A 144,179-nucleotide genomic window follows, 5' to 3' on the forward strand; every position below is an offset into this window, starting at 1 on the left:
GAGATTCAATCATTCTGCCATCTACGTGGGCTCAAACATAAGAAATAGTTTGTTGGTTTTTCATCTAGTTCCATCCATTGTGTTTTTGCCCGTACCATTAAGCCTTATGGTTTATGCTTTCTTTTTTCTTGTATTTCTATGTTAACTATTTTAAGCTCAGCTGGGATTTCTTCTTTCGCTGTTTAGTCAGCGGATTTATCTATCTGTTTAGTCAGAAGATTTAACTTTTCTTTTGTATCTCCTTCCTGTATATCTCGCTTTTGCTTTACGTAGGATGAATATTGTATTGTCTAACCTCTTATCGTAAGAAGCAGTGTTTCCCAAAAACGTTTATTGTCTATAGTGAATTCAGTTTTTATCTTATTATGTTTATTTTTATACTGCTGTTTTGTTTCTTCGATGGTAGGCTTAACAAGTGGTACATAAGTTTCGTTTTTTAATAGAGAGCAATAAAGAACTTTCATAAACCACTGCCCGTTTGAGATCTGAAACTTTGAACGTCAATGGTGCTGGTGAGTGGTTCGATCTGCAGCTGGGTTCTATTTCTGTTTTCATACCGGAAGGCAAAGTATTATGAAAAATTAAGGAGTATTCCAGACGCGCTTTTTTTTCAAATGAGTAGGTTGTCACCACGTCTCCCTTTTGTTAAAAAGATTATGTTCACTCCATACATCTATTTTATCCGTAAGTTGTAGAACACAATCTCTAGGTTTTGGGTTGTTTACATTTTTCTAATTGAATGCATCATTTAAATGTATTTACACAGAACAATGTGGTTACTAATATGAGGTCCATAAATAGTAACGGTTGCTAGCTTGTAATCGTTACGGTTCATTTCTACAATAAGCACAATCGCATATTTTGTTTTCGATGTTACAGTCAAACGTATTGACACACACGATGGCTACACCTATAGACCTACTTATGTAAAAGCAATCTTTGTTTCTCCATTCTTTGATATTTTGTTCCATACATTTAGTTTTTGTCAAGTACTCATCTTACAATTAGTAGAGGGGCGGTCGGGTAGCCTAGCGGTTAAAGCGTTCGCTCGTTACACCGAAGACTCGGGTTCGATTCCCGACATGGGTACAATGTGTGAAGCCGATTTCTGGTGTCCCCCGCCGTGATATTGCTGGAATTGTGCTGACAGCGGCGAAAAACCATACTCACTCACTCCTCTGTATAGTTAATGTGAGTACACTCAGACTGTTCTGGATAAAATGTACTAAACGTTCTGTCACTGCAAGAGCCTGCAATGACACGGGCACGTCATGTTTATTGCTCTCTCACAGATGTAGTGGCATTATTTACCACTTTAAACACCGAAAAACTGTTTTTTCTACAATGTTCTACAACTCATCATAGTTTACCAGCATAATAAGATTTGAGCGTTATAAAATCATTATACTGAACTGAATAATTTATATGGCTGGGCGATACGTAATTGATTGTTATATGTCATTAAAAGTAAAAAGGTCCAGAAGACATCTTGGGACATATTTTCAATGGATTGCAAAATTGGAAGCGTTTATCTCCACTGCAGAATAGCCTAACTGCATATTTCATCACTTTATCTGCATTCATGGAGGAGCTATGGTAAAAAGTAGAATTTCATGAATTGTTGCTATGGAAATGTAACTTTGAAAAGAAACTGTTTTAGCAATAGGACGAGAAGTTGACTTTATAACTATCCAGGAAAATTTCTTGTGGTGTAGGAGAAAAAGTTCAAGGTGATCAACGTTGCGCACCGACAGTGGAACAACTTATTGACCAATTTGACCGGTGTCCCCCAACATTTTCGGTAGTTGATCCCATCCCCACCTAAATAACAAATGGGCGATCCTTAATGAAAGGCATCAAAATGGAAACTTGGTTTGGCATAAGATTGGTTGGTTGGTTTGTTGTTTAACGCCGCACTCAGCAATATTCCAGCTATATGACGGCGGTCTGTAAATAATCGAGTCTGGACCAGACAATCCAGTGATTAATATCATGAGCATCGATCCACGCAATTGGGATCGATGACATATATCAACCAAGTCAGCGAGCCTGACCACCCGATCCCGTTAGTCGCCTTTTACGACAAGCATAGTCGCTTTTTACGGCAAGTATGGGTTGCTGAAGACCTATGTTACCCCGGCGTCTTCACGGGCCCGTTTGGCATAAGAAATCTCCTCAAAAGGCACATACAGTATCAAAGTAGAAACTTTGTGTAACGATACATTTTTTTTACTTCGTTACTTATCGAGGTTATATACACGCGGCGGTTCTATGGTTTAACTCTTTTTATACTTTCTGAGTCAGATCATAAATATGATTTTGATTTTAATAATCATCAGAACAACCGCTGCTGAAACGAACAAATTGTAATTGAGGTAGTGAAGTGAAATCAGCCAGCACAATGTCGGGGCCCCCGGTACACTATTTAAGTCATCTGGTACGACAACCTTTGGGTGCCAGGGACCTTTACACTCTGACCCGTAATTCCACAAACTGCTAATGTAGAGAATGGAGCCTGTTGTAATGCTGTTAACAAGTGTTTCAAAGTAGAAATGTGTTCGGCGCCATGTTTAGGATATACCATTGTTCGGATAGTTCTAATTGTTTTTTTGGTCACAATTCATGTATCAGGGTTTGTCGATCCGTTTATGTGGTATCAAAAGTCAACACAACCATAATGTTGTCTGAATGAAACGGTGCCACACCATCAGTTACTGATGGTGTATCATCACTGATTCAGAATGCATTGGTTTCACATACATACATTTAACAACGTATTCCCCAAACTTGCTCCATTTTCCTCTGAACTCTTTTGACTTTGATTTCGTACAGCGACACACAAAGTCTACACATGGAGACCAGGAACCGCTTTTAGCAGAATTCCGGCAATATCACGACACCAGAAATGGGCTTCACACATTGTACCCATGTCGGGAATCGAACCCGGGTCTTCAGCGTGACGAGCGAACGCTTTAACCACTAGGGTATCCGACCGCCCCGAAATACAGATAAATACAGGACTTTCTGATTTGGTAGAATGTTCCGACGCCTTTGTAATTTTCCTGTGGTGTTTGACAAGGGGTTTCATTTGTGCTCTGATGACACTGAAATAGGGGCATGCTGACCCAGTGACATAGGTCAGGCCATATGGTGCATGAAGTTCGAATGGCAAGGAGAGTTCTGGCAACCGTGTTGGTTTCCATGTGTTTTTACCGATCTGTGCACTGTAGGTCAACCTTTAAACTTATAACGGGGCAATTAACACCATTTGCGTGAAACATCAGTGGGAGGTAATTTGAACAGCCTCATGACGCAACTCAAAAAGTGTCATTTTAAAAATAACGCGTGGTGCCTATATTAATTGTTGGTCCCAATTCATTAATATGATTAGGTTTGTAATAATTTCCAGAAATGCTTCATTAAAAATGTGTACCACCCCTAATGGATAGAGGACGTTTGCCTGGATGGCGGTAGGTTGGTGGTTGGATCCCTTGCCGCGGTAAAAGATAGTACTTGTTGTTACCGTGCTGGACATTAAGGGGGTAAAACAAGGACTGGTCGGCTGGGAGTGAGACTGACACTAAAAACCGGCACTATCCCAGAGTAGTGCACAAGCACACACACACACGCACGCACGCACGCACGCACGCACGCACGCACGCACGCACACACACACACACACACACACACTTCAAGTATTGTGAAGTGCACACGTAAGTAAAAATGTCCAGCTTTTTATCCGTGTATGTTGCAAAAACATTCACCTTCGTAAAGGGGATGTTATGACAAGGGGCCAGCCATTTGATTTTTGAGGGTGGGGGTCTGGGATGTTTTATCGAGGTTAGACATTTTCAAAACCTGAATTTATTTTAGTGTGAAGAAAAGCAGCTTTCAGATATGTATTTTCATAGCCAAAATATACTGAAGCACACTGTTGTTACCGTGCTCGACATTAAGGGGATAAAACAAGGACTGGTCGGCTGGGAGTCAGACTGACACTGAAAACCGGCACTATCCCAGAGTAGTGCACACGCACACACACACACGCACACGCACACACACACACACACACACACAAACACCTTAGTAAAGGGGATGTTATGACAAGGGGCGAGCCATTTAATTTTTGAGGGTGGGGTTCTGGGATGTTTTATCGAGATTAGACATTTTCAAAACCTGAATTTATTTTAAAGTGAAGAAAAGCAGCTTTCAGATATCTAATTTCATAGCCAAAATATACTGAACCACAAAAGAGACGTCACCCCAAGTAACATTGCATGAAAAGTTTTCATTTAAATATCTGGGTAATTTTTGTCAAAGTTTCTAAAGTTAAACTTTACCTTGTCAGGAAAATGAAATTTGATGATACAAAAACAAAGCATATGACAATAAAACCGATCGCCCAAACGCATCTCGGCAACGGTCATGGTAACCCGATGCACGTGAGTTGCGTGCAAATTGATATGCCCTCAGTTCCGATTTAAATCCCATTGAGCACCTGTGGGACGAGACGGCTGAATGATGTCCGACCAAGCCCGACAACTGCAGCTGAATTGCCCATGCGATTGTCATCCATCTTCCCGAGGCAGGAGAGTTAACTGACTTGCCGAACTAGGCTGGAATTCTGGGGCTCGATCGTAGCGCCATCAGTTATAACCCTTCTAAGCCATTCGGTTGATCTTAATGGTTCCGATTTCATTTCAATCCCATACTGATATCAAAACAAACGTTCCGCTAATGTCCGGTTAAATCTTTCAAAGATAGCTTGACTACGGTAGGCCACTTTTTCACCACGCCTGATTTCGACATCATGCTTTGTTAACAGTTTAGTTATTGATCCCATAAACTCGCAACCAGGATCTACTTGAAATAGCTTAGGCCATTTTAGTGGTCCGTGTTTATATATGCGACTCAGTGCATTAGCTACCTCTGTTGATTCTTTCGAGGTTAATGGCTCAGCCTCTTTGTATCACTTTACGTTAAATCCAGTTGTAATAAAATGTTCAGTACTGAATGGCCGATTATGCCCCAGTTTACTAACCGTTTTATTATGCTCCTGTACAGTTGATTGATTGGTTTGTTGTTTAACGCCGCACTCAGCAATATTCCAGCTATATGACGGCGGTCTGTAAATAATCGAGTCTGGACCAGACAATCCTGTGATTAATATCATGAGCATCGATCCACGCAATCGGGATCGATGACATGCGTCAACAGTCAGCGAGCCTGACCACCCGATCCCGTTAGTCGCCTTTTACGACAAGCACAATCGCCTTTTACGCAAAGCATTGGTTGCTGAAGACCTATTCTACCCCTGATCTTCACGGGACCTCCTGTACAGGATTGCCGTGGCTGCCATCCTCATGCTGTCCTGTGTTGTCAAATTTTAGTTCGTTATAAGCATATGTAAGCCTATACACAGCAAATGAACAGGTCACAAAAACAGTTCGTTTTTAACGTGTTCGTTCTAAAGGTAGTTCACTGTATATCATAAACATCTGTTTTGCTGTTTTTTTGTTGTAATCTGTACCTGAGGTATTCTGGTTTTACTTTACAGTGAACCATTTAGAATGAAAGAATGAACAAATATTTTGTTTCTGTGTTGAGAACTTTTGCCATCATATGGAGAAAGGGTCTATGTAATGATTTACTTGCTTGATTAGTTGCTGCAAATATGGCTTAGGAACGTGTTGACGTGACTAGTGTCGATTATTGTACCGCATTGTATCCTTAAAGTGTTATGATAGAATAGTGTCGACAATCCATACATCGTCAGCAGGGTGAATCTGGAATTCAAACCCACGACCACATCCTGACACGGCTAATGGACGCATCAGCCATTTGCGGTACCTCAAACCACCAATATTCCCAATTTTCCTTGTTACGTTGATAACATAACACAATATTGTTCATTTAAATTTTTTATTTAAGATATTTTCCATCAAGTATGAACAAAGACAACGTAAACTCATCTTGACACAGCCGTGTTTTCTTAAACATCGTTCTCAATCAGGTTTGTACTAACAGGGTGAGTATACAAACATCAAGGTGAGATGGAGGCACTGTACAGAAAAAAACATACATCTGAGGGTGTAAGGCCGCTTTTAGCAGTATATAAATCCATCTGAACATCACGCAGGACGTAAATGAATGTGGGGATCGAACCCTGGTCTTAGGCTTGGAGGAGAAAACACTTTAACCACGAGGCCATACTAAAACCTCACGATTTTGTGAGCTTAAACATTAGTATTGTAAAGTACACTGGGAATACACAAAAAAATGTGTGAATTGCTATAGATATGACTGGTTGGTTGGTTGTTTAACGCCGCACTCAGCAATATTCCAGCTATATGACGGCGGTCTGTAAATAATTGAGTCTGGACCAGACAATCCAATGATTAATATCATGAGCATCGATCCACGCAATTGGGACCGATGACATGTATCAACCAAGTCAGCAAGCCTGACCACCCGATCCCGTTAGTCGCCTTTTACGACAAGCATAGTCGCCTTTTACGGCAAGCATGGGTTGCTGAAGACCTATTCTACCCAGGAATCTTCACAGGTCGCTGTAGATATGAAATACAATCACCACTTTAATCAATATAAGTATCACTTGTATTGGTATTTACACTGACACCGATAGAATATGACCCGGATCTGTAAAGGACCGGTTGTCTATAAAGTTGGCTAAGGCTAGGTATCCCAGTGTGTACCGATACTATGGAGAACCCCTGGGCTTGTTAGGAAGGTTGTGAAATGAATACATCCAGAGCAGCAGGCCAGCAGACATTGTGACATGTGAGAAGGTGAGATGGAATGGGGTATAATGTCATTCAAGCTTATTGCCGAGCTCCAGGCACGGTAACAACAAGTGTTATTTTTAACATCATTTGGAATTGAACCACGACCATCCGCTCTCCGGATAGACTCTATCCACTCGACCACAAAGGCAGTGACACGTGACCAATGGAACCCAACCCAGTAAACCCTTTAGCCACATTGCTAGGCTGTTATCTCAAGTTAAAACTGTTATACTTATTAAATATTTAATGTATGTGTGAATGTATTGCTATGGATATGAAATACATTAGTATTGTCATTAATGTCACTGGAATTTGCAATGACAGAGCCAAATGTGACCCAGATATGTTGAACGATTGAAACTCGGTGTAAGTGTCTATACCCATACTTTGCAAGAATGCTAGGCTTGTTTAGAAGGTATCAAATGAATACATCCAGAGCAGCATGGCTCAACCACATCTGTATATATCCATTCTTGTGACAGGCCGAAATAGAGTTTCAAAATTAATATGACAAATGCAGACTGAATTTGAAACATGGCAGAAACCTATGTGCACCCTCACAGCTATAAACACTAAATATTTATCAGTGAGGCATTGAATTCCCAAATTATACTAAAATTCCAAATCATTAAAGTTTGATCTATGTATGCTTTATATATAACAATAATGGCTCTAGTCGTGGCAACTTCCAAACTTTCCGGAAGTTGTGATCTATCGGACCGTCATTCAGGCGATGTTTCTGACAGATCACAATCTGAAAAATACTATCATGAAAGTGTATCCCGTGGATAAGCTGACCCCTTTCTACAGAATCTTTTTTCTGGTCCTCAAAATTCGGCTTATACGCGGTCATATACGGTATGTATGCTTTATATATATTTGTAATAAATTTCATACGTTTATTGGGGAGGCAACAATGATCATAAATACATGAGGAATATCGAAGTGTACATATAAGTTCCCCTAATGTTTGAAAATCATAGTTATAAAAACATTTTCAATATACAGGAGATAACAAACATCAAGTCAATACATGGTATGAGTGTGCCATTGGTTTGTTTGTTTGTTGTTTAACGCTGCACTCTGCAATATTTCAGCTATATGACGATTGTCTGTAAATAATCGAGTCTGGACCAGACAATCCAGCGATTGACGTCATGAGCATCAATCTATGCAATTGGGATACGATGACATGCATCAACCAAGTCAGCAAGCCTGACCACCCAATCCCGTTAGTCGCCTCTTACAACAAGCATAGTCACCTTTTCCGGCAAGCATGGGCGCTGAAGACCTATTCTACCCTGCAGAGTGTGCCATTAGATCACAAGAGAATGAAATAGTTGGGTCACTAATTCTCTAACACAGAATACAATGACACTGAACGACGACAACTGGTGTCAGAAATATAGCCGGGGAGCAGTGCAGTCACTAGACCTTTACAAGGGTAGATTTTATGACCCGGTGACAAATGATAGTATACCATCACTCAGACAATGAAGGCAATATTTGACACATGACAAGAACTATTAAAATATTTATCATGGGCTTGTGGATTTTGACTGCTTTCAGCACTTTTCAAGAATATCAGGTCAGCAGACATTGTGACATGTGAGAAGGTGAGATGGAATGGGGTATAATGTCATTCAAGCTTATTGCCGAGCTCCAGGCACGGTAACAACAAGTGTTATCTTTTAACATCATTTGGAATTGAACCCCGACCATCCGCTCTCCGGATAGACTCTATCCACTAGACCACAAAGGCAGTGAAACGTGATTATTATGTTGAACGATTGAAACTCGGTGTAAGTGTCTATACCCATACTTTGCAAGAATGCTAGGCTTGTTTAGAAGGTATCAAATGAATACATCCAGAGCAGCATGGCTCAACCACATCTGTATATATCCATTCTTGTGACAGGCCGAAATAGAGTTTCAAAATTAATATGACAAATGCAGACTGAATTTGAAACATGGCAGAAACCTATGTGTACCCTCACAGCTATAAACACTAAATATTTATCAGTGAGGCTTTGAATTCCCAAATTATACTAAAATTCCAAATCATTAACGTTTGATCTCTGTATGCTTTATATATATATTTAATAAATTTCATACGTTTATTAGGGGGGCAACAATGATCATAAATAAATACATGAGAAATATCGGAGTGTACATATAAATTCCCCTAATGTTTGAAAATCATAGTTCTAAAAACATTTTCAATATACAAGAGATAACAAACATCAAGTCAATACATGGTATGAGTGTACCATTGGTTTGTTTGTTTGTTGTTTAACGCTGCACTCTGCAATATTTCAGCTATATGACGATTGTCTGTAAATAATCGAGTCTGGACCAGACAATCCAGTGATTGACATCATGAGCATCAATCTATGCAATTGGGATGCGATGACATGCATCAACCAAGTCAGCAAGCCTGACCACCCAATCCCGTTAGTCGCCTCTTACAACAAGCATAGTCACCTTTTCCGGGAAGCATGGGTGCTGAAGACCTATTCTACCCTGGAGAGTCATTAGATCACAAGAGAATGAAATAGTTGGGTCACTAATTCTCTAACACAGAATACAATGACACTGAATGACGACAACTGGTGTCGGAAATATAGCCGGGGAGCAGTGCAGTCACTAGACATTTACAAGGGTAGATTTTATGACCCGGTGAAAAATGATAGTATACCATCACTCAGACAATGAAGGCAATATTTGACACATGACAAGAACTATTAAAATATTTATCATGGGCTTGTGGATTTTGACTGCTTTCAGCACTTTTCAAGAATATCAGGTCAGCAGACATTGTGACATGGGAGAAGGTGAGATGGAATGGGGTATAATGACATTCAAGCTTATTGCCGAGCTCCAGGCATGGTAACAACAAGTGTTATCTTTTAACATCATTTGGAATTGAACCCCGACAATCCGCTCTCCGGATAGACTCTATCCACTAGACCACAAAGGCAGTGACACGTGACCAATGGAACCCAACCCAGCAAACCCTTTAGCCACATTGCTAGGCTGTTACCTCAAGTTAAAACTGTTATACTTATTAAATATTTAATGTATGTGTGAATGTATTGCTATGGATATGAAATACATTAGTATTGTCATTAATGTCACTGGAATTTGCAATGACAGAGGCAAAATGTGACCCAGATATGTTGAACGATTGAAACTTGGTGTAAGTGTCTATACCCATACTTTGCAAGAATGCTAGGCTTGTTTAGAAGGTATCAAATGAATACATCCAGAGCAGCATGGCTCAACCACATCTGTATATATCCATTCTCGTGACAGGCCAAAATAGAGTTTCAAAATTAATATGACAAATGCAGACTGAATTTGAAACATGGCAGAAACCGATGTGTACCCTCACAGCTATAAACACTAAATATTTATCAGTGAGGCTTTGAATTCCCAAACTATACACTAAAATTCCAAAACATTAACATTGCCATTAACTATTCCTGTATGTATCAATCCTGAGAGAGGCTGTAATAAATTTCATATGCTGGTTTAGAAGTAGTAAGTGAGTTGTATTTTACGCCACTTTTTAGCAATTTTCAGCAATATGCGGGGGACACAAGAAATAGGCTTCACACATTGTACCCATTTGGGGAATGGAACCCTCATCTTCAGCGTGACGAGCGAACACTTCAACCAGTAAGCTACCCCACCGGCCCCTCGGTTTTGGAGTAGACCGTAACACAACATGGAAGTCCCATTTAACCCACTCCTATACTAACCTAAGTGATACAGTTAAATACAACGTGCTGACTATGATTATACTGATTGTCGTGTTGGAGTCTTCAGTGTGACAATCACACAGAGTTAAGAGCAGCATGGCTGTTGGACACACTCCAGTCCATCATGGATGAAAGAAGCAGAGTCCAAAACTAGTCCATTGATATTCGGAGGAAATGCCTGTTGGAGAGAAAGATACATTTATTCTATATAATTCCAGAGATGGGACGGTTAAACGTGCATGTATATAGTCATGTCTTAATTATCTTCGCCGAAACATTTTACAGATTATTGGAACAGGACTGAATACACATTTTTCAATATTTTCTGTGAAAAATGACAAATAGCACATAGGAGAACCTACGTGTCATAAACAATGGATAACGTCATTAATTATATGCAAACAATGTGTTGATATGACGTGGCATTGCTATGGGATGCTTCCCAAATAATAAAAACAATGGGATAATGGAATTACAAAACAGTATCATTGCTAATCCATGCTGACTGGCTCAGTGAGAATTAATGAAAATGTTTGTACCAATATCCTTGCCCAAATGGATAATTTGCTATATTACTATGTTGTTATAAATACTTGCCTACTGATATATGATGGTGCAGTGCACCACAGCAGCATCCTCGAGGTCTGTAATCTTCATCTTGTATGCTACTGCAGTGACTGAGCGTGCAGACACCTCCCCACTGGCAAGAGCGAGACAGGTACAGTGTGCAGCCGCGGCAAAGGTACCTGTAAACATACACATGGCATTGCATGCACACAGGAACAATTAATTAGGTGAGGTGAAATGGGGTTTAATGTCGCGTTCAAGACTTTTGCACTTATATAGCGATGTGCATGCACGTGTGTGTGCCCGTGTGAGCCTGCTTGTACAAGTCCGGACTAATGCCGATTTTCAAAGTGCTAGCCCACTGAGCTACCATGCCGCAGGTTTTTAACATGAATACCCCATTCTCAGACACAGTATGCTGACTCCGAGCCCACCAGTTCTTATTTTAGTCCCTTAATGATGAGCGACAGGCAAGGTACCATCTTTTAAGGTCTTTTGGTATGACATAGCTGGGGTTCGAATCCCCGACCATCCGTTCTCCAGGCAGACGCTCTATCCACTAGACCATGGAGGCGGTTGAACAAATTAGTAGAATAGAATTGACGAAAGGAGTGTTCTGAAAAGAAAAAGACAGGTAGGAGGTCTTGTAGTTCTTAAGACAGTTGTTAGGAAGAGTCTGTCTGCAACTGCACTTCTTCAAAGATTAAAAGGTATGAGTGAGTGAGTGAGTGAGTTGGGTTTAATGCCGCTTTTAACACGATTCCAGTTATATCACGGCGTGTCAGCTTAATATGGGAGGAAAGCCCGAAGTGATGCAGGTCTCAGATGTTTACCACTTCGGTGAAACCCACGAGCACGGGTATGGTGCTGACAAACCTAGAAACATAATTGGGGCGAACCGGGATTCGAACCCACAATCATAGGTTTCTGGCGTGCCCAAGGGACGCAACTCTGCACAGCGAATCGCGGCGCCATAGACGTCTGGGCCACCCGTGCCCCCTGTAGTTCTTAAGACAGTTGTTAGGAAGAGTCTGCACTTCTTCGAAGATTAAAAGGTATAAGACTCAGTCTGAAACCCACCTTGTCACTTAGTTCTGTTCAACATCTATCTCAGTGGTGGCCTGATAATGCCAACATCCTACCAGAGCACCGCACAAGATTAGGTAAATCCGTCTTTACTTCTGTGTCAAATCTCACTTGTATGTCGGAAGAAATATCATGTTACATTTGGTTGAATGGTCAAAATATTTCAGTCACTGTTCTTGATACTCACTCATTTCAACGAGTGAGAATTTCCTGTTTCAAAAGCATTCAATCAATTCCTGACAAAAGATGTTCTCCAAACACAAGAAGCAAGAACAACAGCCTAAACGTGTCAGACTCGGTTATCAAAGTAGTCCGAACTCATCAAGTCAACACAAGTCTCAGTAACCAGTTCACACACAGTCAACAGGCCATTGGTCTCGAAGTCAACAGGCCATTGGTCTCACCGTCAATAGTTCAGAAGAGAAAGAGAACTTCCTCCTTCACTGTCGGGGACCACGTCAACCTGGTGTTACCTCTCCACATGCAGTAAGTATAACTAAGATATAAACGAATCATTAATACTATAGGAATTAATTTTAATGTATAATATGTACAGTTTCTGCTCTATATCTCACTTGAACAACTGTCATGTTGGTGCCTACATTTCATTGGTATTCACTATCCAACAAAACTTCAAAGTTGGTCACACACACATGTGAATCGATCGGAATGTTATGGAAGTTATTGAATAAATTCTTAAATGAACAAAATACTGTTTCCTCTTCAGGTGTGATGACAGGTTACCTTCTCCATCACCTCTGCCAGTTACACTGCTTCATGTGCAGGAATTGACACCCTCTGATATACTCACCATATCCGTGATCAAGTAATCTGAGTAAGTGTCGATATAAACAGTTTCATGTTAACTTGGACCAGATACATTGTATCTTCCCAAAGAAAGTGAGTTAACTGACATTATAAACCTATTCATTGGGATCACTATTAAGTAAAAGACTTCTTTCTATAGGCATTAAAACCTATTGTGAGGTTTTACTTTCCAGTTGGGTTAAATCTCATAAAGAGGGACATTGTAATGTCCCTGGGATTTTATAGAATATCCCAGGGATTTTATATAATGTCCTGGGTATTTTATTAATATAACTTCCGTTCAGATTGTAACATGTAATGAAATGTAAAATCAAATGACAAATGTTTTCTTTATATTCCCGAGGATCGAACTCGCAACCTTCATATCTGTAGCCCAGTGAGTGTGCCACGAGGCTACAGAAGTGTTGATAAGCCTCACTGGTTTTTAGAATATCCTTTTCAAGATCCGTACGCCAGCAACAGATATTTTACGTGCTTTCCTAAGGTTCATGGAAAGTATGTTCGAAACATAAAAATGTTGATAAATGTTGTTTTAAGTTTCTTTTTTCGGTTTATAAGTATGGAAAAACACTTTCCCTCGGTTTGGTAGACAGAGCATGCCCTGGGGGTCGGAAAAAACCGTGGGGGCTTCGCCCCCTTGGTTTTTCCCTCTCCCCAGGGCATGCTCTGTCTACCAAAACCTCGTGAGCGTGTTATCTCCAATACATAAAAGTTTCCACCCTTGCCAAACTAGCCTGTAAATTCGTGCCTCGATCATGGTGCCATCAGTGGCAGTTATGAGTTATGTCCCTCCTATGACTCTCCCATTGACCAATCAGATTCCACCTCTCCTTTCACTTGCCACTTCTTTAAACAAAATGATGGCGACCAGTCCAGACGATCTGATTGATAATCAAGATCTCTATTGTAATAAAATGGGTCTTACCTAGTAAAGTACATCAATCACTTGAACACCCTGATTAAAAAGCCTGAAAACATTTAGAAAACATCTGCAAGCGCACTCTACACGTACTCTGCAAATCCTTCAATCGACTAAAATCTGCACGACAGTTGCCATGTTGTTTATTATCCCAATATTGATTTCATTCCATGATTTTGATTGGACAATGCATAGACTCGTTAGTCTAGCCAGAGTACAACTCCATAATTCCAGCCTAGTTCTGCAACGGTGGAAACTTAAATTCACTGAACTCCCTTGCCTCAGAAGATGCTGAGAAGATGTTTTCGGATACAACTGAGTCGTCGTTCAACTAGAAGGTGTTAGCGGGTGTTTTTATAGTAGGAGTATGAGCCATGAAATATAAAACACCCCTCAACACCTTAAAGCTGCCGCGTCATCAGGAGGTACACATGGACACCATCAGGGACTTGGAAGTGGATGATCGTTACACACAAAACCAGATCCTGAAAACACCAGCATGTTCAGTTGTAATCTTTTCCTTTTGTGTAGATGCTCAGATTTACAAAATACTTTGTTCAGTTTGGACTTTTGAATTCGGGAAGATGGATACATTGTCCTATCACCAGTTTCCACCCTTGCCAATCTAGGCTGGAATTGTGGAGTTGTATTTTGGCTGGACTAACGAGACTAAGCATGGTCCAATCAAAATGGTGGAACAAAATCAACATTTGGTTCATAAACAACATGGCGGTTGCCTTGCAGATTTCCATAGATTGCAGAATTTGCAGAGCATGTGTACTTTCAACTGGGAATCGATAGATGTTTTCCAAATGTTTTCATGTTTTTAATCAAGGTGCTCAAGTGATTTGATGAACTCTGAGAGGTAAGACCCATTTTATTACAAGAAAGATCTTGATTATCGATCAGATTGTCTGGACTGGGCGCAGTCATTTTGTTTGAAGAAAATGGAAGTGAAAGGAGAGGTGGAATCTGATTGGTCAGTAGGAGGGACATAACTCGTAACTGCAATGGGCGGTGGCACGATCGAGCCACTTGACGTTTTTATTCAGTTAACTCCCTTTCCTCGGGAAGATGCAATGTATCTGGTCCAAATTAACATGACACTGTTTATATCGACACTTACTCGGATTACTTGATCACGGATATGGTGAGTATATCAGAGGGTGTCAATTCCTGCACATGAAGCAGTGTAACTGGCAGAGGTGATGAAGAAGGTAACCTGTCATCACACCTGAAGAGGAAACAGTATTTTGTTAATTTAAGAATTTATTCAATAACTTCCATAACATTCCGATCGATTCACATGTGTGTGTGACCAACTTTGAAGTTTTGTTGGATAGTGGATGGACAATACCAATGAAATGCAGGCACCAACATGACAGTTATTCAAGTGAGATATAGAGTAGAAACTATAATGTTATACAAAAAAAGAAATTCCTATAGTATAAATGATTTGTAATTTATCTTTAGTTTTACTTACTGCATGTGGAGAGGTAACACCAGGTTGACGTGGTCCCCGACATTGAAGGAGGAAGTTCTCTTTCTCTGCTGAACTATTGATGGTGAGACCAATGGCCTGTTGACTGTGTGTTGACTTGATGAAATCAGACTACTTTGATAACTGAGTCTGACACGTTAAAGATGTTGTCTACTTGCATGTCAGGTGAGGTTACTGGGGCTAGTGGTAACTGTCTGCAACTAAGGTTGGTGGCAACGGAAACAGGATGGCAACCGAGGCTGGTGGAAACTCAGGCTGGTGGAAACTAAGGTTGGTGGCAACTGAGACCAGTGCCAACTGAGGCTGGTGGCAACTGGAGCTGATGGCAACTGAGGCTGGTGGCAACTGAGGCAGGTTACTTGTGGCAACTGAGGCTAGAGCCAGATGCCTGGTGGCAACTGAGGCTGGTGTCTAGTGGCAACTGAGGCAGGTGACAAATGAGGCTGGTGGCTTGTGGCAACTGAGGCTGGAGCCCGATGTCTGGTGGCAACTGATGCAGGTGGCAACTGAGGCTGGCTGCAACTGAGACAGGATGGCAACCATGGCTCCTTACATCTGAGGCTGACTGCAACTGAGGCTGGCTACAACTAAGACAGGATGGCAACCTAGGTTGGTGGCAACTAAGGCCGGTGGCAACTGAGGCAGGTTACTTTTGGCAACTTAGGCTGGTGGCAATTGGCTTGTGGCTTGTGGCTCGTGGCAACTGCGCCTGGAGGCTGTCTGCAACTGAGGCAGGTGGTAACCGAGGCTGATGACAACTGAGGCTGGCACCAACTGAGGCTCTCGGAAACTAAGGCCTCTGAGGTCATTCAGGTCGTTGTCAACACCCCTTTATGGGACACCCTCCACAGTCAAATTAGAATGTGGAGGGACCCTGATGTGTTGATGACTTGAATGTAAATAACAGCGACACAATCCATTCCATAATCATAAGAAATCTCTGAGGATGGTGGCCACTGAGGCTGTTGGCAACTGAGGCTGGTGGCAACTGAGGCCAACGACAACTGAGGCTGGTGGCAGCTGAGGCCGACGGCAATTGAGGAAGGTGGTAACTGAGGCTCTTGGCAACTAAGGCCTCTGAGGTCATTCAGGTCGTTGTCAACACCCCTTTATGGGACACCCTCCACGGTCGAAATTATAACGTGGAGGGACCCTGAGGTGATGTCAAGTCATCAACACACCTTCATGGAACTCCCTCCACAGTCAAATTAGAATGTGGAGGGACCCTGATGTGTTGATGACTTGAATGTAAATAACAGCGACACAATCCATTCCATAATCATAAGAAATCTCTGAGGATGGTGGCAACTGAGGCTGTTGGCAACTGAGGCTGGGGGCAACTGAGGCTGGGGGCAACTGAGGCCGACGGCAACTGAGGAAGGTGGTTACTGAGGCTCTTGGCAACTAAGGCCTCTGAGGTCATTCAGGTCGTTGTCAACATCCCTTTATGGGACTCCCTCCACGGTCGAAATTACAACGTGGAGGGACCCTGAGGTGATGTCAAGTCATCAACACACCTTCATGGAACTCCCTCTACCATCAAATTAGAATGTGGAGGGGCCCTGATGTGTTGATGACTTGAATGTAAATAACAGCGACAAAATCAATTCCAAAATCATAAGGGGGCAACTGAGGCTGGCTGCAACTGAGACAGGTTACTTGTGGCAACTTAGGCTGGTGTAACTGTGGCTTGTGGCTTGTGGCTTGTGGCAACTGAGGCAGGTGGTAACTGAGGCTGACGGTAACTGAGGATAGTTGCAACTGAGGCAGGTGGTAACTGAGGGTGACGGCAACTAAGGCTGGGGTAGAACAGTACCTATTGAGTGTGATGGTAATTGTTTCTTTAGAAGTTTGTCCTTTGCGATCTCTGGCAAAGAAAACAATCACAGAAAAGTCCAACTGGCTGTTGTGGCACACCTTAGAGTATACGTACATGCTGAAAGCTTCCATGCATTCTTAAGACCATGTATTGACTCCTTTGAACAATACATTTCTCAATCAAGAACATTGGCAACAGAACTAGAAATACTTGCAGCTGCAAATCTACTAGGCACTGACATTTGCACGTTCACTGATAACAGATGGCTGAGATATTCAAGCAGACACACAAAACACTGGCAGAGGCATATATCTAAATCATGTTGGTGGATCACATTATGAAGTGGTTGTTTGTGTGAACACAGTTAGTTGATGCCTTGAGAAACTCATGTACAGACAAATATTGGGACAATCATTTGAATATCAGTGCTTGTACAAGGAGTAAGAGAAATGCTGACAAGTTATCTGTAGATTTGCTGGATGACAAACAATCAGTTTTCCAAAAACAAAACACTTTACAGCACGAGGGAGACCTGAGCAAGGACAAACAAAAAGACCAAAAGGAAAGTATGCACAGGCAAAAGCTAAGAGATAAAATATGAGCACCAAAAGAAAATTAGAGAAAGATAAACATTGAATATGAATGTAAAACAGAGAACACTTACAAAAGATAAAGAAAAGTTCAATTCTGACCCTGAATTCAGAAACAAAAGGAAACAGAAAAGTTCAAAGAAATACAAAGAAGATGAAGCACACAGGGAATTTGTCAAAAGCTACAGCGCTAAACAATATGCTGAAGATGCAAAACACAAAGAAACACTTAAAAAGTACAGCACTGAAACTTTCATATTACAACCTGCAGGTCAAGACAATGAACCAAAAAAGCCCCAAACCCTGGACCAGTGGTGTGAAGAACTAATAAATATGAAACAATTTTGAAACTGATTTGGCAAGGATTAACAGATGATGAGCAAACATTTGACTCGGTGGATGCATTGTTCATTGCGAATGGTATTTCACAAGATATGTTTCAGCTAGCTTGTGATACTCTAGCCAATAAGACAAACATTGTGATGAAATGCAACCCTAATGATGTATGGTCGAATCAGTACCCAGATTTTCATGAACAAGAATCCAGAGAAATACTACTACAGCTATTCTTGCCATACACATTTGATACACAGCCAAAACCAGCCACATTCAATTCATATGAAGATTTTTATCAAACTGGTGCTGTTCAGATTGAAAACTATCCTTTGGAAACTTTGAAAGTGATTATTGACAGAAACAAAGCAATGTTTGAGAAGGATGGTGATGTTAATGATGAGGCAGATGAATTGTTCGAAAGATCAGGTCAATTGGAAGATGATTGGGCTCAAGTTTGTCCCGAAACTGAGTCTGAAAGAATAGCATGTGAAGATGAAGAGGAAAGTGGAACTGAAACTGCTAGAAACATGCCAGATTTGCTACAGACTGATAACACCCTATCAATAACAGAGGTGCTTCAGATACTATTCTCAGATCAATGAATGAGGGACAAGCTGATGTTTTCTATAAAATAAGACAATTGTGTTTGAAAAAAGAAAGATAAAGAGCCTGATGCATTTAACCTACTTCTGACTGCTAACCCTCATTCAAAATAATCCAGAAGATATATCTGTTTTTTGGGAGCTCCAACTGGTATTGCAGCATTTAACATTCATGCATCCACAATACACAGTGCACTGTCCTTTGCATCTAGTTTTTGTAACGAATGCTCAAGTTGATGAATTCAACATCACTGCTCTACATTCTAAATGCTCAGATCCAATTTCCATTGAGGCACAAGATTTCTAACGAAACTCAAAAAAAGGGGAAAAAGAGAAAAACCTCATGAGAGAGTTTATAACTCAGTGTACAAGTCTGAGTGTTGCTCTGGTTGCTCATGTAAGGATCGCAAAAACAGCTACAGATAAGCTGTGTATTTGCGTAAAATACCCCCCAAAACTATTCCAAACCCAATTCCTTTCAATTAACTTGCGTACAGAAACGCATGCATTAAATTGAAAACTCAACTGTTTGAAAACAGCACGAAAAAATACCCAATAAAGCTTTTTCAGCATGCGTACAACAGAGCTAATTTCCGAAACTCCCACGTGATGTGCAGCAAGAGATGCACGTACTTTTCTAATGGTACATGTACAATATATCCCACAATTCATCAGTATGAACATCAATGCCATTGAATATGTAACCCACAATATCAGTTTGGAAACAGAGATACACAGAAAAAAGTGAAAGCCTAAAAATTATCGTATTACATCCATTTCTGTCTCACACTACAACACGCTGAATACGGCTGTCCAAGGGATGAGAAATGCGTGAGCTCATGACATGGGTCAAATAGAGTAACCTCCCCTAGCAATGACTAGTTAACAGGTTGTGTGAAGCTGGAAGCACAGGTCTAATGTGCATCTTCCTTTCAGGTGCTTATCTAAGGGGACCAGCACCGAAACAAACGTATTTAGTCGTAGAGAGAAAACTGTACGTCAAAACGAACAGGTGAAATATCACATTGTTATAAAATGGCATGGTTTAATCATTTGCAAAGCATATAACAAATGGATACAAATTAGAACTACATCAGTAAATTTATATTTTCACTTAGCATTTGCTTAACATACACTTCCTGACAGATAAATGGATAGAAATCAGATGTTAAATATAATTATGTAAGGTGTTTCTTTCGACACTGCAAGCTTGTTTTTCATAATGCCATGATTTTCTTGGAACAGATTTCGGCACTAACCATTCAGCTTTTTATAATGCCAACCTTGTTTTAATACCAATTCCAATGGTTTTTTACCTATCCCATTTACCTATCTATAATGCTATAAGTGTTGGAGGTAATGTCACCAATATGTATTATTATCTTTCTCCTCTTAGGTGCATTGATCTCAGTTGTGTTCACAGTAAATCCTCTTTTTATCTTTGCTAATAATTAAAGCTTAAATGACCGGCGTTTCTTTGCTAACTGCTTCAATTTCTTTGACAAGAATTGCCTGACATGTTGTTATTGTTAGACAATGCACCAACCCACATTAGTCCTGAGGACGTGTCAAATGTCAACATCCATTGACTCCTACCTACAACAACAAATCACCTTGAAGTCGCAATGACGCCAGCTCCAGCTCGGTCACTTGTTAGATTCTATTGACAAGAAAGTGTCCCCCATGACCCTCCTGAGATGTGGTTGATGTTGAGGAAAATGACGTCAGCACTATCAACAATTTCGTCAAAAACGGACCAGTTAAATAGCAGATTATTAATTACACTATATCATACTCATGTGTATTGTATTTAATAAAGTAGGCTTGAACTAGATGACTTATTGGTATGAGAAGTCAGAGCCCAACATCGCTGCTCGCAGCTATATTTACAATGTTGTAGGTGCAATATAGTGGCGTCTCTAGATGTTTCCAGTCTTCATTGTGCATATAAAGTAACAGAGGCAAGATTTGCAGGACGGGCCCTGTATTAAGAAATATTAATCAGTGGCGTTTCTCACACCCTCCCCCAAACTCCCCCTTTGGCAAAACACCCTGAGGGGGGATACACCTTTGAACTACCGTTGACCTGGCTAGAACATGCATGTTAGCCACAGACGTCTAAATAAGGAGTGAGAGAAGTCAGGTATATTCTTAGAACTCAGGGATATTCTTGGAATACAAGTCCAAAAAGGAGATATGCTGATGGTCACTGCATTGATAACATGGGGGATTGGAGACGAGATGCTACTGGTCTGGAGGTATAACCTTATTGGGACCATGGTCAGGAATGTCATATATGTTGAGAAAATATATATATGATTGTGAACCAGCCGAGTGGGGCAGTTGAGGCTAAGAGTCAGAGCTACACATTGTAACTGTGTCTCAATAAAATCGTTGTGGACCCTCAGACCGACTTGTGTCGTATATAGGAGGAGTCAAGAAGACGTATCCCCTAGAACACAAACGTCTATGGCAGATATATTGGTGGAGAAAAGATTCCTGTACCTCCAAGCAGCAAGAACACTGAGGTTAGTGTACCTATTATCTTCATTAATTTCGTCTGGGGTCCACAACCAGCACTAAAATTCCATCCGACTGCCTGTAAACACCATTCTAGAGCACCAACAACTTATGTTCCGGTACAAACCATACCACTAGTGCTCAATAAGTCAAGAACTTGTGTAACAAATAACTGGACCTCAACCCTAACAACTTTCGCCCAACGGGTGACCCCATCAGGACTCTGCTCTTATTACATTGTGTTTCAGCAGTGTCAGACAAATCTTTCATAGCAGTGACGACGTCATTGTGCCCACCTTCGACGGTCCAGCCACAAGAACTCCACTCCACTCCAGCAGTGACCATCTCATTGTACTCACAGTTGACGCTTTAGCTCGAGTCCTCCACCCCCCGTCACTAGTGACGATCTCCCGGCTATCAATATAGTCGTCCAGCCTCAAGTCTACCGCTGCAAAGTCTGTTTGTCACCAATGCCAAGGCTTCCATCTGTGCAGTGACAGTGTCAATAACCACGAACTGTGTAAACAACCAGAGCTGCTCCAGATCTCTCTCTCTCTCTCTATTTTGGTGAGCAACTTATTTTTGTTAAATTTACCCATACCAGCCCATACCATCCTCAAACAAACAGCTGTGTAGAAAGGCTCAATTCTTATATCAATCAGTCACTAAGAGCCTATTGTAACAAATCTCAAAATGATTGGCCACCGTTTTATTCCTGGCATCATGATGGCCTATTGGATGGCCCCAAATTCATCAACACAAAAATCCCCATACGTTATGCTTTTTGGCCGAGAAATGAGAGCTCCACAAGATGTAGCATTAATTCCAAAAGAAAATTTAGGCCACAATAACAAAAGTTATCTTTCAAATTTGCTTGAGGAGCTGGAAATCACTTGAACAATTGCAGCTGAAAACACTGCTCGGTCTAAGGAGGTGTATTCAGAACAATATAATCGAAAGGCTAAAGAACCAGAATTCGCCCCAGGTCAAAGAGTTTGGCTTTATTGTCAAAAAGTTGAAAAAGGCCTTTCCAACAAATTTACCAAAAAGTGGTATGGTAGCTATTATATCATCCATACAGGTCCAAATTATACCTACAAACTACGCCAAAGTTCTGACGAAAAAAATACACAAACCACTGGTCCATGCCAACCGTCTGAAGCCATATTTTGATCCTGCTGATCGTCCACAGTATCTTCCAGAACCATACCTCAATGACACCAGTAACATAGATTCAGGAGTCATGGATGACAATGAGGAACCACTCAATGATTCACAGCTTGACAGCAACAATTCCCCATCAACAAGTTCAACTTACCAAGCCCCTGATCAATCACCTCCACAACAGAAAGGTAACAAGGTCAATTCCAAAACTAAGGCAGGCACTTCCAGCAACAAGAATCTGAAGCAAAAGACGAAAGAACAAAGAAGAAAAACCCTGCTCCCAATACAACAGCAAAACCTGCAGGTTCCAGCACGGCAACTATGAAGGAAAATCATGTCACACCAGGTCCTAGTGCTCCAACCAAGGTAAATGTAAAGGTAAACAAAGGGACAAGAGGAGTGAATAGTAAGCATCACCAGCCAAAATCCAGAAATCAACTTGACGACAGCCAGATACAACCTCCAAGTCAAGATCAGTTAACATCAGGTAATCAAACCAAGGATATCCCTCCTATTTTCAATCCAGAGGATATCCACTCAATTGTAAGTTCCAAGAGAGCAAATGGCAAAATCTACTACAGAGTGAAATGGAAGGATCCAGAAAGAGGAAACACATGGGAGTATGGCAGCAGCATTTCAGACTCCATTCGGAGAGAATTTCACCTTAAAAAAAGTATGTCAGGAAAACGTCCACTGAAGAATCATAAGTTTTTCGATCAAAAGGAATCAGCACAAGACAATAAATCAGTCAATGTTCTGTCAGGGAATACAATGTCAGGAAATGTCGAGCAAGACAACACCAAACCATGCATAGAATTAGATGTCAAACCTACACCTACAAAAGTAAATCATTCAATAAAGAGAGTTATGGGCATTGAAATTATACAAGGAGACTGCTATGTTAAGGTCTCATATACCAATAACAAAGATGATCATAATCACCTCACATGCTATTTTGAAAGTGTTCCTACCTTGATGATAGCTGGAAGGATCTCCGTAAGTGGTCCTGTGGAGAAGATAATCCTCCATATGATCCAGATGAACTACCAATTTATAAATCCAAAAGGGTTATTTTTCCAGATAAAGACTTTGGAAACATCAACACCTTTTTCTACCGTATTTCACATCCGTATTACACAGACTGTAGTCCCAGTCAACCATACCAAGATCAACTCCCCATATATACCTGTAGATGCCAAATGAAAATATTCTTGACCAAAATACAAAATCTCCTAAATAAACGGTGCAAATCACTAAACAGCTATTAGCTGTATATGAGTTTTGGTTTGACTCATTTCGATTCGTTATGGTTCACTTTGGTTGGCTCGTTTCACTTCGCTTTTGAGATTGGTTGATCAGGTCAATGCTCAAAATTTGTTGTGATACAAATAACTCAGATGATCAGGCTGATGCCATTTGTTCCCAACTGGCGAAACTGGTGACCCATAGTGAATAGACTGGACACAAGTAAACATAACAAGATACAGCTAATAGCTGTTTAGTGATTTGCACCGTTTATTTAGGAGATTTTGTATTTTGGTCAAGAATATTTTCATTTGGCATCTACAGGTATATATGGGGAGTTGATCGTGGTATGGTTGACTGGGACAAGCTCGTCTATAGTGCATTAAGGATTAGCCCCAACACAAGCTCGTCTATAGTGACACCATAATCTCTTTCAAAGCATCCAGTCCCCATGGTCCCTAGTATGGTGGCCTAACTTTGGTTGCTTGCGATCTACAGCCCGTTTTTATATTGTATCGTTTGTATTGTATCTGATTATTTTATTGCTCTAAAACTAGTTTTAAATTTATAATCTGTGATATATTGCTGGTTGTTGTACTGTCCTTCGATGACAGCTTTTAATATATAATCTAAATGCCTAACTTGTTCAACCTAGTTCACATCGCTATATGGCTGAAATATTGCCGATGCGATGTAAAATTTAACTCACTCATTCAAAGCATCCAGTAAATATGTCAACAAGATTAGTGCCAGTCCAACAGGATTAACAGGATTAAGTATTCCCCTCTGTCTAGCCATTCATTTAGCATATGGCACAACCCATCGTGTATCAACCAATCATACTCCATTTTATTGTTCTAATTTTTGTTAAATACATACAGAAACCACATGTCAGGGCAGAGAAAGGGGTTTGACTCTCATACCAAGCAGACCTCTCTCCCACAGCCCAGAGGGTTGTACCGACTCTCTGTGGCACCCTCAGCTATTTTCTAAGATATTGTAAATTGTTAATTGTTCTTGTAAATAAAATTGTGATTAGTCTCCTGTGACTCCGGCTCTTTGCTGACTAATTCCCCAAGAAAACAGCACGCCATTTGGAAGGTTTTGTTCATCCATAACAGTCCATGATACAAGTATAAGCCACACGGATGACTGATCGACACCCCGGACGTAATATAAATATACACACATCATTTTTTTTCTCTCAATAATTCGGTCATCACCTTTGTTGGTGATATATCTTATAGTCATGTGTGAATGGTTGGAGGGATGAAAGGACTGCGCAGTCTGTGTTTTGTATAGGTATCAACTGTAAGTTAACAGGTACAGGACAAACCACAGACAAAAGAGCCATGCCCGTGAAGATTCCAGGGTAGAATAGGTCTTCAGCAACCCATGCTTGCCGTAAAAGGTGACTATGCTTGTCGTAAAAGGCGACTAACGGGATTGGGTGATCAGGCTCACTGACTTGGTTGATGCATGTCATCGATCCCAAGTGCATGGATCGATGCTCATGATATTATTCACTGGATTGTGGAGAACGAGAGTATTTGTGCAGCAGAAAGAGATGTGAATGTTTCATGATTCATTCATTAAGTTATTGATTTTGTTTATGAGATACCAAGCAAAGGTAAACGAAGGTATTTTATACTAGAGATGATAATAAGTAGGGTATCAATAGGTTTACAAAGCAACCTTTATCTTCACACAGGGTGATGACTGACTTACTTCTCTGTTCCTGGTTGTTGCTGGACATTGTGACCAGTAATGCATACGGACAGGACCATGACCGCCTACACTACGGTGTACTCTTCTCAGAGAGAGGGAAACTGACAGCATTCGACGAGTCATGGACACACACATTCGCCTTAACCCTACCACAGCCTTACTTGAGAAATCTATCTAAAAACGCGTAGTTTATTACCTTGGCTGCGTCAACTGGCCAAGGGAGCACATTAGACTTATAGCAGAAAAAAAGCACACCCGTGACATAGGATTCAATATTTCCCAAAATCAAATGGCCGTGTACATGACACAAACAAACGCCAGGTTTGACGGATCGAAAACTACCATAAACAAATAGTACAAACAGGTGCATTTTCTCTCCAAGAGATCAAGTGGTATGAGAAGTTCTTCTCCACACTTCTACTTATGGTGGGTCGAGAAAACCAACTTGCAACCATCGTGCAGTCCCAATCCCAGTCTCTCCTGGCAGGCATCTTTCAACTCTTAAGAGGTCGCTTGTCCCCCAACATTGTACCATTACACACACTATTAACAACAATAACATCCATACAAGAAAACCTGGCTCATAACCAGTAGAGGACGTAATGTGTACGCGAGAGGGGTCTCCCGTCTCGCGTACAAGTGACCACCTGAGACGGTCTGTCAGTGGACCGTGGATTTCTACGTGTTGCACAAAAATGTCTCTACAAGTGTTATTTGTGAAAATAATAAAACAAAATTCCATCATTGATCATCATACTAGTTATCGTATGACATGGAAAAAATGTCATAAGAAAAATAATAAACGGTCAAATTGGGAGAAAAATGTGCAAAAAGTAAGAAAAAATGTTCTGTTTTTGACAGCGATTTTCTCCTATGTACATTTTTTTCAGAAACTAACATGTAGTATTTTCTAAGTGCTTATTCGTTGTAGAGTTACAAAATATATGAATTAATTCACGCACACCAACACACACCCGTTTACCATCGAGTTGAAATATGTTTACTTTCTGATAACTACCCTGAATTCAAAGTCTGATACAAGGACTCCACAATGTATTACACAGACGTCGACGTCCATTTGGCAACATAATGTTTGTTACCCTCTTAATACCCTTAGTGTCTGACCGTACTGTGATGCGAGTATACCAGACATCTACGTTCTCCCTGCCGACTCACGTGGCCTCCCCACACACTACAATAATTCGGAATGTGGCTCCATACATTGCCATATCCATGGACAGCAGGAAATATGTGGAGCTTCAGACTGAGCAGTATGAAGCGTGTAATGGACACTCACATATACACTGCAATATACTGCCACCAGAGTCCACGTTTGGATCACCGACCTGTACACTCGCTTTATTCCTTAACGACATCGACCTGGTACACGAATTATGTAACGTTCATTTCCTACCCAATGGCACTAAAGCGGATATGATTGAACTCAGGTCAGGTAAAGTTGTTTTACAAGATGTACCTGATATCACTTACAGGTGTGGAAGGAAGGTTAAGGTTCATAAGGGATGTAGTCTGTGTCTTGCCCCTATGTATTGTTCATGCTCACTACATGCTAGCAATAAAACCATTCCCCCACGTCTTAACGATTGCAGTATCCACAACAATGCCACTCGTATCGAATATCCGGTAAACATTGATTTATTGCGTCATTTCTTCGATACAGACCGAATCAAAAACACCATTCAAACATTGTTAGCACAGGGACCGGTTCAATACAGAACCGCCACCCTCCGTTTGGCAAATGCTACTTTCAACAAACTAATAAAAACCGACAAACAACTGAGTGTTAACCATAAACATGTGGTGGCACAAGCAAAGGCTGATCAGATTATATATACTGATCCCTCTGACCCATTGTTTATAAATTCCCTGACCGGAGAGTCCGACTAACCCGTTTACTTATCTAAACATGGCAATGTGGGGAATATTGATTATCTTTGGATTCATATTTTTTACCATGAATCGTAGAATTGGCCTCCTGCGGGTCCAACTACTTGCCCAAGGTATTAGCGCGGTGACCGTATCAACAACGACGGACATATTAGTTTGGACTCCCTCCACACCTGGCACTACAGCCAACTCTACCCCCTCCATACTTACTCGTATTCAGAGTATCTTAAACTGGAAATAATCATGCTAATGCTCATGTTCCTGGTTGTCCTCATGTTAAGCCTTTACATATACAAACTCAAAACAAGAGTGGTGTCCACACTCCACATTAGCTTTTCTTCCAGTACCGAGTCTGTTCATCTGGAAGTTGCCGAGATCTATGCCCCACCTCTTGTTCTATTCCTCTCTGACCAGGATTATTCACCTTCATTGGTGGTCATCAATGACAGTCACCGGTTGTTCTCTGACCAACTTACAATTACATGGCCAGGGAACAACTTGTCAGTCATTAACCGTATCTCACAAACACTCTTTGTCCTCCCTCCCAACCTCACTGCATCAAAACTAGTGGCAAAAAACCGGATACTTAAGTCCCATTATATAACTAACCTGTACTTAGTCCACGCCAATGTCCATTACTTGGTCAAGGCAGTTGAAAAACCCAACCAACCAGGCCCACCACCAAGTTATACCCATCGCTTGTACCCCTCTCTACACACATAAATCTTTACCTGATGACTTTATGACATTGTAATTACAAGCTACAACAGTAGCATATGTACAAATGTATATGATTTCTTTGTTTTCATTGGTATATTGTAACATTGGCACATTTTGTCTATACTGTACCGACGAAACCAATGATTATATTTTAATTTGTAAATTATACATGTATAATTATTGCAAAATTGTGAAGTCGAAGTCATGTTAAAGATATCGCTCATTAACTACCATTCATACAAATTGTCAACATCTATTTATGCTGTCATCACTGCTGTCATTTTGTTTATGCCATTGTACATAATATAGTCATGGGTATTTTATGTATAGATAGCAAAATATAAAACGTGGTCCACACGCACGTGATTGAATATCATTTTAAAAAAAAGAATCAGCTTAAAATTGTGTCCATTTTAAAACTTGTTAACATATCATTCATAACTTTAGTTTCTCTTTTACCTGAATATTTATTTTTACCTTGACCACCGTACTTCATTTGCAATCCTGAGTTAGGACGCGTCCACACATAGAGGGGCCGTATATCAGAGGCAAGATTTGCAGGACGGGCCCTGTATTAAGAAATATTAATCAGTGGCGTTTCTCACACCCTCTCCCGTAGTCCCCCCCTTAGGGGGGATACACCTTTGAACTACCGTTGACCTGGCTAGAACATGCATGTTTGCCACGGAGGAGATATTCTGATAGTCACTGCATTGATAACATTGGGGATTGCAGACGAGGTGCTACTGGTCTGGAGGTATAACCTTATTGGGACTATGGTCAGGAATGTAAGATATGTTGAGAAAATATATATATGATTGTGAACCAGCCGAGTGGGGCAGTCGAGGCCAAGAGTCAGAGCTACACGTAACTGTGTCTCAATAAAATCGCTGTGGACCCTCAAACGGACTTGTGTCATTATATAGAAGTCAAGAACCACGACTGTGTAAACTACCAGAACTGCTCCAGATATCTCTCTCTCCATTTTGGTGAGCAACTTGCTTTTGTTCTCCCTAAGACTCAGTTATTTTACCTAAATTTTGTTAATAATTTTCCGAATATTTATACCATGTCTGTCTATAAACTTAACCCCCTTAACGTCGACGACCGCCTACCACTGCTTGTTCCCGAAATTCAGTATCAGAGTACACCCGTTAGCGAGCCACATCACTCCTATCAATCCTCCCACCATGTAAATCGTTCTTCCCCCTCCCAGGACCCCTTCTCTCCAAATTGGGCCACATTCGATGAAACTGGGCCCGACACATCCCCTTCCCCCCAGCCCACAGTAGCGAAGCCTATTCCCCAAGCCTCACCCCTATTTGATATACAGGAGTCATATGTGCGCATGCAGATACACCCTTCATCCTTTCTCAATCGGCCCCATCCTCGCTTATTCCCAATCCCCGCCCCCGCGCCCAGCACCCATCAAACAGCCCCAGGCCAATACCTTGTCTACATTGTCAAGGGCAATAATTACATTTAGTACTAACTAATTATAATAATTGTCTTTATCGCGCGTATCCAAACCATTGGCTAATTACGCCCGTAACGTTATCACCCCTTGTAACGCAATCACCCCCGGGTCAGCACCCTGCACCTTGCCCGGGGCAATAATCCCACGCAAGCGTCATCCTGCCTTTGTTAAAGTCCATCATTCGCGCACCGTCTCTCTTCAAGTACACACGTGTTTCGCTGTATCTAATCACTTTCGCTTTGTACGTTTTCTTTGTACGCAATCGCCACCGTTTCACCAATTACGCTTTGAATAACATCTATTTCAACACTCGCTGTATCGCATTTATACAATCGCGACCGTTTCGCCGATTATGCTTTGAATACCACCTATTTTAGCACTCTCCGTATCGCATTTATTTCATTCTACTCCCGAACTTCATCCTCGGGACATTTTTTACACTTGCGGAATACCAACTCACCACCTTGACTTCCGTGATGCCTCCCAAGAGAAGAGCAGCCGTCAACCACAAGCTTGTGAAGGGAGCCAAGCAGGCCAGGACAACCAGGAGACAAACCCCGGGAGTACACATTATACAGGAGGCAACAGCTGATGGTGAGTCTGCCAATTACGGAAATATCAAAGGTGGCAACACAATTACGTGCAATCGGCACAGCTCGTAAATGCCGCGCAGGCAGCCAACTCGGGTACCCAGGTAAACGAGCAACTGGAAAAAATACTCCAGTTGCTGGAACATTCAGCGCCCGGCCCGGTTAGCGCAAACCAACAGGTAAGGCTTGGTTTTAGTTCTCCCGCCATTTCGCCCAACATAGGGAGAATCCCCGATGCTCACAAGGCCGACGGTGACGCGGCTTGGCCAGCCAATCAGAACACAGGATACTGGGATTCCCTATCCTTCCGTGCGGATGGAATAGACTCACACGTCAAACAACAGGTGAGGGAAAAAATATGGCGTGGCGAGTTTGTCGACCTTGGCACAATCCTACCAAACACAGAGGAAAGCCACGAGGATGGTACAATTACCATGGCGTACGATTCCTCAGGTAAGATAATTTTTAAACCAATAAAGCAGCAACCAAAGTGCCTGTCCCTGGCAAGCTGGACTTCAGCCTTCCACATTTTCATGTTTATCTATGTTAGTAGGCACTCTGAGGTCCGCACAACCCTGGGGTTATTGTCCTACATGAAAACCATAAGAACAGCGGCACTTCGATTCGGGGGGGGGATGCCTGGTCAACTTACGACCAACAATTCCGACACAGAATGTCAAGGGACCCCTCACGACGCTGGGACAACATTGACGGGGAGTTGTGGCTTAAGTACATGGTCACACAGCCGGAACGACAACCAGAGTCAGGCGGACGGGTAGCAATGACATGCGTACAGGGGAAAATCGCCAGTCAGGTAGGCTGGGATTTCAATAAATTTGGTTGTAGCAGGGTCAACTGTAAGTACACTCACAAATGCGGTAAGTGTGGCAAAAATTCCCACAACTCTAGGACCTGCTTTCGAGGGAATGGGGTCCAACAATGGGGTCATGGTACTTATTACACTTCTTATTGTTTACAGTTTGGATGGTGGGATCCAGTTACATGGCCAGGGCACATCAGTACTTGCTCCTGAAGGGCACCAGTCCGAACCAACTGAGGATGCTATGGCTGGCACGAGGGGGAATGAGGTGGAAGGAGCTGGACACCATTCTAGATGCACAGGTCAAGGCGACACGGCGCAGCCCCAGAGCCCTCATCATTCACCTGGGCTCCAACGACCTGTGCTCGGTCAAGGGCAGCCAACTCTACCTGGACATGGTGGCATCAATCCCTCGGATACAACTCCAGCTTCCTGACACCAAGATCATCGTATCCTCAATGCTGCCCAGGCGCTACTGGCATGATGCCAGGGATCCACTAAAGATTGAGGGGATGCGGAAGAATATCAACCGCCGATTGGCCAACCGAGTCAAAGAGCTAGGCGGTACAATAGTGCCACATCCCCAGATCCTGGCATCAGACAAGACATGGTACGCCTGGGATGGCGTCCACCTCAGTGACAAAGGACTGTGTGTGTTTACGGACAATTTATTGCATGCCCTGGCACTTTTTTTGCGGCAGTAAGGATGTTATCTCCACAGGTTAGTGTTTCTTTTCAGTACATAGGCAAGCTGGGCAACAATGCTATCTCCGTGTATCGCGTGGCCATGGGTGTGGGGTAGCACTCTGGTGCTTTGTGGTGGGGTTCTTGTGGGCATCACTGCTAGTAACAAATTAACTTGCTTCCAAATTAATACTCGTGCTTAAGGCTACCTGCTTTTCAGCGGGAACCTTTCCGGGGTTACCTGCTTCTCAGTGGGAACCTTGTCTTTCCCGACTTTTCAGCCGGGGAATCGTAAAATAACATACGTTGGGGCAAACAATTACCACGTATATGGGCCCGGCTAATGGTTTTGCTAATGGGGCCAGGCAGTGGGATCTGCTTTGGCCATTTAATCCAATCTCATCTTGTGTTTTTATTATAGGCACGGGCATCCACGGCTCTGTGGCCCATGCCTCTCCTTGGCATATCGCGGGATAAACTGTTTTTGCCTCCCCCTACCTATGTATGATGGGAAAGATCCCATAGCAGCAACAGCTTGGCTCCGCCGCTATGAGAAATTTGCTTCTGCCCAAAACTACACTGATGATGACCACCAAGATATCTTCCCACTTTATCTAACTGGAATGGCGGTTGAATGGTACGAAGGTACCAAGAACACTGCATCAATGTCCTGGCCAGACTTACGAACCGCCTTCCTACGGCGATATTCCCCATCCTCCATAAGCCTCCTTACTCGCCAAAATGCTCTTCTGGATCATAAACAAAAGGCTGGTGAACCATTTTCCCCATTTTTACAATCGATTCGTCATGAAGCCAAATTTCTCCATAGAAATAATGATCCATATATCAAGGATCTTATAATCCGTAATACCTTGCCCCATATTTGTCAGTTTATTCTTACCCATCCCCATAACTCCCTAGACCAGGTAATTGACAGTGCGGAGATTTCTGATGCAACGTCAGGGCTATCAGATTCCAAATCTGATCAGCTAATGTCTGCCATCACTGACCTTACTGCCAAGGTAAACGCACCCCACATCAATGCAGTGAACTCTGGCTATCGCTCCCAGCCATATGGCCAACGCATAGATCACAATACTGCTTCTCACCCCAAAGACAACGTAGGTCAAGGTCATCATTTTCAATCTTCGTTTTGGCCACGTCCAATAACTCACAGAACAGAACTTCCCTCACATCAACAACCAGTGCCGCACAGAATTCCTATTCAAAACAATTCCGTTGTCATGCCTGTGGCTATTTTCATTTATCGCCACAGGAATGTAAGGCCCAATATCTCTGCTGTTATAAATGTAACAAACAAGGTCATCTTATCCGTATGTGTCCCCTTCAGTCACAATATAGGCAATGATGCCAGAAGAGCGGGGTACTAAAGTCACAGCAAAAACCTACTTGTACACCTCCACTCATATCTAATACCCTAAACAATATCGGCTTGGCACATAGCACCGTGTTGGTCACTATCACCAATACCTCCTTCAATGCCCTTGTTGATACTGGAGCTAGTGCTAGTTGTATTGGCCTATCCCATTTCAACAGTCTAGGGGGTTCAGATAAATTCCCTCTCACTCCAAGTGGTCACGCTCAACTAGCAGGAACAGATGGTAGAATGCTTAGTGTGCCCGGGTCTGTCGACTTAGTCCTGTACATTGCCAATCTTAAACTAACCCACAAGTTCTATGTAGTCGAAGACCTACAGCAAGGAGTTTTACTTGGCCTTGACTTTTTAAAACAGCATGCAGCTTCAGTAGATTACTCCAACAACAAGCTGTGCCTTTACAATGGTGGACCGCCTCTGTGGTCTAATGGTAGAGCGTCCGCCCGGAGAGCAGAAGGTACGGGGTTCGATCCCCGGCCGCGTCATACCAAAAGATGTTAAAAGATGGTACTTGTTGTTACCCTGTCTGGCGCTCGGCATTAAGGGGCTAAAACAAGGACTGGTCGGCTCGGAGTCAGTATACTGTGTCTGAGTGGGATATTCATGTTAAACTGTGGCATGGTATCTCAGTGAGCTAGCACTATAAATCGGCATCAGTCCGGACTAGTACAAGCAGCCACACAAACACATACACGTACATGCACGTCGCTATGTAAGTGCAATAATCTTGGACGCGACGTTAAACCCAATTTCACCTCACCTCACCTTTACAATGGCCTAGCTGAGGCGCCCTTCCTCAGCCCCCATGCAGATAGCCTCTTGGCCAGATGTCCCACACATGTTAGCATTCCCCCAAGATTGGTAATATGTTTGGAATTGGACATGCCAATTAACACCCCTGCTGACTCCTCTGGTACACTACAGCCACTTAGTGACTTAACCCAAACACATCAGGTGATAGGCACTCATTGTGTAGTCAGATGTGTTGACTCTCAAGTCCCATACAGATTACTCAACCCTACCAATTCTACAATCACCTTACCGGCAAATGCACCAATTGCTATGTTTGAGTCACTTGCTTCCAACTTTGACTTAGGACCACTCACAGACACTACAGCTGATCAGTTAAAGTCAATCAACCACATCTCTTTGACTGACAATTCAACTGCTACTGACTTGAGACACCGAGCAGCTGAACTAGACATTGACCTCTCTCAAGCTGACTTGTCTGAAGACCAAAAACATACTTTGTTAACATTCATTGGTCGACACCGTGACTGCTTTGCTAAAGACATCAATGAACTGGGCCGGACTCATATGTTTTCCCACTCTATAGACACTGGTGACAACCGCCCTGTTCAAAAACGTCCTTATCCAGTACATCCAAAACATAGAAATGACATGGACACTCACATTAGGGATATGTTAGAAAATGACATCATTGAACCATCCTTTTCCCCATGGTCGGCACCTGTGTTACTAGTTAAGAAGAAGTCAGGAGATACAAGATTCTGTATCGATTTTTGCGAATTTAACAAAGTCACACTCGTTCAACATTATCCAATAGGAAATATAGATGAATCCCTGATGTCACTAGGAAATAGTCATCTCCAAATTTTCTCATCTCTTGACACGATGAGCGGTTATCATCAAATTCCCCTGTCCCCAGACAGTCGAGAGAAAACCACCTTTATTCCCACTGGTCACGGTCAGTTCCACTTCAAGGTCATGCCCTTCGGACTGGTCAACGCCTCCAGTTGTTTTGCTTTCACTTTGTCCTCAATATTTTCAGGAATGACTTACAAACATATTTGGACGACTTGTTGATTCACAGCTCGTCCTTTGACGAACACCTTCAATACTTAGAATCGGTGAGTGGAGAGTGTCAAAATGGGTGGTGGAGTCTTGGGATGAGATCCCCACAGACATGGTTCAGAAATCATTTTTGAAATGCGGAATTTCTAACGCTATGGACGGGTCTGAAGATGACATTTTATTCGAGGGGTTCGTGTCACCCGCCCTGGTTTCCACGGATGTGGAAGATGTAATGTCATGTGATGACCTCGATGACTATTACGACAATGCGACAGGTGTAGCTGCGTGGGCAATTCTGGCCGGTGAGGACAGCGACACCGAATTTGATGGCTTTACAAGGGATGATGTGATGTAAATAATAATGTATATAAGTTCTTATTTGTTACAAGGGATGATGTGGTGTAAATGATAATGTATAAATGTTTTTATTTAGTTATTTGAACACAAAACAAATAACAAAAATACACTGATTTGAAACTAAATATTCGACTTGTGTTTTCATTTGTTGGTACATTTTCTCACGGGTTCATAATTCTATATACACCGTTTCACAAAATGGCGCTTCGTTGTTGATGCCAAGAAAAAACGATCATAATGAGATTAAAAAAAGACAAGAGAAACAGCGTCCCACATTATGAAAGTGGATGACTAGTTTGTTAAATCTTTATTAGAAATAATAATAACTTTTTCAATATAATTACAACGTTTTTCATCTTATATTATTGAATATCTGCGATTACCGCCACATGTCTTCGACATCGGCGCAGACCAACTTCGCAGTGTTTTTTGCCTTGCACTTCCAGGTTCGGCTTATCTGCGGGTCATATAATTTTCTTTCGTATTTCAATGGTCAAGTTAACACCTCGGCTTATCTACGGGGTCGGCTTATCCGCGGTCATATACGGTATTCACGGATCCCTTGAAAGTGGAGAGTGTCAAAACATATCCCCCCCCCCCCCCCCACAAACATCCGTGAGTTGCGAGCATTTCTTGGCCTGACCTCCTACTATCGCAAATTCATAAAGGGTTATGCAATGATAGCTACCCCTTTACAGGCTCTACTTCACAAAAGTGTCACCTTCACATGGCCTGAAGCAACCGAGAAGGCATTCCTGGAGCTAAAACAAACGCTCATATCTTCCACAATACTAGTATACCCTGATTTCAACAAACCCTTCATCTTAGCATGTGATGCCTGTGACAGCAGCATGGGTTGGGTACTGTTACAGATTGATGAAAATAAACAGGAACATCCTGTTGCGTATGAGGGGAAAAGCCTTAACAAAGCACAGAAATTGTACCCTGTCACTCAAAAGGAGTGCCTGGCTATTGTTGAGGGGATCAAACATTTTAAATCATATTTGGCATACAACAAATTCACAGTCATTACTGATCATTCAGCCCTGCAATTCCTCAGGTCGATCAAAGATGCAACGGGAAAGTTAGGTCATTGGTCTCTCATGCTGAGCCAGTTTGACTTTGACCTCCGATATGTCCCTGGTCCTAAACATGGCAATGCGGACGGCATGAGTAGACGGTCCTATGCCACTGCAGTTCAGTATGATGATGACCAGCTGGGCATACATTCCATCACTACTCCTCAAACAGATCTGATAACGACGAGGAATCACAAACTGACCCCAACCAAACCCCAGTGGATTATTGTACAAAAGTTGGCATCTCGGTGGCACACCTAGCTAAATTACAACAGCTAGATGAGGCATTTGCTGACATAATCCGATATCTGACGGACAATGTACTCCCAGACAATGACAAATCGGCCCGCCGAGTGCTACTACAGGCCCCTGATTACGTCTTGGATGATGGTTTACTAATCCATCATTACACACCTAAGGATCAAGGGGGGTACCCCAAACGGTGTTACCGTCAGGTATGCATACCCAAACCACTACATCATGACGTCATGAAAGCTTATCATGACAGTTTTCTGTCCTCTCACTTCGGCGTGGACTGATGTTATGCCTCAATCAGGCTCAAGTACTATTTGTATGTATAACTTTGTCAAGATGTGGGTTGGCTCATGAAATGACTGCCAGGCGGCAAAACGATATATACATTACGGCCCTGCTCCACTGAGACCCCTGCCGTTTGTTGATGTTTCCGACCCTTGGTCCATTGACCTAATTGGCAAGCTCACCAAAACAGCAGAAGGACACCAGTGCGTACTGGTGTGTGTTGATTCAGCATCACGCTGGTGTGAAGCATTTCCACTCAAGTTACTGAAGAAGTTGCATCTGTCCTCTTTGACAACATCATTTGTAGGTACTCGTGTCCTCGAGCGATCCTCACAGACAGAGGTAAGGAGATGACATCCAAACTGATGTCAGAATTAGGCCATATCTTGGGAGTTAACCGCCTCAAAACATCGCCATTGCATGAACGCTGTGATCTCACAGTCAATCAGAGCATACTGTGAGGATGCTAAAAAGACAGAAAGTATGGTTAAAGAAAGGAAACCTGAAAGCCCATCTCAGCCGCAAACTGCAACGCCAGTGGGATGGGTCATACTATATTGTCTTTGCGTACGAAACACCCAATTACTAATTGAGACAATGTCTAACCAACAAACCCCTGAAGGCGCCTAGCCATGCAAATCGCTTAAGGCCCTACGTGGGAGAGGACAGTCGGCCGCAACTGCCCCAATTTGACCTTGCGAACCCTACCGATACCATTGGTGCCAATAACGCTGACCCAGATATCCCTACGGGTACCCAAAGTGACAATGACAATATGCCACACATTACACTATCAACTTCCCAACAAGGCCGCAAACAGCTAGCCACACCCACATCCAACTCCGTTGATAACAGTTGGGATCCCGAGGATGATATCCCACTGGCCATACTCCATAAGAGATGGAATATGACTAACCAATCCACATCTAACACTGACACAGTAGAGGAAACACCTTTCATTGAACAGGTGTTGTCGTCAAAACGCATCGGCGGCATTCAACACTTCAAGGTGAAATACGTTGAATGTCCTACTCCACAGTGGGTGGACAGTCACAAATACCCACTTTTATCGTAGAAGACTACTTTGCAAGATGCACTCTTAAGAGTAACCAAAAACAACAGAAACAACAGAAAGCTGACAGCAAACCTATACCGTAACCCATTCTCCAGACTCCAGAATCTTAGCATATCTAACAAGTTATGCTCAACAAAGGCGACACAGACTTAACTGATGCTATTTATGTCAGTGTCATTACGACCTACAGCCTCAGTCGCAATCAATTACATAATACGAATAACATTCATACACACCATAGTAGTGGTGCAAGTATCATGATATAACATTTATACTAAGTTTTCCTATAATAATTAGATCCACATCAAGTGCTTTTATGACTTATCATGGTGTAATATTTATACATCATTTCATATAATTATAGTTCAGCAAGTAATACTTATCATCAGGTTAAATGCATATATAAAATATCAGTAGTTTCAGTTATAGCTTTTTAGATAGATGCTAGCCTAAGGTAATGGGAGCGCAACTCCTAGACATACTATTCAATAAAACAAGAGTTATGTCTACATAGTTAAATAGATTTGAAGCTTTTAGATAAATGCTAGCCTAAGGTATCAAGATCCCATCTCCCAGACAAAAGATATGTCTACATTACCTTGAACTATTTTATTTAAGTAAATCTGTCATCACCTATATTAGAATAACATTCAGCAATTACTTCAATTTAGACTCATTAAGGATTAGTCCCCATACAAGCTCGTCTATGGTGCATTAAGGATTAGCCCCAACACAAGCTCATCTATAGTGACACCATAATCTTTTCCAAAGCATCCAGTAAATATGTCAACAACATTAGTGCCAGTCCAACAGGATTAACAGGATTAAGTATTCCCCTCTGTCTAGCCATTCATTTAGCATAGGGCACAACCCATCGTGTATCAACCAATCATATTCCATTTTATTGTTCTAATTTTTGTTAAATACATACAGAAACCACATGTTAGGGCAGAGAAAGGGGTTTGACTCTCATACCGAGCAGACCTCTCTACCACAGCCCAGAGGGTTGTACCGACTCTCTGTGGCACCCTCAGCTATTTTAAGATATTGCAAATTGTTAATTTTCTTGTAAATAAAATTGTGATAAGTCTCCTGTGACTCCGGCTCTTTGCTGACTAATTCCCCAAGAAAACAGCACGCCATTTGGAAGGTTTTGTTCATCCATAACAGTCCATGATAATTTGGCGGAGAATCATCGTTTTCGGAACCACGGAGCCCAGGAACTAACTACGACCAGCTACAAGAACCCATTGGAGGACATGTTCAACCGTGATCATTCGATGGAATAACAAGCAAGCTGCATCCAGTTGATTACTTGTCTTTCTTTAATTTAGTACGGTACATACTAATAGGTGTCATGGCAAATATGGAGTCTGGAATGGAAAGTAACTTTGAAAGTGAAATTCCAACAGTGTCTTTAGTTACGCCCCTTGCCAAAAGTGTAATTCAGGCACAATTTGGTACAAAAACAACAAATTGTTTAGTAGATACAGGGGCATCCAATTTGTTGTATTTCATCTGCTTTTCTTAGCAAAGCTTTTGAAAACCTTACTCTTGGAAACTCACCCTTTCCACAGGTTAAAGGTGTTGGCGGCGAATTGCATAAAGTGTTAGGTTCAGTTGTGTTAGATTTTGTCATTGAGGATCAGGAATTTTCTCAAAGATTCCATATTCTGCCCACACTTCCAGAGGCAGTGATACCAGGTGAAAACTTCCTTGATGACAATGATGCAGTCTTAGATTATAGCTGTCATTCCTTGATACTTAACAACAGCAACTCAGATAGGCAATATATCAATTTCATAGCCAGTTCAGTGCAAGAAATTTGTGGATTAGCAAAAACAATAGATCAGATTTACATCCCCCCTCGGAGTGAAATTAATTTCAAGGTTAGACTATCAGAGACCAAAGAGGATTCCCTCATCCTCATTGAACTCATTGCTTCCCTCACTGCTCATTCTTAAGTAGCAGGTGGTAGAACTCTTTCCAAAGTGAAAAGCAAAACTGCTACATTTAGGCTTATGAATCCCTCCCAAGAAGAAAAGGTTCTTGACAAGGGTACAGTTGTAGGCAAATTTAGTTACATTGACAAAGACTCTGTTTTTTAAATAGACTCTGACCAACCATTCATAAGTACCGTTAACACAAACAATGAGAAGAGAGACAATGACACCAGGGATTATGTTAAAATTGCACAAGAATTAGGATTTGACCAACACACAACTGACTCCAGACCAACGACACAGACTACTTAGATTTTTGGGACAACATAGAGACATGTTTTCAACGAGTCTTGCAGATTTAGGAAAGACTGACATGCACCAACATATCATTGACACTGGCAACCACTCACCCACCCATTAAGTGTAGACCATATCGCCAATCCCCTCATCTCCAAAAAGTCACCGAAGAGCTTATAGATGATTTTCTGAAGTATGATTTGATCGAGGAGTCAACTTCTATGTATTCAGCACCCATTATCTTAGTCAAGAAATGTGATGTAGATTTATTTGTGACTACAGAAAGTTGAATTCTGTCACTTTACCAATGTCATGGCCTCTTCCTGTTTTTGATTATGTTGTTGATCACATCGCCAATGCCCAAGCTAAGATCTTCTTAACTTTAGACCTTGCTAATGGCTTCTTCCAAGTGCCATTACATGAAGACTCAAAGCATAAAACTGCTTTCGTCACCCATCAAGGCCTTTATCAATTCAAACGTTTGCCCAAAGGTTTGACAAATTCTCCACTTTGTTTTCAACAGCTCATGAGCAAAGTGCTTAGAAAATTGCTTTTTAAGGTTGCGCTGATTTACATTGATGATTTGATAATTTACAGCAAAAACTTTGAAGAGCATTTCCAAAATTTGGAGCAAGTATTTTACTATCTCAAACAGGCAAAATTAACACTAAAGCCGACCAAATGCAACTTTGCAACAGACAAAGTTTCTTTTCTGGGTCATATTTTATCATGTGGAGGTGTTCAAGTTGATGACAAAAAGATTGAAGCAATTAGAACCTTTCCAGTGCCTCAAAAGCAGATTCGCTCCTTCTTAGGCCTCACAAACTTCTACAGGAAGTATGCGAAAAATTATGCTCACATAGCGCTTCCACTGAATGCTTTGCTAAAGAAGCATTCAGAGTCAGAAGTAGGAAAGAAACCAAAGTTCCAATAGTCACTTGAGTGTGATCAGGCATTCAACACACTCAAACATGCTATGAGTGATACACCTGTTCTGGCTTAACCAAATTTTGACAAAGAATTTCTTCTCGCAACTGATGCCAGTGATATGAGCATAGGTTTTGTTTTGAGTCAAAAAGATGAGAAAAATAATGAACATCCAATAGCTTTTGGTGGTAGAGCTCTTCATGGCAGCGAAAAGAACTGGAGCATTACAGAAAAGGAAGGCTTAGCCCTAGTTGAAGCAATTAGATCCTTTCGTCCATACCTTGCAAATTCCAAATTCACAGTCTACACTGATCATATAGCATTGAAATGGCTGAAATCCATCAAGGATGCCACAGGTAGGTAAGGACGATGGTCTTTGGAACTTTCTACCTACACTTTTGACATTGTTCACCGCAGCGGCAAAGCCAATGGGAATGCCGATGCTCTCTCACGTAGGGAATATGAGGAAAATATTAACTGTAATGACCAAACCGAAGAAGATGCTGAGAAAACAGTCTTCTCAGTAACTTCAACTCAGCAAAGAAAATCAACTAGCAGTACCACAATCTTGCCAAACACACATTCATTCACACAGGTTACACAGACAACTCAGACTGAGGATATTTGCACACCTATTGTCAATCACTTAGAATCAGACACACAGACAACACATTGGTCAGTCACCTTTGAATATGAAGAGGATTATCAGTCAGTACCAGTTAATGTTGTTGCAGCATTACATGCAACAAATGCTGATGTTACTCAAGACACATTGGTTGAAGTAAGTATAAAAGAACATCCAAATGTACATCACCTACAAAGGATTTGTCCAGATTTCATCCAAATCTTTGACTACAAAGAGGAGGATGTCCTTCCACAAGATGAAAAATTCCGTCAAAAGATTCTTATCGAAGCCAATACTTTTGAAATTGATGAAGGCATCCTATACCGATTCGTTCCACAAAGACAGAAAGGCCATGCTGACAAGTTCATTAAACAGCTGGCAGTCCCAAGAACCCTCAGGAATCAAGTCCTGCAATCCTATCATGACTCAGAGTTTGGCAGTTGCCACCATGGGAAAGAAAGGATGCACAACACCATGAGACCTAAGTACTACTGGCCCAAAATGTACAGCGATATTGCTACTTATGCCCAGACATGTGAGGTATGTCAACAGACAAAGAGGCACTACCATGGCAAGAAGGCACCACTTCGTCCACTACCTGTAGAAGAGGTCTTCACCCGATGGCACGTTGACATTCTCGGTCCCCTGCCAACAACACCAGACAAGTACAGGTACATTTTGGTCATCACAGATGCATCATCAAGATGGTGTGAAGCCTTTCCACTTCGGACCCAAGAAGCCAAAGAAGTAGCAGATGTTCTCGTCGGAGATATGTTTTGTCGGTATGGCGCTCCAAGGACCTTAACTTCAGAGAGAGGTCATAACTTCATGTCCAAACTCATCAAAGCAATTTGTGAACTTTTGGCAATTAAATTTACCCATACCAGCCCATACCATCCTCAAACAAACAGCTGTGTAGAAAGGCTCAATTCTTATATCAATCAGTCACTAAGAACCTATTGTAACAAATCTCAAAATGATTGGCCCCCGTTTTATTCCTGGCATCATGATGGCCTATCGGATGGCCCCAAATTCATCAACACAAAAATCCCCATACGTTATGCTTTTTGGCCGAGAAATGAGAGCTCCACAACATGTAGCATTAATTCCAAAAGAAAATTTAGGCCACAATAACAAAAGTTATCTTTCAAATTTGCTTGAGGAGCTGGAAATCACTAGAACAATTGCAGATGAAAACACTGCTCGGGCTAAGGCGGTGTATTCAGAACAATATAATCGAAAGGCTAAAGAACCTGAATTCGCCCCAGGTCAAAGAGTTTGGCTTTATTGTCAAAAAGTTGAAAAAGGCCTTTCCAACAAATTAACCAAAAAGTGGTATGGTAGCTATTATATCATCCATACAGGTCCAAATTATACCTACAAACTACATCGAAGTTCTTACGACAAAATACACAAACCACTGGTCCATGCCAACCATCTGAAGCCATATTTTGATCCTGCTGATCGTCCACAGTATCCTCCAGAACCATACCTCAATGACACCAGTAACATAGATTCAGGAGTCATGGATGACAATGAGGAACCACTCAATGATTCACAGCTTGACAGCAACAATTCCCCATCAACAAGTTCAACTTACCAAGCCCCTGATCAATCACCTCCACAACAGAAAGGTAACAAGGTCAATTCAAAACTAAGGCAGGCACTTCCAGCAACAAGAATCTGAAGCAAAAGACCCCAACAAAGAAGAAAAACCCTGCTCCCAATACAACAGCAAAACCTGCAGGTTCCAGCACGGCAACTATGAAGGAAAATCATGTCACACCAGGTCCTAGTGCTCCAACCAAGGTAAATGTAAAGGTAAACAAAGGGACAAGAGGAGTGAATAGTAAGCATCACCAGCCAAAATCCAGAAATCAACTTGACGACAGCCAGATACAACCTCCAAGTCAACATCAGGTAACATCAGGTAATCAAACCAAGGATATCCCTCCTATTTTCAATCCAGAGGATATCCACTCAATTGTAAGTTCCAAGAGAGCAAATGGCAAAATCTACTACAGAGTGAAATGGAAGGATCCAGAAAGAGGAAACACATGGGAGTATGGCAGCAGCATTCCAGACTCCATTCGGAGAGAATTTCACCTTAAAAAAAGTATGTCAGGAAAACGACGAAAACGTCCACTGAAGAATCATAAGTTTTTCGACCAAAAGGAATCAGCACAAGACAATAAATCAGTCAATGTTCTGTCAGGGAATACAATGTCAGGAAATGTCGAGCAAGACAACACCAAACCATGCATAGAATTAGAATCAAACCATATCCGTTTTTTCCAAAACACCTACGAAAAGTAAATCATTCAATAAAGAGAGTTATGGGCATTGAAATTATACAAGGAGACTGCTATGTTAAGGTCTCATATACCAATAACAAAGATGATCATAATCACCTCACATGCTATTTTGAAAGTGTTCCTACCTTGATGATAGCTGGAAGGATCTCCGTAAGTGGTCCTGTGGAGAAGATAATCCTCCATATGATCCAGATGAACTACCAATTTATAAATCCAAAAGGGTTATTTTTCCAGATAAAGACTTTGGAAACATCAACACCTTTTTCTACCGTATTTCACATCCGTATTACACAGACTGTAGTCCCAGTCAACCATACCACGATCAACTCCCCATATATACCTGTAGATGCCAAATGAAAATATTCTTGACCAAAATACAAAATCTCCTAAATAAACGGTGCAAATCACTAAACAGCTATTAGCTGTATATGAGTTTTGGTTTGACTCATTTCGATTCGTTTCGGTTCACTTTGGTTGGCTCGTTTCACTTCGCTTTTGAGATTGGTTGATCAGGTCAATGCTCAAAATTTGTTGTGATACAAATAACTCAGATGATCAGGCTGATGCCATTTGTTCCCAACTGGCGAAACTGGTGACCCATAGTGAATAGACTGGACACAAGTAAACATAACAAGATACAGCTAATAGCTGTTTAGTGATTTGCACCGTTTATTTAGGAGATTTTGTATTTTGGTCAAGAATATTTTCATTTGGCATCTACAGGTATATATGGGGAGTTGATCGTGGTATGGTTGACTGGGACGAGCTCGTCTATAGTGCATTAAGGATTAGCCCCAACACAAGCTCGTCTATAGTGACACCATAATCTCTTTCAAAGCATCCAGTAAATATGTCAACAAGATTAGTGCCAGTCCAACAGGATTAACAGGATTAAGTATTCCCCTCTGTCTAGCCATTCATTTAGCATAGGGCACAACCCATCGTGTATCAACCAATCATATTCCATTTTATTGTTCTAATTTTTGTTAAATACATACAGAAACCACATGTTAGGGCAGAGAAAGGGGTTAGACTCTCATACCAAGCAGACCTCTCTCCCACAGCCCAGAGGGTTGTACCGACTCTCTGTGGCACCCTCAGCTATTTTCTAAGATATTGTAAATTGTTAATTGTTCTTGTAAATAAAATTGTGATTAGTCTCCTGTGACTCCGGCTCTTTGCTGACTAATTCCCCAAGAAAACAGCACGCCATTTGGAAGGTTTTGTTCATCCATAACAGTCCATGATACAAGTATAAACCACACGGCTGACTGATCGACACCCCGGACTTAATATAAATATACACACATCATTTTTTTTCTCTCTATAATACGGTCATCACCTTTGTTGGTGATATATCTTATATTCATGTATGAATGGTTTGAGGGATGAAACGACTGCACAGTCTGTGCTTTGTATAGGTATCAACTGTAAGTAAACAGGTACAGGACAAGCCACAGACAAAAGAGCCATCACGCCATTGTCTGTGGCCCTGGAGAGACACCAGGTGTTATAACGAAGGAATAGTAGTATAGTGATGGAGAAAAGAGATGGAGAAGTGTCAACTGTAAGTAAACAGGCACAGGACAAACCACAGACAAAAGAGCCATGCCCGTGAAGATTCCAGGGTAGAATAGGTCTTCAGCAACCCATGCTTGCCGTAAAAGGTGACTATGCTTGTCGTAAAAGGCGACTAACGGGATCGGGTGGTCAGGCTCGCTGACTTGGTTGATGCCAGTCATCGATCCCAATTGCATGGATCAATGCTCATGATATTAATCACTGGATTGTCTGGTCCAGACTCGATTTATTTACAGACCGCCATCATATAGCTGGAATATTGCTGAGTGCGGCGTTGAACAATAAACAAACAAACAAACAAACAAACAAAAGAGCCATCACGCCATTGTCTGGGTTAGACTTATAGCAGAAAAAATGCACACACGTGACATAGGATTCAACACTTCCCAACATCAAATGGCCGTGTACATGACACAAACAAACGCCAGGTTTGACGGCATCGTCAAACTCATCGTAAACAACCATAAACAAATAGTACAAACAGGTGCATTTTCTCTCCAAGAGATCAAGTGGTATGAGAAGTTCTTCTCCACACTTCTACTTATGGTGGGTCGAGAAAACCAACTTGCAACCATCGTGCAGTCCCAATCTCAGTCTATCCTGGCAGGCATCTTTCAACTCTTAAGAGGTCGCTTGTCCCCCAACATTGTACCATTACACACACTATTAACAACAATAACATCCATACAAGAAAACCTGGCTCATAACCAGTAGAGGACGTAATGTGTACGCGAGACGGGTCTCATAATAAAATGAAAATAATAAAACAAAATTACGTCATTGATCATCATACTAGTTATCGTATGACATGAAAAAAATGTCATAAGAAAAATAATAAACGGTCAAATTGGGAGAAAAATGTGCAAAAATTGAGCAAAATGTTCTGTTTTTGACAGCGATTTTCTCCTATGTACATTTTTTTCAGAAACTAACATGTAGTATTTTCTAAATGCTTATTCGTTGTAGAGTTACAAAATATATGAAATAATTCACGCACACCAACACACATCCGTTGGCCATCGAGTTGAAATATGTTTACTTTCTGATAACTACCCTGAATTCAAAGTCTGATACAAGGACTCCACAATGTATTACACAGACGTCGATGTCCATTTGGCAACATGTTTGTTACCCTCTTAATACCCTTAGTGTCTGACAGTACTGTGATGCGAGTATACTGGACATCTACGTTCTCCCTACCGACTCACGTGGCCTCCCCACACACTACAATAATTTGGAATGTGGCTCCATACATTGCCATATCCATGGACAGCAGGAAATATGTGGAGCTTCAGACTGAGCAGTATGAAGCGTGTAATGGACACTCACATATACACTGCAATATACTGCCACCAGAGTCCACGTTTGGATCACCGACCTGTACACTCGCTTTATTCCTTAACGACATCGACCTGGTACACGAATTATGTAACTTTCATTTCCTACCCAATGGCACTAAAGCGGATATGTTTGAACTCAGGTCAGGTAAAGTTGTTTTACAAGATGTACCTGATATCACTTACAGGTGTGGAAGGAAGGTTAAGGTTCATAAGAGATGTAGTCTTTGTCTTGCCCCTATGTATTGTTCATGCTCACTACATGCTAGCAATAAAACCATTCCCCCACGTCTTAACAATTGCAGTATCCAGAACAATGCCACTCGTATCGAATATCCGGTAAACATTGATTTATTGCATCATTTCTTCGATACAGACCAAATCAAAAACACCATTCAAACATTGTTAGCACAGGGACCGGTTCAATACAGAACCGCCACCCTCCGTTTGGCAAATGCTACTTTCAACAAACTAATAAAAACCGACAAACAACTGAGTGTTAACCGTAAACACGTGGTGGCACAAGCAAAGGCAGATCAGATTATATATACTGATCCCTCTGACCCATTGTTTATAAATTCCCTGACCGGAGAGTCCGACTAACGGGTTTACTTATCTAAACATGGCAATGTGGGGAATATTGATTATCTTTGGATTCATATTTTTACCATGAATTGTAGAATTGGCCTCCTGCGGGTCCAACTTCTTGCCCAAGGTATTACCGCATCAACAACGACGGACATATTAGTTTGGACTCCCTCCACACCTGGCACTACAGCCAACTCTACCCCCTCCATACTTACTTGTATTCAAGAGTATCTTAAACTGGAAATAATCATGCTGAGCTCATGTTCCTGGTTGTCCTCATGTTAAGCCTTTACATATACAAACTCAAAACAAGAGTGGTGTCCACACTCCACATTAGCTTTTCTTCCAGTACCGAGTCTGTTCATCTGAAAGTTGCCAAGATCTATGCCCCACCTCTTGTTCTATTCCTCTCTGACCAGGATTATTCACCTTCATTGGTGGTCATCAATGACAGTCACCGGTTGTTCTCTGACCAACTTACAATTACATGGCCAGGGAACAACTTGTCAGTCATTAACCGTATCTCACAAACACTCTTTGTCCTCCCTCCCAACCTCACTGCATCAAAACTAGTGGCAAAAAAACGGATACTTAAGTCCCATTATATAACTAACCTACACTTAGTCCACGCCAATGTCCATTACTTGGTCAAGGCAGTTGAAAAACCCAACCAACCAGGCCCACCACCAAGTTATACCCATCGCTTGTACCCCTCTCTACACACATAAATCTTTACCTGATGACTTTATGACATTGTAATTACAAGCTACAACAGTAGCATATGTACAAATGTATATGATTTCTTTGTTTTCATTGGTATATTGTAACATTGGCACATTTTGTCTATACTGTACCGACGAAACCAATGATTATATTTTAATTTGTAAATTATACATGTATAATTATTGCAAAATTGTGAAGTCGAAGTCATGTCAACGATATTGTGCATTAACTACCATTCGTACAAATTGTCAACATCTATTTATGCTGTCATCACTGCCGTCATTTTGTTTATGCCATTGTACATAATATAGTCATGCATATTTTATGTATAGATAGCATAATATAAAACGTGGTCCACAGGCACTTGATTAAATATCATTTTTAAAAAAAGAATCAGCTTAAAATTGTGTCCATTTTAAAACTTGTTAACATATCATTCATAACTTTAGTTTCTCTTTTACCTGAATATTTATTATTACCTTGACCACCATACTTCATTTGCAATCCTGAGTTAGGACACGTCCACGCGTCCTTAAACATAGAGGGGCTGTATATCAGAGGCAAGATTTGCAGGACGGGCCCTGTATTAAGAAATATTAATCAGTGGCGTTTCTCACACCCTCCCCCGTAGTCTCCCCCTTAGCAAAACACCCTGAGGGGGGGGATACACCTTTGAACTACCGTTGACCTGGCTAGAACATGCATGTTAGTCACAGAGGGACATCTAAATAAGGGGTGAGAGAAGTCAGGACTATTCTTAGAACTCAGGGATATTCTTGGGATACAAGTCCAAAAAGGAGATATTCTGATGGTCACTGCATTGATAACATGGGGGATTGCAGACGAGGTGCTACTGGTCTGGAGGTATAACCTTATTGGGACCATGGTCAGGAATGTCATATATGTTGAGAAAATATATATATGATTGTGAACCAGCCGAGTGGGGCAGTCGAGGCTAAGAGTCAGAGCTACACGTTGTAACTGTCTCAATAAAATCGTTGTGGACCCTCAAACGGACTTGTTTCGTATATAGAAGGAGTCAAGAAGAAGTATCCCCTAGAACACAAACATCTACGGCGGATATATTGGTGGAGAAAAGATTCCTGTACCTCCAAGCAGCAAGAACACTGAGGTTAGTGTACCTATTATCTTCCTTAATTTCGTCTGGGATCCACAACCAGCACTAAAATTCCATCCAACTGCCTGTCAACACCATTCTAGAGCACCAACAACTTATGTTCCGGTACAAACAATACCACAAGTGCTCAATAAGTCAAGAACTTGTGTAACAAATAACTGGACCTCAACCCTAACAACGTTCACCCAACAGGTGACCCCATCAGGACGCTGCTCTTATTATACTTAAACAGTGTGCTTCAGCAGTGTCAGACAAATCTTTCATTGCACTGACGACATCATTGTGCTCACCTTCGACGGTCCAGCCACAAGAACTCAACTCCACTCCAGCAGTGACCATCTCACTGTAATTACAGTTGACGCTTCAGCTAGAGTGCCCCACCCCCCAGTCACTAGTGACGATCTCCCGGCTATCAATTTAGTCATCCAGCCTCAAATCTACCGCTGCAAAGTCTGTTTGTCACCACGACAGTGCAACCGCCAAGACTTCCATCTGTGCAGTGACAGTGTCAATAACCACGAACTGTGTAAACAACCAGAACTGCTCCAGATCTCTCGCTCTCCATTTTGGTGAGCAACTTGTTTTTGTTCTCCCTAAGACTCAGTTATTTTACCTAAATTTTGTTAATAATTTTCTGAATATTTATACCATGTCTGTCTATAAACTTAACCCCCTTAACGCAGACGACCGCCTACCACTGCTCGTTCCCGAAATTCAGTATCAGAGTACACCTGTTAGTGAGCCACATCGCTCCTATCAATCCTCCCACCATGTAAATTGTTCTTCCCCCTCCCAGGACCCCTTCTCTCCAAATTGGGCCACATTCGATGAAACTGGGCCTGACACATCCCCTTCCCCCTAGCCCACAGTAGCAAAGCCTATTCCAAAAGCCTCACCCCTATTGGATATACAGGAGTCATATGTGTACATACACCCTTCATCCTTTCTCAATCGGCCCCATCCTCGCTCATCCCCGCCCCCGCGCCCGGCACCCATCAAGCAGGCCTCAGGCCAATACCTTGTCTACATTGTCAAGGGCAATAAACTGTTCTCGCCTCCCCCTACCTATGTATGATTGGAAAGATCCCATAGCAGCAACAGCTTGGCTCCGCCGCTATGAGAAATTTGCTTCTGCCCAAAACTACACTGATGATGACCACCAAGATATCTTCCCAGTTTATCTAACTGGAATGGTGGCTGAATGGTACTTGCCACTCGCCAAAATGCTCTTCTGGATCATAAACGAAAGGCTGGTGAACCATTTTCCCCATTTTTACAATCGATTCGTCATGAAGCCGAACTTCTCCATAGAAATAATGATCCTTATATCAAGGATCTTATAATCCGTAATACCTTGCCCCATATTCGTCAGTTTATTCTTACCCATCCCCATAACTCGCTAGACCAGGTAATTGACAGTGCGGAGATTTCTGATGCAACGTCAGGGCTGTCAGATTCCAAATCTGATCAGCTGATGTCTGCCATCACTGACCTTACTGCCAAGGTAAACGCACCCCACTCGCCGCACGTCAATGCAGTGAACGCATAGATCACAATACTGCCTCTCACCCCAAAGACTACGTAGGTCAAGGTCATCATTTTCAATCTTCGTTTCGGCCACGTCCAATAACTCACAGAACAGAACTTCCCTCACGTCAACAACCAGTATTCCAAGGTGCTGCCGCACAGAATTCCTATTCAAAACAATTCTGTTGTCATGCCTGTGGCTATTTTCATTTATCGCCAAAGGAATGTAAGGCCGAATATCTCTGCTGTTATAAATGTAACAAACAAGGTCATCTTATCCGTATGTGTCCCCTTCAGTCACAATATAGGCAATGATGCCAGAAGAGCGGTGTACTAAAGTCACAGCAGAAACCTACTTGTACACCTCCACTCATATCTAATACCCTAAACAATATCAGCTTGGCACATAGCACCGTGTTGGTCACTATCACCAATACCTCCTTCAATGCCCTTGTTGATACTGGAGCTAGTGCTAGTTGTATTGGCCTATCCCATTTCAACAGTCTAGGGGGTGCAGATAAATTCCCTCTCACTCCAAGTGGTCACGCTCAACTAGCAGGAACAGATGGTAGAATGCTTAGTGTGCCCGGGTCTGTCGACTTAGTCCTGTACATTGCCAATCTTAAACTCACAGAACAGAACTTCCCTCACGTCAACAACCAGTATTCCAAGGTGCTGCCGCACAGAATTCCTATTCAAAACAATTCTGTTGTCATGCCTGTGGCTATTTTCATTTATCGCCAAAGGAATGTAAGGCCGAATATCTCTGCTGTTATAAATGTAACAAACAAGGTCATCTTATCCGTATGTGTCCCCTTCAGTCACAATATAGGCAATGATGCCAGAAGAGCGGTGTACTAAAGTCACAGCAGAAACCTACTTGTACACCTCCACTCATATCTAATACCCTAAACAATATCAGCTTGGCACATAGCACCGTGTTGGTCACTATCACCAATACCTCCTTCAATGCCCTTGTTGATACTGGAGCTAGTGCTAGTTGTATTGGCCTATCCCATTTCAACAGTCTAGGGGGTGCAGATAAATTCCCTCTCACTCCAAGTGGTCACGCTCAACTAGCAGGAACAGATGGTAGAATGCTTAGTGTGCCCGGGTCTGTCGACTTAGTCCTGTACATTGCCAATCTTAAACTAACCCACAAGTTCTATGTAGTCGAAGACCTACAGCAAGGAGTTTTACTTGGCCTTGACTTTTTAAAACAGCATGCAGCTTCAGTAGATTACTCCAACAACAAGCTTTGCCTTTACAATGGCCTAGCTGAGGCACCCTTCCTCAGCTCCCATGCAGATAGCCTCTTGGCCAGATGTCCCACACATGTTAGCATTCCCCCAAGATCAGAAATATGTTTGGTACAGGACATGCCAATTAACACCCCTGCTGACTCCTCTGGTACACTACAGCCACTTAGTGACTTAACCCAAACACATCAGGTGATAGGCACTCATTGTGTAGTCAGATGTGTTGACTCTCAAGTCCCATACAGATTACTCAACCCTACCAATTGTACAATCACCTTACCGGCAAATGCACCAATTGCTATGTTTGAGTCACTTGCTTCCAACTTTGACTTAGGACCACTCATAGACACTACAGCTGATCAGTTAAAGTCAATCAACCACATCTCTTTGACTGACAATTCAACTGCTACTGACTTGAGACACCGAGCAGCTGAACTAGACATTGACCTCTCTCAAGTTGACTTGTCTGAAGACAAAAAACATACTTTGTTAACATTCATTGGTCGACACCGTGACTGCTTTGCTAAAGACATCACTGGACTGGGCCGGACTCATATGTTTTCCCACTCTATAGACACTGGTGACAACTGCCCTGCCCTGATACAAGATTCTGTATCAATTTTCGCAAATTCAACAAAGTCACACTCATTCAACATTATCCAATAGGAAATATAGATGAATCCCTGATGTCACTAGGAAATAGTCATCTCCAAATTTTCTCATCTCTTGACATGATGAGGGGTTATCATCAAATTCCCCTGTCCCCAGACAGTCAAGAGAAAACCACCTTTATTCCTACTGGTCACGGTCAGTTCCACTTCAAGGTCATGCCCTTCGGACTGGTCAACGTCCCCAGTTGTTTTGCTTTCATTTTATCCTCAATATTTTCAGGAATGACTTACAAATATGTTTTAACATATTTGGACGACTTGTTGATTCACAGCTTGTCCTTTGACGAACACCTTCAATACTTAGAATCGGTTTTCAGCCAGGGAGGCTGGGCTTAAACTCAAGCCCTCAAAATGCAATTTTGCAGTGAAGGAAATTCCTTATCTGGGCCATGTTATCTCTAAGGAAGGGATATTCACGGATCCCTTGAAAGTGGAGAGTGTCAAAACATATCCCCGCCCCACAAACATCCGTGAGTTGCGAGCATTTCTTGGCCTGACCTCCTACTATCGCAAATTCATAAAGGGTTATGCAATGATAGCTACCCCTTTACAGGCTCTACTTCACAAAAACGTCACCTTCACATGGCCTGAAGCAGCCGAGAAGGCATTCCTGGAGCTAAAACAAACGCTCATATCTTCCCCAATACTAGTATACCCTGATTTCAACAAACCCTTCATCTTAGCATGTGGTGCCTGTGACAGCAGCATGGGTTGGGTACTGTTACAGATTGATGAAAATAAACAGGAACATCCTGTTGCGTATGAGGGGAAAAGCCTTAACAAAGCACAGAAATTGTACCCTGTCACTCAAAAGGAGTGCCTGGCTATTGTTGAGGGGATCAAACATTTTAAATCATATTTGGCATACAACAAATTCACAGTCATTACTGATCATTCAGCCCTGCAATTCCTCAGGTCGATCAAAGATGCAACGGGAAAGTTAGGTCATTGGTCTCTCATGCTGAGCCAGTTTGACTTTGACCTCCGATATGTCCCTGGTCCTAAACATGGCAATGTGGACGGCATGAGTAGACGGTCCTATGCCACTGCAGTTCAGTATGATGATGAGGACCAGCTGGGCATACATTCCATCACTACTCCTCAAACAGATCTGATAACCGACGAGGAATCACAAACTGACCCCAACCAAACCCTGGTGGATTATTGTACAGAAGTTGGCATCTCAGTGGCACACCTAGCTAAATTACAACAGCTAGATGAGGCATTTGCTGACATAATCCGATATCTGACGGACAATGTACTCCCTGACAATGACAAATCAGCCCGCCGAGTGTTACTACAGGCCCCTGATTACATCTTGGATGATGGTTTACTAATCCATCATTACACACCTAAGGATCAAGGGGGGTACCCTAAACAGTGTTACCGTCAGGTATGCATACCCAAACCACTGCATCATAACGTCATGAAAGCTTATCATGACAGTTTTCTGTCTTCTCACCTCGGCGCTGACAGATGTTATGCCTCAATCAGGCTCAAGTACTATTTGTATGTATAACTTTGTCAAGATGTGGGTCGGCTCATGCAATGACTGCCAGGCGGCAAAACGATATATACATTACGGCCCTGCTCCACTGAGACCCCTGCCGTTTGTTGATGTTTTCTACCATGGGTCCATTGACCTAATTGGCTCACCAAAACAGCAGAAGGATACCAGTGCGTACTGGTGTGTGTTGATTCAGCATCGCGCTGGTGTGAAGCATTTCCACTCAAGTTACTGAAGAAGTTGCATCTGTCCTCTTTGACAACATCATTTGTAGGTACTTGTGTCCTCGAGCGATCCTCACAGACAGAGGTAAGGAGTTGACATCCAAACTGATGTCAGAATTATGCCATATCTTGGGAGTTTACCGCCTCAAAACATCGCCATTTCATGCCCAGTGTAATGCCGCGGTTGAACGCATGAACGCTGTGATCTCACTGTCAATCAGAGCATACTGTGAGGATGCTAAAAAGACAGAAAGTATGGTTAAAGAAAGGAAACCTGAAACCCAACCTCAGCCGCAAATTGCAACGCCAGTGGGATGGGTCATACAATATTGTCTTTGCGTACGAAACGCCCGATTACTTATTGAGACAATGTCTAACCAACAAACCCCTGAAGGTACCTATCCATGCAAATCGCTTAAGGCCCTACGTGGGAGAGGACAGTCGTCCGCAACCGCCCCCACTTGACCTTGCAAACCCTACCGATACCATTGGTGCCAAAAACGCTGACCCAGATAACCCTATTGGTACCCAAAGTGACAATGACAATATGCCACACATTACACTATCCACTTCCCAACAAGGCCGCAAACAGCTATGAGATGGAATATGACTAACCAATCAACATCTAACACTGACACAGTAGAGGAAACACCTTTCATTGAACAGGTGTTTTCGTCAAAACGCATCGGCGGCATTCAACACTTCAAGGTGAAATACGTTGAATGTCCTACTCCACAGTGGGTGGACAGTCACAAATACCCACTTTTATTGTAGAAGACTACTATGCAAGATGCACTCTTAAGAGTAACCAAAAACAACAGAAACAACAGAAAGATGACAGCAAACCTATACCGTAACCCATTCTCCAGACTCCAGAATCTTAGCATATCTAACAAGTTATGCTCAACAAAGGCGACACAGACGTAACTGATGCTATTTATGTCTTATACGTCAGTGTCATTACAACCTGCAGCCTCAGTCGCAATCAATTACATAATACGAATAACATTCATACACACCATAGTAGTGGTGCAAGTATCATGATATAACATTTATACTAAGTTTTCCTATAATAATTAGATCCACATCAAGTGCTTTTATGACTCATCATGGTGTAATATTTATACATCATTTCATATAATTATAGTTTAGCAAGTAATACTTATCATCAGGTAAAATGCATGTATAAAATATCAGTAGTTTCAGTTATAGCTTTTTAGATAGATGCTAGCCTAAGGTAATGGGAGGGCAACTCCTAGACATACTATTCGATAAGACAAGAGTTATGTCTACATAGTTAAATAGATTTGAAGCTTTTAGATAAATGCTAGCCTAAGGTATCAAGATCCCATCTCCCAGACAAAAGATATTTCTACATAGTCTTATAGATTACCTTGAACTATTTTATTTAAGTAAATCTGTCATCACCTATATTAGAATAACATTCAGCAATTACTTCAATTTAGACTCATTAAGGATTAGCTCCCATACAAGCTCGTCTATAGGGCATTAAGGATTAGCCCCCATACAAGCTCGTCTATGGTGCATTAAGGATTAGCCCCAACACAAGCTCGTCTATAGTGACACCATAATCTCTTTCAAAGCATCCAGTAAATATGTCAACAAGATTAGTGCCAGTCCAACAGGATTAACTGGATTAAGTATTAATTCCCCTCTGTCTAGCCATTCATTTAGCATAGGGCAAAACCCATCGTGTATCAACCAATCATGTTCCATTTTATTGTTCTAATTTTTGTTAAATACATACAGAAACCACATGTTAGGGCAGAGAAAGGGGTTTGACTCTCATACCAAGCAGACCTCTCTCCCACAGCCCAGAGGGTTGTACCGACTCTCTGTGGCACCCTCAGCTATTTTAAGATATTGTAAATTGTTAATTTTCTTGTAAATGAAATTGTGATTAGTCTCCTGTGACTCCGGCTCTTTGCTGACTAATTCCCCAAGAAAACAGCACGCCATTTGGAAGGTTTTGTTCATCCATAACAGTCCATGATAATTTGGATAACCTATGCTCATGCTCAGTGATATGAGCATAGGTTTGGTTTTGAGTCAAAAAGATGAGAAAAATAATGAACATCCAATAGCTTTTGGTGGTAGAGCTCTTCATGGCACCGAAAAGAACTGGAGCATTACAGAAAAGGAAGGCTTAGCTCTAGATGAAGCCATTAGATCCTTTCGTCCATACCTTGCAAATTCCAAATTCACAGTCTACACTGATCATATAGCATTGAAATGGCTGAAATCCATCAAGGATGCCACAGGTAGGTTAGGACGATGGTCTTTGGAACTTTCTACCTACACTTTTGACATTGTTCACCGCAGCGGCAAAGCCAATGGGAACGCCGATGCTCTCTCACGTAGGGAATATGAGGAAAATATTAACTGTAATGACCAAACCGAAGAAGATACTGAGAAAACAGTCTTCTCAGTAACTTCAACTCAGCAAAGAAAATCAACTAGCAGTACCACAATCTTGCTAAACACACATTCATTCACACAGGTTACACAGACAACTCAGACTGAGGATATTTGCACACCTATTGTCAATCACTTAGAATCAGACACACAGACAACACATTGGTCAGTCACCTTTGAATATGAAGAGGATTATCAGTCAGTACCAGTTAATGTTGTTGCAGCATTACATGCAACAAATGCTGATGTTACTCAAGACACATTGGTTGAAGTAAGTATAAAAGAACATCCAAATTTACGTCACCTACAAAGGATTTGTCCAGATTTCATCCAAATCTTTGACTACAAAGAGGAGGATGTCCTTCCACAAGATGAAAAATTCCGTCAAAAGATTCTTATCGAAGCCAATACTTTTGAAATTGATGAAGGCATCCTATACCGATTCGTTCCACAAAGACAGAAAGGCCATGCTGACAAGTTCATTAAACAGCTGGCAGTCCCAAGAACCCTCAGGAATCAAGTCCTGCATTCCTATCATGACTCAGAGTTTGGCAGTTGCCACCATGGGAAAGAAAGGATGCACAACACCATGAGACCTAAGCACTACTGGCCCAAAATGTACAGCGATATTGCTACTTATGTCCAGACATGTGAGGTATGTCAACAGACAAAGAGGCACTACCATGGCAAGAAGGCACCACTTCGTCCACTACCTGTAGAAGAGCTCTTCACCCGATGGCACGTTGACATTCTCGGTCCCCTGCCAACAACACCAGACAAGTACAAGTACATTTTGGTCATCACAGATGCATCATCAAGATGGTGTGAAGCCTTTCCACTTCGGACCCAAGAAGCCAAAGAAGTAGCAGATGTTCTCGTCAGAGAAATATTTTGTCGGTATGGCGCTCCAAGGACCTAAATTTCAGACAGAGGTCATAACTTCATGTCCAAACTCATCAAAGCAATTTGTGAACTTTTGGCAATTAAATTTACCCATACCAGCCCATACCATCCTCAAACAAACAGCTGTGTAGAAAGGCTCAATTCTTATATCAATCAGTCACTAAGAGCCTATTGTAACAAATCTCAAAATGATTGGCCCCCGTTTTATTCCTGGCATCATGATGGCCTATCGGATGGCCCCAAATTCATCAACACAAAAATCCCCATACGTTATGCTTTTTGGCCGAGAAATGAGAGCTCCACAAGATGTAGCATTAATTCCAAAAGAAAATTTAGGCCACAATAACAAAAGTTATCTTTCAAATTTGCTTGAGGAGCTGGAAATCACTAGAACAATTGCAGCTGAAAACACTGCTCGGGCTAAGGAGGTGTATTCAGAACAATATAATCGAAAGGCTAAAGAACCAGAATTCGCCCCAGGTCAAAGAGTTTGGCTTTATTGTCAAAAAGTTGAAAAAGGCCTTTCCAACAAATTAACCAAAAAGTGGTATGGTAGCTATTATATCATCCATACAGGTCCAAATTATACCTACAAACTATGCCCAAGTTCTGACGACAAAATACACAAACCACTGGTCCATGCCAACCGTCTGAAGCCATATTTTGATCCTGCTGATCGTCCACAGTATCCTCCAGAACCATACCTCAATGACACCAGTAACATAGATTCAGGAGTCATTGATGACAATGAGGAACCACTCAATGATTCACAGCTTGACAGCAACAATTCCCCATCAACAAGTTCAACTTACCAAGCCGCTGATCAATCACCTCCACAACAGAAAGGTAACAAGGTCAATTCCAAAACTAAGGCAGGCACTTCCAGCAACAAGAATCTGAAGCAAAAGACCCCAACAAAGAAGAAAAACCCTGCTCCCAATACAACAGCAAAACCTGCAGGTTCCAGCACGGCAACTATGAAGGAAAATCATGTCACACCAGGTCCTAGTGCTCCAACCAAGGTAAATGTAAAGGTAAACAAAGGGACAAGAGGAGTGAATAGTAAGCATCACCAGCCAAAATCCAGAAATCAACTTGACGACAGCCAGATACAACCTCCAAGTCAACATCAGGTAACATCAGGTAATCAAACCAAGGATATCCCTCCTATTTTCAATCCAGAGGATATCCACTCAATTGTAAGTTCCAAGAGAGCAAATGGCAAAATCTACTACAGAGTGAAATGGAAGGATCCAGAAAGAGGAAACACATGGGAGTATGGCAGCAGCATTCCAGACTCCATTCGGAGTGAATTTCACCTAAAAAAAAGTATGTCAGGAAAACGACGAAAACGTCCACTGAAGAATCATAAGTTTTTCGACCAAAAGGAATCAGCACAAGACAATAAATCAGTCAATGTTCTGTCAGGGAATACAATGTCAGGAAATGTTGAGCAAGACAACACCAAACCATGCATAGAATTAGATGTCAAACCATATCCGTTTTTTCCAAAACACCTACAAAAAGTAATTCATTCAATAAAGAGAGTTATGGGCATTGAAATTATACAAGGAGACTGCTATGTTAAGGTCTCATATACCAATAACAAAGATGATCATAATCACCTCACATGCTATTTTGAAAGTGTTCCTACCTTGATGATAGCTGGAAGGATCTCCGTAAGTGGAGAAGATAATCCTCCATATGATCCAGATGAACTACCAATTCATAAATCCAAAAGGGTTATTTTTCCAGATAAAAACTTTGGAAACATCAACACCTTTTTCTTCCGTATTTCACATCCGTATTACACAGACTGTAGTCCCAGTCAACCATACCACGATCAACTCCCCATATATACCTGTAGATGCCAAATGAAAATATTCTTGACCAAAATACAAAATCTCCTAAATAAACGGTGCAAATCACTAAACAGCTATTAGCTGTATATGAGTTTTGGTTTGACTCATTTCGATTCGTTATGGTTCACTTTGGTTGGCTCGTTTCACTTCGCTTTTGAGATTGGTTGATCAGGTCAATGCTCAAAATTTGTTGTGATACAAATAACTCAGATGATCGGGCTGATGCCATTTGTTCCCAGGCGAAACTGGTGACCCATAGTGAATAGACTGGACATAAGTTAACATAACAAGATACAGCTAATAGCTGTTTAGTGATTTGCACCGTTTATTTAGGAGATTTTGTATTTTGGTCAAGAATATTTTCATTTGGCATCTACAGGTATATATGGGGAGTTGATCGTGGTATGGTTGACTGGGACAAGCTCGTCTATAGTGCATTAAGGATTAGCCCCAACACAAGCTCGTCTATAGTGACACCATAATCTCTTTCAAAGCATCCAGTAAATATGTCAACAAGATTAGTGCCAGTCCAACAGGATTAACTGGATTAAGTATTCACATCTGTCTAGCCATTCATTTAGCATAGGGCACAACCAATCGTGTATCAACCAATCATATTCCATTTTATTGTTCTAATTTTTGTTAAATACATACAGAAACCACATGTTAGGGCAGAGAAAGGGGTTTGACTCTTATACCAAGCAGACCTCTCTCCCACAGCAGAGAGGGTTGTACCGACTCTCTGTGGCACCCTCAGCTATTTTCTAAGATATTGTAAATTGTTAATTGTTCTTGTAAATAAAATTGTGATAAGTCTCCTGTGACTCCGGCTCTTTGCTGACTAATTCCCCAAGAAAACAGCACGCCATTTGGAAGGTTTTGTTCATCCATAACAGTCCATGATACAAGTATAAAACACACGGCTGACTGATCGACACCCCGGACGTAATATAAATATACACACATCATTTTTTTCTCTCAATAATTCGGTCATCACCTTTGTTGGTGATATATCTTATATTCATGTATGAATGGTTGGAGCGATGAAAGGACTGCGCAGTCTGTGTTTTGTATAGGTATCAACTGTAAGTAAACAGGTACAGGACAAACCACAGACAAAAGAGCCATCACGCCATTGTCTGTGGCCCTGGAGTGACACCAGGTGTTATAACGAAGGAATAGTAGTATAGCAACGGAGAGAAGAGATGGAGAGGTGTCAACTGTAAGTAAACAGGTACAGGACAAACCAAAGACAAGAGAGCCATGCCCGTGAAGATTCCGGGGTAGAATAGGTCTTCAGCAACCCATGCTTGCCGTAAAAGGTGACTATGCTTGTCGTAAAAGGCGACTAACGGGATCGGGTGGTCAGGCTCGCTGACTTGGTTGATGCATGTCATCGATCCCAATTGCATGGATCGATGCTCATGATATTAATCACTGGATTGTCTGGTCCAGACTCGATTTATTTACAGACCGCCATCATATAGCTGGAATATTGCTGAGTGCGGCGTTGAACAACAAACAAACAAACAAACAAAAGAGCCATCACGCCATTGTCTGGGTCAGGTGTCATGTCGCTATGCAGCAGGGTGGCTGATGGATTCCACCGTCTGTCTGTCCCTTGATCACGGACAGACACACAGGCGTGTTCGATATTCATGGGAGAGGGATAGAGCAATCATCCTCTCTCCTACAAGTCCCGGTAGTAGTTAAAGGGCCAACCAACCCAAGGGGAACAATGTGAGGTTATTGTGGTTCCGGTGTGTTGATGTCATGTTAATATACGAACTGTAATTGTGGAGACTGAGAGTATTTGTGCTGCAGAAAGAGGTGTGAATGTTTCATGATTCATTCATTAAGTTATTGATTTTGTTTATGAGATACCAAGCAAAGGTAAACGAAGGTCTTTTATACTAGAGATGATAATAAGTAGGGTATCAATAGGTTTACAAAGCAACCTTTATCTTCACACAGGGTGATGACCGACTTACTTCTCTGTTCCTGGTTGTTGCTGGACATTGTGACCAGTAATGCATACAGACAGGACCATGACCGCCTACACTACGGTGTACTCTTCTCAGAGAGTGGGAAACTGACAGTGTTCGACGAGTCATGGACACACACATTCGCCTTAACCCTACCACAGCCTTACTTGAGAAATCTATCTAAAAACGCATAGTTTATTACCTTGGCTGCGTCAACTGGCCAAGGGAGCCTTTGGACTGGCCACAGAGCGTGACCTAAAAATAGTAACTGACCACATTAGACTTATAGCAGAAAAAAAGCACACCCGTGACATAGGATTCAACACTTCCCAACATCAAATGGCCTTGTACATGACACAAACAAACGCCAGGTTTGACGGCATCATCAAACTCATCGTAAACAACCATAAACAAATAGTACAAACAGGTGCATTTTCTCTCCAAGAGATCAAGTGGAATGAGAAGTTCTTCTCCACACTTCTACTTATGGTGGGTCGAGAAAACCAACTTGCAACCATCGTGCAGTCCCAATCTCAGTCTCTCCTGGCAGGCATCTTTCAACTCTTAAGAGGTCGCTTGTTCCCCAACATTGTACCATTACACACACTATTAACAACAATAACATCCATACAAGAAAACCTGGCTCATAACCAGTAGAGGACGTAATGTGTAGGCAAGACGGTGCTACTGGTCTGGAGGTATAACCTTATTGGGACTATGGTCAGGGATGTAAGATATGTTGAGAAAATATATATGATTGTGAACCAGCCGAGCGGGGCAGTCGAGGCTAAGAGTCAGAGCTACACGTTGTAACTGTCTCAATAAAATCGCTGTGGACCCTCAAACGGACTTGTGTCATTATATAGGAGTCAAGAACCACGACTGTGTAAACTACCAGAACTGCTCCAGATCTCTCGCTCTCCATTTTGGTGAGCAACTTGCTTTTGTTCTCCCTAAGACTCAGTTATTTTACCTAAATTTTGTTAATAATTTTCTGAATATTTATACCATGTCTGTCTATAAACTTAACCCCCTTAACGCCGACGACCGCCTACCACTGCTTGTTCCCGAAATTCAGTATCAGAGTACACCTGTTAGCAAGCCACATCACTCCTATCAATCCTCCCACCATGTAAATTGTTCTTCCCCCTCCCAGGACCCCTTCTCTCAAAATTGGGCCACATTCGATGAAACTGGGCCCGACACATCCCCTTCCCCCCAGCCCACAGTTAGTGAAGCCTATTCCCCAAGCCTCACCCCTTTTGGATATACAGGAGTCATATGTGCAGATACACCCTTCATCCTTTCTCAATCGGCCCCATCCTCGCTCATCCCCATCCCCGCCCCTGCGCCCAGCACCCATCAAACAGACCCAGGCCAATACCTTGTCTTCATTGTCAAGGGCAATAATTACATTTAGTACTAACTAATTATAATAAATGTCTTTATCGCGCGTATCCAAACCATTGGCTAATTACGCCCGTAACATAATCACCCCTTGTAACTCAATCACCCCCGGGTCAGCACCCTGCACCTTGCCCGGGGCAATAATCCCACGCAAGCATCATCCTGCCTTTGTTAAAGTCCATCATTCGCGCACCGTCTCTCTTCAAGTACACACGTTTCGCTGTATCTAATCGCTTTAGCTTTGTACGTTTTCTTTGTACGCAATCGCCACCGTTTCGCCAATTACGCTTTGAATAACATCTATTTCAACACTCGCTGTATCGCATTTATACAATCGCGACCGTTTCGCCGATTACGCTTTGAATACCACCTATTTCAGCACTCGCCGTATCGCATTTATTTCATTCTACTCCCGAACTTCATCCTCGGGACATTTTTTACACTTGCGGAATACCAACTCACCACCTTGACTTCCGTGATGCCTCCCAAGAGAAGAGCAGCCGTCAACCACAAGCTTGTGAGGGGAGCCAAGCAGGCCAGGACAACCAGGAGACAAACCCCGGGAGTACACATTATACAGGAGGCAACAGCTGATGGTGAGTCTTCCAATTACGGAAATATCAAAGGTGGCAACACAATTAACGTGCAATCGGCACAGCTCGTAAATGCCGCGCAGGCAGCCAACTCGGGTACCCAGGTAAACGAGCAACTGGAAAAAATACTGCAGTTGCTGGAACATTCAGTGCCCGGCCCGGTTAGCGCAAACCAACAGGTAAGGCTTGGTTTTTAGTTCTCCCGCCATTTCGCCAAACATAGGGAGAATCCCCGATGCTCACGAGGCGGACGGTGACACGGCTTGGCCAGCCAATCAGAACGCAGGATACTGGGATTCCCTATCCTTCCGTGCGGATGGAATAGACGCGCACGTCAAACAACAGGTGAGGGAAAAAATATGGCGTGGCGAGTTTGTCGACCTCGGCACAATCCTACCAAACACCGAGGAAAGCCACGAGGATGGTACGATTACCATGGCGTACGATTCCTCAGGTAAGATCATTTTTAAACCAATAAAGCAGCAACCAAAGTGCCTGTCCCTGGCAAGCTGGACTTCAGCCTTCCACATTTTCATGTTTATCTATGTTAGTAGGCACTCCCAGGTCCGCACAACCCTGGGGTTATTGTCCTACATGAAAACCATAAGAACAGCGGCACTTCGATTCGGGGGGGATGCCTGGTCAACTTATGACCAACAATTCAGACACAGAATGTCAAGGGACCCCTCACGACGCTGGGACAACATTGACGGGGAGTTGTGGCTTAAGTACATGGTCACACAGCCGGTACGACAACCAGAGTCAGGCGGACAGGGCGCAATGACATGCGTACAGGGGAACATCGCCAGTCAGGTATGCTGGGATTTCAATAAATTTGGTTGTAGCAGGGTCAACTGTAAGTACACTCACAAATGCGGTAAGTGTGGCAAAAATTCCCACGACTATAGGACCTGCTTTCGAGGGAATGGGGTCCAACAGACCCCATATAAGGCCAATCAGCCTTTCCCTAACAGAAAACCAGCCGCCAAGGCAGGTAAATTCAATGGCCCCTTCCCCCGTGGATCTCAATGAAATGGCACCCTGGTTACACCAATATGCTAAAGTCAATTACAGAGTAGCAAATTACTTATGGGTAGGTTTTAGCTTTGGTTTTAAGCTCGAGTTCCAGGGACGCCGCACTGGTCGCCTGGCACGAAACTTGCGATCAGCCACGCACCAAGACACGGCATGCTACATCAAACAAAAACTACAAAAGGAAGTCGACGTTGGCAGGATGGCGGGCCCCTTCAAGGACACCTCCCTGGACAACCTCCAAGTATCCCCAATAGGCCTGGTGCCCAAGAAGCAGCCAGGCTATGGTCAGCATCTGGGTAAGCATGCGGAGGAATTCCGTCTAATTCACCATCTATCCTATCCCAGGGGTAAATCTATAAACGACTTTATAGACACAGAGGCCTGCTCCGTTGTGTATGCCAGATTTGATGAAGCTACTCATATGGTTCAACAACTGGGAAAGGGAGCACTAATAGCAAAATTCGTCATTCAGTCAGCCTTTAGAATTATACCAGTCCACCCATCCCATTTCGAGCTGCTAGGCATCAGATTCGAAGGTGAGTTCTATTTTTATAAATGCTAACCATTTGGCTGCTACATATCTTGCGCCATTTTTGAAACGTTTAGTACCTTCTTACAATGGTGCAGGCATCACATATACCAACGTGTCAGGTCATGCATTACCTGGAGCCACTGCTCAGACAACCTCAACAGATGCGTGAATACACTAGAACAGCTTGGGGTCCCTATTATGCACGACAAGACGGTGGGCCCCATGACCAAACTGACATTCTTAGGGCTGGAAATCGACACAAATGCAATGCAGATCAGAATCCCAGAGTGCAAGATCAAGGAGGTGACAAGGGAAATCCAAGACATCCTGTCAACAGGTAACATCAAGGTCACAAAAAGGCATGCTTAACTTTATGTGCAGGGCTATACCAATGGCAAGGGCATTCAGCCGCAGGCTAATCGATCTGCTTAGCAAAGGTAAGCAACCATTTCACCACATTAGGATTACCAGCTAGGTCAAGGAAGACCTACAAATGTGGTTAACATTTCTCACGAGTTATAACGGCATTTCAGCAATTTCCTCCAGCTGTTTTCAGACGCAGCGGGCGGGGCCGGCTTCGGGGCCTACATGCAGGGCAAATGGTTCAACCAGGGGTCGGGAAACCATCTTATGCGCCGGACATGTCCGATTGGGAATCTCAATTGTCCGGTTTAAAATATTGCTTACCTGACATTTAAATTTTTCTGTCCGGACATTTTAAAAAGTATTGTCCAGACATTCTTAAATTTTGACCGGACGTGATCAACAGTTAGGACTGAGCAGTTTCTGTCTGCAGTTGTAACACAATGAAGATTATCTACACTGACAAGCTTTGTTTGTTTTGATTGCTGTAAATACATTGTACCTACATGATAGTCCAATCGGTCAATCACTGTAATAGGCAATAAACTGAGTTGACACTGATTAATCGAGGATTAATTACTGAGAACATCTTGTTAATTTGAGTAAAATGTGTTTACAACTGTACATAAATACCTTGCATCATCGATGTACCTCTTTATTACAATGCTACGATACGTAACCTCAAACAAGAAGCGAAAGCGATGCAAATCAGTCGAGCGGATCTGCCAAACCCTCAAAGTCTGAATGATCATTTTGTAAGTCGTGGCTAACGACTTTCACTTGGTTGACATACAATGAGGATTTGCAGATTTTATTGTTTTCAGTAGCTAGTCGTATATTGAATCTTGATTGACTGCCATTTTGCTTTCTGTGATGATCGATATCAATTTTTTTTATGGTCAATAATTAAGAACAGATGAAAAAAGTATTAAAATAACTATTGCTATCAACAATATTTTAGTATTTATGATTATATTATCTGTCTTGTTTTTAAATAATCTTTAGTTTAAAAAAAACTTTTCCCGTGAGGTCACGTGATAACGAAAATATGGGATAATAGTCTCGATCCAAATGTTACAACGCGTACACTTGAGCAGACTCATAAATATTAATTAGACCGTTCACTACGTTAACAGATCGTTATTATAACAGAAACAAACGTATGTTTTCCATATATATCTAAAATGATATTATTTTTTATTAATTGTCCGGTGAATTAAACAATTTAAATTGAAACAATTCATAATTCATCATATTATGAAAACGTAACAACTTGGAATGTGTGTGTAAAAAGTCGTACTAAAATACGCTATTTGCAGGGGGCGTGGCCTAAATGCAAATGTCCGATTGGGATTTTAAATTTTCCGGACCCCTGGGTTTAACGGTGCATGGCCAACCCAGTGGGTGACAGATGAAACTACACGAGACTTGTTCCCCATCACACTGGCCATCCAACTCTGGGGCAAGCAACTTGCAATCAAAAAGGTCCTCTTCTACTGTGACAACCAAGCCGTCGTAGCAATAATCAACAAACAGTCTACCAAGGCCCCCAGAGTGATAAGCCTACTCCGTCGCCTAATCCTGCAGTACCTCCGATATAATATTCTGTTTAAGGCAAAGTATGTCTGTTCCACTGCTAACACTATTGCCGATGCTATCTCGAGGTTTCAGCTCAAACGCTTCCGAAAGGCAGCACCTGCAGCGGACCAGTACCCCACACCTATCCCGTGTAACATATGGCTGATCTGAGGCAGGAAGCCGGCATACTTCTACAACAATCTCTGTCTACAAACACATGGGCCACTTACCAAACAGGCATCAATGCCTTACACCAGTTCCGGTCCACACACCAGCTACAAGAGGTGTGGACAGTCCCGCTGGATCAGGTTGTAAACTTTATTGCTTATCTGTCAGTCACTCACCACTCCCCTAACAGTCAAGACTTACATTGCAGCGCTGTCTTCACAGCACAAATTCCATGGGCTCACCGATTGTACAAAACATTTCCTGGTGGGCAAGATTTAACCAGGCTTACACAAATCAGCGGGCCGTCCAGACACCAGAAAACCGATCACTGCAGATCTGCTGCAGGTAGTAACCAACAATCTGCCTCACGTATGCTCATCAGCATATGAAGCCAGGCTGTTCAAGGGAGTCTACTGCACAGCCTTCTTCGGTTTCTTTAGGGCTAGCGAGCTGGTCCAAACTGGACCCTCAAAAACAGGTTGCGCCATCCAGAATTTAACCTTCTCGGGCAACCCCCAGCAGCTTCCAATCCATCTACCACACTCAAAGTCTGATCAGTACAGGATGGGAAAACAGTTACAATGTCATCTATACCAGGTAATCCGCTATGTCCGGTAGTCGCCATCAAGCACTACCTGGAGGCGCGCCCCTCCGGCCCACAACATGCATTCGTTCACTTCGACCATTCCCCCGTTACAAGGTACCAATCCCAGGCACTCCTAAAAAAGGCCTTAGCACACAGCAACATAAACACGGCTTGCTACTCTTCGCACTCCTTCCGCATTGGGGCAGCTACATCAGCAGCCATGAACGGGTTGCCCGAACACCTCATACAACAATACGGCAGGTGGAAATCAGATTGCTACAATGCTTACATACGCTTACCAACAAATTCAATGTTTCACAATTAATTCAAATAGTCTTTCATGGTACTTACTACACTTCTTATTGTTTACAGTTTGGATGGTGGGATCCAGCTACATGGCCAGGGCACGGCAGTACTTGCTCCTGAAGGGCACCAGTCTGAACCAACCGAGGATGCTATGGCTGGCACGAGGGGGGATGAAGGGGAAGGAGCTGGACACCATTCTAGATGCACAGGTCAAGGCGACACGGCGCAGCCCCAGAGCCCTCATCATTCACCTGGGCTCCAACGACCTGTGCTCGGTCAAGGGCAGCCAACTCTACCTGGACATGGTGGCATCAATCCTTCGGATACAACTCCAGCTTCCTGACACCAAGATCATCGTATCCTCAATGCAGCCCAGGCGCTACTGGCACGATGCCAGGGACCCACTTAAGATCGAAGGGATGCGGAAGAATATCAACCGCCGACTGGCCAACCGAGTCAAAGAGCTCGGCGGTACAATGGTGCCACATCCCCAGATCCTGGCATCAGACAAGACATGGTACGCCTGGGAGGGCGTCCACGTCAGTGACAAAGGACTGTGTGTGTTTACTGACAATTTTTTGCATGCCCTGGTGCTTGTTTTGCGCCAGTAAGGATATTATCTCCACAGGTTAGTGTTTCCTTTCAGTACATAGGCAAGCCGAGCAACAATGCTATCTCCGCGCATCGCGTGGCCGTGGGTGTGGGGTAGCACTTTGTGCTTTGTGGCGGGGTTCTTGTGGGCTACACTGTTAGTAACAAATTAACTTGCTTCCAAATTAATACTCGTGCTTAAGGCTACCTGCTTTTCAGCGGGAACCTTTCCGGGGTTACCTGCTTCTCAGTGGGAACCTTGTCTTTCCCGACTTTTCAGCCGCGGAATCGTAAAATAACATACGTTGGGGCAAACAATTGCCACGTATATGGGTCCGGCGGCGGAAGTCGTCTTGTCAAGCGGTAGCTGACAGTTGGGTCCGCGGCGGGAGCCGCACAATGGTTTTGCTAATGGGGCCGGGCAGCGGTAGTCTGACTTAGGCCAGCAGCGTGGAGCTGCTTTTGGCAGCGTGGGAGTTGCCAAGCAATGGTAGCGTTTAAATATGCTACCGTGGGGGCCGGACAGCGGTAGCAGTCTCAGGCCAGCAGAGCTAGCTGCAATCGCCGTTGGCCATGCGCGTGGCCATAGCAACGGTAGCATTTTGGTATACACAATTAGCAGCTAAGTAGCCCACTAGTACCTGCACACCCTCGGCCATTTAACCCAATCTCATCTTCTGTTTTTATTATAGGCACGGGCATCCACGGCTCGGTGGCCCGTGCCTCTCCTTGGCATATCGCGGGATAAGTATTGTTCATGCTCACTACATGCTAGCAATAAAACCATTCCCCCACGTCTTAACGATTGCAGTTTCCACAACAATGCCACTTGTATCGAATATCCGGTAAACATTGATTTATTGCGTCATTTCTTCGATACAGACCAAATCAAAAACACCATTCAAACATTGTTAGCACAGGGACCGGTTCAATACAGAACCGCCCCCCTCCGTTTGGCAAATGCTACTTTCAACAAACTATTAAAAAACGACAAACAACTGAGTGTTAACGATAAACACGTGGTGGCAAAGGCAGATCAGATTATATATACTGATCCCTCTGACCCATTGTTTATAAATTCCCTGACCGGAGAGTCCGACTAACCCGTTTACTTATCTAAACATGGCAATGTGGGGAATATTGATTGTCTTTGGATTCATATTTTTTAGCATGAATCGTAGAATTGGCCTCCTGCGGGTCCAACTACTTGCCCAAGGTATTACCGCGGTGACCGTATCAACAACGACGGACATATTAGTTTGGACTCCCTCCACACCTGGCACTACAGCCAACTCTACCCCCTCCATACTTACTCGTATTAAGAGTATCTTAAACTGGAAATAATCATGCTAATGCTCATGTTCCTGATTGTCCTCATGTTAAGCCTTTACATATACAAACTCAAAACAAGAGTGGTGTCCACACTCAACATTAGCTTTTCTTCCGGTACCGAGTCTGTTCATCTGAAAATTGCCGAGATCTATGCCCCACCTCTTGTTCTATTCCTCACTGACCAGGATTATTCACCTTCATTGGTGGTCATCAATGACAGTCACCGGTTGTTCTCTGACCAACTTACAATTTCATGGCCAGGGAACAACTTGTCAGTCATTAACCGTATCACACAAACGCGCCTTCTCATCCCTCCCAACCTCAATGTATCAAAACTAGTGGCAAAAAAATTGAAACGGATACTTAAGTCCCATTATATAACTAACCTGTACTTAGTCCACGCCAATGTCCATTACTTGGTCAAGGCAGTTGAAAAACCCAACCAACCAGGCCCACCACCCAGTTATACCCATCGCTTGTACCCCTCTCTACACACATAAATCTTTACCTGATGACTTTATGACATTGTAATTACAAGCTACAACAGTAGCATATGTACAAATGTATATGATTTCTTTGTTTTCATTGGTATATTGTAACATTGGCACATTTTGTCTATACTGTACCGACGAAACCAATGATTATATTTTAATTTGTAAATTATACATGTATAATTATTGCAAAATTGTGAAGTTGAAGTCATGTCAACGATATTGTCCATTAACTACCATTCGTACAAATTGTCAACATCTATTTATGCTGTCATCACTGCCGTCATTTTGTTTGTGCCATTGTACATAATATAGTCATGTGTATTTTATGTATAGATAGCAAAATATAAAACGTGGTCCACAGGCACTTGATTGTATATCATTTTAAAAAAAAAAATCAGCTTCAAATTGTGTCCATTTTTAACATATCATTCATAACTTAAGTTTCTCTTTTACCTGAATATTTATAATTACCTTGACCACCGTACTTCATTGGCAATCCTGTATATCAGAGGCAAGATTTGCAGGACGGGCTCTGTATTAAGAAATATTAGTAAAATCTAAATATTTTTTACATTTGTATAGTTATCCTGCATTACTCCTTATTGCATTCACTGCCTACCTTGCGACAAAAAAAACTGGGACAGCGCACCGGTGATGGTCCTTGGGTGAAGGTTCTGTTCCACAATCCCACTTTTACCCCACGCCGTCGCTGTCCCTGTGACCTCACGTGACCAAAGGTCAACTCTTCACATCACTGCTTGTCACGACACAGCTAGGACGCTTCCAGTGGAGCTCTCGATTTTGGATTTATTTAGACCATTTTATCTACCATTTTAAATTCATCTGCGATGGGTGATATATTCTTTTCATATTACTTTCAACATGTTGTGAAGTTGTATTTGATGTATTGAGGCGAAAAAAAAACCAACTCTTTTTTTTCCCGCCACGTGCTATCTGTTCCCCGCCATTTTGAATTGTGTTAAAATTGTTTGCTTGGCAAAGGTTGTCAATTGTTTACAATTATCGGCTATGTATGTATGTAAAGTAGCTATCAGACACGCACTTCTGCTTACATTATCTTCGGCAGTTTCTGACTGTGCTCGGAAATGTTTGTAAACATTCCTAATTAAGAAGTTATTTAATATGTCACATTAATGTAACCATATCCTTTTAATTACATTTAGTACTAACTACTAAATGACTTTATCGCGCGTATCCAAACCATGGGCTAATTACGTCTGTAACCAAATCACCCCTCGTAACTCAATCACCCCCGGGTCACCACTCGGCACCGTGCCCGGGGAATAATCCCGCGCAAGCATCATCCCGCCCTTTGTTAGTCCGTCATTCGCGAACAGCCCTTCCCCAAGTACACACGTGTGTCACTGTATTTAATCGCTTTTGCTTTGTACGTTTCCTTTGTACCCAGTCGCGACCGTTTCACCGATTACGCTTTGAATACCATCTATTCCAACACTCGCCGTATCGCATTTACACAATCGCGACCGTTTCGCCGATTACGCTTTGAATACCATCTATTTCAGCACTCGCCGTATCGCATTTATTCCGTTCTACTCCCGAACTTTACCCTCGGGACAATTTTACGCTTGTGGAATACCAACTCACCACCTCGACCTTTCGTGATGCCTCCCAAGAGAAGAGCAGCCGCCAACCACAAGCTTGTGATTGGAGCCAAGCAGGCCAGGACAACCAGAAGACAAACCCCGGGAGTACACATTGTACAGGAGGCAACAGCCAATGGTGAGTCTGCCAATTACGGAAATATCGAAGGTGGCAACAGAATTAACGTGCAATCGGCGCAGCTTGTAAATGCCGCGCAGGCTGCCAACTTGGCTACCCAGGTAAACGAGCAACTGGAAAAAAATAATACTCCAGTTGCTGGAACATTCAGCGCCCGGCCCGGTTTGCGAAAACCAACAGGTAAGGCTTGGTTTTAGTTCTCCCGCCATTTCGCCCAACATAGGGAGAATCCCCGATGCTCAAAACGAGGCTGATGGTGACGCGGCTTGGCCAGCCAATCACATCGCAGGATACGGGTATTCCCTTTCCTTCCGTGCGGATGGAATAGACGCGCACGTCAAACAACAGGTGAGGGAAAAAATCTGGCGTGGCGAGTATGTTGACCTCGGCACAATCCTACCAAACACCGAGGGAAGTCACGAAGACGGTACGATTACCATGGCGTACGACTCCTCAGGTAAGGTAATTTTTAAACCAATAAAACAGCAACCAAAGCGCCTGTCCCTGGCAAGCTGGACTTCAGCCTTCCACATTTTCATGTGTATATATGTTAGTAGGCACTCCGAGGTCCGCACAACCCAGGGGTTGCTGTCCTACATGGAAACCATAAGAACGGCGGCACTTCGATTCGGGGGGGATGCCTGGTCAACCTACGACCAACAATTCCTACACAGAATGTCAAGGGACCCCTCACGACGCTGGGACAACATCGACGGGGAGTTGTGGCTGAAGTACATGATAACACAGCCGGTACTACAACCAGAATCAGGCGGACGGGGGGCAATGACACGCGTACAGGGGGACATCGCCAGTCAGGTATGCTGGGATTTCAATAAATTTGGCTGTAGCAGGGTCAACTGTAAGTACACTCACAAATGCGGTAAGTGGCAACAAGGGGAAATCCAAGACATCCTGTCAACAGGTAACATCAAGGTCACAAAAAGGGCCCTTCAGTCCCTCATAGGCAAGCTTAACTTTATGTGCAGGGCTATACCAATGGCAAGGGCATTCAGCCCCAGGCTAATCGATCTGCTTAGCAAAGGTAAGCAACCATTTCACCACATTAGGATTACCAGCTAGGTCAAGGAAGACCTACAAATGTGGTTAACATTTCTTACGAGTTATAACGGCATTTCAGTGTTTCAGGACCAACTATGGATGGACAGCGATTTCCTCCAGCTGTTTTCAGACGCAGCGGGTGGCGCCGGCTTTGGGGCCTACATGCAGGGGAAATGGTTTAACGGCGCATGGCCACCCCAGTGGGTGACGGATGGAACTACACGGGACTTGACGCTCCTGGAGCTGTTCCCTATCACACTGGCCATCCAAATCTGGGGCAAGCAACTCGCAAACAAAAAGGTCCTCTTTTACTGCGACAACCAAGCCGTCGTAACAACAATCAACAAGCAGTCAACCAAGGCCCCCAGAGTGATGCGCCTACTCCGTCGCCTAATCCTGCAGTGCCTCCGATATAATATTATGTTTAAGGCAAAGTATGTATGTTCCACTGCTAACACTATTACCGATGCTCTCTCGAGGTTTCAGCTCTAACGCTTCCGAGAGGCAGCACCAGCCGCGGACCAGAACCCCACACCTATCCCTCAAAAACAGGTTGCGCCATCCAGAATTTAAGCTTCTCTGGCAACCCCCAGCAGCTTTCAATCCATTTACCACACTCAAAGTCTGATCAGTACAGGATGGGGACAACAGTTGCAATGTCATCTATACCAGGTAATCCGCTATGTCCGGTAGTCGCCATCAAGCACTACCTGGAGGCGCGCCCCTCCGGCCAACAACATGCATTCGTTCACTTCGACCATTCCCCCGTTACAAGGTACCAATCCCAGGCACTCCTAAAAAAGGCCTTAGCACACAGCAACATAAACACGGCTTGCTATTCTTCGCACTCCTTCCGCATTGGGGCAGCCACATCAGCAGCCATGAACGGGGTGCCCGAACACCTCATACAACAATACGGCAGGTGGAAATCAGATTGCTACAATGCTTACATACGCTTACCAACAAATTCAATGTTTCACAATTAATTCAAATAGTCTTTCATGGTACTTACTACACTTCTTATTGTTTACAGTTTGGATGGTGGGATCTAGCTACATGGCCAGGGCACAGCAGTACTTGCTCCTGAAGGGCACCAGTCTGAACCAACCGAGGATGCTATGGCTGGCAGGAGGGGGGATGAGGTGGAAGGAGCTGGACACCATTCTGGATACACAGGTCAAGGCGACACGGCGCAGCCCCAGAGCCCTCATCATTCACCTGGGCTCCAACGACCTGTGCTCGGTCAAGGGCAGCCAACTCTACCTTGACATGGTGGCATCAATCCTTCGGATACAACTCTGGCTTCCTGACACCAAGATCATCATATCCTCAATGCTGCCCAGGCGCTACTGGCACGATGCCAGGGACCCACTAAAGATCAAGGGGATGCTGTAGAATATCAACCGCCGACTGGCCAACCGAGTCAAAGAGCTCGGCGGTACAATGGTGCCACATCCCCAGATCCTGGCATCAGACAAGACATGGTATGCCTGGGAGGGCGTCCACCTCAGTGACAAAGGACTGTGTGTGTTTACTGACAATTTATTGCATGCCCTGGCGCTTGTTTTGCGCCAGTAAGGATATTATCTCCACAGGTTAGTGTTTCCTTTCAGTACATAGGCAAGCCGAGCAACAATGCTATCTCCGTGTATCGCGTGGCCGTGGGTGTGGGGTAGCACTCTGGTGCTTTGTGGCGGGGTTCTTGTGGGCTACACTGTTAGTAACAAATTAACTTGCTTCCAAATTAATACTCGTGCTTAAGGCTTCCTGCTTTTCAGCGGGAACCTTTCCGGGGTTACCTGCTTCTCAGTGGGAACCTTGTCTTTCCCGATTTTTCAGCCGGGGAATTGTAAAATAACATACGTTGGGGCAAACAATTGCCACGTATATGGGCCCGGCGGCGGAAGTCGTCTTGTCAAGCGGTAGCTGACAGTTGGGTCCGCGGCGGGAGCCGCACACTGGTTTTGCTAATGGGGCCGGGCAGTGGGATCTGCTTTGGCCGGCTACCTGGGGCCGAGCAGCGGTAGTCTGACTTAGGCCAGCAGCGTGGAGCTGCTTTTGGCAGCGTGGGAGTTGCCAAGCAATGGTAGCGTTTAAATATGCTACTGTGGGGGCCGGACAGCGGTAGCAGTCTCAGGCCAGCAGCGCTAGCTGCAATCGCCGTTGGCCACGCGCGTGGCCATGGCAACAGTCGCATTTTGGTATACACAATTAGCAGCCAAGTAGCCCAATAGTACCTGCACACCCTCGGCCATTTAACCCAATCTCATCTTCTGTTTCTATTATAGGCACGGGCATCCACGGCTCGGTGACCCATGCCTCTCCTTGGCATATCGCGGGATAAGATTTGTTTATTTCCTACAAGTTCACAAATACGTATCTGGCCTTAGTTAATTACTGTTGGATATCCCAAAATGCTCTGCTTATCACTCCATCTCGCGCTCAGGCCAATTCCATTGTTTTAGCCAGCCAGCCGAGCACGTTGTTTCAACACAGAGCACATTGTTTTGGACCATCTCTAATTAGCTTTCTTATCAATGAGTAAGTACACCCCTTTAGCAGATATCTTGTTGTTTGATGCTATAGAAGTACATTTGTCTGTGATGGTTTTAGTGGCAAAGTTTAATTTTGTAGAAACTGTGTTAAGTATCGAATTACCATCTTGTAGCAGCCACTGTACTATAGTCAGTATAGGAACGCCGTGGAGAGGCTGTTTCATTGCTTACACGTATTTTCATCAGCGTAGTAGTAGTAGAATTGTAACCTAGTCAACATTTCTTTTCTCAATGGTTGTGTGAGCACAAAGAAGTGCATAATATTTAAATTGTGTTATGAGATTAACAAATTAACTACGGGTTTTAGTTGTAGTGACTACTGTTATAGTTATCTATCCCATAAGCAGTTATCTCCCGTTGGTCATGCTGTACTGCATGAGACACGAATTTCCCTTGTACTGTAATTATACACTTCTACTCCATTGTTTTTCTTTTGTTCCATTTTGTTTACGTTTCAATGCCACGTGCAAGCGAGGGACTTAAATAAGGCCCGAATCTCAGAGTGGTTTATAGAATTAGGCATTGATAAGTTGTTAATTACTAAGACTGTATTTGAATGGAATTGTCAGTTTTGCATATTGTATTGTAATTACGTCCTACTAGGCCTGGAAGCCCATTCCGGTCGTTTACAGATGTAACAGAGGTAGTTGGGGGTAAGTCTATAAACCTCAACGGGTACATTGTCATTTGTTTGTCTATACTTTCTTTATGTTAGTTTTTTTACTTTGTAATTAGTTAGATTATTTAGTATATAAACTGTTATAAAGGTGTTCAGACCCACTGGATCTGTTATTTTACTGGAAGTTACTGTGAGTGCTATTGGTACATTTGACATTGTATGTAAAAGATACTTTCTACCATGCAAATGTTTATACTGTACTTTTATGCATTGTGTTCATTGAAAAGAACTACACTGTGTGTATTACGATGATGAAATATAAATGTATGATAACTGATACTTTCAGCCATATATGATTAGTATATACATGTGTAATATGCAGATACGATACAGCATTATCATCTATGAAAGGCCAAACATGATGTTACCAAGCATATTAAAAGTTTGTATATTATTGTTTAGGTCTACCATCTTCAGTATTAATAAAATACATGGACCCAGAGAACGACTTTGTCCAGCTTTTACATGTATAACATATTTCATAGGTTGTTTTCAATACAACTAGCTTTGGCGGTTCATTGAGTTGCGTATATTCAATCATTTATACACTTTCAAAAAATTTAATCAGTGGCGTGTCTCACACCCTCCCCCGTAGGGGGGGATACACCTTTGAACTACCGTTGACCTGGCTAGAACATGCATGTTAGTCACAGAGGGACATCTAAATAAGGGGTGAGAGAAGTCAGGTATATTCTTAGAACTCAGGGAGATATCAGGGATATTCTTGGATTACAAGTCCAAAAAGGAGATATGCTGATGGTCACTGCATTGATAACATGGGGGATTGCAGACGAGGTGCTACTGGTCTGGAGGTATAACCTTATTGGGACCATGGTCGGGAATGTAAGATATGTTGAGAAAATATATATATGATTGTGAACCAGCCAAGCGGGGCAGTCGAGGCTAAGAGTCAGAACTTTATGTTGTAACTGTGTCTCAATACAATTGTTGTGGACCCTCAGACCGACTTGTGTCGTATATAGAAGGAGTCAAGAAGACGTATCCCCTAGAACACAAACGTCTACGGCGGATACAGCTAACTGCAGCAACCGAGCGTTCATACTCACCATAGACTAGAGCTGAGACAGGTGTGGTAGACGGGTGTTGTAGACGGCTCTGGTAGAAGGGTGTTGTCGACGGCTCTGGTAGATGCGTGTGACAGACGGGTGTGGCAGACGGGTGTGACAGACGGGTGCAGTCTACAGCCGAGGTGAAACAACCTGTACACGTCCAGATGTGATCAGATGTCATTTCATACACACCAGGAACAAATATTTTTTAATTGAATTTATCACAGGGGTGTTCCAAGCGGGGCAGTCGAGGCTAAGAGTCAGAACTTTATGTTGTAACTGTGTCTCAATACAATTGTTGTGGACCCTCAGACCGACTTGTGTCGTATATAGAAGGAGTCAAGAAGACGTATCCCCTAGAACACAAACGTCTACGGCGGATACAGCTAACTGCAGCAACCGAGCGTTCATACTCACCATAGACTAGAGCTGAGACAGGTGTGGTAGACGGGTGTTGTAGACGGCTCTGGTAGAAGGGTGTTGTCGACGGCTCTGGTAGATGCGTGTGACAGACGGGTGTGGCAGACGGGTGTGACAGACGGGTGCAGTCTACAGCCGAGGTGAAACAACCTGTACACGTCCAGATGTGATCAGATGTCATTTCATACACACCAGGAACAAATATTTTTTAATTGAATTTATCACAGGGGTGTTCCATAAAGGAAACGAAAGGCTGGGAGTCCTGAATGTCTGGAGAAAGTTGTTTGGAACAGTCTGCCATAAGTGAACCTCATACTTGAAGTGCAGTTTGAAACTTACCTTGTCACTTAGCTCTGTTCAACATCCATCCTAGAGGTAGACTGATACTGCCAACATCCTACCACAGCACCGCACATGATTAGGAATATCTACCTTTAACTCCGAGTATCAAAAATACTAACTGAAATATTTTGTTGAGGTGGCCATTCAACCAAATGTAATATGATACTTCTTCAGACATACCAGTGAGATCTGAAATGCTCAACGAGAAAGGATTTCCTGTTTCAAAGTCATTCAAACAATTCCCCGACAAAAGACGCTCTCCGAAAACTACCTGAAAAGATGCTTCACAATACAACCGAGTCGTCGTTCAACTAGAAGATGTTAGCGGGTGTTTCAGCCAGTATGAGCCATGAAACATGAAACACCCCTCAACACCTCAAAGCTGCCGCGTCATCAGGAGGTACACATGGACACCATCAGGGACTTGGAAGTGGATGATCGTTACACACAAAACGAGATCCTGATAACACCAGCACGTAAAGTTGTAATCTTTGCATCATGCTGGATATGAGTTGATTTCAGAACCACTATGTATATGTTAGTGATAGGACAATGTATTCATCTTCCTGAGGCAAGGGAGTTAACTGTCTTTAACAATCCAGTCATGCTGGATATGAGTTGATTTCAGAACCACTTTGTATATGTTAGTGATAGGATATATGGATATGGAGTATAACAGGGTGTCAATTCCTGAACATGAAGCAGTGTTATTATTGGCAGAGGTGTTGGAGAAGGTAGCCACACCTGTAGAAGAAACAGTATTTTGTAAATTTCAATGACTTATGAACAAACACAACGATCAATTCACATGTGTAAGGCTGTTTTTGAAGTTGTTGATAGTCGACGGACGAGTATCGGGAATGCATGCACCAATGTAACAGCTGTTAAAGTGAGATATAGAGCAGAAATTAAATCTTGTTTCAATATGACTGGGAACATGTTTGCCCTAAACAAATAATTCTTATAATATAAATGATTTGTTTGTATCTTCAGTTTTACTTACACCAAGTTGACATGGTCGCTGATGGTGAAGGAGGAATTTCAGTTTCACTGCATGACTGTTGGTGGTGAGACCAATGGAAGCTGGAGGCTGAGGCTGAGGCTTGTGGCTTGTGGCAACTGAGGATGGATGGCAACTGAGGCTGGTGACCTATCGCTGATTTTTCAGATGACCGCGTCCTGGTCCCTCGTTATAGCACCTGAAGTGGTAAGCAGATATCCGTTAACACAGGGAGAACCAGGAAGGAAACATCTATTCCTTGACAAACACATACACTTATCTACTTCAAGAATATTCCAACAACAACTTCAGAAACATATTAATCTTGTCTGTAATTCTTAAAAATGTCATAACTTAAAGATAAATTAAAAATGACTGTTTGATAATTAGGGGCATATTTCAGCACATTTTAAATAAAGAAGCTCTTTAAAGAATTACCGTATTACACTCGTGCTTAGAGTTTACTATTGGTTACATTTTCAAATCTTGCGGAAATCCACAGATTCATTGTTCCCAGCAGTATATGTCATCAACAGGTTAATTTTTTGAAAATGTCTAAATTGAGAAAGATTCTATTTTGTTAGTGACCAGAGAACTTCTGAAGCTCTGTAAACTCTATGTGGAGAAAGTGGGTTTGCTTCAGTGCCAAACAGTATTTAAATTAATTCATGATAAAATATGTCAAGGCATTTTTCTTAGTGGACAGAGAACAGCTTGATGCTGGAGGAAAGCCAGCAGTGATGCAGGTCTCAAACTTTCCCACTTTGGTGAGCAAAGGGTATGGTGCTGATAAATCTAGAAAGATAATCGGGGTGTACCAGAATTCGAACAGGTATCTGGGACGTCTGAAGAAGGCCGAGTTACCATTGCATGTAGACATGTGAGGGAGTGAATGCTGCAGAATGCCGCAGTGAGCAATATTACAGCTAATATTTGACTGACAACCACACAATGGTCGATAGGATGTTAGAATGATCAATGCGGGCACATTCACACATGGTGACTGGTTTGTATTTTACTCAACAACTAGAATAGGGTACTGGGTTACCTATTTTGCCCTGGGTCACCGAGATCATATATAAGAGGGCAGTGGGGTAACCAAGTGGTTCAAGCCTTGGTTTGTCGCACGAAGGCCCGGGTTTGATTCCCCACATGGGTACAATGAGTGAAGCCGCTATGTTATTGCTGGAATATTGCTAAAAGCAGCGTAAAACCAAACTCACTCGCTCACTCATATAGAAGATGTAGTACATGTAGTGGTGGCAGTAGTAGTGATTTAGGGCAAACTCAAAGAGTTTTTTTCTCTGTTGTTTAACGCCCTACTCAGCAATATTCCAGCTATTGGCGGTGATCTGTAAATAATCAGGTCTGGACCAGACAATCCAATTATTTACATCCTTACTATTGATCTACACAATTGGGATACGATGACATGCATCAATCAATCAGAGAGACTGACCATCCGATCCGATCATAGTTGCCTCTTATGATAGACATTGGTTGCTGAAGACCAATTCTGACCCAGATCTTCACTGGGTTACATGTGGGTGAGCGAGTTCTGTGTTGTGGCTGTTTAGCATTACTCCACCAATAACAGCAGGTGACAATCACTAGGCTTAACAGGTGGATGTTAGAACTAGAGTGAGTGAGTGAGTGAGTGAGTGAGTGAGTGAGTGAGTGAGTGAGTTGGGTTTAACGACGCTTTTAACAGTATTCCAGTCATATCGCAGCGTGTCAGCTTAATGTGGGAGGAAAGCCCTAAGTGATACAGGTCTCAGACGTTTACTGGGACTTCGGTGAAATCCACGAGCATGGGTATGGTGCTGACAAACCTAGAAACATAATTAGGGAGAACAGGGATTTGTACCCACAATCATAGGTTTCTGGCGTGCCCAAGGGAGTTAGAACTAGAACTATGACAACATGCAACAAGAAAAACAGCATTATCCCTGTCCCCCAGTATGGAGCATATTACAATTTTGTTTTGTTCATTAAGTAGTGAATAATATGGAAATTAATGTTAAAACGCGTGCAGCAAGTGCCTTAAATCTGCAAAGATACATGTAGCAAGGGACATAACTCTTAAGGAAATAGCTCATTGCACCAATTTTCGAACAAGCTTGCAAAGTTATTTTATTTATGTAACTTCAGTAGTTTAGGAGACATTGCGGGCATTATGTCTAAAGAAAACAAGCAAACACACAAACAATGTTTTTTAGAAAAAACAAAACATGAAAAGGCACCAGTTCAGCATATGTTTGATAAATATGCAAAGTTTTGCAATAAAATTAAAGGGTTCCTGACACTGAGACAAAAGTCTGTTGAATTCATCTTACTTAATCTCTTTGCTGACTAATTCCCCCAAGAAATCCAGCAAGCCATTTGGACGGTTTTGTTCACCCATAACAGTCCATGATAATATTAACAATATATCCATGTTGTTCCTATTGTGGAGAGTGAGCGAGTTGGGGCGAATATGTCCGAGTATATCAGTACAACATCCTAGTCTAGATTTAGATGTTGCAGTTTGAAACTTGCTGTTGTAACTGGTTGATATGAAAATATCATTTATCATGAGTGAGGTGAGTCGAAATGGGGTTTAACGTCACGTTCAAGATTATTGCATTTATATAGCGACGTACATGCACGTGTGTGTGCGGCTGCTTGTACTAGTCTGGACTGATGCCGATATTACAGTGCTAGTTCACTGAGAAACCATGCCGCAGTTTAACACCACTCAGACAGTACACTGACTGAGCTGACCCTGCTTCATCCCCTTAATGCCGAGCGCCAGCCAAGGCAACAACAAGTAACATCTTTTAACGTCTTTTGGTATGTCGCAGCCAGGGATTGAACACCCCACCTTCCGCTCACCTCGCAGACGCTCTACCAAAAAGATAACGGAGGCGGTCCTCATTTATAATGAAAGATATGGCATGTCATGCAAGCTTTAAAGCTAGAATGCTGTTGACATCTTCTGAGGTACAAGTTCATTGTAAAATATTTTAGAGGTAAAAGTATCAGTTGAATGATAATACTGTCATGCAGAGTAAGAATACTGATATTACAAGCAAAGCCTGTACAGTAAACTACGGTTATAACAAACTCAAAGGGGGAGCGGTCGGGTAGCCTAGTGGTTAAAGCGTTCACTCCTTACGCCGAGGACCCGGGTTCGATTCCCGACATGGGTACAATGTGTGAAGCCCATTTCTGGTGTCCCCCGCCGTGATATTGCTGGAATATTGCTAAAAGCGGCGTAAAACTATACTCACTCACTCACTCAAACTCAAAGGGACCACAAATTTTAGTTCGTTATAACCGTAGTTCGCTAAAAGCATATACATACAGCATATATACAGCAAATGGACGGGACCAAAAGGCAGCTTGTAATATCCGTAAGTTTGTAATAAGCGTGTCCATTATAAACACCCAATAGTAAATCGGATATAAAATAGTCATGCATGATCGTGCATTTGTATGTATTCTGGGACGAAGTCTTTTCTCCTATAAAATTGTTGACAGGGCTGCATGTGACTGAAATACTTCAAACCACAGGTAAGTAGGTCAGTATTTACTCAATATTTCAACAGCAACAGTTAATGAAACTTCCTATCTTGTTTTAACAGGAAAGAAACAGTTTTCTCTAGCATAGCCAATTAGGTCAACTGACAAGATTGTATTTGAGAATGAGTGTGTGAGTTGGTTTTGACTCTACTTTGAACAGTATTCCACTTATATCACGGCATGTCACTTAGTGTGGGAGGGAGGAAAGCCTGAAGTAATGCAGGTCTAGTTGGGTGAAACCCACAAGCATTGCGCACTGAGAAATCTAGAAACTAGGGCTCCAAATTTACTCCCCGGGTACCCACCACCCCCTGTTACCCAACCCTACCCGGGTACCAACTGTAGGTCTCAAGAGATGTCTCAAAATGTCCAATTGGGAACATTTTGAGCATAGCCCTGGCAAAACGTATTTAGATACATGTATTAAACAATCTGGTCATTCATACAATGAAGTTGACTTAAGTTATATCTTTATTCAACCATATTAAAAATCAGAAGGAATGGGTGCATAGTCAGAAAGAAATACGAACATTAGTGACTTAAGTGTAACCATAGAGTTCTAGATAATTTTTGTCATTAAACTATATATCACGTGACTAACCACGGGTCCCGTTAGTCCTGTGGGTACCCGGGTCCTACTCAGTACCCACCCGACCCGGATACCAGAATTACCCGTCCCAGCCCTACTAGAAACATGGCGAAACCGCATTATCAGTGGTTCATATTGGGAAAGTGAGGTCAGTCTTATTTCAATCGGGAGCGATCTCTGTTGTTTTCCTATTTATGCTAAAAATATGCTAAAATTGTTCCCAATCGACATTTTGAGTCATCTCCTGAGACCTTCAACGGGTACCCGGGTAGAGTCGGGTAATTGGGTGGTGGGTACCCGGGTAGTAAATTTTGACTCGTCCCAGCCCTAATATGTACATCTTTGGTTGGTTCAGTGCTGGTAGCAATTTTCTAAAATGTGGGCCAACTCTCCCCCCCTGCCATATATGGTCATCCAAACAAGTGGGCCCACATTTGTATAGGACAACAGAAAAGCTTTATTAGGTTGGCATGGTGCTGATAATCTATTTCTAAATGTAGGCAGGCATTTTTCCATCATAGAGATTGCAAAAGAAAGGACCACATTTATAATTTGCGAAGTTCCATTAACTTACTGATAACATTTTTCTACAATGTGGGCCCACATTGTTCCCGTCAGTTATGGTGATCGAAGAAAATGGGCCCACATTTGTATATATCGCCTAGCTTCATTAAGTTGCTTAATTAGATCTGAAAATCAATTTCTAATTGTGGGCCCACATTTTCTGTCATAATGATTGCAACAGGAGAGACCACATTTATAAATCTCTAATCTTTATTAGGTTGGCTCACTTATAACCATTTTCTAAGATGTGGGTCCACTCCTTCCGTGATATATATAGTGATCGACACAGGTAGGCCCACATTTGTAAATCGCTAGGCTTCATTGGGTTGACTTAGTCATTTAGTGGGCTCACATCTGTAATTATTTTGTATGGATATCATGTAGCAATATATATTGTTCTCATTTTGTTATATTGATGGGAAATGTCTCAATAAATTATTTAGTGTAACGTTGCCTCCACGATAGGTACAAAACGTCTATGAAGTTTCAATAACGTCATCAGCTGATCACTCTCCTTCCAGAACAGAGTTTTGCAAAAATAGTTACAACGCAAGAAAAGTACTCCAAATTAAATTTGATAGACAATATCATACAATCCACATTTTCCAGTACATATAACACATCAATCATAAATGTCGGTGGCGATATAAACCTGTAAATTATGTCTATACTTCAATCAAACTCGGTCATGATACATATGATCTCAAAAATTTGGGGGGAACTTGAATATCTCATGAATATCCCACGTCCTAGTTTTGTGATGTTTGTACAAGTGAGTTCTGCTGTAGTTTCTACTCATTTGTATATTCTAATCCAATTAAAAGTCACAATACTCATTTTAAAAAGACAAAATAGTAGTTCGTGATATAGAGTTTTGACGTAGTACATAGTACAAGTACCTTTAGTTTCAAATGTGTGCCCACCTCAAACTTTCGATAAGGCAAGCAGTGTTAGCTCCCTTTACAAACCACCGATAATGAGGTTTCGCTAGAAACAATCATTGCGAACCGGGATTGAACACTCGTTTCTGGCATGCCAAAGGCACTCTGCACAGCGAATTGCGGCGCCTTGGACGACGGGGCCACCCATGTCCCCGTATGTTACAACAGAGCAGCCTAACGTACTACTGTCCCATTAATCCATCAACTGATGACAGCGCATTAAGAGTGTCTATGGTAGTTGCATCAAGTGAGTGAGAGAGTTGGGTTTAACGCCGCTTTTAACAGTATTCCAGTTTTATCGTGGTCGGGGATACAGGCGGAAGTCTTTAGCAATATTTCATCAATATCACGACGGGGACAGCATAAATAGGCTTCAAACATTGTACCCATGTCGGGAATCGAACCCAGGTCTTCAGCGCGATAAGCGAATGCTTAAAAACACTCGACCACCCAACCACCCTTTCCGGCATGTATAGAACTACAGTGCCGTGCCAGTTATAGTCCGACGATCCAAAATGGCCACCGTTTGTTTACATATCGACAGAGCGTCATTTATTAATGAAAAAATTATCTACATACCTTACTACATGCTAAGATGCCTTTTATAGTCAGAACTTTAGATATCCGGCGTGGAATAGATTCATAAAGGCCACGAATAAAGTCTAGCTCAATGTCCTGCCAAGTGATACTGATCGCTTCAAACAGCTGATCTTGGTTAGTGATGTTGTTTACGGTGTCCTGTAGTTTTTTCTTTAGTTTTAGCCAAACATTTTCTATAACATTTAAATCCGGTGATTGTGCTGGCCAATCCATCGTGTTTAAGGCATTGTTGGCGATGAGATTTTTCACAATATTTGCCCTATAAACGGGCGCATTGTCGTCTTTAAATATATAGTTATTGTCTGGAAAATGTCTACAAATTACTGGCCACAAATTATTGCCCACAATTTCTATGTATTTCTGGACATTGATGTTACCATTTACACGCACCAAAGTCCCCACACCATGAAAACTGATACTCCCCCACACCACCAAACTCAACTTCCTGGTTCGAGGGGGACACACTCACTCGGGCCCAGCTAACACACTACGTTTTCACAACGTTGTGGTAAAGTTGTGAATTGGTAACGTAGTGATACAACGTTGTCACAACGTTATTATTACGTCACTGTGCAACGTCGTTTCACAACGTAATAACAACGTTGCATTTTTACGTTGTGAAAACGTTGTTCATCGAATATTTCCCAACGTCTTGTTACATTGTTCCTGAAACGTTGGTGCGACGTCAACTGTCGCCTTAACAAAAATTGTATGAACAAAAGTTTTACATACAAATCGACACAATTTCTGCCAAAAACAAGGCAGTAATTCATTATTTACCTATATCTTCGGAATCAGGATTTCCATCTCGTGAATAAACTTAAGTCTGTGTAAACACCTTATTATCACGTCACTCCAACGTTATGTGACAACGTAATCACAACGTAGCAAAATTACGTTGTGGAAACGTTGTGCATCGGGCGCCATGCAACGTTATGATGACAACGTTTCTCATACGTTGGTGCGACGTCAAATAGTCTTCATCGCGAAAAGCGTAAAAACAAAGGTGTTTACTCGAAATAAACTACATTTTGGCAGAAAATTACAATAATGTTAGATTTGGTTTTCACTTTTCAGCAACCCGTGCTTGTCGTAAGAGGCGATTAAACAACAAACAATGACAATAACATTTTCGCCATACATGCATGATTCGCACTTCCATCGTTGTTGAAAGGTTGTGGATTGGTAACGTCGTGATATAACGTTGTAACAACGTTATTTTAACGTCGACCTGCAACGTTATTTCACAACGTAATAACAACGTTGCACATTCACGTTGTGAAAACGTTGTGCATTGGACATCACACAACGTTTTGTAACTACGTTTCTGAAACGTCGGTGAAACGTTATTGAGTTTGCTTCTCGATAGAATAGAATAGAAGGAATAGAACTGCTTTATCAAAATCAACATAAATTTGTCAGAAAACCAAGTTAGTAATGCATTACCTTTCTATATATTCGGCATTTGAATTTTCATCTCTTAATATTAATATTTCGAGAACGTAATTGCGTATATCTGTGACAACGTTACAACAACGTTGCAAATTAACGTTGTGATAACGTTGTGCTTTGGACATTACAGTACTTTTTGTAAATGATGTTTAGGAAACCACTTGTAGATCTACCATCTCTTAGTGTTATTTTTTTTTAAACATATATATCTATTAACGAACTAAATGTTGTCACAAGCAATATTACAGTTAAAAACAATTGGCGCGTATTTTTTGCTGCGTGAGAGCGACTGCAGAAAAGTTTAGCCTGTTGCCTCGTGAAGTGACGTCAGAATGACGTCACATTGTCGCGGAAGATTTGTTGTCACCAGCCATCTTAGCTCAAACTCACTCTGGACATAATATATTACAAGCAAGTGATTGTGCAGCAACTGGAACTGGACAGATGATCTGTGAATTCGATTGAGGTAAGTTAATTTTTCAAAAATAGTCTCCTCTTGTTGATATGTTTCTGTGCATGCAGTGCGTCAAATGATCTAAATGTATCGTATTATTCAGAAGTGGCAGGGTTAAGAATGCAGTTTGCCGGTCATTTTCACTGAGCGTCAGTGTTGATATTAATATGATACACAGAACTTGATGACAGAGGTGAAGGGGGCCCAAGACTTTTTTCCATATTATTATTTTATGGATACCAAGGGTAATTGCCAAGGGCAAGCGGTATATTTTTGACCAGAATTCAATCTGGTGGCGTTTTGTGGCCGTCATATTATGTTCGGGTTTCGTTCGTAAGCGTGTAGATTTGTAAATAGGCCTAACTTATGCATCGCCTACTGACCGCACTGACAGTTATCGCCATTTCTTCTGTGTTATTTCTGAAATCATTACTATTTAAAGTTTACATGTACTAATCTTCTGACTTTGATTTTTGTGCAACAATGTGGCTCATCCAGGCCATGGGAAAGGTTAAGTAGATTTCTCTTATACAGCGAAAAGAGGGAATCAAAACAATGGAAGTATTCAGATCGACTCTCTGTAGGCTGCTAGTTATAGCCCTAGTCTAAAGTGATCAATGATGTTATGAAAAAAATCGTATTTTCGGGAAGAGACAGAAACATACTTGATGTTTCCGAAAAGGCCTAATTAGCACTGACTGAAGTAGCCTAAATGTGGATCATCAGGTTGTTGCTGCTGTCTATAAAGTTTATCATAGCAAGGTGCTTATCATGTGTATTTTTATTATTTCCGAAAAAAGAATCAATTCATCATTTTCCGATAACTAGATCTATGTCCGACTCCTTTCTAATGAAAACGAGCAAAAGTAAAACGAGTCTCTCGTCGCGCGCTATAACGGGGTGTTTGCGGTATTGTCCTCTCTGGTGATGATAGTCTAGTCGATAGTCAAAAGTTCAATATCACCATATATTGTCAGTGAGTTGGTCATCGTTTGTTGATTATTAAAGTGAAATAGGTGTAGCCAATGTGCACCAATGAAAAATACAATGGAATTGATAGCAACCATATTCTTTCGGTTTTCGATCTGCATATGTTGCCACGTAGGCTACCATACTACAGAATTATATTTAACGATATTTAACTGTATTAGATCTGTTAATAAACGTAGTGACAAATAAATTTCAAAAAATATTTAGAGCTGTTTCAACTCCGTCTGGTATTGTATAAGCTATTGCATTTTGTTTATTTCCCCATGTTTCTAATCTTTGTAAATGTTAGAACATATATAACTATCCTGGCATATTAATATGGAAAATATTAAGGTAGATCTAAGTATTAAAAAAAATCAGTTTTAATTAGGATAAATACCCCAAAGTGTTAACACTTTTATCACTTATTGGTGGGCCAATTCATAATTCATATTCAACATTCTTGCTTCAAATATGGGAACTATTTATTTTATTTGGCAATATATATTTTTCATTTATGTACATATTTTTCAAATAAGGTTTTAGAAACTTGGCCATGATATTCACTTGAATCACTAGTTTGAGTGTACAGCAGAAAGGTAAAGTTACTGCTTTTGAAAAACTACAGTTGATCTGTTGACTGATAAAACTATTTGCCAATATTACTATCAGTTACATCATACTCTATTAGTCTAAGTAAATGGGATTTATCTATACAGTACTGGTTTATTTAAGAATGTGATACTTTGTGGTTTCTGTTTTTCTTTCAGGTGGAGAAAACAGTATTGTGGGAGCGTATTTGTTTAAAGTACATATCACTGAGAGAAAGGTATGTCTGATTCAATAATATATACAAACATCTTCAAGAATTAAAATTTAGATGATTCTTATTTAATTATACCCACAATCTAAAAGGGCGGGGGTATAAAGTTACACCAATGATTCAGTGCTAAAAGCTTTTCTGCTTATGTATGATCCAAGAGCATCATGGTATTAGTGTCAGCGCCTTCGCACTTTCAGCAGTTTTTAACAGTTTAAAGACTGACATCAGACATCAAAACATTATTTTGGGGAATGCAACCGTTATTTTGTTATGTCAGAAATATGTCCCTTGCCTTGCCATTTTATAACATTTGTGTCATTTTTTATTCAGTTACCAAGGCATAAGGAGAGACTGAGGATACAGTTGAAGATCATCCCTGTGACTTTTCATTTGAGGACTGAAAAGGCTCCCTAGCAACTCAGCCCATGTTCTGACTTGTCATTTAACAAATAAATAAAGGTCACCTCAACCAGAATTCTATTGTCATTTCGTTTACCTAATGGATCTTAGGACATCAGATGCATAGACTATTCTGTTTGTCACAGTGTTGCTCTCAATGCTGAATGTATGAGGTAAGAAAATTTAAATGTTTCAATTTGTGCAGGGCTTATTGTTTGATGGTTTTTAATTTGCAAATTCGTGGGAAAATCCAATATCTTTTAATTGTGTTGAAACATTTGTGAACAATTTGCACATAGCCTTGAAAATTGTTTTGGAAAATGAATATTATATTACCAAATTGTACATGTAATTTAAAACATTTAGATTTATATCTTGGCCGTATTTCAAACTCTGCCAAAAGAGAGTGCATTTCATTGACTTGCTGTTTCATGGATAGGGTTAAAGTGAATTCAGTTTGCAGAATGTATTTCTTGGTACCTGACGTCTTAACTAGATTGGTACAAACTTTTCAGGCTGCCTGGGAGGTATTGAGGAATAAAACAGGCGTTAATCTACATGGACATTGCAACAACGTGCTGCAATGCCTGTAGTGTCGCCATATGTAAACAGTATGCGATACCTACGTTGTCGCGACGTAAAAAATGGACGTTGTGACAACGTCTTGATTTGGTTGTATTTTGGTTTACGCACAACGTTGTAGCAACCAATCTGGGAGTCTACAGAATTACGTTGTGACAACGTAACATCACAACGTTGTAGCAACGAAAAGTCAACGTTGTCACAACGTTGTCACAACGTAGAATTGTTTGCTGGGGGTCCATCGGCTTCATTTCCTTTCTCCAAATGTATACACGATTATTATTTCAAATAACCACCTGACTCTCATCAGTAAAGATTACATTTTTCCAAAAATCATTGACAGTTTTTTTCCCTCATACTCACCCCACTAACAACCATCTTTTTTCGTGATGCGCCTGTAAAATCCTTCTCGGTGTAATTCCCTTTGAATTGTTCTTTTCGAGACCAACCAGTGATGTCCTTCAAAGGTCTCTGTCTTTTATTTTTAACGAGTCTGAACAGCGCGGTGCGATCTCTGTCTGACAACTTTTTTTGTCTAACTTGTCTCGGGATGTTTTCTACCGAACCCGTTCGCTGAACTTTACTTTAGCAAAAATACTACCCAAAGTAGACTTGGGAACCCCCAACAGGTCAGTAATCGCTTGATAACTTTTCCCCGATTCTTTTAACTTTAACGCTATTCTTTTCACATCACTACTCAATTCCTTAGATTTTCTCCCCTTGTTTGCACTGATTATCGTATGTTTCGATCAAAACAGCAGACGACACTTTGAAGGACATCACGTGACGGTCACGTGATCAAAGTGACGTCATGTCAAATTTAACATGGTTCCGAGCATTATTGACGCTACGCGAAACATTTTTGTGCTCGTAAAATATTCGACGGTTATAAACCGTTATGGATCGTACGAATATAACTGGCACGGCACTGTAGTTGGCATGTAGATCTATAGAGCTAGAATCTATAGTAGAACTGTTGAATGGGTTGAAGCAGAAATGTTAAATAAACTGCTGTGTTTACTCACATTTATTAGCGTCGCCCCCCGGTCGATGACGTGCCACTGCTGTCCGTCTAGTTGCTGCTGGTGTGGTCATCATCGGGGTGGCAAAAGATGTTGACGACGTGGACGATATCCTCGATGACGATGAGGAGTCTTGGTCCAGTCTGTGGTCACTGGGGTGCTGGGGGTATCTGGGATGCGTCTGGTACCATGGGTCCCTGGGATCCGACCTGCGGGTCACACCAAGTGACTGAAAGATTGAGAACATAATTGCTGCTTGAAAAAGATAGAATGCGAATTTGCGATTGACCAAAGGATAAACGACGACGATGCAGTTGTGCAAGTATCCATGTTCTAACGTACCTGCCATTAGGGAAGCAGCCATCTGATAACTATCAGGAGTGGGGTGGGGGTGGGGGGTGGAACCTTGACTTTGTTTCGAAATGTGCATTTTTTAAATTTTAGGAGCTAAATTACTTTTTCCAGCACACACATTAACATACAATTCGAAACCCCGACCTTTCAACAATACCGTCTACAAGATAAGGGCACATTTTGATTTACTAAAACAGAGGCTAGATAATAATTTCAGAAAATATCCCCACACCCCTCCCAAAACAAATGGTTGCTGCCTTAACCTTTGGCCTGAGACGAGTTCAGGAGGGCGGGCGCTCGCGATATTAGTTTTTTTGTGCATTTTCAATACTTTGACCCGTGATGATCCGGGTATGGAGAATGGTCTTCCGCAACCCATATGTTTGCCGTAATGATCGGGTGGTAAGGCTCGCTGACTTGGTTGACGCATATCATGGGATCCCAGTTGCATAGATCGAATCTCATTAAAATCAGATCTTATTTTTCGCTACTGCTAAACAAAGATCTGAGGACATCCCATTACGGGTCACGTCAGAACGACCTTTCGCGAATTTTGACCGAAATGACTGACAAGTAATCGACATTAGCCAATCAGAAGGCAGCATTCTCGAGCTTTACCACACTAGTTTCAAAATGGCGACTACGCGTCGAAACATATTTTGACGTATTCTCGATTAAGAAATAAAAACTGATAAGAAGCACATTCTGGAATGGCTAATAGATGGCCTAGATTGTATGGATATAATCTTAAAACCCTGATTACACATTGTCATATAAAACTATCCTGACTTTTTCAAACATACAGAAGTTAAGACAAAAGCGAACATAAAATTTGTTAAACAAAACATTATACTTACCTGAAATACGTTATTGAAGGCGAGATTCGTTTCATACTAGCAAGTAGTAACCTGTCTGAATCGTTAAACTTGTGAAAATTGATTTTAATAATCATATCTACGAGGATTGAGCGACAATATGCGTAAACAAATTTATAACTTTCGGGAGGGGGATACGGGCGGAAGTATATTTCCGATAAGTGGTACGGCACTGGTACGGCACTGATTCGTCCATTCTTTCATTCAACCATTCGTACACCGAAACTAGCGCTTAAATGCGTATGCGTTATGAATAATAATGCTGAACAGTGTTAAACTTATGCATGGACGTCATTGCATTGCACATTCTAGCAAACATAATGATGCAATAGACTGATTAATTTACGTCAACACCATTACTACTCAGTGCTTAATATATATACAATTTAAAACATTATACGTACCTTTAGATTTGTTGTTTATTCCTACACCTGCTTTGAGATGTGATGGTTGACGTGCTCTGATTGTTGCGAGGTGAAATGGCTGACGAGCAAGTAACCTTTAGTGTTTTAAAACAAGCCAATCAACACAAGGGGCCGCGCAAGACAAAGAACACAACACAGGCAATGACACAACACAGCCTGTCACCCATTATACCCGTAACAGACGAGACAAAGATCTAAAAATAGCTATAGGCTAACGCTTACAGATGATACTATCAAAGGCACAACTATAAACAATCACATTTCTTACACCCTGAAATGACAACAACCTGTATACTTGGTGATTCATAACTGCCACACTACTACTACCACTACTACTACTACTACTACTACTACTACTACTACCACGACTACTACTACTACTACTACTACTACTACTACCACTACTACTACTACTACTACTACTACTACTACTACCACGACTACTACTACTACTACTACCACTACTACTACTACTACCACTACTACTACTACTACTACTACTACTACCACCACCACCACCGCCACTACAACTACTACTACTACATAAACACCTGCTACTACTACTACCACCACCACCACCACCAACACCACCACCACTACTACTACTACAACTATTACTACTACTACTACTACTACTACTACTACTACCACTACTACTACTACTACCACCACCACCACCACCACCACTACTACATAAGCACCTGCTACCTCTACTACTACTACAACCACCACCAACACCAACACCACCACTACTACTACTACTACTACTACTACTACTACTACTACTACCACCACCACCACCACCACCACCACCACCACCACTACTACTACATAAGCACCTGCTACTTCTACTACTACTACCACCACCACCACCACCACCAACACCACCACCACCAACACCAACACCACCACTACTACTCCACCACCACCACCACCACCACCACCACTACTACTACTACTACTACTACTACTACTACTACCTAAGCACCTGCTACTACTGCTACTTCTACTACCACCACCACTACTACTACTACTACTACTACTACTACCACTACTTCTACTACTACTACATATGCACCTGCTACTACTACTACTACTTCTATTACTACTACTACTACTACTACTACTACTACTATTGCTACTACACTTACTAATATCACTGCTACTGCAACTACTACGACCAGTATTGAGGGGCTTAAACAAGGACTGGTCGGCTCGGAGTCAGTATACTGTGCTGAGTTGGGTATTTGTCAGGCTCGCCGACTTGGTTGATGCATGTCATCGTATCCCAATTGCGTGGATCGATGCTCATGATGCCAATCACTGGTGTGTTTACGACGTTGGTTAAACCCATGACATTGGTGTGATGCTTTCTAGCGAAGCAAAGCTGCAAACTTGGGATTCGAAATCTTCGGATCCTGGCACAGCTAATGGATGCAGCGCTGTATTACGAGTTGCGGCTAAGACCAGTCAGGCCCCGAAGCCCCTGATTGCCAGTTTAAATAAAGACAACATAACAATCCAACATCCTAGTAAATACTCTGTCACACTCCCAATTTGATGTAACTCTGCTCAGCAGAACACACGTCACCAACCATACACGTTTCACTTCCACCCACATTTGAAATATCGCACAACGCGGGCTCCCGGTGTATGAATTCTTAAATATACTAGCCACATAAAGAAACTGTGCACGGAGAAAATATATTCTGAATTGAAATACAACACAGCAAGAACAAAATGATGCAGACGCTGTAGCAGCTGAAGATCAAAATGGAGTAGGGGGTCAAACGACAAAGTCACAAAGTCAATAACGGGTATGACCACCCTGTGCGTGAATCACAGCAGTGCATCGGCGACGCATGGAGTCCACCAAATGGGCATGGAAGGCCTGGAGAATGGCCTGCCATATCCTCCTCAAATCCTGTGCCAAGTCACGGACGTTATCTGGAGGATGTGGAAGACGACGCAGATGGCGCTCCATTTCATCCCACACATGCTCTATTGGGGAGAGATCTGGAGAAATTGCAGGCCATGGCAGTAACATGACATTGTTATGGTGAAGGAAATCCATTGCGACCCTAGCCGTGTGAGGACGAGCGTTGTCCTGTTGAAATGTCAATCCCGGGCCATGACGTTGCAGGAAAGGAATGACCACAGGCCTCAGAATCTGATCTCTGTAGCCAACACCGGTGAGATTGCCCTGAACAACCACCAAAGGGTTTCGGTGCCGTGCTGTTATCCCACCCCAAATCATCACAGAGCCACCTCCAAAACGATTTCTCTCCACAATACAGTTGCGTGCACAACGTTCTCCCAAACGCCGGTAGACACGTTGGCGCCCGTCACTGTGGGAAATGTTGAACCTCGATTCATCTGTAAAGACAACATTTCTCCACCATATTCGAGGTTGGCGAACATGATTTCGACACCATCTTAGACGGTTGACTCGATGACGGTGTGTCAGGATGGGACGTAGGGCAGGGCGTCGTGGTCGAATCCCGTACTGACGTAAACGATTCCTGACAGTGTTGGGATGGATACGGCGCAGTCCAGGAATTGTCTAGGACGTCGTTACTGCCGTTTGGAACCTGTGTCGGAGATGTGTAACTCGAATCCATCTGTCCTGTCTTGGCGTCGTTACTCGGGGACGTCCTGAACGTGGGTGGTCGGCAACGTCATTTGTGTTCTGATAACGCCTCACCAATGCCGATATCGTGTTACGATGGCATTGGAAATGTGTTGCCACCTGTTGTTGCCTCATTCCCGCTCGGATCATTCCAATGGCCTCATGACGCTGTGCAGCTGTCAATCTTGGCATGGTTTGCTTGTGATATGCTTGTGTCTGCGCCTGAGAAGTTATGAATTTTTGAATGACCACAGATCATGCTTTCCAAAGGGACAGCGAATTTTGAGTTGCACATGTTGTGTACAGCTGCACAGGATGCACGTGCAGTAACACATTGCACGTCCATAGGCCCCCCATCAATGACGTCATATCGCATGGCACGTGCATGAGCGTTTGAATGTCTCCAATAATTGCTGTGTTCAAACCTATCTTTCATATATGGACGGTGTGCCCTTATATCTATATTTTCTCCGTGCACGGTTTCTTTATGTGGCTAGTATACATTTCTGGATTGACATGGGAATATATCTAATTAGATCGTTAAACATGGCATATAGAACTGACGACCTTTCCATATCCTTAAAACGAGGACTTATAATTACCACATGTATACAAAACGGCAACAAACCAACACAGTATTGAAAACCTTGGCGACCGATGTCATTGTTCTCAGTCTTGCATCTCTCACTTTATCATATAATGGGTAGGTTTCTCGGCAGGATAAAGCCAACGGATAAAAACGATATCCGTTGGGGTCATATGCGGATAGAGATGCAAATATCAAAGGTCAAGTAGGAACTACTTTCACTGTTTATAAACAAACATGGCGTCGCCCTCGTCATTCGCCAAGGCTCGCTAAATACAATGTTTATTCCTAATGCAGGATATTTACCATCCCCAAACACACTCGCGTGATAACCTCTATATATCAAGAAGGATAAAGTCAGTTCTTGATATATACTGAGTCAAATTAAAAACTTCACATTTTTAAAAGTAATCCCATATATGATATACAACGGACAAATGTATCAGAGGAGGTAATTTTTAATCATTAATGTCCAAAGAAGGATTTTAATTAACGGTGGTAACCATAATTTGTTCCAAGCACCTACGGTATTCGGTAATAACATCAACAGTTTAAATCATAAGTCCCAAGCACGAGAATCTGATGGCACACAAGTTCAGTAGCGTGTGTGGCCACCATGTGCGTTGACAACTGCCACACAACGCCTCCGCATGGACCTTGTGATGCTTGTGAACACATGATTGGGAAGACGACGCCATTGTTGCTGCAAAATGTGCCAAGATCTTGGAAATTCTGTGGTTGGTTCTGAAGAGTGCGCAGACTTCTGCCAAGAGCATCCCAGACGTGTTCGATGGGATTGAGGTCGGGAGACCTTGACGGCCAGTCCATGACGTTGACTCCCGCATTCTGAAGGAAATTCCTTGTCAAAATTGCCGTGTGGGGTCTGGCATTGTCGGGTTGGAAGATCAAACCGGGTCCATGTGCTGCCATAAAAGGCAGAAGTTCTGGTGCCAGTACCTGGTCGCGGTAAGCAGCAGCGTTGAGGTTGCCACGGATGACAAGAAGCCTGGAACGTGCATTGCCACAGAAAGCACCCCACACCATGACACTTCCGCCTCGAAATCTGTCAACTTCCTGTACACAACACTGGGCGTAACGTTTATGACGGCGCCTCCACACCCTCGCCCTACCATCAGCAAATCGAAGATTAAATCGGGATTCATCACTGAAGACGACTTGATTCCAATTCCTCTGAGTCCATCGTAAGTGTCGCTATGCCCACAATTGACGTTGACGTCTGTGTAATTGAGTCAGAATCGGCCCGCAGTATGGCCGTCGTGCTTGAAGGTGAGCAGTTCTCGGACGGTTTCGAACAGTTTGCGCACACAGTCTACCCCTAAACAGTTCATTTCTGGTTGATGTAGCAGTCAAAAATCGGTTACGGAGGTGACGTAAGACAAACTGACGAACCTTTGCATGTGACGTCACACGTGGTCGACCTGGCCGAGGGCGATCAGCGGTGGTACCCGTTTGCTGTAGACGCGTCTGTAAATCATAAACAGTCCGTCGACTACAACCCATCGTCCTTGCGACTTCAGCTACGGACGTTCCCGTCTGCAACATGCCGATGGCACGTTCACGTTGCACATTTGAAAGGCGTGGCATGACAAATGGCCGTAAAGACTTTTGTTTTCTTGTGTTTTTCTTTTTTTGTTAATGACTGCTAACAAGTATGGCTGTAAACACGTGCGGTATTATGGCCACGTGACCAGTTGCACGCGAAAAAACACTTTTGCCACTATAGTGCTGTGCACATGATTTTGATCGATTCACCTGCACAAAAACGGGTGTTATCTGAAGACAATACGTGACCATTACTGTTTAAATACACAATAAGGGCCCACAATGATAACCGGTCAAAATGTTAAAAGGGTTTAGGATTGTGAAGTTTTTAATTTGGTTCAGTATATTTATAAGCGAAGACCAAAAGGGATTTATGTCTGATAGGTACATCGGTGAAGTCACTCGACTAATTTTTGACTTAATGGAATATACAGAAAAATATCAAATCCCCGGTCCTTGTACGACAGATTAACTTCGAAAAAGTATTTGATACTGTTGACTGGCCATTTAAAGACAGAACATAATCATTTGTTAATTTTGGAGACTTCATACGTAGATTGTTTGAGATTTTCTACCGGAGAATTAATCTGTTGTACTTGTAAATGGCTATAATTCTGCCATGTTTGATATTTCTAGAGGGTGTCGTCAAGGTGATCTTATGTGCTGTGAAATACTCACAATACTTATAAGAAATAACAAAAACGAAAAAGGCATAAATATAGGTAATATACATGTAGAATATTTACTTCAGCAGTTTGCCGATGATGGGTCTGAACGTTGTCGTTTTGGTATATTATTTTACCCTAAATCTTGACGATATGATTGATAAAAAGTATAAAACATAAATAAGAAAATGTGAAACATTAATGTCAATATTGTCTTCCCGTAACTTTACTCTGCTGGGTAGGAATACAGTTTCAAAATCGCTTACAATTCGAAAACTAAATCATCTGTTTTGCGCTCTTCCGGACCCTAAAAAAATGTTCAAGACAAGAACAGTTCAGAAATGTGAAAATGGGATGTACAAAAGAGTGAATATGTGTGTCACAACAAACAGTTATGGCGGTGTATTATATAACATACAATCGTGTGTGCCCAATGGATGCTTGGCATGACTGGTAAAAGTAAAATTGAAATCTCGACAATAACATATATTGTGTTTTGGAGTATCAATAGGTGGAAGTGTTTGTGGGTCAGTGAATATGCATATGTGATGACACATAAGTCGACCTGATCAATAGTAACTTATATTATACCCACCGGTAGCACCTGTCACAAAAACACGCAAAGGCAAGTCATAAAACATAAATCCACATATTAGATTATGAAATCATTCACATCAATATGGCTATGATGCTGAATTGTTTGCTTCTTGCAGAGACGTGTAGAAAGGGGACGGAAGAGTGTAAGCATGGATGTTTTATGTTTAACACAAGGTGTTGTACACAGCTTTAATGAAGCCCGTGGTACACCTGGAGGAAATACACGTGATGAAAATACACGGAGAGGAAATACACGTGATGAAAATACACGGAGAGGAAATACACGTGATGAAAATACACGGAGAGGAAATACACGGGATGAAAATAAACGGAGAGGAAATACACGGGATGAAAATACACGGAGAGGAAATACACGTGATGAAAATACACGGAGAGGAAATACACGTGATGAAAATACACGGAGAGGAAATACACGTGATGAAAATACACGGAGAGGATATACACGTGATGAAAATACACGGAGAGGAAATACACGTGGTGAAAATACACGGAGAGGAAATACACGTGATGAAAATACATGGAGAGGAAATACACGTGGTGAAAATACACGGAGAGGAAATACACGTGATGAAAATACACGGAGAGGAAATACACGTGATGAAAATACACGGAGAGGAAATACACGTGATGAAAATACACGGAGAGGAAATACACGTGATGAAAATACACGGAGAGGAAATACACGTGATGAAAATACACGGAGAGGAAATACACGTGATGAAAATACACGGAGAGGAAATACACGTGATGAAAATACACGGAGAGGAAATACACGTGATGAAAATACACGGAGAGGAAATACACGTGATGAAAATACACGGAGAGGAAATACACGGGATGAAAATACACAAATACACTGGGATAAAATACACGTGATGAAAATACACTGGGGTGAAATACAGGTGGTGAAAATACACAGGAACACGTCCCATTTTAATTCTGGAAACCCAAAAGTCCAGAAACTCTACGCTCTTTGCCCAGTCTCGGTTAAAGGTATTTACAAAATTAAACATGCCGTTTTCATGGGAACATACCAAGGAAGAAAAAATGAAAAAAAAATTGTTTAAAAACTCAATATTTAGACTATGTCGCCCATGGGCCTGCCCATGGGCGAAGTCTGGCCCATGGGCCTGCCCATGGGCGAAGTCTGGCCCATGGGTAGGCCCATGGGCAGGCCCATGGGCGAGAATATGTTCCTTTACTTAAAACTCATGTTTTTGTTTCGCAAATACATTTAATGTATTCATTCAAGTATCATGACACAAAATTTAATTCATTTTAACTTAATTCAACGATTTTATAACGATATTGAAATATTTCGCCCATGGGCGAGAAAAAGGTTTGGACCATGGGCGAGAATATGTTCCTTTACTTAAAACTCATGATTGTGTTTCGCAAATACATTAAATGTATTTATTGAAGTATCATGACACAAAATTTACCTCATTGTAACTTAATTCAACTATTTTATAGCGATATTGAAATATTTCGCCCATGGGCGAGAAAAAGGTTTGGCCCATGGGTAGGCCCATGGTCGAGAATATGTTCCTTTACTTAAAACTCATGATTTTGTTTCGCAAATACATTAAATGTATTCATTGAAGTATCATGAAACAAAATTAAACTCATTTTAACTTAATTCAACGATTTTATAGCGATATTGAAATATTTCGCCCATGGGCGAGAAAAAGGTTTGGCCCATGGGTAGGCCCATGGGCGAGAATATGTTCCTTTACTTAAAACTCATGTTTTTGTTTCGCAAATACATTTAATGTATTCATTCAAGTATCATGACACAAAATTTAACTCATTTTAACTTAATTCAACGATTTTATAGCGATATTGAAATATTTCGCCCATGGGCGAGAGAAAGGTTTGGCCCATGGGCGAGTATATGTTCCTTTACTCAAAACTCATGTTTTTGTTTCGCAAATACATTAAATGTATTTATTTAAGTATCATGACACAAAATTTAACTAATTTTTACTTAATTCAACTATTTTACGGCGTTATTGAAATATTTCGTCAGTCCCTTTCAAGCATCAACTAACTGTTTGCAAAGTATATTGTATCATGTGAAATATACTTTATATTATATCATTACATTACTATTTAAAAAGGGCATTTGGTTGGATGTTTCCTTTAGTTCTACAAATTTCACCTGTTTTACATATTGTAGCGATCTTTAATGAACCCGGCCTTACCTCTCAAAACGTTTTGACAGTTTATCATACGAATTCATGTGCGTGTACTCCAATTCATTGGAGTTATTTTCCACAACATTAAATTTTAGTTAGTTTCTATTTCATTTCCCATTTAATGTCTCGTTGATAGATCACACTGGGCAATTACGTGACACTAGGTATGCAATATACAGGTACGCGTGCGCGTATTTTAATGAAAAAAACTATTCGTCTTTTATTGCATAACGTTTGGCTGAATATCTTACATTCTAACGAAATCTCGAAATAATTATTTAATTACATGCGGTTTCGAACTGTACAGTGGGAATTATGTTTCAATGCGATTGAGGAAAACGTGAGTGAATATTGTGACACTAAAGCAACTTTTAACTGCATTGTCACTTTTGGTATGAAAATGGTAACAGTTCAGAAAAAACAGCCTTCTTATGATAATTCTCATTAGTACGTTGTATCTAATTACAGTGTCGGCCTTATTTACAGGTGATTCTACAATACCTGCTCTCGGTCAATTACGTTCTACCACACCACGCGTGAATAAACAGTTATGCAGGTGTTGCTGTGGGCAAATACCTAGCCTGAAAATGTTTATTTTTTTAAGGATACATGTTTTACAAATGTTCGTTGATATGTGGATATATTAAGCACAAAGACAAAAAAATGTTTATGAAAGATGAATTAGTGCCTTGATATATTCATCGAGATGTGTATCATCGTTTAATGGGGTCATTCAATAAACGTATGTTTGGAGGAGATATCAAAGGAGCCGCCCAATATACACAGTGTCGTCCGGTGAACTACCACCCCACCCTGTCCATAAGAGTTATGTAATCGGTACACAAATATATTTGATGCGGTGTCAGTGCGGAAGGAGTTTTAATTACGTCCGCCAGTTGCCACAGAAATCCTCAAAGTATAGAAACAATAAACAAGGTCAATCCGTACTAATTACCTAGTGACGCACGTAACAACGACTGTCAATAGGAGAAATGGTGAAAACAAATTGAAATAGATTTTAATAAAACATTATTGTACTACATAACTCGCAAAAGCGGTGCCTAAAATTGTTTGACCGTGTTATGTGTGTTGTAAACTGACGAATAGCAAGTAATTGTCATGCTGTACGCATGGTTCCATATACAAATTCAGTTATACAACCGGTATGAAACTGAGAACTGAGATACCAAGTACAACCTGCATTCACACACGGAAGCAATATACCTGTGTGTATGCCCTCTCCTCTAAAAAATGTATCACTAAAGTATTTGCATTGTAATAAATATAGTAATGATAAAACTTGGTAATTTGGTAGGTCTCCGACAGATATGATTTTCAGTTTTTTTACACCTTTGATTGATACGGATTACGTACCTGTAGTCTAGTCACTGTCTCTAATGTATCTGCTTGTTAGAAATTTCAAATGTCTTGTTATAGCACTGTTCCTAAAATACGGCAGTTTCTTTTATCGGGTATAAATAGTTGATTCGTCTTGTCACGCAGTCATTTTTTACTTGATCGAATGATTTCCACAAAAACTTACGGCAGAGAGTTTTGTATTTTATTATATTTTTAGAAGATTTTAGAAGATGCTTACATCACTGTATCTCAGAACGTAAAACTGATAACATTCAAACATGTAATTAGTACACAGTTAATTGTTACATATAATTTCCCGCATATTCCTTTTTGAACAAAAAGCCTACATGTATACTGATATCGGTGTCCACTGTTAAAAGGGTATTAGTGCAGTCAGCCATGGTAAATGGAGAGACAATAATAAGGTGATTAATTATAGTCTGTTGCAGAATATGCGGTATAAGTGTAGTCATTGATACATATACACATTACACATATACAGATGAAATACACGATGTGATGCAGTGCAAGAACAAATTAAGATACGGTTTCTATTAAAAATAATTATACGATTTTGGATTTAATTAGCATGTTTAAATTTTCAGGCCAACACGGCTGAGATACAGCATCGGCATACTCAACTGGAGTTGTTTTCTGCCGGTCGTAAGTTCATTGTTTGACTGAGCACACTCGTGTCGGGGTTGCGATATTTTCTTCTCTTTGTTGGCAGCCTGCCACCGGTCTGAATTTTGAGAAAGGTCTCAGCATGGGACTGTTAATTACTTCTTAATGATGTCTACAAGCTTACAAACTTGTAGATGTTGGGTGCGGTTAGGACCAAACTTTTTCAGCTCAGAGTGTTAGTGGTCCTGGAACCCATAGTGTCAAACAGGTTCTGCACAAAACGTCCATCAGATTCTACTGTTCAGCAACATTGTCACTGAATTTCAGAACTCTGGCATGATATAATAATCAAGTATTTCGAAGGTGAACGAGGGGAAAGGCAGACGCACGTGGATTTACCCTCAGGTTATTATTGTCTGGAGTTCACATTTTGGGGCATTTCATATACTAATTGAACAGAGTTCACCTGCACATGTCCACTTTAGTGATACAGACTGTAACCAAAAATGCAATGAGCCGTAGCTCTTAATCCCTTATAACAACGGTAACAACAACCAGGGTGAGGACACAGTAAGGTTAAACCGTGTCCAACAGACAATCTGAGGTGGCTATCTCCCATCAAGTCAGCTCTGTTTTTAAGCGCATAGTTATGTTTTTACATATTGAAATAAAAGGAATTTAAAAAATTATATTTAACAAACCTACACATTACCAAATACAAACCTTTATAACCCTCTCTAGACTTCGTTCCAATTAACCTGGATCATTCAACTCGCTCGCGAAGGTCGTATGCGACTTTAAAGTGAATACGTCTACAGTGTACAAGTAACTTTTAACTGTATCATATATACTCATGATAAGCAATTATTTTCGTTCCTAATTCGAATGAGCACATTCTGAGGCTAAATCTGCAAAAGGACAGATAAAATATTTCTTTGTACATTGCAAACGATACAAACGTAGCGGCTGATAATAGAGACAATGATTTAATAATCTGCAATATATCAAGTGTTCTCGTTCAATCTATTGTACATATTGAAGTGATTGTAAAGTTTCAAGGAGTACTAAAATGTTGTGGTATTATGAATGTATTTAGAATATGAATAGCGAAAAACAGTCACCATATCGGATGTACATGTATAACTTGTCTTCCAACACCACGCTTGTGCCGAGGCCCATGGTCATAAAACTAATCGGTCCCATAAAAGGAGCAAATAGTTTCGCAGATACTTCTTGCTATGGTTCACTCACAATTGTCAGACGACCTAATCATCAGTCAGACCAGTCAAGCGTGACCAGCGTACCTGCCTGGTTTTGGCTCCTAATTACTGAACTGCCCAATACTTTCATACTGTGGGCAAAGTAAGCGGCCTCGTTGAGTGATACAGACTAACCAGATTATGATTGTGTTTGTAAGTTGCGTTTAATCTGTGTCTGGTTGCAGTTGTTTTATTAGTCAAGACTAGGGGTAGTTTTTTCAATGAAACCTTTTAGCCGTTGAGTTTGTTTTGCATTCATTTCATTAAATACATTGTTAGGTAGAATAATAACACGTTATATGAATAAAACATCTCCCTAATCTGAGTATAATCTCACATGTACTCTAAGTACCGTACTATATTACTTTGCGGAGACACTGAGTATATTTTTTTAGTTGGCATTGTATGCTGTCTGAATGACTTTACACAAATCCCTGCATTCAATAGACCCGTGAAGATCTTCAACAAACCATTCTTGGCGTAAAAGGGCGACAGCGCTTGTCGTAAGAAGCGACTACCGGGATCGGGTGGTCAGGCTCGCTGACTTGGTTGATGCATGTCATCGTATCCCAATTGCGTGGATCGATGCACATGATGTCAATCACTGGATTGTCTGGTCCAGACTCGATTATTTACAGACCGCCGTCATACAGCTGAAATATTGCTAAGTGTGGCGTTATACAACTAACAAACAAACAAAACACAAAAAGAGAAAGTGTATGAGTACTAAAACTTGCAATAGATATGCGTACCCTACGTACACACATGAGTCCCATTCGACAGTCTACAACACACGAATAACTGTCAAACAAGTTTGGGTACCCCTTCTGTTCAGGCAAGTTATTTAGTTCGATAATTTTGTATTAAAATCCTTTTCAATTTGTTTTCATCCTTTTTCCCTATTCCATGCATGTTTATGTTGCTACATCTTATTGCTCATGTTTCCAAGTATTGTAAAACACTTTAATGTTTCTCCTTCTTAATCTAACGTTATAACATTTCCGGTCATTGCCATCATCTAATACACAAGAGATGATACCAAGACATATTTTATTCGGTTTTATGGTCTATGCGGTCTTACAATTGATTTTATTAGTCTTTAAATCTTATGTCTAGTAAATATTTTCACAAACAGGGCTGTTAACTGATATAAGGAATGTAACATCCAGTTGAGGACTGAATACGACGTACGTTAGTCTGGTAACGACATTTCTACAATTAATATTTTGAATAAGCCGTTAATACGCCAGTTGTGACAGGGATGATGGTATGGTAGATGTAGCAGACATATTGACAGCCGTTGTTACGCGAGTCACTAGGTTATTAGTACGGCATTGGCTTTGTTGATTGGTACTATACTTTCTGTGGCCATTGGCGGACGTAATTCAAACTCCTTCCAAACTGACATCGCACCAAATATATTTGTGTACCGATTACATAACTCTTACTGACAGGGTAGGGTGGTAGTTCACGCGAAACGGACGACACTGTGTATATTGAGCGGCTCCTTTGATATCGCCTCACAACATACTTTTAATGAATGACCAATTAAACGATGATACACTTCAGGATCACGGAGAAAATACAAGCTTCTTTCGCGTTGAATATATATATCAAGGCACAAATTCATCTTTCATAAACTTTTTGTGTCTTGGTGCTTAATATATCCACATATCAACGAAAATATGTAATACATGTATCCACAAAAATATACATGTACAGGCTAGGTATTTGCCCACAGCAACACCTGCATAACTGTTTATTCACGCGTGGTGTGGCAGATTGTAATTGACCGACAACAAGTATTGTAGAATCACCTGTAAATAAGGCCGACACTGTAATTAGACACAACGTACTAATGAGAATATGAGGATTATCATAAGAAGGCTGTTACGTTTTTCTTAACTATTACCATTTTCATACCAAAAGTGACAATGCAGTTAAAAGTTGCTTTAGTGTCACAATATTCACTCACGTTTTCCTCAATCGCATTGAAACATAATTCCTACTGGTCAGTTCGACACTGCTTGTAATTAAATAATTATTTCGAGATTTCGTTAGAATGTAAGATATTCAGCCAAACGTTATGCAATAAAAGACGAATAGTTTCTTTCCATTAAAATACGCGCACGCGTACCTGTCACGTAATTGCACAGTGGGATGTATCAACGGGTCATAAAATGGGAAATGAAATAGAAACTAACTAAAATTTAATGTTGTACACGCACATGAATTCGTATGATAAACTGCCAAAACGTTTTGAGAGATAAGGCCGGGTTCATTAAAGATGTTGGGTGCGGTTAGGACCAAACTTTTTCAGCTCAGAGTGTTAGTGGTCCTGGAACCCATAGTGTCAAACAGGTTCTGCACAATATGTCAATCAGATTCTACTGTTCAACAGCATTGTCACTGAATTTCAGAACTCTGGCATGATATAATAATCAAGGATTTCGAAGGCAAAACCTTTTCTCGCCCATGGGCGAAATATTTCAATAAATCTGTAAAATAGCGTTACATTATGTGCCATGAAAATAGTAAGAACACCTGCATGTATTTGCGAAACAAAAACATAAGTTTTAAGCAAAGGAAAATATTCTCGCCCATGGGCCAAACCCTTTTCTCGCCCATGGGCGAAATATTTCAAAATCGCTTTAAAATCGTTGAATTAAGTTAAAATGAGTTAAATTTTGTGTCATGATACTTAAATAAATACATTTAATGTATTCGCGAAACAAAAACATGAGTTTTGAGTAAAGGAACATATTCTCGCCCATGGGCCTACCCATGGGCCAGACTTCGCCCATGGGCGACATAGTCTAAATATTGAGTTTTTGAACATTTTTTTTCTTCATTTTTTTCATTAAATTTTGTGTCATGATACTTCAATGAATACATTTAATGTATTTGCGAAACAAAATCATAAGTTTTAAGTAAAGGAACATATTCTCGCCCATGGGCCAAACCTTTTTCTCGCCCATGGGCGAAATATTTCAATATCGCTATAAAATCGTTGAATTAAGTTAAAATGAGTTAAATTTTGTGTCATGATACTTCAATAAATACATTTAATGTATTTGCGAAACAAAATCATGAGTTTTAAGTACAGAAACATATTCTCGCCCATGGGCCAAACCTTTTTCTCGCCCATGGGCGAAATATTTCAATATCGCTATAAAATCGTTGAATTAAGTTAAAATGAGTTAAATTTTGTGTCATGATACTTCAATAAATACATTTAATGTATTTGCGAAACAAAAACATGAGTTTTAAGTAAAGGAACATATTCTCGCCCATGGGCCTACCCATGGGCCACACTTCGCCCATGGGCAGGCCCATGGGCCACACATAGTCTAAATATTGAGTTTTTAAACAATTTTATTTCTATTTTTTCTTCCTTGGTATGTTCCCATGAAAACGGCATGTTTAATTTTGTAAATACCTTTAACCGAGACTGGGCAAAGAGCGTAGAGTTTCTGGACTTTTGGGTTTCCAGAATTAAAATGGGACGTGTTCAGGTAGGAAATACACGTGATGAAAATACACTGGGAGGAAATACACGTGATGAAAAAACACATAATGAAATACACGTGATGAAAATACACTTAATGAAATACACGTGATGAAAATACACAGGGAGGAAATACACGTAAATGAAATACACAGGTAGGAAATACACGTGTTGAAAATACACAGGTAGGAAATACACGTGATGAAAATACATTTAATGAAATACACGTGATGAAAAAACACTTAATGAAATAAACGTGATTAAAATACACAAGAATAAATGTTTTTTAAAGTCCTAATGATTTGAACACAATATTATGACATCATATGAATAGAACATTAATTCCAGAGTTCATGCCCCATTCTTGGGTTGATAAGTGGCGCACGTTATTATTCATGTAACGAGCAAAAGGCTTCTTCTTCCGAATATGTATCGGAAGGTGGGCGGGGATAAACACCAATTACAGAAATAAATGTACTAGTAAAGTTCCAACCGATTCAAAAGGAATCATTAACCCCATACCAAAGTCAGCAACAGATGACCCACGTGATCCACTCTCATATAGAGGCATAACGCTTGCCAACTCATCTTATAAATTGTATTGTGGAGTTTTAAGCAATAGATTGACAGAACATGTGGAAGGGGCTAATATTTTATGTGATGAACAAAACGGTTTTAGAAGAGGACGATCAACTACAGAGCACATTTCTACTGTGACAGCCATAATAGAGACTCGTAAGAGTATGGGGAAACAAACTTTTGCTGCTTTCGTGGACTTCAAGAAAGCTTACGACTGTATTGATCGAGGTATTCTATTTAGTAAATTGAGTGACATCGGGATCCAGGGGAACAGTTTAATGCTATTGTCTCACTGTATCGGAATGTTCAGGCTTGTATGCGGATAAACGGGTCGTTTACGTCTTGGTTTAACGTCAAGAGTGGTCTACGCCAGGGAAGCCTACTTTCTCCACTGTTATTCAACCTGTACATCAATGACCTCATAACTACGCTGAATGCCTTAGAAGTTGGTGTAACTGTTGACGATGAATGCATTTGTGTTCTGGCTTACGCTGACGACATCATTCTTCTGGCTGAGAGTGAACAGGACTTAAATATACTTCTTAACGGGCTTGGGCAGTGGTGTACGACATACAAGATGTCAATTAATCCCAACAAATCGAAGATTGTGAATTTCCGGAGCCAGGCAGTGACAAGAACGGATAGTTTTTTCCAGTGTAGCGGCATTAATTTGGAAATAGTGGAGAGTTACTGTTACCTCGGTTTGTTACTAACAGAACATCTGGACTACACTCGGATGGGGAATGCCGTGGCAAGTGCTGCAAGTCGTGCTCTGGCACTTATCATATCAAAGAGCATGATTCTAGGAGGGATGGAGTACAAAACATTTACCAAGCTGTATGACTCCATGGTGTGGGCAACAATAGACTATGGAGCTGATATGGGGAGCTCATCACATTCCAGCTATCAGCACCGTACATAACAGGGCCATGAAGTATTTTATGGGAGTGAGGAAGTCAACCCCAAACAGCGCTGTATCAGGGGACATGGGATGGGAGCCACCGGTTGTACGGCTATGGAGAAGTGTAGCAAGGTATTACAAGCGATCGTGCGACGTGAATCCTGACAGACTTGTATTTAAAGTGTTCAAGTGGGCAGACTCAGCGGCGTCATTAGGCACACGTAACTTGAATCTCCGTGTCCACAAGAAACTACGAAGTTTACAGTAAGACCATTTGATCCCTATTGGAAACACTTTTTATATACACTTTTTAACGAGTACGGTTGGAGAGAAGATAAAGCAGAACTCCATACAGGAATCGAGTAAGTCAGTCAGACAGGAGGAAAGTAGACATATGGAACAGGAAAGAACAAGTTCCGACTTTATCGACATTTTAAAACAAGTTTTGAAGTTGAACGGTATTTTCAGTTTCCCCTACCCCGGTCTCACCGTCGTGCTGTAGCTCTATTCCGCTGTGGTGTTGCCCCGCTCCGTGTTGAGACAGGTCGCTACAATAATACCATTGAATGAACGGGTGTGTTTTAACTGTCATGAATGCGTGGAGGATGAAAGCCATGTTTTATTTCATTGTCCTTTATATAAAAACATTACTGATAGCCTTTTAACTACATGTGCGAATCTCTGTGATACTTTTCAAGTTTTATCTGATGTTGATAAGTTCTCTTTTATTATGTCCAATGATGATTTGTTGTTTCTAACGTCCAAAACCTGCAAACTTTTACTTGAAAAACGCAAGAATATTTTATATAATGCTTAGATTTACCTTCGTGATATATTTTACCACTTATAAATTCTACCTGTATTTATTTGTATGTGACCTCGTCTCTCATAACTCATATTGAGTGGTTCTGTACTTTTATCTATGTTCTATGTATATATGAATGTAGTATGTTGTACAGAAGTGAGACGTAAATAAACAATTGTCTGTCTGTCTGTATTTTATCCCCTTCATGTTTCTTAACATTTCCACACAACCTTCTCCCAACAATTGTGACGGAATGTTTGAAGAGGTCAAGTAAATGAAACGTAATAGTTAATTATATTTTTGATGTTCAGACAGACTCCGTTGCCACACCCCTAAATAAAAGCGGCAGCACCTTTTCCCTAATCAGAAGATATATCTGCCTTAACCTTTGTACGATTCCAACAATATCAGCTGTTGTAGCAAAAGTTGTTTCATCAAGGTTAAAACATACAAAACCTCAGCAAAGCTTTTAAACAGCTTGAATTGAATTCGCCATTGTTGATACACTATGTATGTGTTGTTAAAGTGCAACAGCTGACTTGCTTGTTTCAACCGACGGGCTTTATGCAGCACTGGTTCTCCCTGTCGATGTGTCAAAGCATAACGGTTGACCCATCCGTTCGTGGTATAATGTTTAATTACAAGGTGATCACATGACCATTTCAGTTCAGAGTTCCCTTATAGCGATTCCATTACATCGTGTGTCACGTGCAGTCGTTGCGTATGCTCCAACATAGGACAGCTGTAGTTAATGAATTCCAGTACCGCTTTAAAAATGGTTTAGCACTGACTATTCTTCTCCGTGGGATGCATCTGGCTTCCTTAACACCCGGTGTCCCCGTCTCAACAAAGGTGGAATGTGAACATAGGTGTTATCACCAGGGGAAGTGTTTCTCCCTCTAAAATAACATGTGTCAACAGTCTCCAGTTTCGATCGGAAACGCAGTCACATGATCACCAATCCCCATACTACACATAGTCACATGATCACCAATCCCCATCCTACACATAGTCACATGATCACCAATCCCCATACTACACATAGTCACATGATCACCAATCCCCATACTACACATAGTCACATGATCACCAATCCCCATCCTACACATAGTCACATGATCACCAATCCCCATCCTACACATAGTCACATGATCACCAATCCCCATACTACACATAGTCACATGATCACCAATCCCCATACTACACATAGTCACATGATCACCAATCCCCATACTACACATAGTCACATGATCACCAATCCCCATACTACACATAGTCACATGATCACCAATCCCCATCCTACACATAGTCACATATCCCCCATCCCCTTCCTACACATAGTCACATGATCACCAATTCCCATCCTACACATAGTCACATGATCACCAATCCCCATACTACACATAGTCACATGATCACCAATCCCCATACTACACATAGTCACATGATCACCAATCCCCATCCTACACATAGTCACATATCCCCCATCCCCTTCCTACACATAGTCACATGATCACCAATCCCCATCCTACACATAGTCACATGATCACCAATCCCCATCCTACACATAGTCACATATCCCCCATCCCCTTCCTACACATAGTCACATATCCCCCATCCCCTTCCTACACATAGTCACATGATCACCAATCCCCTTCCTACACATAGTCACATGATCACCAATCCCCATACTACACATAGTCACATGATCACCAATCCCCATCCTACACATAGTCACATGATCACCAATCCCCTTCCTACACATAGTCACATATCCCCCATCCCCTTCCTACACATAGTCACATGATCACCAATCCCCATCCTACACATAGTCACATGATCACCAATCCCCATACTACACATAGTCACATGATCACCAATCCCCATACTACACATAGTCACATGATCACCAATCCCCATACTACACATAGTCACATGATCACCAATCCCCATACTACACATAGTCACATGATCACCAATCCCCATCCTACACATAGTCACATATCCCCCATCCCCTTCCTACACATAGTCACATGATCACCAATCCCCATCCTACACATAGTCACATGATCACCAATCCCCATACTACACATAGTCACATGATCACCAATCCCCATCCTACACATAGTCACATGTCTCCCATCACCATCCTACACATAGTCACATGTCTCCCATCACCAAACTACACATAGTCACATGATCACCAATTCCCATCCTACACATAGTCACATGATCACCAATCCCCATACTACACATAGTCACATGATCACCAATCCCCATCCTACACATAGTCACATATCCCCCATCCCCTTCCTACACATAGTCACATGATCACCAATCCCCATCCTACACATAGTCACATGATCACCAATCCCCATACTACACATAGTCACATGATCACCAATCCCCATCCTACACATAGTCACATGTCTCCCATCACCATCCTACACATAGTCACATGTCTCCCATCACCAAACTACACATAGTCACATGATCACCAATTCCCATCCTACACATAGTCACATGTCTCCCATCACCAAACTACACATAGTCACATGATCACCAATCCCCATCCTACATATAGTCACATGTCTCCCATCACCAAACTACACAGTCACATATACCCCATCCCCTTCCTACACATAGTCACATGTTCTTGTATAGAAGTCTAGGTAGGGTGTATACCATCAGAGCTAAATGTTGTTGTATACAGGTCTAGGTAGGCTGTATACCATCAGAGCTAAATGTTGTTGTATACAGGTCTAGGAAGGCTGTATACCATCTGAGCTAAATGTTGTTGTATGCAAGTCAAGGAAGGCTGTATACCATCAGGGCTACTTGTTGTTGTATACAGGTCTAGGTAGGCTGTATACCATCTGAGCTAAATGTTGTTGTATACAGGTCTAGGAAGGCTGTATACCATCTGAGCTAAATGTTGTTGTATACAAGTCTAGGTAGGCTGTATACCATCAGGGCTACATGTTGTTGTATACAGGTCTAGGAAGGCTGTATACCATCTGAGCTAAATGTTGTTGTATACAAGTCTAGGTAGGGTGTATACCTTCAGGGCTACTTGTTGTTGTATACATGTCTAGGTAGTGTGTATACCATCCGGGCTAGATCTTGTTGTATACAGGTCTAGGTAGGGTGTTTACCATCAGAGCTACATGTTGTTGTATACAAGTCTAGGTAGGGTGTATACCATCAGGGCTACATGTTGTTGTATACAGGTCTAGGTATGTTGTATACAGTTAGTGCTATATGTAGTTGTATACAAGTCTAGGTAGGGTGTATACCATCGGGGCTACATGTTGTTGTATACAAGTCTAAATAGGGTGTATACCATCAGAGTTACATGTTGTTGTATACAAATCTAGGTAGGGTGTATACCATCAGAGCTACATGGTGTTGTATACAAGTCTAGGTAGGGTGTACTATCAGGGCTGCATGTTGGTGTATACAGGTTTAGGTAGGGTGTATACCATCGGGGCTACATGTTGGTGTATACAGGTCTAGGTAGGGTGTATACCATCAGAGCTACATGTTGTTGTATACAAGTCTAGGTAGGCTGTATATCAGAGCCACATGAAGTTGTATACAATCCTAAGTAGGTTGTATACTATCAGGGCTAGGTAGGCTGTATACTATCAAGCCTACATGCGGTCATGTGTTTGTTTTATCTGAAAATTATATGCTTAAACAGTTGTTCCGTCATCAAGTGGGGTTTAACTGACTTTGTAGTTTAGGTTGTCTTAAACTCCTGGATGTTAGGGACCCTTGTTCCCAGCACATCCGATACACAGATTAGTCAACATTGAATAATACCATAATGTACGTCAAGTAAGAGCAATCATTACACACAAACAGTGAGATGTAAAAATTATGACAAACATGGCTTTTGTTAATATTGAAGAATCACGGTGTGGACAAGGAATGTTTATAGAGAATGAGAAGATATACACAAATTGAGGAAAATATACTGGTTATAGTTATGCGCTGGGGCTTAATGTAAGACACGATGTTGGTTTCCAGTTGATAGAAATGTGTCTCAAGGTGTATGGCTGTATCAAGAGCATGGCGTGTTTCACGAGAAGTCCGTGCTCGGCAAGTCCATCTACAGATTCTATTGTTTCAAGTCTTGTGATTTGACAGTGTGCAACGGATAGCCCATGTACCCACTCTCAGTTGATTGTAACTGAACACCCAGTAAGGCCGCGGCCATGGGCTTGTTGGCTTAATTGGTGTAAATGGGTCAGTGTACAACACGGATACATCCCAGGATGCATCACGGTTGCCGTTTATCGCATCGTTCTCTTCGCTGCATTTACTCGCTTTCCATAATGTTCAACTTTCTGCGTACTTTTGTACTGCCTTCAGCCCATGCTCCTCCATCTCGACAGGCCACTCCACAAGCAACTCCTCAGGTCCCACGGGACACTACTCCGGCATCCTCCAGGGTAACATCATCATCGTCGTCAACGCCTTTTGCCATCCCAATGGTGACCACACCCTTCGTCACGCCATCCGAGAGTAGGCAGGCAGCTGAGGCACGGCATCGGTGGGCGACTCCAATAGATGTAAGTAAACACATTATCTTCATAGAGTTCATCCTCTTCAACCAACGTCTCGACACCCGTTCTACTTGACATGCTTACTGCGTATGTCATCGATGCAATCGTTCATGCCTGAAGTAAATATTATTTTACGCTTGTGAGTTGGTAGGGTTTTACGCTGATTCCAGCAATAACACGGCGGGGAAGGATCTAACCAAAGTCGTTTTGCGTGTTACGCTACCCCAGCGTTCCAAAGTCTGTGATTCAGTTATCTTGTACCATCAATTGTATGGTGTATGTGTAGCGGCCATAAAATTTCCGAGTCCCGTAATGGGATTCGAACCACGGACCTTCTGATCCGAGGTCGGACGCCTTGTCCACATGACCAAAGAGGTTAACCCCGTCAGCAAGCTGACAAGGTAAGGATGTCATCTGTAGGATGACTCGACGCCCTGCTACATATGACATCGGGGCTACTGGGCAATATTTCGTTACACTGTCACCATGTGTTGTCCTATATATTGATTTGGTTTAACTCTTTGTTTGTGTTGTAACAATATATACAAAACCATGTCCTACCCAGTTATTGTTTAATTTGCTTGTAAAATGTACCAACATATAAACCAAAACGTCGCATTGAAAGTGAAATGGTAGTTTGATGTACCGTCATGTACTGGCCATGAACACAACTATGATACCTGTATCAAAAAACATCACGGTCGAATAAACCGTCCCTTGATTGTTTCATTGTTAGCCACTAGCAGTATGTGTAAGTTCATTATTTTGGCAATATTTGACGTTTGTTATGTTTGACAGATTTCTGAATCCGCGGAATTGTTGAAACTCCGAGAGGAAAACCGGAAATTACAAGAGGAAATCAGGGCACTAAAATACGAAGACAGGCGTCTGAAAGGTTAGAATATATATGATATATGAATATATATAATAAATAAAATAAGAAAGTTGCATTTTCATTTTAAAATAGATCAAAGATTGTCAGTGCCAGAGAAAGTTGAATAAAATATATTTTGAAGGTCATGATCACTCCTTTTAAAATACTTTGGGAAAAGCATCTGAGAGTTTCACTTAAAAATTAAAGTAGTTTTTTATTGCATAACTTGCCACACACTATCCCTTATCGCAGCTATTAAGTAATCTTATGTCATTAGCAGCTATTAGTACAACATACAATTATACGCAGTCATGAAATGTACGTGAGTAGTGAAAGAAATTCACTCATGTTGTTCATATATATTTTCAATGGCTTTTCTCACTCAGAACTATAAAGCTGACGTGGCCAGGCATAAGCCAGAACGGAGAAACCAAAGCCAGGTCTGGCGGAAATACAACGGCAACAACAGCGATATCGTCAAGAACAACAGCGATATTGTCAAGAACAACAGCGATATCGTCAAGAACAACAACAGCGATATCGCCAAGAACAACAACAGCGTCGAAAGAGGCATCAACAACAACGAGATTAACAAACATAGTCATACGAGGATTGCTACGTCTTCTGGACGAAGCACAGAGGACTTCCGTGAGTTTTATATATTCTATCTTTTTTTGAAACCAATAATATACCGAATTTGATTGACACCCAGTACCCATTTAGTGTGGGTCGTTGCTAATGTTGTAAGCCACAAGTACCATAGTCGACCTGAAGATGCAAGGTGCCTTTTACTGACACACATTATAACTGCAACAGTCCAGCACTCACTTCAGGGTGAACATCAGTATAGCTTTGTGTCCTCTGTAGATTGTGACTTGGACAGGAGAAGAGGGTCTAAGTATTGTGTGTTTTGTTTCATTGTAGAGGAGGAGCCGGGTGCAAAAACCAGCTGGAATTCTCCAGATGGCGCTGGGAGGAGGAGTGGAGAGTAAGTGGACAGTCATGTGAATGTGTTATCTGGGATCCAGTTCTCGCATTTAGAAAGGGAGGTACTCCATCACATCACCAACTCCCCCCACCCAACATACTGCTGTAACAAATCTTTAAAGTTAATTGTTCTCGTGTCAACTACTGCTACCAATTATATATTCCCCTAGGAGATTCTAGGGAAGGAAAGACACCCCTAATACATCTTGCTTTGATAATAAATGCATGTTGATTCTAACAATTGAATGCTTTGAATAGCTTGTTAGCAGGACACGTGTTAATCTGCAGTCGTTTTACGTAGAATTGTGTAAGTGTTAAATAGATGGACTTTATTTCCGTGTATATCATTGCTGAACAAGTGTCGATAGTATCCGTTCGTCCATTATCGAAAGTATTTGGCAACTCAAAAGCAATTATCTACGTTTTTAAAAGCCACTGAATTATTCTGTTCAACAAAATACTCTTTCTTCTTCTTCAGGTTTGGTACAGTCCAGTTACATCGCTTCATGTGCAGGAATTAGGCTTCATTTCTATACCCATGGTCCGAATAAGGGCAGCCTATAACGGTTATTTTTCTGTTGGAATGTTTGAACCAAGTGGACATGTACATGTTTATTGCTTCCTTTAATCCCGGTTCGACCCGAATATGTTTCTAGGTTTGTCAGCACCATACCCGTGCTCGTGGGTTTCACCGAAGTGGTAAACGTCTGAGACCTTCATCACTTCGGGCTTTTCTCCCACATTAAGCTGACACACCGTGATATAACTGGAATACTGTAAAAGCGGCGTTAAACCCAACTCACTCACTCCTTTAATGTACAATATAATGAAGGTATCTCAGCACCGTAGTTTGGCCCTTTGAACATATCCTCATGTTTAATTCAGTTTCATCTCAACATGTTGGTGCCATAGTTAACAAACGTAAACGTTCTACCTACACAGCAATTCCCCTTGAACCAATGGTTTACTGTTAAAAGCAGCTACTGTACTCGTGCTCGTCTTATGTCACTACTGCCCACTGGGGCAAGGTACGTAGTGCTAATTTCGTATGTCACGATTGCTCACTGGGGCAAGGTACATAGTGCTTATTTCGTATGTCACGATTGCTCACTGGGGCAAGGTACGTAGTGCTAATTTCGTATGTCACGATTGCTCACTGGGGCAAGGTACATATTGCTTATTTCGTATGTCACGATTGCTCACTGGGGCAAGGTACATAGTGCTAATTTCGTATGTCACGATTGCTCACTGGGGCAAGGTACATAGTGCTTATTTCTTATGTCACGATTGCTCACTGGGGCAAGGTACATAGTACTTATTTCGTATGTCACGATTGCTCACTGGCTATATGCACAGTGCTTATTTCGTATGCCACTATTGCTCACTAGAGATACGTCGCCCATAAGCGTTACATATAGTCATGATTTTCCGGACGATCGGGGGCCACGGGTGGCCCAATCGTCTGAGGCACCGCGATTCGCTGTGCAGAGTTGCGTCCCTTGGGCACGCCAGAAACCTTTGATTGTGGGTTCGAATCCATGTTCGCCCCGATTATGTTTCTAGGTTTGTCAGCACCATACCCGTGCTCGTGGGTTTCACTGAAGTGGTAAAACGTCTGAGACCTGCATCACTTCGGGTTTTCCTCCCACATTAAGCTGACACGCCGCGATATAACTGGAATACTGTTAAAATCGGTGTTAAACCCAACTCACTCACTCACTGGACGATCGTCCACTTACAACACCTGGATGGTCATGTGTACTTCCTGATGACTCGGCGGCTTCAAGGTGTTGAGGGGTGTTTTATGTTTCATGGCTCATTTTCCTACTTGAAACACCCGCTAACATCTTCTTGTTGAACGATGACTCAGTTGTATTCACAAGCACCTTCACGGGTAGTTGTATTTAATTAGCGTCTTTAGTCAGTGACGTTTTCGAAGGATTATAAAGCAGAAAGGTTGTTCGTACTTTAAAATGAGCAGCTCTTGTCACACGAGTATTTCTTGTACAATATTAATTTACCCTTGGCTACGGAATCAATTTATTTAAATTAGTATTCGTGACACTAGACGTTTAAGATGGAGTGTATTCCTGACCATATCGATGTTATTCGCATTATGAGGGGTAATGTCGTTGGCCCGTCTGTAAATGACGTCATGATGTGCTATAAGAGCAATACTACCCCCGTGGACCTACTGCTGGATACATTGTATGTCTGAACTGGAGGAGGGTCCTCGCCTGATGCCATCGCCCCTGATTACACCACATGACACGTGATCTCAAGTCTACCACAAAGATGGATGTATCTTCAGCACAACAAATTCATAGGGTGAGTTTCAAACTATACACTTTATTTGATGTTTGAAAAGTATGCATCTTAATGATATCTTTAATTTATTCGTAGATACAGGGCATCCTGTCTGTATTTTCTTTTTCAGAACATGCATTTGGTCTATTCTATTCATTATAAATGTTCCTGGTGTATGTGAAATAAAATCTGATCACAATTTCTACATGTACAGGTCCCATTACCTCAGCTGTAACCTCCACCCGACTTCCACACGCGACTTCCACACGTGACTTCCACACGAGACACCAACACCTGCTTCTCCTGTCTCAGATCTCTTAATACCTGAGAAGATTAATGGTGAGTATCTAAATGGTGAGTTATACAATTGATGAATAGGTACAAACACCTCCAGGATATACTAGATTATGCCTGAAAAAATCATTCATGTACGATTAAAAAACTGTTTTGCACTGAAAAAATTGAAACGCGTAAAGTACATCCCAAATTAAAATTTACATATGTTAATGCAATTTCATGTTGATTTCTTATGTTCTTCACTACGTTTATAAATTAATATCTTGCAAAGTTCCCTCCTGGGTATGTTTTAATGAAAGTTAATTAACGTAGGTTACAATAACTATGCCAAACCTAATACATTTATTAACTCAATTTGTGATGAAAGCATGTGTCAAAATTGCCACTTTTGGTAGAATCGACCAGTCTTGTTCTTGCTGTATAGGTGCACATGGGGCGTATCTCTCTGCGATGTAACAATGTCAATTTTCTGCCACCCTGTCATGTTTGTGACAAATTCAGATAACTGACAATATATGTACAATTCAGTACAAACATGTAAAATGGTAAAACCCAATACACTCATAAGAAGCTGAGGTGAGAATTTACACATTTAATTTGTTTTTTGTGTGAAATAGTTCAATTGTTAAGTATATAAGGGTAGAAAATAAAAATATATATAATCCTATTGTGTAGGTCTTATTAGGACAGGACCGCCTCCGTGGCTCGTCATTAAGGGGCTACAACAAGGACAGGTCAGCTCGGAGTCAATATAATGTGTCTGAGTGGAGTATTCATGTTGACCTGCAGTATGGTATAGCAATATACAACCAGCATCAGTCCGCACATACACACGCACGTCGCTAAATAAATGCAATAATCTTGAACGCGACGTTAAACCCCATTTCACCTCACCTCACCTCACCTATTAAGACAAGTCCATTACCACAACAGGTAAATCTCATATGCATTAACAAGTCATCTCTACTCCACGGTCAAGCAACTGGGGTATCTAAAATTTGAATCATAAGTCAATAAAAATCTTAGGCTTTAACTGTCATTAGTTAGTGATAGTTAAACTTAGGCTTTGTAGTTCAAAATCCTGGCCTTAAGTAAAATACATGCCATGTGTCTTTTCCTTTCCAGAATATTCCTTTGGTCGATTATATTCTAAATGACTGTTCCTCGTGTAGATCTACATTCAATAAGATCTGATCACAATGTCTTCATGTACAGGTCCCATTGCCACAGCTTGATGCCACAGCCATTGACTGCATCAGATGCCACGTGATGGACACACAGATTCCAAGTCCCTTACGATGGATGTATTGTCAACACAACAAATTCATAAGGTGAGTTTCAAATTACATACTTTATTTCTTTTATGAGATATCAACATTATGTACAGACTTTTGAAAGATGTTAATATACTGAACAACAAAAGTTCCTGTGACATTGAATACGATTTAATTCAAAGTTATGTTTTTTTACCAAATCTGAAACAATTTCGGTTTGCAACAGAAAAAAGACTCCTGTAAGTGTTCAAATTGTTTAATTTGCCATACTGACTTCAGAAAATGCGTGATTTCATAAAAAAAACATGAACATGCCAAAATGTCAATTTACAAATCAATAGCGTGTGCGTCCACCTCTGGTTGCGATGCAAACAACACATCTTCGTCTCATGGAATGGACCGGGCGTCGCACAAAGTCCTGTGGGATATCTGTCCATATCTGCTGGAGCATGTTTCGAAGTTCCTGGAGTGTCTGTGGAACACGTGGTTGATCTGATCCCACATGTGCTCGATTGGTGAGAGATCAGGGGAGCGAGCTGGCCAGGGGATGCATATGACATTCACGTTGTTTTGTTGAAGACGCTCATTTTCGGACAGGCGTGGCATTTCGTAATGTTGAATAATTGCGTAATTTTGTTGTTTTTCTGAGTGGCTGTTGTCAGCACGATGCTAAACAATGGAAATGGAATCCCGTTAACTCACATGTTTTTATACCCATTCTTGGTTAGTGAAATGCATGGGGCTTGCATAAAAGTCAACTTTTGCATGGAATGCATGCTTTTCTGTAGCAGTTCCTTTTTTGTGACTTGATTCCATACATGCACTACAATATTGAAAACCAAACTTTACTTGTTTGAAAAATACACTAAAATATTGGTGTCACAGGAACTTTTGTTGTTCAGTATACAATGTACAAGCTTTACAAATATTTACCCGTATTTGAATAATGACTCCCTGAATACAATCCGACCTCAGCCATGTCGAACAAGTTTATTTATGTCAAGGGGGGTTGATTTTTGTTTTCCCGGATATTCTCACAATTCTCACGTCGATTATCTGTACCGATTGTCATATCTCGCCCACTTTTGGATGCGATCTTTCGGCCATCGCGCTTATCGACTTTGCCCAGCTTACTCTTTTAGGAACAATCCCCTGGATACTTCACTATAAAAAGATAACGTCGTCCAATTTATGACGTCATCATGATGCGAGGGCATGTTCGAATCTCCAGAAATGACGTCATGACAGAACAATGTTTTCTCATTAAATAATTCACGCTTCGTTCTTCATTGTTCTTTGCGATATATATATCGTGGAGATATCTTATTTCTGATGTTTGAAAATAATGCATCTTAATTGTATCTCTGTAGACTATTCGTAAATAAAATGACGTCTCGCCTGTAGTTTCTTTCCTAGAACATTCCTTTGATCTATTCTATTGTATTCTATATGAAATGACAAATCATAATTTGTATGTGAACAGGTCCCATAACCTACACCTGACTCCCCTGTCAACCCCACTCACGCTTAGCGTCTATGGTGAGTATCTGAATGCTGAGTTATGCAAACAATGAATAGATACAAATATCGTGAGTGAGTGAGTGAGTTCGGTTTTACGCCGCTTTTAGCAATATTCCAGCAATGTCACGGCGCGGGACACCAGAAATGGGCTTCACACATTGTTCCCATGTCGGGAATCGAACCCGGGTCTTCGGCGTGACGCGCGAACAGTTGGCAATAACGTATACAGGCATAGGAGTATAGTATAACACACCAATTATTCTGCACCTTTATACTGTCTTGCTCAAATAATGTGCAAAATGTCGCCCTGTATATAATAGAAACGTGACTGTACAAGTATGTTCAAGCATCCATTCTCGGAATTAATATCAAGCAAACTTTGTCCAACAGGCTTTTCCTCCAAGTCTCCAGGTCAAGCTTCCTACCTCCTTATACGACCTCTCAACGACCAGATTTGACTTGTCGAAATGGACTTCCTTCCTCCGCGATCTATCGGAAATCAAAGACAGAGTGTACTAGTCTTGATTCCCTTCCTTATTCGACCGCCTCCGTGGTCTAATGGTAGAGCGTCCGCCCGGAGAGCGGAAGGTCCGGGGTTCGATCCCCAGCCGCGTCATACCAAAAGACGTTAAAATATGGTACTTGTTGTTACCTTGCCTGGCGCTCGGCATTAAGGGGCTAAAACAAGGACTGGTCGGCTCGGAGTCAGTATACTGTGTCTGAGTGGGGTATTCATGTTAAACTGCGGCATGGTATCTCATTGTCCTAGCACTATAAATCGGCATCAGTCCGGACTAGTACAAGCAGCCACACAAACACACACCCGTACATGCACGTCGCTATATAAGTGCAATAATCTTGGACGCGACGTTAAACCCCATTTCACCTCCCCCTTCCTTATTCCGCGCCATCTCAAGGTCTAACCCATGAAGCAACCCATGCTTGCTTGTCATAAGAGGCGACTATGCTTGTCATAAGAGGCGACTATCGGGTGGTCAGGATCGCCGACTTGGTTGATGCAAGTCATCGTATCCCAATTGCGTGGATCTATGCTCATTATGTCAATCACTGGATTGTCTGTTCCAGACTCGATGTACAGACCGTCGTCATATAGCTAGAATACTGCTGAGTGCGGCGTTAAACAACAAACAAAAATCTTAATTACTAGATTTGACTCTCCATGTTGGCTGCATGAAGTCAGCATGTTGTACATATTGCATTATATACATTCTCAAAGACTGGAGTGGACTCAGGACCAGGTTGCATCACACCTGTGTTGGGTTGTGACGGTGAACACAGCACATCTATCAGTATTATCATTGTCAGTGCTGTTGTATATCGCGGATACCCATTGCGTCAGTATCCTTGGTAACTAAATTTAATCTACAACCAGGTTTTGGGGGGCTTCTCTTTCGTCAGTTGAAATCTCACGTTGGGTGGTATTAGAGTGGACAATATTACATAATGCCATGACCACATCATAACTCTTTTGAAAATAATCATTGGATTCTGAAACATGTATATATGACATTATTGTGGGTCTCTGTCAGGAGGGTGGCTATATACAGGCGTAGTTGAGCCATGCTACCCTGGATATATTCAGCCAAGTGACATTCTAAATAAGCATATTTAAAAATTAAACCAAACGTAAATATTTGAATTTCACTAATTGTTTTGTAATTCAAAGCTCAGTGTTTTGTTGCTGTGGGTTGACGTAGGGTTCCGCCATGTTAGTGGTGTTTACAGTTTAGGAGAATGGATATATACAGATGTGCTTGAGCCATGCTGCTCTGGATGTATTCATTTGATACCTTCTAAACAAGCCTAGCATTCTTCCAAGTATGAGTATAGACACTTACAACAAGTTTCAACGTTCAACATATCTGGGTCACATTTTGCCTCTGTCATTGCAAATTCCAGTGACATTAATGACAATACTAATGTATTTCATATCCATAGCAATACATTCACACATGCATGAAGTATTCAATAAGTACCCGGTACAACAATTTTAATTTGAGGTAACAGCCAAGCATTGTGGCTAAAGTGTTTGCTGGGTTGGGTTCCATTCGTCACATGTCACTGCCTTTGTGGTCTAGTGGATAGTGTCTATCCGGAGAGCGGGTGGTCGGGGTTTGATTCCCTGGTCGCGTTATACCAAATGACACTTGTTTTTACCCTGCCTGGTGCTCAGCATTAAGGGTCTAAAACAAGGACTGGTTTTCATTTTAAACTTGGGCATGGTATCACAAGTGGGTTAGCACTATAAAATCGGCATTCATCCAGATGAGTACAAAGACCTGTGAAGATCCTGCGTAGAATAGGTCTTCAGCTGACCTGATATTCTTGAATAGTGCTGAAAGCAGTCAAAATCCACAAGCCCATGATAAATATTTTAATAGTTCTTGTCATGTGTCAAATATTGCCATCATTGTCTGAGTGATGGTATACTATCATTTGTCACAGGCTCATAAAATCTACCATTGTAAAGGTCTAGTGACTGCACTCCTCCCCGGCTATATTTCCGACACCAGTTGTCGTCGTTCAGTGTCATTGTATTCTGTGTTAGAGAATTAGTGACCCAACTATTTCATTCTCTTGTGATCTAATGGCACACTCTCCAGGGTAGAATAGGTCTTCAGCACCCATGCTTGCCGGAAAAGGTGACTATGCTTGTTGTAAGAGGCGACTAACAGGATTGGGTGGTGAGGCTTGCTGACTTGGTTGATGCATGTCATCGTATCCCAATTGCATAGATTGATGCTCATGATGTCAATCACTGGATTGTCTGGTCTAGACTCGATTATTTACAGACAATCGTCATATAGCTGAAATATTGCAGAGTGCAGCGTTAAACAACAAACAAACAAACCAATGGTACACTCATACCATGTATTGACTTGATGTTTGTTATCTCCTGTATATTGAAAATGTTTTTATAACTATGATTTTCAAACATTAGGGGAATTTATATGTACACTCCGATATTTCTCATGTATTTATGATCATTGTTGCCTCGCCAATAAACGTATGAAATTTATTACATATATATATAAAGCATACATAGATCAAACGTTAATGATTTGGAATTTTAGTATAATTTGGGAATTCAATGCCTCACTGATAAATATTTAGTGTTTATAGCTGTGAGGGTACACATCGGTTTCTGCCATGTTTCAAATTCAGTCTGCATTTGTCATATTAATTTTGAAACTCTATTTCGGCCTGTCATTGTCAAGTGTTGTTTTAGCTACCCTCATGTTATTACTGTAATACAGTTGCTTGGCCCAGCCGCGTGTGTATTTGCTCTGATTTAATTAATCAGATCTTTGTTAGCGCAGATTTGGCTCATTTCGTCATGTTTATTGTCGTCTATTGGTACAATTAGTTGTTAGTAATAAACCTGTGAAGCTGTTACAACATTTTCATTATTCCTTTTTCTTGTTTGATGACACCCCTGATCATTTGAGCACTTGAGAACAAATTATTGTTTAATTGATTACTTCGTGCTTTTCCTCATATCGTTTGTAAATTTGTTTTGAATAAAGTTTTATAGTAATAAGCTGTTGTCAACTTGTCGCCTGCTTGTAAGAACCACGGCCGTGCTGACTGGTTTCACCAGTGATGAATGTGCGACCTGCATCACTTCAGGCTTTCCTCCCACATGATGTTGACGCCGTTTTGTCATACAAAAAGACGTTAAAAGATTGTACTTGTTGTTACCCTGTCTAGCGCTCGGCATTAAGGGGCTAAAACAAGGACTGGTCGGCTCGGAGTCAGTATACTGTGTCTGAGTGGGGTATTCATGTTAAACTGCGGCATGGTATCTCCTTGAGCTAGCACTATAAATCGGCATCAGTCCGGACTAGTACAAGCAGCCACACACACACATACACACACATACACGTGCATGCACGTCGCTATATAAGTGCAATAATCTTGGACGCGACGTTAAACCCAATTTCACCTCACCTGACGCCGTTTTGAACATTTCAGTTATATCACGGGGTATCAACTTCCTCAGTGGGGTCTCTGACTGCATTGGAGAGTGGTTTTCACTTTTAAAAACAAATGTAAAGCTCAATACACCAAATTCCTTTCCTTCATACAGTAAAATAGGGGTCCTACTATTTAACGTCCGGGAACGTCCGGGGGCGTCCGGAAACGACCAGGAGGATTCATCAGACGTCCGGGAGTTTAATAATACAGTGAAGTCGGTCAATGAAACATGATATTCTCACGATCGTACCAAACTGAGAGAGACAACTGGCGTACAAATAAATAGAACACACAGCAAAATAAAAACAAACAAAAATGAGTACAAGTAACCATGGTAACAAGGTACAAAATAGTTAATAGGCCATAAAGGTGGGGTTTTTTATCCAACAAAGCGAACATAATAGTATTTACAGAAAAAAATTGTTTAAACAATGTTTCTTTTGTTACTTGTGACACGTACGACGATGTAAAGTCATAACTCACCCCCCTCACCATGTCACGTACGTATCCCAAGTATAGTTGAAGTAATGGCGTAGCAAGGTCACAGGTCTTATGTTCGATCCCATATGGTCAGTCTAAGTCTTATTGTATGTAGAGCCTTTATCACACAGACACTGGTAGGAATCGACCATGGGTGTGACCGGGGGATCCAGGGACCATAGGTCCCAAGTCCCGTGAGTCGACCGCCACCCCGCCGGCTGTGTCTCTCCCCATACCAGTACTTGCTTAACTTACTTAGTTTGCTTTCCGACATATGCGTATTTCGCGCACAGCAAAGTATACAGTCAGTGTTGTACATTATAGTGAATGCATTTACAGTAGTAAACATTCTGATTGGACAATGTACGCAATGAATATTTTACAGTTTCATTTGAATGGACTTATGCATAAATGTCAATCAAGTCTATCTAATATATAATGATGCTGAGACTTGACATGCCTGACAGGTGGCATGTCACTTGGGGCGTCAATCAACAATCCAATGACAAATGATGGACATTGTCTAATTATATAATAGTACTTTTACTGTGTGACGTCAGTGCGCCAGGGTTATGACTTATCATTTAAATTTATATATTATTTATGCTTATAAATGATGTATACACGTAAAAGTAGTTGAATGACATTATCCGGTTGGGTGCGAGTCTGCTCCGCAATGAAAATATAAGCAGTATTGTTTTGAGTCTGAAGGTCTACATTATATATAAAGGTATGATGCTACTATATACATCGAGAAATTACATGTACGATAATACACAATATCGCGATTGTAAGGTGTATACAAAGATTCGTGATAAATCTCATACACGCTAAAACATCATATATTCATGATATTGTATTTTGACAATCCGTGACATACATTATCAAGACAATACTGACAGGGGTGGGGGTGGGGGATGAGGTAGAAGTTTACTTCAAGGTCTGGCGATTTGCAAAATTGACAACAAAACGTAGATAGTAACCAGCAGAGCCTAGAGAAATTGGTCTGGGTCGGGAGGATATCCTTGGGAAGTTGGTCTGGGCCATGAAGACATCCTAGAGAAGTTGGTCTGGGCCATGAAGACATCCTAGAGAAGTTGGTCTGGGCCATGAAGACATCCAAGAGAAGTTGGTCTGGGTCGTGAGGATGTCCTTGGGAAGTTGGTCTAGGCCATGAAGACATCCTAGAGAAGTTGGTCTGGGCCATGAAGACATCCTAGAGAAGTTGGTCTGGGCCATGAAGACATCCTAGAGAAGTTTGTCTGGGCCATGAAGACATCCAAGAGAAGTTGGTCTAGGCCATGAAGACATCCTAGAGAAGTTGGTCTGGGCCATGAAGACACCCTAGAGAAGTTGGTCTGGGCCATGAAGACATCCTAGAGAAGTTTGTCTGGACGTGAGGATATCCTTGGGAAGTTGGTCTGGACGTGAAGATATCCTAGAGAAGTTGGTCTGGACGTGAAGATATCCTAGAGAAGTTGGTCTGGGGCAAGAAGACATCCTAGAGAAGTTGGTCTGGACGTCAAGATATCCTAGAGAAGTTGGTCTGGGCCATGAAGACATCCTAGAGAAGTTGGTCTGGGCGTGAAGACATCATCTCTAACTATTCTGTTTTCGGTCCTAGCACGTGGTCTGAAACTAGATGTCCTACAGAGCAGCCTTTCCTTTTGACGAAATTATGTGTTTCAAACAATCCAAGTGCTCTGTTTACATCGTTGTTTATTCGAAAACTGTTCCAATGTATACCAGATCAAATTAAGCGACAAATGTAAACAATCTAAACATTCTTCCCCCAACCTTTGATGCAATGACGTTGGGGAGGTGAGCTGGGATTTTAGAGAAAATAAGACATAGTACCTAATGTTCTTCAGACTGTCTAATAAACAAGAGGCCCATAGGGCCTGTATCCCTCACCTAGATATTTACGCAATCATGACAAAATATGCATTTGTCTGTATCCTTACACTGAACATCAACACTGACTGTAACACTGTCACTACTCCCGTGTGTATTAGAAGGCTGACGTCTGTAGGAGCCTGTCTTAGATCTGTCAGCTTGTCCCTGGAGCATGGCTCCACTGCTGACAGTTGTTCCATCGTGAAACCACCTGTAGGTACATCCAGGTCTACAGAGGGCGGAGTACGTGATTGATGGAAGAGCCTGGTGTTCTGTCACAGTGTACGCGGAGGTGGAGGGGGTCAGGGAGACCTGGTAGGGCCCGCCTGGAATACATGGTACTGTGACACTGATACCGTCATACAAGATATAGTTATAACTATAATAACACACATGAGGAAAACTGATGAGTTGATGATATTCAGAAAAGCACTTTAAAAACCGTATGACAACACATTATGTATTTGATAGCAGCATGTACATAAAAGAGCGATTGTTTAAACGTTTCACGGTTTGGTGTGGCTATCGAAATATAATTGTTCAGCATGATATATACATACTCTGTTCATCATTTGTTCATGGTTATGACGTTTTGTGAGACAGGCTGTGAGACAAAAAGAAATAGTATGGGGAAACTTGACAACGGTCTGCTTCTGTATATATTTACAAAAAATCTAATTATCCTATGAAACACACGTGGTGCTGGCAAATGGTCAATCTCCCGTGGAGTCTGTGATTTAACTGAAATTCGGAAAGCATGAATTTGTGAATACTAAAATAAGTTGCTTTGATAGACTTTAGCTTTCTGCTGTAAACTCCACCAATCCAAGGTGTCACGCCAAAGACCCGGGTTCGATTCCCGACATGGGTACAATGTGTGAAGCCCAGAGATCGATTGTAAGAAATGATAAGATCCAGATTCTTTAATAACATTAATAATAGCATAAACACTAACATTACCAAGGGAGAGACATCGGCAGTCAACGGAAAAATGTAGCCGCATAGTATCAAACTCGGTTATGTGTATGCAAGGAGAGCCCGTTTGTCAATTGACGAGCATACAACTCCACTGTCACAGGCCCACGTCTTCAGTGGGAAACACAGCACCAGCATTGGCGCCAGCAGCAGTGGAGAAGAGTCCTCTTCTCAGACGAGAGCCGTTACTGTATCTCAACAGCAGACTCGTGGGGTGGTCCGAGCATCATGGTGTTGGGTGCAATTGGTCTTGCACAGGGTCGGCCCTGTGGTCTTCCAGAACATCGGTCCAGGGAGAGGCAATGGTGTCACAGCAGCTCGGTACATTGATCAAGTCTTGAAACCACACACCATACCTCATTTGGCACGTCGCCGCAACCACGAGATTCAGCATGATAACGCCCGTGCCCACATCGCGAGAGCAACAAGAGACTTCATTCAGCAGAATGGCATCAGAACCATGCAGTGGCCTGCCCTCAGTTCCGATTTAAATCCCATTGAGCACCTGTGGGACGAGACGGCTAAATGACGTCCGACCATGCCCGACAACTGCAGCTGAATTGCGTCACGCGTTCCTCATAGTTTGGGCTCAAGTGCCTATGGCCTTCATCAACCGCCTCAACCATTCCATGTATCGACATTGCACGGCAGTCATCAATGCACATGGCGGACACACGAGATACTGACTTGTAATGCCATTTTCTCATAGACCAGTGTTGTGTTTCGCTTTAAGAACATTTGACACTTTAATTTCAACCTGGATGATCGGTTTTGCCAAGTTTCATCTTTTTAATATGTCTCAAAGTATGTTTACAGTGTTTGGACAAATAAGGTTTCTCATATATCTATCTATGGTGACGTTTTTTTGCGGTTCAGTATAGATGTGTGTTCACCTCGTCAAATATGCAATTCAAAATATTTGAAAAGTGGAATTATATACGTTTAGTTCAAGTTATGCTTGACAAGTTATGCGTTATGCAACTGATAATGCTGAACCAGCTACACACGATATTTTTATGTAGCAATTAATACATTCAAGGCAACATGTTGCTCATGATCTACACTTGGATAACCCTAGTTCCATTGTTAAAAATCCGATGCATGCCCATACATTTAGGTCATATTTCTTAACATTATAAAACGAGTTTAATTGTGTTTTTCAGGGCAAACAGGAAGGCAATGCATTTTTGTGTTTGTTCAGCTCACCCTGAGTAGTTCAAATGTTGTACTGTTCCTAGAAGGTTAAACTCGTTCTATGCGGGATTATTTGCATGATACTGTGCATACCTGTTTTTTATCTCTCTATCTGGTTTGAGATTAGGTGCAATTACCTCATCTGTTCATCGTTTATGATGAGCTGATCAATAGGTTTCTACTGATCAAACTGTTAGAAAGTGTGCCACTGTTGGCTGTAGGATACACATACGACACTTGGTTAGGTTGCATCGACGGATAACAAAAACCGAAAAGACTTGTGCCAGCATCATTGGGTAAGTGGTTTATACTCTCTAATGATTTGATTCTCGGTGAATTCAAATTGCAGTACAACAGTTTGTTTCCAGTTGGACATCTGAAAAACAATATCAAATTCCGAAAATGGCTTCATGAAAATACATATGTCGAGAGAGGTATTGCAGTGTCCAGCAAAACTTCCCAAAATAATTCTGATAATAATCATGCAAGGCCTAATTACCGTCGGCGAATATATGAAACAAGCAAAAGGCTTGGGTTTGGTTTTTCCGATTGTGAATTTCCCCTTCATGTCGAGCAATATACCATCAAATCCCAGTTATGGCATCTAAATTTTAATTCATTTCGTACTTGTACACTTTGGGGTGGAACATGTAAGTGGAAGATGAGGGCGACCATACTTAAGCTTCTTATTCCCCATTTCTAAAAGGTACTCAAAGGTAAAGCGGGAATGATGAAGGATTTTAAAAGAATTACGACCTGGCGCTCTTTTGATAAAGTGTGAGAGGAAATTCAACTTAATGACTTGAACTAAATTAGCTGATATCCCTGTAAGTTGTTCTGCCTACAAGGCCCTTAATATCAGCAACGGCTTAATAGATTTCCAAACGATAGTTTAGCTAATGAAACATTCAAGAAATTGTATCAAAACTTAACAGGTGCGATTGAAGCCAAACGATTCACATATCGCAAAGATGGCCGTGTATTGCCATCCAACACAAATTACTGAATTTTGATAAAGCAGCTCGTCCAAGTTCTATTTAAAGTTTTTTTCTCTCTTTGCCTGTGGAGCTTTACATCCCAAAACTTACTCGCTGTTTCGAATATCAGAAATTTGGACATGGGCAGAATCGATGTGGCGCAAAGGCTACTTGCATCAGATGAGGTGAAATTAACCATATTTGACATACATGTACCAAGCATCTGACGATCAACGTGATCACATGCCATCTCCAAATGACTGTGTTGAATAAAAGTTTCAATCTGTTGTACAAATAATTGACTGTGAACAAAAGATCAACTACACAGATGCTTGGAAATGATCAAGTCTCTGCTCTGCCAATGTCCTAAACAATAACCAAGGGACGGTAACTCTAATTAACACTTCCGGGGAAGGTAGATATATTTTATGAGACCTTGCTGCCACTAACAATAACTATTACTTGTTTTAAGATTGGCTTGGACAGACAAATCTCACTTTAATAAAACAACTAAACCCATCTTCCCTGATGGATGATAAATAAGGGTAAATTTAAGGTTATAGATATCGAAAGAGTCCAATATACTAGCTTGTAAACATTTTCTTGTGTTCAAATCAAGAAAAGCGTGGAAGCAGAGAAATATTTAACAGATCCGACTTTGTGTACTTTGCTACCCATTTTGCCGTAATGGATATATAAGGCTTCATATTAATACCTAGAAAAACCACAAAATTAAAAACACACATCTTAAAGATAATGTACATATTATAACCTAAAAATGTCAAAGATCTGTATCATTTCATCTTTAACAAACATTCCAAAGCAAGATATATCAAGTAAATATGTACACGTAATTCGGTGATCTGTCCAATAATTGACTCGCCTTATGGAAACCACAAATTAGCATTTGAAATCGGTCATGCCATATTTTCATGTATGTAATAATACGCCCCACGGTAATGCTGTGAAAGTTGAGATATTGAATTCCAATTGATATTGACTCCTTGCTTCCTTAGCATATTTTCTAAAGTGCCACCTTTATTTTAATCGGCCTTTGTCGAAAACCGTAAGGTCTTGGACACTATTCTGAAACCAAAATGGCGCAGAACACTTCTTTGAATTGTAATGACCATAGAGATTTCTGGAGGGGTAGGAGCGGTGGGTAGACTAGTGTTTAAAGCATTCGCTCGTCACCTCGAAGACTCAGTCAGGCTCGATTCCCATGTGGGTTCAATGTCTGAAGCGCTTTCTGGTGTACCCGGGCCTGATATTGATGTGATATTGCTAAAAGTGTCATGAAACCATTAAATGCGGCGTTAAACCCAACTCACTCACTCACTCATGAAACCATACTCAGGCACTCACTTAGATTGATAAGAGTACTCTAAAAACATAAATCAGCTTTGATCCATGTAATGAAAATGAAGCTTTTGCCATATATACAATCACGAGTACTGGTTGTTACGGTCACTTCTAAAGCAAAGGCACACCACGATGCCTGATTCAACAATTTCCAAATAGACATGTTTGCAAATAATGACAGGAAAAACACATACAATTTTCATTAGTTTTCTTTATTTCAATACATATAGAGAATCTCACCCAAGTGTCTTTTGATATCAAATATATCAACACTCGTTGATAAAAGTGGAAAAGTTCCGAGGCTTGCCGAGGATTTTTCCAACTTTTATCAACGAGTGTTGATATATTTGATATCAAAAGACACGAGGGTGAGATTTTATTTATCATCCAACATCATTCTTCCAACTTTTTCAATTTGTAGACAGTAATTAGCAGTGTCTTCAGTGTAAAAAGTACTGCTAACAGCTTCAGTAGCAGAGCCATTAGTGATGTCATTTGATTGTGACATCATGGTAACCAGTGACATCACAATGGTCTGCAAAACATTGTGATGTAATTTCATTGCAGCGATATCTCCTGTGGGAGCCAGTTTTGGATGATTAATAGCTAGTCGATATTGTTTTACAGTTTATTCTGTTTAATGTCTCTCTTGATATGTACAGAGTGTCACGGGACTTAATATAATACCAAATGATTTTTCAATTTGAAGTTTACATGAAATACGGCTTTTCCATTGGATGAGAGGTCGGTCACATGACCGCGAAACTGCTTATGTGACACAATGTGACGTTCATACGACGTTTTTACGAGTCTGTATTCTTGACATGAAGTAAACACTGACGGACTACTTCCACATTCATGGGAATACCCTGGGAATTCCCTAGCAAGAACGAATACATACAAACGCGCTGATTTTGATCATTTAGACCCTTTAATCTTCAACTCAGCTTTTTATCATACGCTGAGAAACGTCAAGCTGCATGATTGTTCACGAATATCCTCGCTTCTACCAACCCTAGTGAACACAACGTAGGAATGCAAATCCACTATCGTAGTGTCGATTCGATCCGTGTCTAGACTGACAGTTTAAGCCTACAGCAATCTAGGAATTTACTTCATTATCCCGTGGCCCGATGGTCAATCTCCCGTGGAGTCTGTGATTTAACTGAAATTCGGAAAGCATGAATTTGTGAATACTAAAATAAGTTGCTTTGATAGACTTTAGCTTTCTGCTGTAAACTCCACCAATCCAAGGTGTCACGCCAAAGACCCGGGTTCGATTCCCGACATGGGTACAATGTGTGAAGCCCATTTCTGATGTCCCCCGCCGTGATAATGCTGGAATATTGCTAAAAGCGGCGTAAAACCATACTAACTCACTCTTTCTACCAATCCAAAGTTGATATATTAAGAATACAATACCATCGACACAGAAAATACCTGAGGTTTGTTTTGTGTTTTTGATAATGAGGAACGTTCAGGTAAGAAGTCCCACGCAATATGGCATATTAATTAAAAAAATAATATGTACATACAGATTAGTATCGAGTCACCCCGATAGATGTTTTTTCCTTACGAGTGTATTTCAAAACGAATCCATCGCGCAGCATCGAGTTTGAAAGTTGTATCTAACGGGGAAGAGTTTTGTGACATATTTATAACTTAAATTTTGTAAATTCTAAGTTGAAAAGAAATCGACCCGTAGCGGATGATTCGATAATGGGCTCTTCTCTCAAAGTGCAACCTTGAAATATATAGTGCAAAGCTTTCTCCGAGATCGATTGTAAGAAATGATAAGATCCAGATTCTTTAATAACGTTAATAATAGCATAAACACTAACATTACCAAGTGAGAGACATCGGCAGTCAACGGAAAAATGTAGCCGCATAGTATCAAACTCGGTTATGTGTATGCAAGGAGAGCCCGTTTGTCAACTGACGAGCATACACCTCCACTGTGACAGGCCCACGTCTTCAGTGGGAAACACAGCACCAGCATTGGCGCCAGCAGCAGTGGAGAAGAGTCCTCTTCTCAGACGAGAGCCGTTACTGTATCTCAACAGCAGATGGCAGAGAGGAAATCTGGCGACACCGTGGGAAACATTATTCGGATACTTGTGTTGTTGAGGAAGACTCGTGGGGTGGTCCGAGCATCATGGTGTTGGATGCAATTGGTCTTGCACAGGGTCGGCCCTGTGGTCTTCCAGAACATCGGTCCAGGGAGAGGCAATGGTGTCACAGCAGCTCGGTACGTTGATCAAGTCTTGAAACCACACACCATACCTCATTTGGCACGTCGCCGCAACCACGAGATTCAACATGATAACGCCCGTGCCCACATCGCGAGAGCAACAAGAGACTTCATTCAGCAGAATGGCATCAGAACCATGCAGTGGCCTGCCCTCAGTTCCGATTTAAATCCCATTGAGCACCTGTGGGACGAGACAAACGACCAAGCCCGACAACTGCAGCTGAATTGCGTCAGGCGTTCCTCATAGTTTGGGCTCAAGTGCCTATGGCCTTCATCAACCGCCTCAACCATTCCATGTATCGACATTGCACGGCTGTCATCAATGCACATGGCGGACACACGAGATACTGACTTGTAGTGCCATTTTCTCTGAGACTAGTGTTGTGTTTCGCTTTAAGAACATTTGACACTTTAATTTCAACCTTGATGATCGGTTTTGCCAAGTTTCATCTTTTTAATATGTCTCAAAGTATGTTTACAGTGTTTGGACAAATAAGGTTTCTCATATATCTATCTATGGTGACGTTTTTTTGCGGTTCAGTATAGATGTGTGTTCACCTCGTCAAATATGCAATTCAAAATATTTGAAAAGTGGAATTATATACGTTTAGTTCAAGTTATGCTTGACAAGTTATGCATTATGCAACTGATAATGCTGAACCAGCTACACACGATATTTTTACGTAGCAATTAATACATTCAAGGCAACGTGTTGCTCATGATCTACACTTGGATAACCCTAGTTCCATTGTTAAAAATCCGATGCATGTCCATACATTTAGGTCATATTTCTTAACATTATAAAACGAGTTTAATTGTGTTTTTCAGGGCAAACAGGAAGAGCAATGCATTTTTGCGTTTGTTCAGCTCACCCTGAGTAGTTCAAATGTTGTACTGTTCCTAGAAGGTTAAACTCGTTCTATGCGGGATTATTTGCATGATACTGTGCATACCTGTTTTTTATCTCTCTATCTGGTTTGAGATTAGGTGCAATTACCTCATCTGTTCATCGTTTATGATGAGCTGATCAATAGGTTTCTACTGATCAAACTGTTAGAAAGTGTGCCACTGTTGGCTGTAGGATACACATACGACACTTGGTTAGGTTGCATCGACGGATAACAAAAACCGAAAAGACTTGTGCCAGCATCATTGGGTAAGTGGTTTATACTCTCTAATGATTTGAATCTCGGTGAATTCAAATTGCAGTACAACAGTTTGTTTCCAGTTGGACATCTGAAAAACAATATCAAATTCCGAAAATGGCTTCATGAAAATACATATGTCGAGAGAGGTATTGCAGTGTCCAGCAAAACTTCCCAAAATAATTCTGATAATAATCATGCAAGGCCTAATTACCGTCAGCGAATATATGAAACAAGCAAACGGCTTGGGTTTGGTTATTCCGATTGTGAATTTCCCCTTCATGTCGAGCAATATACCATCAAATCCCAGTTATGGCATCTAAATTTTAATTCATTTCGTACTTGTACACTTTGGGGTGGAACACGTAAGTGGAAGATGAGGGCGACCATACTTAAGCTTCTTATTCCCCATTTCTAAAAGGTACTCAAAGGTAAAGCGGGAATGATGAAGGATTTTAATAGAATTACGACCTGGCGCTCTTTTGATAAAGTGTAAGAGGAAATTCAACTTAATGACTTGAACTAAATTAGCTGATATCCCTGTAAGTTGTTCTGCCTACAAGGCCCTTAATATCAGCAACGGCTTAATAGATTTCCAAACGATAGTTTAGCAAATGAAACATTCAAGAAATTGTATCAAAACTTAACAGGTGCGATTGAAGCCAAACGATTCACATATCGCAAAGATGGCCGTGTATTGCCATCCAACACATATTACTGAATTTTGATAAAGCAGCTCGTCCAAGTTCTATTTAAAGTTGTTTTTTTATCTCTTTGCCTGTGGAGCTTTATATCCCAAAACCTACACGCTGTTTCGAATATCAGAAATTTGGACATGGGCAGAATCGATGTGGCGCAAAGGCTACTTGCATCAGATGTGGTGAAATTAACCATATTTGACATGCCTGTACCAAGCATCTGACGATCAACGTGATCACATGCCATCTCCAACTGACTATGTTGAATAAATGTTTCAATCTGTTGTACAAATTATTGACTGTGAACAAAAGATCAACTACACAGATGCTTGGAAATGATCAAGTCTCTGCTATCGAAAGAGTCCAATATACTAGCTTGTAAACATTATCTTGTGTTCAAATCAAGAAAAGCGTGGAAGCAGAGAAATATTTAACAGATCCGACTTTGTGTACTTTGTAAATATGTACACGTAATTCGGCGATCTGTCCAATAATTTACTCGCCAGTTTTGGATGATAAATAGCTAGTCGATATTGTTTTACAGTTTATTCTGTTTAATGTCTCTCTTGATATGTACAGAGTGTCACGGGACTTAATATAATACCAAATGATTTTTCAATTTGAAGTTTACATGATATACGGCTTTTCCATTGGATGAGAGGTCGGTCACATGACCGCGAAACTGCTTATGTGACACAATGTGACGTTCATACGACGTTTTTACGAGTCTGTATTCTTGACATGAAGTAAACACTGACGGACTACTTCCACATTCATGGGAATACCCTGGGAATTCCCTAGCACGAACGAATACATACAAACGCGCTGATTTTGATCATTTAGACCCTTTAATCTTCAACTCAGCTTTTTATCATACGCTGAGAAACGTCAAGCTGCATGATTGTTCATGAATATCCTCGCTTCTACCAACCCTAGTGAACACAACGTAGGAATGCAAATCCACTATCGTAGTGTCGATTCGATCCGTGTCTAGACTGACAGTTTAAGCCTACAGCAATCTAGGAATTTACTTCATTATCTATTTGACACATCTTTATAATCACCTTTCAGTGATCGGCCAGCTGCTCTCTGATGATTAACACATGTAACCGCCACAGGTTCATTAACAACTTTGGAAATCTCTCCTGTCGGTTATCGTGTCGGCCTTTTGGACGTCTTGTCCTTGAAATAAATGTATTACGACGTGCTGTCGCTTTGACTGACTTACCGAGGTAGTTCATAACATACCTTTCTCACCCAATTCTGATATTATTTGAATACATATCTCGTAAACAAACCACAACAGCTGTTCCTATACAGAAAGTTGATACAATGTTTGGCCCTCACTCTATGGAAGTTCATACTAAAATGAACTCACACAAAGTGAAAGTCAATTCTAATAATGTTTTTATCACAGTTCTTTGCCTCAAAGGATGTAGGCCTTGATCTATACACAATTTTATTAATTACATGTGAGATTTTTTGTTTACACTGACAGCCATATAACAACCAACTGTATCGCGAAATAAAATAACTCCTCAAAAAGTGAGGTGACATGGGCGTATGTTTGCACAACTTGCTCTTCAGAAACATCTGGCACAACACATGTTGTCAAATTCTTAAATGATAAAGTGATTATTACCGTTGTCCGTTTCATGTTCGCCAAATAGTCAGCATAATACAACTTCTAGCCGTAATATATGTCATTTAGGATACAGATACAGCCATGTGAATATAGATTCCGATTTATTTCATCCAAAAACCAAGCACTGTTAGAATTACAAATAGCATGAGTTGAAAAAGAGACAGGAATATAATGAATTACAAATACCAATCTAACCCAAAATGACCTATGACCTGACCTGTCAAGTACTGCAATAGGTATATACCAGTGAAGTTTCCAAACGTGCAGATCCCAATGACAAATGGTGTCAAAGTCACGCAGGTCCTGCACCAGGCCAACGACGCCGCCGAAAGGGGACCGGTAAAGAAACCTATTGCTATTGATCCAATCCATAGCCAAACTTCACCAAAGTGGTTCAGAAACAGCACCGCCATCGACGACACCAACACCCCAATGAGACAGGTGTAGATTAATACTGACTGTCTTACACACACGCTGAGGATAGTTCCCAGAATCCTGCCTAGTGTGAACAGCATCCAAAATGCCGATGTCATGGTAGCCATGATCTGGGTATTGAGGTGAAGGTAACTTTCAACACCATAACCAGACAGATAACCACTATAAGCAAATGGTAAGCCACCGAAAGGAATATATGCAGAAACTAGACATATGTAAAATATGATAGTTTTAAGTCTACTTTTTGGTTCTTGTCCTCCTGCTATTGTGTTATAATCGCGGCTTGTTACTTCCTTTATTTGAGACAAATCACCATTTCTCTCATAAATGAACAATATGATGAATCCCAGAACTGCTAGCAGATGTAACGAGTCTAGTATGTTGTTGACAATGTGCACTTGCGACTTTTTAGCGTTCGTGGTGGAATTTGTTAAGATATATTTAGATGCAGTCATTGAGTTATGCTTATACGCTTCAATGCCCCTTGACAATGGAATAGTGATGTTGGTTGTCAAAGGGTTTTCAGCAACAGAGTACTTTATGCTTTGATTCGAAAAGATGCTTTCGTGTAAGGTCTCATTGTTCTCAAGCAAATCCAGATATGCCCTTTCTCGAACTTCAAGGAAAGGTTCTGCAATAAGAGGGAATGATGTGTCCAGCAGCTGGGGATATGAAGACGCCATGCATAATGGCTGAGTTTCCAGGGAATGCAAGGTTACACTGAACAACACCTGCAAAACAACAATGGTATAAATATAATTGACAAAACTATTTGATAAATGCCGGAACACGTGTCGTATTACGTTAATGTATTACTGACACGCACTCACTTGGTGCTTTGGCTTCCTGTATTTCACATGCTTTGCCGTAAATGGCGACTATGCTTGTCGTAAGAGGAGACTAAGGGGATCTGGTGGTCAGCCTCGCTGACTTGGTTGATGCATGTCATCGTATCCCAAATGCATGGATCGATGCTCATAACGTGAATCACTGGACTGTCTGGTCCAGACTCGATTATTTACATTCAGACAGCCGTCATATAGCTGGAATATTACCGAGTGTGGCGTTAAACAACAAACAAACAATCACGTGCTTTAATTAAAAAGGTACACGTGTACAATCACCCATTCGGATACTTTCTAGACTTTACACAATGGAGACGTCATCATTTGGACACTGTTACAGAGACATGGCACCCATATTCATAATCAAAAATATAATCTCTACTGAAGGCAGAGTCAATTGTACGATTCCGACTACATCATTTGAATGTGATTATCAATCGCTATAATACATTGATGGTCCCAGGTCTTTGCGAAAATTAGCATTGCAAAAATAATAATGACGAAACTTACCTGATGAGTCAAACAGTTGAAATGAAACTAGCACCTTCGTTAGGTCACCCTACACTTTCATATTTGTGAGTTTGTCGCAAAGCATGTAAAGGTCATTGATGTGTGTCAACACATCGTTACGTCCTGAACGTTGTTTTTGTCAATGATATCAACTTCACAGTGGCAAAGCGTTTAGCAGGGCTTTCCTGTGATTAGGGAAAGGCTTTTATGTAGACTCAAATACATGTTTTGTACATGATAAAAGGATACAATATGCCAAAGAGAACTGATACATACAGTACCATCCTGTGTTGAAATTTCAAGCTGTTTCAAGTTTCGAGTGACCGTATGTGATATTTTTGAACATCAATGTGATGTCATTCGACAGGCAGCGAGAAGGATGTTTTTACAAAGTGACAGTTCATTTAGGTTCCCAGTAGTAATATACTTATTGGTAATGATGTTAGTTTAAGGTTATATGGTAGAAGACATGTGTTTGCCGAAACACAAAGTTATGTTTCATAGATATTGGTTCTTATTTAGTGTCTACTTTTGTTTATTCCAGTACGATGTGAACAAAATACAATTACAATAAAGTTATAGGGCTTGTAACAGCATCTGGTTTGAATTGTAAGTATATAATTTTATTGTAATTGTGTAATTCAAACCACATGCTGTTACAAGCCCTTTAACTCCAACAGCTACGCACGCTATATTGGGATGTGGTGTCATGGCAAACAGAAAAGACACGTAGCATGTAGAGCATGAATACTAGGTTTGAATCCAGAAACTTCATTACAACCATTGAGCCAAGACACCCAGCACCTTCAGCAATGCAAGAACAAGGAAGAGGTTGGACATTTCTAAAAGACTGGCTTGGTAGATATGCTTGAGATCGAGTAAGAGTGGTCCTAAGGCACCAGTAAAGCTCCCCCAAGAAAAAACAAAAAACATATTCAGTTGAGGTGAATGAAAATAAATTCATTTAACGCCCATTCGAATTTCTGGTATTTAATGTTGTGAAGGAATGGTGTTGTGTAGGGGATTGGGTTTTATATAAGAGACATTATATGGTTTCAGTCACACCGTCAGGATTGTTTTCACAGAAAGGGGAAATATTTTTATTCACAATTTCATTTTTCAGGATATTCAACATATGTTCTGGGTCAAGTTTCTAAATTCTGATTTTCCAATACGAATAATTTTACCCAGATGACGCAAGAAGTTGCTCACACGTGTAGTCACTTGTTTAGTTAGTCTAGACAAGATTAGTTAGAGGTAGCCATGATAAAGCTGAAAGTTATTAATCGCTAACTGCTCGTCACTCACTAACTGTGATACATGAACGTTCAGTTGCAATATTTGGTAACAGTTACTTACACCAAGAAAGAGAACATACATCCAAATAAATAATTTGAGCGCATTCCTCGTTTGCATCATGGTTGCCGCAGGTTTCAGTGTTGAAGGTTAAATACCTATTGAATCGACAAAAGATATTTTATATATGCAGCATAGTTTGTCTGCACATAATACAATGAAACATGGAAGTTCGTTCTTACACAATTTACAATTTGTGTGTAGGACATGGGTGGATACAAATAAATAACTTCGGTGCCGTTGCAATGTTGAACAGGTTTAATACAAATTGCCAGTCAGGTTATGATTATGATGCTTAGGTGATACATTTAAGACGAGTAAACGGTACTTAATTGACAGAACTTCATCATTCATATTTAGACTTAGTATTTGTATATGTATGATATTTGAATATATTTCTTGTGGCTATAGAATGGGTCTTGTTGCTTCTATCTATATATGTATGTAACTCTGATATTCCACCTTTGATATGTTGGTTTAATACTAGGGTTTTAGCTTACGTAATGAGGATGCTGAGGTTACATTCAATTTCGTAGCAAACATTTGTTTATGCTTGTGTCAACGTGCATGTTGACGGGGAATTAGCTCTTATCAACAGTCACACATCATATATCCTGGATTGAGTCCATGTAAGTAAACACAAATTAGTAAGTCCCAATGATATATCTTGTACACAGTGTCCATCTTGTAGGTGCCCGTGAGGCGGTTTCTGTATGATCTGCATCATGATGGCTGTGGTCAGGATCACTGCGAGATAGGCGTTTATACTTCCTTGGTCCTGTGTATGAACGAAATCTTGAGAGATTCGGAGAGATTCCTGTTGTTTTCTTCAATCTTGTTTCTTCATGGCTCGAGTTGATGATTGTTCTTCAGGGTGGTAGGCATACAGAGAGGTTACTGGATCGGGAGTAAACTCAAGAGTTATTCCAGCCGGATTCTAACACCAGTTGTCAACGTGCATGTTGACGGGGAATTAGCTCTTGGGGGAATAAAGGACGGAATCGACATCACTGTCCCGGAACGCTTTATGCACAACATGTAAACAATAAACAACAATTGCACAATGAGCGGAATACCTGCTCTGACAACACAAACACAGCAATGAGCGGACTTTCCAGCTCAGGCGTACAAGAGGTGAGCGGAGCTCCAGCTCACCTCAGGGCGTTTCCTACGAGCTGCATATCCTGCTCGAGGTCGTCCCTATGCCAGCACTCGGAATACCAAGCCTGACTAACACCGTAGTAACTGTGTAATGGTAGCACATATATAGTAATGAACAACAATGGACAGACAAAGAGACAACGACGTTGCTTTGGACATATGGGCGTGATTAACAAACACAGTTCATGGGATGATCAATTAGGGCAATAAATGCCATACTATAAAAAGCAGTAGTTAAAGGGAAGTGATATGGTAGTCCAGGCTGACTGACAGTCAAAATACAATGAAATGTTGGTGAGGATTAACAACGGGGATTAGCGCCTAAAACGTAATGACAATTAAGTTATGGAGACATGGCTACAGGGTAAATTGCCCTTGAAGTCAAATGTACTGCAGACAATGGTAGTCATAAATCAGTCGCTATGACACTTGGTTTACACACGTGCTAATTATACAAAATCAACTCAGCTTTCAGAGGGGATTTCTTCTGACTATTGAAAAGGGTTTTGTCTTTGATATTTTCCAACCCCAAAAAACGCACTATATCATCATTTTGCGTACATCTATTCATTTTGTCAGAGGGGTGTGATTTTCTAATTTTTACTTTTAATGACATGTTTTCCCCCAAACGTGGCAATAGTTTGGGCTCAGTGAAAAAAACGAGGGTAGGATAGAACACAGCAAACACTTTTGATAGATTACATTCAATATGTAATTAGTAAATTCATGTCAAGTACAGTTACCAGATAAATTAGGGAACATCAACGAAACCATAGGTCACATGACGGATATGGTGACGGTCGGAATAAAACAACTGTTAATGGACTTTAATCAGCAGGTTACAATCGAATCCACTT

The 144,179-nt window shown here is 41.4% G+C and overlaps 1 protein-coding gene across 1 annotated transcript; it reads right to left on the reverse strand.

Annotated features, from left to right (window-relative positions):
• Positions 1-11,167: 11,167 nt before the first annotated feature.
• Positions 11,168-78,074, reverse strand: LOC125378397. Its single transcript, XM_048393870.1, has 2 exons — positions 77,891-78,074; positions 11,168-11,316 (listed from the first exon to the last, which is right to left on the reverse strand). Exons 1-2 carry the CDS (start codon positions 78,072-78,074, stop codon positions 11,168-11,170), a joined length of 333 nt encoding a protein of 110 aa, XP_048249827.1.
• Between the last annotated feature and the right edge of the window lie 66,105 nt (positions 78,075-144,179).

This window comes from Haliotis rufescens, unplaced genomic scaffold (genome assembly GCF_023055435.1).
Source record: "Haliotis rufescens isolate VD_foot unplaced genomic scaffold, xgHalRufe1.0.p SCAF_12, whole genome shotgun sequence".
NCBI lineage: Eukaryota > Metazoa > Mollusca > Gastropoda > Lepetellida > Haliotidae > Haliotis > Haliotis rufescens.

Coding starts and splice junctions, on each gene's coding strand:
- LOC125378397 (XM_048393870.1), bottom strand. CDS start 78,074: ATGACATCTGATCACATCTGGACGTGTACAGGTTGTTTCACCTCGGCT. Junction 11,317..77,890: donor TGTCTCAGCTCTAGTCTATG/GTGAGTATGAAC, acceptor GTATGTTTACAG/GTACCTTTGCCGCGGCTGCA.